The 144,179-nt window shown below is 30.4% G+C and overlaps 6 protein-coding genes, 2 long non-coding RNA genes and 1 other non-coding gene across 9 annotated transcripts; 4 read left to right on the top strand and 5 right to left on the bottom strand.

Annotated features, from left to right (window-relative positions):
• Nucleotides 1–29,727: 29,727 nt before the first annotated feature.
• On the bottom strand, nucleotides 29,728–30,830 carry LOC140175235 (uncharacterized). Its single transcript, XM_072202191.1, has 3 exons — nucleotides 30,670–30,830; nucleotides 30,434–30,627; nucleotides 29,728–30,269 (listed from the first exon to the last, which is right to left on the bottom strand). The coding sequence occupies exons 1-3, from the start codon at nucleotides 30,828–30,830 to the stop codon at nucleotides 29,728–29,730; spliced, it is 897 nt and encodes a 298-aa protein (XP_072058292.1).
• A 16,168-nt stretch (nucleotides 30,831–46,998) lies between these two features.
• LOC112712096 (uncharacterized) lies at nucleotides 46,999–47,854 on the top strand. Its single transcript, XR_011866213.1, has 3 exons — nucleotides 46,999–47,336; nucleotides 47,424–47,551; nucleotides 47,818–47,854. It is a non-coding gene; the product is annotated as an uncharacterized protein (transcript).
• Nucleotides 47,855–48,475: 621 nt separating this feature from the next.
• Nucleotides 48,476–49,504, top strand: LOC140172846 (ethylene-responsive transcription factor ERF118-like). Its single transcript, XM_072202190.1, has one exon. The coding sequence runs from the start codon at nucleotides 48,476–48,478 to the stop codon at nucleotides 49,502–49,504; it is 1,029 nt and encodes a 342-aa protein (XP_072058291.1).
• Nucleotides 49,505–75,137: 25,633 nt separating this feature from the next.
• LOC140175437 (uncharacterized) lies at nucleotides 75,138–76,713 on the bottom strand. Its single transcript, XR_011866212.1, has 3 exons — nucleotides 76,575–76,713; nucleotides 75,949–76,375; nucleotides 75,138–75,531 (listed from the first exon to the last, which is right to left on the bottom strand). It is a non-coding gene; the product is annotated as an uncharacterized lncRNA (long non-coding RNA).
• A 444-nt stretch (nucleotides 76,714–77,157) lies between these two features.
• On the top strand, nucleotides 77,158–80,127 carry LOC112712095 (3-ketoacyl-CoA synthase 6). The gene has a single exon (XM_025764891.3). The coding sequence runs from the start codon at nucleotides 78,173–78,175 to the stop codon at nucleotides 79,766–79,768; it is 1,596 nt and encodes a 531-aa protein (XP_025620676.2). The 5' UTR covers nucleotides 77,158–78,172; the 3' UTR covers nucleotides 79,769–80,127.
• Nucleotides 80,128–117,268: 37,141 nt separating this feature from the next.
• LOC112712093 (zinc finger protein CONSTANS-LIKE 16) lies at nucleotides 117,269–119,068 on the top strand. Its single transcript, XM_025764889.3, has 2 exons — nucleotides 117,269–118,511; nucleotides 118,608–119,068. The coding sequence occupies exons 1-2, from the start codon at nucleotides 117,498–117,500 to the stop codon at nucleotides 118,863–118,865; spliced, it is 1,272 nt and encodes a 423-aa protein (XP_025620674.1). The 5' UTR covers nucleotides 117,269–117,497; the 3' UTR covers nucleotides 118,866–119,068.
• A 774-nt stretch (nucleotides 119,069–119,842) lies between these two features.
• LOC112712094 (LOB domain-containing protein 40) lies at nucleotides 119,843–120,979 on the bottom strand. The gene is made up of 2 exons (XM_025764890.3): nucleotides 120,601–120,979; nucleotides 119,843–120,386 (listed from the first exon to the last, which is right to left on the bottom strand). Exons 1-2 carry the CDS (start codon nucleotides 120,791–120,793, stop codon nucleotides 120,022–120,024), a joined length of 558 nt encoding a protein of 185 aa, XP_025620675.1. The 5' UTR covers nucleotides 120,794–120,979; the 3' UTR covers nucleotides 119,843–120,021.
• Nucleotides 120,980–126,998: 6,019 nt separating this feature from the next.
• On the bottom strand, nucleotides 126,999–127,713 carry LOC140175436 (uncharacterized). The gene is made up of 2 exons (XR_011866211.1): nucleotides 127,209–127,713; nucleotides 126,999–127,074 (listed from the first exon to the last, which is right to left on the bottom strand). It is a non-coding gene; the product is annotated as an uncharacterized lncRNA (long non-coding RNA).
• A 7,318-nt stretch (nucleotides 127,714–135,031) lies between these two features.
• Nucleotides 135,032–136,562, bottom strand: LOC112712091 (uncharacterized). Its single transcript, XM_025764888.3, has 3 exons — nucleotides 135,814–136,562; nucleotides 135,542–135,747; nucleotides 135,032–135,464 (listed from the first exon to the last, which is right to left on the bottom strand). Exons 1-3 carry the CDS (start codon nucleotides 135,913–135,915, stop codon nucleotides 135,197–135,199), a joined length of 576 nt encoding a protein of 191 aa, XP_025620673.1. The 5' UTR covers nucleotides 135,916–136,562; the 3' UTR covers nucleotides 135,032–135,196.
• Between the last annotated feature and the right edge of the window lie 7,617 nt (nucleotides 136,563–144,179).

Genomic DNA, 144,179 nt, shown 5'->3' with positions numbered 1-144,179 from the left:
AGTAAAATCATTTTTAACATTACAAAATGTTATAAAATTATTTTTTCTATTTTAATTTTATTTTTTGATTAAATTACCCTTTAAATTAATAAAAATAATATTAAAAAATAAAATACGTATCCGTCCCCACCCTGTCTCGATATTTCTTCCATTTCTTTTCTTTCTATCCTTCTTCCTACCCCTCTCTTCGGAATCCCCCTTCCAACCACAATCACAGTTCTTCTTCTCTCTCTCCGTCACCGTATCATTTGCATCCTCGCCTCCTTCTCCACTTTCTTCTCCTTCTTCATCACCAACCTCAACCCTTCATCCGTTAAGTTTGTTTCACCTTCTTCATCTCTCACAATGACCACTTTTTTCGATGATCTCGGCCTCTTTTTAGCCCTCAACGACAACCATGTCGGCATCGGCCTCAACGACGTCATTTCAACTCTGACCGCCGCCATTACATTATTCTCCATCAAGCGTTAGTTTTGTTTAATTTTTTAAAATAAAAAAATAGTTGTTGTTGAAGATTTTGACGGTGAGAGTGAAGTAGGAAAGAGGGAGGAGGAAGGAGCTGAGAAAGTAAACAGAGGAGAAATGATGATAAAGAATAATTTAGTCCAAAAATTTGAAAAAGGATTATTTAAAAATATTTACTAACATTGAAAATGATTTTAATAAAAAAAAAGTTGAAGATAATTTTAATTTTCATCTAAGATATTAGGAACGAAAAAAGTACATAACTATAAAAATTATTTTAGAGAACATAAATAGAGTATATAAGTGTTTCCATAATAAATTAAAAATATACTTTTATTACTATAATGTAAATGAATGTACTTTTATTATTATAATACAAATTAAATGCTAACAAATGAATATTTACAAAAAATTAATGTATACACATTAAAAAAATAAACTAATATAAATAACAATAATATGATATTATTTTTATTTAATAAAAAAAGAATATAAAATATTACAATATTAATAAACTTAAATTATATAAATAAACTAAAAAATAAAAAAAATGGAAATTTTGTACTGAATATTTTTGTTTCTCGAACATTTCCGCAAAATAAAATAGAGCACTAGCAATTGGATTCACAAATGAATCTATCGAAAAAAATAATAAAGAATGAGATATTCTCGAAATAATAAAGTTGAGCCAGTGTACTGTACCGTGTAGTGTGTATAGAGACAAAGCACGTGGGAAGCGTCCCTCTCCCTTTCATGGGAAACAAGGAGTGTCATCGTGTAAGTCGCTGAAAGGATGACGTGTCACAATAGGCGGCAAGTATTAGCAGCCACGTCATCAGTATAGCCCCATAGAAAAAAGTGAAGAAGAAGGAGGCAGCGGCAGCACTTTCCACTCACCCACCTCGCTAGGACACTTGTCCCATTATCGACACGTGTCGCATCACCGTCGGTTGGTTTTGGCGCCAATGAAGGCGGTGGGTTCCACGTCGGCGTTATTGGCGGGAAACCGAAGCAACCTCCTCTCTCTCTACTCTCACAGTCACAGTGTCACTAACCCTTTTTCTTTTGCGTATCCCACATGCCCTTCTTTTCTCCCAATGACCCTATCTCTTTGGCGCTCCACTCTCCCCATTGGTCAACTCAAACCTCATTATCATCATCATCATCCATGCATGCATGCATACTCCACATCTTCCATTTCCACACCACATGTCCATGCTCCATGGTGCATGGCATGCCACACGTGACTCGCCATCATGACAAGTGAAAATATCTTATAAAAATGGGACACAGAATAATGCATATACAAATATGGTCACGCACACTCTCACACTCTCGCTCTGCTACACTCACGTCACGTGATCTTCTAATTATATATATTCATACTTGGATTAAAATAAAAATGGAACCTTATATATTTAAAAATTTGCCACTTGCATATAAAAGAATTTGCATTTTGTAATTACAAATATAGTTAAACAAAAAAGACAATATCCTAATTTTATCTTAAACTATTGTATGTTTCGTGTCCTATATGAGATAATACATAAAATTATATAAAATTTTTTATTAAATTTAAATAAAAAATATATATAGTAATTATTATTATAAATATTTTACAATTTAAAAATATTAAAAATAATTAATATTTATTTTAATCAATTTAAATTTATTGAATGGTCATCTCATTTGCCCGTTTAAGCAAGTATTTGAAGTTTAAATCTCGTCTTGTGTGTATCACAATTCATTAGTTAGCGACAGACCGTTAATAAATAGAGCATCAATATGTGGTGGATTAATTCTCGACTTGCCAAGTTAGAAAATCTATAGAAAAAAATTGTATTTGTCTTTAAAATAGATTAATTTTTCATTAATAAAAATACTTATGAATTTTTGTCTTTGTTGAGATTTACTTGGGAGAATTTTATTTATTGATATTATATTCATTTTTGAAATCAAAATAATATGATCAACATTATTACTTGTTAAAACTTCATATTTTATGAAATAATTTTTAAATTTTCAAATTCATAAACTTATGTCATTACAAAAGTTATTAGATCGATTAATATTTTTTGGTAATATGGTGTATCGTCGTTGAGTATTAGTTAGTATGAAAAGAAACCGATAGCAACTTTTGTTATTCAATATATAATTTATTCTATTGAAAAATAAATTAATATGGTAATGAGAGAGAGGATCAAGGCTGAGAATGAGTATGAAAAAAAAGAAAAAATTCGAATTGGAGGCAGAAATTAGGATTACAAAATTCAAGAAATGGATTTACGTATATATAAATTAGGACAAATTAATAATTTTATATTCGCATATATTTAATAAGCTTTATGGGGCGGGTACTTATGTCCGTTCTCCTATTAGGAGTGACAAACGGGAAAGTCCACCCTGTCTCGCCAAAAGCCCGCCCCGCCTAGTAAGACGGTCCTGAATTTTCCCCCCACTCGCCTAATGCTAGGCTGGCGGGATCTCTTTTTTTTATAAGCCATTAAATATTAAACAATATATATAATTTCACAACAATTTCAATAAATTTATAATTTCTAAAAACATAAAAAATTATAATTTTTAAATTCATGTACATTAACGCCTTTGTAATTATAAATGTGTAACAAATATAATTATAAATAATTTTTTTAAAATAAAATAATAAAATCAGCATTGTCCAAAGCAAAACAAATATGATCCAAAATATAACTTAAAACTTCTTCAATTATCATCTTCATCATTTTGTAGATCAATAACATCATAGAAATTTGTAAAAAAATGGCTCTACCAAAATAAAAGCTTGGCCCAGCGGGAAAGTCTGCCCCGCCCCGCCGATGCCCGCCAAATTCCGTGGATTAGGCGGTGCAGGGTAGGCGGGATTTTTAAGTTTGGTGGCCATAAATTTCCAGCCCAACCCGCATTTTTTGGCGGGTTATACGACCAGCTCGACAGATTTCGAACCGTTTGCCACCCCTGGTCCCCATTCATTTTCGCATGGTAGGTCGTAAGGATTTTAGGAGTCACCATCTAGCTCCAAAACGCGAGTAATCCCTGCAAATACCCGTTTTGCCTGTTTTTGTGATCATTCTTATTGTTAGCATTCATTGGTTCGTGACTTGGAGATATTCTAACCACTCAATAAATTCTTAGATAATCAAAGTTTAGGTTATATCATTTTTATAAAGTTACATATATCCTTGTTATAACAATATTAATAAAAGATAAATGGATGAACACTAAACTATTATTTGGATATAAGATAAAAAATAAGAGGAAAGAAAATGGAAAGAAAAGTATATTTTTTTGTGTGCTGTTTAGATGGAAAAAAATGAATGAAAAGAAAATAGAGGAAAAAAATTTTTTTTGCTTGAATGGAAGAAAAAGTAAGAAGAGAAAAAATTATAATAGAGAAAAATTATATTAATGTTTTTATATATTATATATAAATTATATTTCAAATGGTAACTCTATATTTTTATCCATGTTTGCACTTTTGAATCAATTTTCTTCGTAATTTTGAAGAGAAAAAATTTATGTGAGCTTCATATACACTTTTATATTTTTCATTCAATTTCTTTGTTGAACCAAATAATGAAAAATTAATTTTTTTTCATCCATTTTCTTTTCCAGCATGTTATTTCTCTACAAATTCTTCTAATCTAAACAATGCATAAATATGTCACATTTTTTATATATATAACAATAACTAATATCACATATTAGGCTAATTTACGTTGATAAATCAAAGTCACCCTAAAATTACCTGAATCCCCTAAATCCAATAACGTTGTCTGGTTGTCTCCATTTAAATCGAATTTAATGAATTCGAATTAGGATAATAAGTAATAAATCTAATTTATATTTAATAATTTACCTCTAACTTATGGTAAAAATGTAAGATATGATGCCAAAAAAAACTAAAGCGTTATAAATTTTTTACTAACAAAAAATATATTTTTTTATTTTTTAAACACGTATCTATCTTTTTAAGTTATACATTTTAATTTATATAAATTAATGATAATTAAATGTAAAAAATACTAATTAATAAAGGAATAAAATTTAAGATAAACATGTCCCGAACAAATTGAAATAAAATAAAGACTTTTAATTATGATCATTAATTATAATTATATATATTTACTTCAAGATTTATACTTCAAAAACACAGTATATTAATATTTTGTATTTTTATTTTTTAATTTTATACTATCACAAACATTAGTTACTCTCCAATAATGACAATTCTTTTAAAAAAAATAAACATAACTAAACTATCTTAGAATTATATAATAATTTTCAACATAACAAAAAAAATATACAATTACCTAAAATATAATATTTGTGTAGTAACTAAAATTTAATTATCAATATAAAGTAACATATAATATCATTTCATAATCAAATAAGTGTTTTATCGAAGAATTTAATATTTATATAATAATATGACAAAATAAATTAAAGTTTGAGTTTAATTATAGAAAGCGTTAAGTTTAAATTTTTATAAATTAATTTATTTGTGTTAAAGTGAATTGCGCAATAAAAAATTCATAAAAAATTTATATATTGAAGTAGACAATAATTTATTTGTAAATACAAAAAGTGTATTGAATAAGTAAGAAATTATTTTATTTTAATTTTGTCTATAATTTATATGATTTGAATTTAGTTCGATATATATGATTTGATTTGATTTAATTTAATTATTAGTTGAAAGTATCTCACTTGACTATTTTATTCATAGATTTATTATTTTAATGACTAATAAATTAATCAAATTAATTAATCAGTACACACAATAAATTTGGGTTAATAAATTAGAAAATACTACAAAATCAAATTAATATAAATTACAATAAATTATATAATATTTAAATATTTAATCAAATTAATTAGTTGATATAGTTAATTTATCGTAATAACTTATAGTTAATAAGTTAAAAGAAATAAATCGAAAAACATTCTCAAAAGCATGCTACGTCAGTTTCATCATTAAGTACAAAAATTTGATTTTTATATAATAGAATAGATAAATTTAAATGCATAATATTATTCTTATTAAAATTATCTAATTATATTTATGCAACTTAAATTTTTAGAAAAGATTATTAATGACATCTTATTGGTCAAAAAACTTACTAATGACTCTGGAGTCTAGATAACTTTATGTGAATTTTTTTATATTTTACATTAACTTTATATTCATCTATATTTAAAAAAAAAGAAAAAAATGAAGGATATATAATCTTTAATACGGTGCTCTTTTAGGTATTTAGAAATCTGAAAAAAAAAAAGCCTTGAAAAACCAAATAGCCACCTAATTTTTCTTGCCCTCAATTTTATGATCTCACTCCCCAAACCCCAGGAGAGTAGAATATTACTTGACTTGCTTTCCAATGCAATAGAGAAAAATATGCAACTTTCATCTTGTCGCTGTTATTCCACCTGTCCAGTCACTACTGTTGTCGTGTCTGCTCTGTCGCCGTGTGCGTTGCTATGCGTCATCCAATTTAATGAATTTAATTAGAATAAATAATAAATTATTTATTTTACTTTAGATTTCATAAATGAAAAAACCAATTCACTAATATAATGAATTACAATTAACGTAGTCTAATTAATTAAAGTAATATAAATTTTAATAAGTTATATTAATATTTAAATATCAAATCAAATCAATTAGTTAATATAATTAAGTCATTGTAATAAATTATATTTATTTAATTAAAATAATTAAATCAAGAAACACTATCTGGAGCATGTTACGTCAGCTCCATCATTAAGTGCAGAAACTCAATATTTATATAATAGAATAAATAAATAGAATAAATAAGTAAGTAAGTATTTGCACTATCATACTTCTTGTTCTACATGATATTAAGAACAAGAAGTATGATAGTGCAAATAATATTAATATAATTTGAGTTTAAGATAGTACAAATAATATCAATATTTAATATCAATAAGTAAGTAAGATATTTGTTTTGTATGTTAAATAATATAAATAATATTTTGTATCTTATATTCATTAAATATTGATATTAAGATGAGAAAATTATGTAATAAATTTTATAAATAGTAATTATAAAAAATAAATAATTATTTATTATATATAATAATTCTTGGTATACATAAGATCGGATCATGTATATATTAGGATATCTATTTTAATTATGTGAGTAATTATTGTTATTTTTAATTTTTTATTATATTAGTAAATAATATTTAAAACTAAAAGAAAAAAATAACTAAAAATAAAATTTTTTTAATTTGAATAAAAACTCTCTTATAAATATAGTAAAAATATAAGATGTGATATAGAAAAAAAGTTAAAGCGACATAAATTTTTACTAAAAATAAAAATATTTTTTTGTTCATTTTTTTAGACACGTAACTATTTTATTCAAGGTATAAATTTTAATTGATATTTTATAAAAAAAAGAAATCAATACAAAAATAAAACTTAAATAAGACAAATATGTTATGAAAAAAATTAGAATAAAATAAAAACTCCAATTATAACCATTAATCATAATCATATATATTTATTTTAATATTTATACTTCAAAAATATCAGAATATTAATATTTTTTATTTTTTATTTTTTTTCAACTTTAAACTATTATAAATATTCGTTGTTCTCTAATAATAGTAACCCTTTTAAAAGAATAAACATAATTAAATAATTTTAAAAATATATAATGATTTTTAAAATAACAAAAAATATACAATTACCTAAAATATATTATTTTTATGTAGCAATTGAAAATTAATTGCCAATATAAAAATTATATATAATATCCTATCATAAATAAATAAGTGTTTAATTAAAGAATTTAATATTTATATAATATAAAAAAATAAATTAAAATTTGAGTTTAATCATAGTAAACGCTCAAATTTAAATTTTCATAAATCAAATTTTATCATTTTTTCTCGAAGTAACTTATACAATGAAAAATGCCTAACGCATTATTGATACTCAAATAATAGAAATAATATATTAATAAATAAAAAATATTATTAAAAGTTAAATATATAGATAAAAAATTATAACTTGCAAAAATATCTCTAAAATTTATTACATAAATATTAAAAGTCATGTATTTATATAAATTAAATTATATTAAATTGTAAGATATTTAGATATTTAATTAAATTTAAAAATAAATGGTATGCCAATTCAAATAATTTAGATTGAAGATAAAAAAAATATATATAATCAAATTATATCATATAACATAACATTTCTATAAGTTTCTTTTATAAGAGATTTAATACAAAAATATTTATCATCATCTGTTTAATGTAACAATTTAAATTTAGGAGAATCGTTTCAAAAAATACCTTTTTCGAATTATTTAATGTTAATATCAGGTCAATTTTATAACATTTAATAATAACATAAATGATTATATTTGAACCACAAAGTTAACCTAAAATAAAATATAGAAATTGATGAGAACAAAATATTAAGACAAAAAATGATTAGAAGCATAAAAATAGAAAAAAATATCAAATTTAAATAATGTCAAAAAGAATCTAATATATAAAGATGTGAATTGTAAAAACAGAGGGATACATATATAAAGAAGAATAGCATGCATGCATAAACGTTTTTTCACTATATCATAATTTTCTCCAGCTATACGATAAATTCAGCGGCAGTCAGCAGCTCCAAAAGTTTGCATCGGTGCACCTCGAACACATGACCTGATTTCTTAAGCTGCAAGTATGCCGAGCACATTGTCGTCCAATTCCATTAGTAACGGTAATGCCTAAATTAAGACATTTTCGAGTTATAAATAAACAATCAAGGAAATACTATTTATCCATACCTTCTCATTTATCCATAAAAAAATTTTACATAAAAAAGAAGAAAAGAAGAGTTAAAATAGCAAGAGCGATAAAAATGATGATTCTTATCATTTTGTTTGGCCGTCTATATATAGAAGACCAAAAAATTATCATTATCAAACAAAATTAATTTGTATTTATTGCATTTAATTTGAATAAGCAAAAAATTATCATATTTTAGTTTAGTATTTAATTCACATGATTTGAATTTGACTTAATACATATAATTTAATTTGATTTAATTATTAGTTAAAAATATCTCAATTACTTATTTTATTTATAGATTTATTATTTTAATTATTAATAATTTAATCAAATCAATTAATTAATATACATAATTTATACCTAATTTGATTTAATAAATTAAAAAAAACTACAAGAATATTAAAAGAAATAAATTAGGAAATACTATTAAAACAAATTTATATAAATTATAATTATTATGTAATATTTAAATATCTAATCAAATCAATTAGTTGATATAATTAATCTCATAATAAATTGTATTTAATGAGTTAAAAGAAATAAATCGAGAAACATTCTCAGAAGCATGTCACGTTAGCTCCATCATTAAGTGTAGAAATCTGATTTTTATATAATAGAATCGAATAGACGTTAATTCATATATAGTATATAAATAAATTTAATTATAATAAATAACAATTTATTTATTTTATTTTAGACTTTATAAATGAAAAGACTAATTCACTAATATAACGAATTATAATTAATGTAGTATAATTAATTAAGTAATATAAATTATAATAAATTATATTAAGAAAAGAAATATTTAAATATCTAATAAAATCAATTAGTTAATATAATTAATTCAATGCAATAAATTGTATTGAATGTGTTAAAATAATTAAATCGAGAAATACTCTCCGAAATATGTCACGTCAGTTTCATCATTAAGTGCAGACATCCGATTTTTATATAATAGAATAGATATTATCTGAAGACGTTTTATACTTTTATTCAATTTATTATATTTGATTAATTATTTATTGTTTTTTTTATTTCTATATATATTCACGAGCGCGATTATTACAAGATACCAGCGTCACTTTTTATTTTTTATATTAGGCTGACAATTTGTATTTTTTTTGGATTATAAATTATTAGGATATTAATATTAAATGTGATTTCATTTAATTTAAAACACAAAAATTAAAAGGTCGGACTTTTAGAAATACAATAATTAAAAGGTTTGATTTTTAAAAGGTAATTTTTAAAATACAAATATCGAAATTCTTTAATTTTAAAAATTGGACGATCTGATTTTTATTTTAAAAATATTAAAAAAATTTAAAATAAAAAATCGAATTACTCAATTTAAATACTTTTCACAATTTTAAATCTAATTCTCCAATTTAAATACCTTTCATAATAATTTTAAAAAAGTATCGAAACACGCTCTAGATGACGGTTGCTATTTTATTTGCAAAGCGAAATATGAATAAGACACTAATCTCCCACGTTTCTATGATAAATTTTTTTTATTTTTATTTTTTGTCTAAACATATAAAGAAACAAAGCAAATATTATTCTATATTCGAACGGTTAAAAATCAATGCAAGACTCAAATTAAATATCATAATTAAAATTACTCTTTGCATCATATTTAGTCATTCAATTTATAATTCTATTTGTTTTTCGAAATATTTATTCAACGTAAACAAATCAAAAATAAAAATAAAAAAACTTCTGAATTTTATAAACCAAATTTATTAATTTAAATAAATACTCACTTATAAAATAATTTTTTAGTTTAAAATAATTTAGTGATAGATTTAATTTCCTAAAAGAGTAAGGGTATATATTAATAACCTGTTATAGGTATTATTTTCTTCTATATTAATACTACAATTAAGGGTGAAAACAGGTCAGGTCAGGTCAGACTTTACTCTTAACAGGTCAGGCCTGTAATAGAGTATATTAGTCTTAACATGACCTGTAGCCTGATATAGACTTTTTAATGAGTATTGAGTCTGGCCTGTTGTTAAATCTGGATTAGCCTGAAGCCTATCAATAGGCCTGTTTTTTTAATAATAATTAAATTTAAGATATAATTTATTTTTTAAAATTATAAAATATAAAATAATAAATTTATGAATAATATTGATACAAAATACACATATATAATTAAAGAGACAAATGGTTGAGTGGATAAAAGTATTATTTTAAGATAGAAGACCCAAATTCAAATCCTTCTAACAGCATTTTTACTAGGCTAAACACAGACCATACTGCAGTCCCACTGTTCCAATAGACATTACCTAACTTTTATATCTATGTTGTGCGTTGATTTCATAAAATATTTTTTTAGACGTTTGTGTTTCTTAAATAACATTTTATTTTATATTTGATAAAAAAACATATATTTGTATTTTTAGCTTTTAAACGTTAAAAATATTTTTAAAAATTTATAAATATACTTTGTAAAGTTAATTTATACTTTTAAAGCTAAAAATTAAATAATATTATATATCAATAATTATTTACCTTTTTATTCTTTGTTATATATGTATATTTATTAAACTCATTTTAAATATGAAAAATAATTTTTACAAAATACCATTTTTGTAACTTATTCTTATTAAAAATTATCTTTGAATTTAATTTATTAAATATGAAACACGAATACATGTCCGACATTCATCGATACTCGTCCTACACGTGTCTTAATAAATTTTTAATATATATTCTTGAAATAAATTTAAAAATATTATATATTATTTATAAAAATAAAAATATTTTAAATATTTTATATAATTAAAATAAGACATTAAAAATAATTAACAAATTAATTTATATTTTAATACCAATAAAATATCAAAATATCATTACAATTTATCTAAACAATAATGATATTTTATAGAGGCCAATGAGTTATAACTCAAATGGCATAGTCTCCCTATACTCATCATCTATGAGGTCGCGAGTTCGAATTTTCCTATTTTTGGTAAAAAAATTATATTTTATAGAATAAATATTCTTTACTTGGCTGGATGAATATGTGAAATCTTTCCATGCTAAAGATGTTACAAGTTTTAATAAATTCGTGGATCAAGTTAAGAGATTAGAAGAGAAGTTGGAATCCATAAAATTGTTGATGGCAAAGAATAGAACAAGGATAAAATCTGATAGCACTAAATGCAGGACTATTTTGACATTGTTGTTTGAAATTACAGTGGCACTATATTTTAGGTCTTATTCAGCAGATTGTATGATTAAAAAATTTGTTAGTTTATAAGATCTAGATTAAGATATTAAAAAAAGATTGTGTCATGAATATTTTTATTTAGAAATATGTGCATTTATATCTAATATGTATGTTTTATAACATTGAGAATGAAAATAAGTTATTATTTTCTGTTATATTCACTATATGAATACTAATAACTTCATTATGATAGGTGATTCAAGTTGACAAAAACAACAAAAAAGCAATATCATAACTGAACCAGAGTACTTGTAACCAAATTAATAGTAGATAAGTGTATTTAAGATGCTTAAAATACATAAAATAAGTCAACCAAAATACATAACTAGAATAATCACAATAGAGATAATGTCTAAACCAATTCAGTACTACTGCACAACATAAATAAATTAAACCAAAATACAACTGAGTATTAAGTCTAATAGCATTAAGCCAAAATAAAACATGGGATCCCATGAACTACACAAAAAACTTTTAAAAAGAGTATTTCATGATGAAAAAGTTCATTAATCCTTCTTTAGTAGATTTATGCCTGAAATTGGAATGGACTTAAGCAGCTTTGATGAGGTTTGGTTGCCAACTGCTACTATTGTTTCCACTAGAATGGCTTCACCACTTATATTATGTTGTATATGAGAAGGTCTTGGACCTTGAGTAGAGTTTGCATTAGGTTGAAGTTGTGGAATGGTGATATTTGCATGTGGCTGTGGTATTTGTATAGGCTTTAAAACATATTTCTTTTTTCTCTTTTCAGTGTTTTTTTTTTTTTTTGAGGATTTATGTGATGATTTTTTTGGTGTAATAATTTTTTTTTCTTTCTAGCCTCTCTTAATGATTCTAAATCACTACTCTCACTCTTATAACCAGGTAGCAGCGATAACTTGTGTGCTTTATCCTCTACACTTTTATAACTATCATGTGAAGAAAAAGAAAGAAGACTCTATCTTTACAATCACACGTTCTACAATTACAAATTCTTTATTAATAAGATGCTAAAAAAACACATAAAATTTTTTTGGGTGATCATTGTTAAGGGTGCAATCACACGTGTCGTTAATCTCCTTGTTATCCTTCAAAATGTGCAATCTAAGTTTCATGTTAGAGCAATTAGAGTCCAACCAATACATTATTTTATACTCCATATACCCTAAGCTCTTAAGCAGTTCTTTCAAGTCTTTCTTATTCACATAAATCTAAATCTATGGGATAAAATTTTGTCACATTTTTATCTCGATAACATAAAATTTTACTTCTATCTCTAATAAATCTGTCACCATGATGAAATACAGGCATAATAAAAATAGACATTTGCATCACATTAAAAAAATGACATTATATACACTTCAAAACATCGACCAACATAAAATTCGAAACTTCAACCCACAAAATTTAAACGCAATAAAGATAAAAAATTGTGATTTTTCTGATAAAATATAGTTGACTAAAATAAGTTTAAACTTTGCACATGCCTTACTTTACTCTAATTTGAAATGAAATAATTATAAAATATTTCACCTTAACGAAATCAATTTCTCAACCAGTACAAAATTTTCATCTTAGCTTTTTAGTATAGAGTATGGCCTATTTGATATTCTTCATTCAGGCTAAGTAAAACATGAAAAAAAAGAAAGAAGAAAAAAAATGACATTTACCATGTCTGATTACTCTTGCAATGCAGTACCGTCATCGCAAATTTGTTGTCCCTGGAAGCTTACAAGTTCATACCTTAACTTGAAAATCGTTTCAACGTCAAGTATAGTTTTTGAAGAAAACAAAGATGAAGGGTTTGTTTGGGTTAGGATAAAGCATAAATGATAAAGGAGAATGAGGGGTTTTATGAAAATTCAATCTAGCCTTGACGACGTCGTTTCTGAAACTGGGAGGGTCGATTAGTCTCAATTTAGAAGAAGACAATATCCACGTGGGCCGTGGTGAAGAAACTGACATGTCATCACTTATCCTTCTTCTATTCGGTTGCAGGATCCGCTATAAGTAACTCTGTGTGTAGTTGGAATCTGATGGGTCAATTTCACATATTCAAGGGACGCTTTATCTGTTGTTCAAATAGTTGGAAACCGGATTGAGCATTTATACTATTTTATATATATGTGTCTTATAAAATTTTAAAATTTGTGTATTTGCATATTTTATGTCATGTCGTATTTTCTGTCTATGTATCATATATGACTGTTATAACTTTTGAAAATTAAAATATCTAAAAATTTATCGTATTGGGCCTAAATACATCTTTATATGCATTAATAATCGGATTACCAAGGAGTATATCATTATGATTAATATTTTGAGAAAATTATATTTTTCTCTTTAAAAGATATTAAAATGATACTCTCCTTCCTTCTATTTGTAAAATGTACATTTTTTTCTCTTAACTTTTAAAAAAATCCTCTTTAATTCATTTTCAAATTCTTTTGTTAACTAATGTTAACTTTATCCATTTTTTAAGAAAAAATAAATTATTTTTTACAAAAATATCCTTTCACATAAATTTTATTTTTTATCATTAAATTTTACTTACTAAAATACTTTTTAATAAATTATTTTTTATTGATTAAATTGTATTTTTATCAAAATATTTTTTTAAAAAATTTAATAATTAAATTATTTTTTTAAGATACTCTTCAATAATTTTTTAACTATTAAATTATGATTTTATCAAAATTTTTGTTAACAATTATTTTTATATTTTACTATTAATTTTTCAATATGAATATATATTATTTTAATATTAAATAAAAGAAATCTTATCACTGTTAATATATATAACAATTAATATATATTGATATCAAAAAATAATCTTACCAAGATTTTTTTTATTTAATATTAAAATAAGATATATTAATATCAAAATAATTTATTAAAAGATATTTTGGTAAGCAAAATTTAATGACAAAAAGAATAAAATTTTTGTTAAAGAGTATTTTTGTAGAAAATAATTTATTTTTTTTTGAAAAATGGATAAAGTTAACATTTTATTAACACAAAAAATTTAAAATAAATTAAAAAAATTTAAAAATTATAAAAGAGAAAAATGTACATTTTATAAATAGAAAGAAAGAAATGTCTTTTTAGTTTCTCTCATGAGAAGATAGTGAAATTTTCTCTAATGTTTTATATATTTATTTGTTAATTAATATATCAATGAATCGAAGAATATGTTCACGCTCATATTCAGTTATAGACATAATTTGTTAATAAAAGATAGATTTGATTTTTATTTAAAATTTGTGTATTTTTCATTTAAGTATTAATTTTGAACTTACAAATGAGGTTCAAATTTATCCTTGAACTTAAAATTGTTTTAAATTTATCTCAAAAGTTAACCACATCATTTTTCAAATATTTTTTTATAATGGATTGATAACGTGGTTAGATGAAAATTACCTTACTTTAAAGTTTTAATTATTGAAATATATTAAAATGACCAACTATATTTATACAATATATAATTAAAACTTTAAATATATTTTTTTCAAATTATATATTGTATAAATATATATAGTTAGTTGTATTATAATGTATAACTATCTATTATTTATAACTCTGAAAAAATTCAAGTTTTAAGTCCTATGTCACCTTGAAAGGCTATACTTTATATTAACTTTTTTAACTTTAAAAGTTCCAGTAATGATTCTTTAGATATTAATGAATCGAAAAGATTACTTTTAATGAAATTTAGAAATCGTTCATAGATCTATTTTAAATTCATAAGTTTATAAAAATGTAGATTTTTTAGAATTTGAAGTAAAACACAAAAATTGGATATCTACTATTCCTATTCATTTTGATTTTTTTGATATTTTATTTGAATCGAAACGGAGGATATTTTTTTATTGACATTTATGTTTTAAAGTTAATAACTTAAAAATAGTATATGTCAATAACATATACCAATACTAAATCGAATTAAACTTATTCGAGTTACTATACATGGGTTGTTCAATAATAAATCGAATTAATCTAACTCGATTTACTAACATCTACTCAGTTTTCTTATAAATCGAATTAGGTCAATTCGATTTATTACTGAAAAGACTAATTCAAATTAAGTTAATTTGATTTATATAGATATGTGCATGAAACTTTGACATAACGATTTTTATTTTGGAGAATTTATATAATTTTGAGATGCCTTTAGTTTAATTATGCATTTTACCCTAATTTTTCATTTTAAAATAAATTTTGTAGATATATTTTTTTAATGAACTAAAAAAATACTTATTTTTTATAACTTAAATAAGCTAAACAATAAATAAATAAAAAAAACAAAGGCTATGAACAGTTTAAATATAGCAGTCCGCTTAAGATTACTCTCAAATTTCTTTTAAGGAGAGAGAAGTTCTATTTGATAAAGTTGTAACTTCATTTCCATTTCTATCATGGTGTTTGCTACGGTGTTTACATCTCTCGTAATCAAACAAAAGTCAATATACTAAAAATGCATGATATATTTTATTTTCAACACTAACAGATCAATAAACCCAAAATCATCTTGATGATTAGTAACAAGATTAAACGTCTGCACACAATCTATCTCACAAATCACATTTCAGACTAAGAGATAGCCTCTCTAAAATAACATATAATTCCCTTAAAGAATATTATTAATTTCGTTCATTCTCAAACACCCTCTTTTCTAACACTTATTACAATCTCTAATAATGCAAGTCAAACCAATACTAATTACCGAAGTCCGAGGGGTTTGGATCTATTCTCGTGGTAGTGGATCAATTTTCGAAGTATGCTACCTTTATACCTGCCCCTACTGACTGCACTGCAGAGGAAGCAGCACGACTATTCTTCAAGAATGTGGTGAAGTACTGGGGATTGCCTAAGAGCATCATTAGTGATCGAAACCCACGCTTCACAGGACGACTATGGACAGAGCTGTTCAAACTCCTTGGGTCGGAGCTTCATTTCTCAACAAGCTTCCATCCTCAAACCGATGGGCAGACTGAGAGAGTGAATGTCTTACTATAACTAGCATCACAGTTAATCTTAAAAGTATTTATAGATGGAGAATTTTAAAAACTGCATAGAATAGAGGGAATGAATCTATGTTATAATTTAAAAACACTCATAAATTAATTTTCTAAAGTTAAAGTAAGATAAATAAATTTTTTTATAGGCTAAGTTTTATGAGAATTAAAAAAGTTATTTTTTATTTGTCATATTCACCAAAATTAAAAAAAAAAACCTGAATGGATGCTCTTTATTGTGATAAAAAACGAGATAAATAATATTAAGATAAGAGGTGATTAGCATTTAATTGGAGACATATAGATTATAAGTTGTCAATGTTAAAAAAAAATAATAAAAGAAATAGATGAACGGTTTTTCTTGACTTGATTCAAATATAAAGTGGTAGAAGGTATGGAGAATTGTTGATGGTAAATTGATAATGTTAGAGAGGATGAAGGAATGGAAATTGTATTTTAATTTTATTTATTTATTTATTTTTGTATTATATTGAATTTTTTTATTTAAAAATTTTTTATATTTCTAATATATATATATATATATATATATATATATATATATGTCCTATTTTAAATTTTAAATGACCTCATTACAAATAAACTACAAATAAATTAAACTCAATTATTAAAAGTCGTAAATCTATTTTATTTTTTTATCATTTTAACTATTAATTAACCTAATTAAATTTATTTTTTTATTTTTAAATATCAGTCGTCACTCATTTATTCTCTTAAATCATCTTCTTAGTTTCATATTTTCAATCTTCTTTCTCTATTTCTTATCTAGTGGTCATTTTCTCTTTATCAAAAGGTAAATTTTAAATTTTCTATTTTATTTTATATAGCTCTCTATAATTCTATATATCTTTCAATTTCATTATTGTTTCTCTTTTTGATATTTTTTAATTGTAAATTTTAATTCAAACAATTATAGTTTAGGTATTAATCTTTTTTTATTCTCTTTGTTAATTTATATATTTTGTTTTATTCTCAATTTAGTGATCCTTATTATTTATTTGTTTATCTCTCATTCTATTTTATTATATGTAATTGTGTTGCATATAAATTTTTAAAGTTAATTGATCAATTTACTAAGGTAGAATATATATTTTTTATTTTTAAAAATAGTAATAAAAAATATTTCAAAAGAAAGCTGCTACTAGAATTTGAAGTCACTCCATTAGTCTCTTCTAATAAACAAAAGTTGTTAGAATTCAATGTGAAAAGTCTGACAGTTAATCTTGGACAACGACCCAAAATTTCAAATTATGATCCAAATGACAGAGATGAAATGTACATTTTTATATTTTTAAATTTAAATTAATATATATTTTGATAATAATGTGTATTATTTTTGTCCCTCAATATAAATTTTCTGGGTCTATCATTGCTAATATTTATAGCTGGTATAATTTAAGAAGGACATTTTTTCAATGTTAGAAATGTAATACTTTAATATTTTAAGGTGAATTCTATGGTGTAGAAATAAAAATTTTTCTACACATGAGGAAGTCAAGGTGGCATGGATTTAAGAGTGAGGCTCAATAATTTTAATATGATAATGTGATGTGTGTAACTCAACATTATGAAGGTTTGAGGGGTTAATATAGTAATGTGATGGCGTTAGTTAGCTGAATAGGGATTGGAAATCAGACCGTCCGATTTTTTTGTGGGAGAAAGGAGTGCACAAATCGTACGGTCCGATTTGTGGGTAATGGGAAAATTTGAACATAGTAATCGGACCGTCCGATTACATGAGGCTGAGATATTTATGAATGGTTGACTAAAATCGGATGGTCCGATTTGCTGCAGGCTAAAAATTTTGAATTCGAATGTGATCAAAATCGGACGATCCGATTTCAATGCGTAATAAAACTTAACTGTTGAGATGCGGTCAGACCGTCCGATTTCTAGTTTTATATATACCTCAATATTACCCGAAGTCTCCATTTCTTGTTAGTCTCTGAAATCTCTCATCTAAAACCCTTTAATTCTTTCTTCTTCTTCTTCATTATTTCGGAACCAGCTCTCATCTTCATTGTTTGAAGATCCTCTTTTTCCAAGTTTGAGAGTGTTTTGTATGAGTATATCATAATGAATGATAGAGTATTGTTAAATGTTTATTATCATGTGCATATTTTATTACAAACAGCTGAAGGTGTAAAATTTGTGAGTGAAAATCTATTGGATATTGTTATTCCATTCACATTGTCGTTTGAAGAATTAAAAGGTGTAATTTGTGAGAAGATAGATTCTCAGATACGTAGGAGAATATCGTACATTTTGTACAGGAACCCAGTATCTGTATTTGGTGGGTTCATTCAGTTTCAAACCAAATAGTAACTGATGAAGCGAGCATGCAGGATATGTTTTTAGTGTACATGGAAACCCGCTCACTGATGTCGTTCATTGAGTTGTATATTGAGTTCGAGCAGTCGGAAGCAGACCAGAATATTGAGATAGAAAATTATAACAATGATAGTGAGGAAGAGTTCGAAAGTAATTATGAATGCCTTGATCCAGGTGGAGATGAAGATCAGGCCGACGACACTATGCAGGCAGATGTGGCAGATGTGGCAAATGAACTAGTAAACCAGCATCCGTTTGTGGAGCCTACTTTCATGCGCTCGTTGGATTTGGAGGCCATGCATACGCCGGAATTTCCTGAGTATATGAATGCAGGTATGTAGTTTTGATACAATGTATGATAGATTAATATGACAGATTGATTAACTAGCATGACCAACATGTGATCAGTAGAAATGGTAGTTGATTGTGCAAGATTTTTTTATCTGGTAACTAACGTAGTTGGCAAAATCAGAACGGATCGGCTCATTCGACAGGATCGGACTGAACCGGATTGACTAGACCAGACTGGACCGATTAGACCGGACTGCACCGGTTTGACTGGACTAGCATGGTTAGACCGGACTGTACCGGTTCGATCGGACCAAGTGAACTGGCCGTCTGACCGGTTCGGTTGGTCGGTTGGACCGCACATGGACATGAGTACCAAACAAGCGATATATTGATATTGATTGTGTTATCTTTTTTTGTTCATTTTAATTTTAATTTTATTTTTAGAATTCTATAATTTGATTTAATTATGACCAGGTCAACCGGATAAACCAGTGACCCGGTCGTATGACCTAGTTGATAACCGGTTCGGTGCTGCTAACTATGGTAATTAGCGTTTAGTTTTTTGGTTGATTTTTTATTTTTTGTGTATTTAATTACTGATTTATATTTATATGTGTAATGTATAATTATTAATCAAAATACATAATTTGTGGTGTGAATGTAGCAGAGCTTCCTGTTGTAGCGGATGGTGAATTCATCGTGGGGATGAAATTCAGTTCTAGGGAGGCAGTGATTAAGGCAATGAAAGATTATACAATCCGTCGAGGCGTAGATTATCGGGTGTATAAGTCGGAGCCAATAACATTCTATGCTAAATGTACACAATATGGTGCTGGTTGTGATTGGCTGATCAAGGTGAGTAAAATGTGCAAAAAGTACCGCTGGGAGATAAGGAGGTACAATGGTAGTCACACGTGTACTCGAGCCACCATTTCTCAAGATCATTTGAAATTGGGTTCCGACACAATTGCAGAAGCAATTAAGCCTTTCGTAGAAGTTGACCCATCTATAAAGGTCAAATCAGTCATTGCGAAAGTACAGTTGAAGTTTAATTACACCGTCAGTTATCGCAAAGCCTGGTTAACAAAGCAAAAGACAGTGGAGTCAATTTTCGGCGGGTGGGAAGCTTCGTATGAAGCTTTGTCCATATGGTTTGAGGCCATGTGTCACAAAGAGCCATCGGCGGTCGTTCACTTTGAAACAATGCCTGCGTACCAGGGTGATGACTTGGTTCCTGACATCTGTGTCTTACATCGAGTCTTCTGGAGTTATTACCCTTGTATTAGAGCATTCAGACATTACAAGCCATTAGTGCAGGTAGACGGAACTCATTTGTAAGGAAAATATAAAGGTTGTCTGTTGGTTGCAGTTTCTCTTCTCAGGACGGCAACAACAATATTGTGCCCATTGCATTTGTCATAGTGAAGGGAGAGACATCTGACGCGTGGCACTTTTTTTTTCAGTAACTTGCGACAGCATGTGGTGACGTGTGACGGTGTGGGCCTTATCTTCGACAGACATAAATCCATCAATTCAGCTATTGTTCGGAGTAACGGAGCCTGGTCTCTTCCTAGGGCTTTCCACATATTTTGTATCAAGCATATAGAGTCGAACTTCCTGAGAAAGTTCAAGGCTCCGTACTTGCAAAAGCTTATCGTCAACATAGGTAATTTTGAATAAAACAAATTTGTTATTTCTAATATTATGTTATAATTCATGATTTTATGATGAGGCATTTTGTGTAACACAGGATATTCGAGGACGGTTCGCGAGTACGAGATACGTTATCAGCGATTGCGCGAACGCGGTGAGGCGTACAGTAATTGGCTATATAGGATACCACGCGAACAGTATGCCTTGGCATTTGATGGTGGTTACCGATGGGGTCATATGACAACCAATCTAGTGGAGTGCATCAACTCGTTTTGAAAGGAGCACGTAATCTTCCAGTCACTACACTTGTTAAGGCAACGTTTTACATGCTTAATGAGTTGTTCACACGAAAAAGAGCTGAGGTTGAGGCTCGTATTAATGTTGGACATGTATTCTCTGAGATTGTGACTACTAAATTGCATGCAAATCATCGGGCATCGGGAAACATCTAGGTTAGTTGCTTTGATAGGCAAAATGAGGTATTTGAGGTACGTGAGATGCCTAGTGGAGTGGAGTATGCAGTCGACTTGCGTCAAAGAGTATGCGACTGTGGTGAATTCCAAGTGGATCGCATTCCGTGTCGACGTGTATTTGCTTGTTGTGCAAATCAACGACTTGATTGGCAGATGTACGTTCATGAAGTATATAAGATGGACCAAATTCGAAGAGTTTACAGAGCTAGGTTTAGGTCGCTAGGAAATCCGACGACGTGGCCTGTTTATACTGGTCCTCGATTCGTAGGCAATCTGTTTCTCAGACGTGTTGCCAAAGGTCGGCCAAAGATGACCCGCTTCTTAAATGAGATGGACACTCGGATGTTGCATGCACTGAGGTGCTGTAACCAATGTGGAGCCGAGGGCCACATCCGTAGCAGATGTTGTCAACGTGGTGGTGCAAGTGCAGATCCAGCCACATAAAACTTGTTATATTAATTTATGATGATGTTGCATGACTATTTGAACCTATTATATGGCCTTGTTATATGTATGTCTAACATTTATGAACTTGTTGTATGAACTTGTTTTATGGACTTGTTATATGAATTAATGATCTTGTTGCATGAATGTCTGAACCCATTATATGAACATGTTATACAAAATCAAACATATTTAGTTACATAAACTTTACTTAACATAGTACATGTCAAATAAAATAGTTCATCACATAAACTCCAATGAACATAGTACGTGCAAATTAAAATAATACATGACCAAAAATAACGACAAAAAGTAAAATAGTACATCACATAAACTCCGATGAACAAAGTATACATGACCTAAAATAACGACAGGAAGTAAAATAGTACATCACATAAACTCCGATGAACAAAGTACGTGCGAATTAAAATAATATATGACCTAAAATAACAACACGGAGGTAAAATAGCACATGACATAAACTCCAATGAACATAGTATGACATGAAACCACTACTTTCTACTGCTCCACTTCATTTGATTACAGAACTTTTTGCCATAGTTGTAAAAACCGGATCGGACCGGCCGGTTCAACCAAAAAATCGATGAATCAGATTCCTAACCGATCCGGTTAAGTGATATGACCGGATAAGGAAAAAAATCGTTGAAAACCGGATTGAACCGGCCGGTTTTAATGAAAACCGAAAAACCGGCGGTTTCTGGATAACCGACCGGTTCGGAAGCAATTTTTTTTTTAAATTCATTTTCCAAAACGACGTCGTTTTGGTTTATAAAAAAAAAATCGTATACGCGGTACCCCAAACCCCACTCCCAGCTTTCACTTTCCACTTTTCCCCCAACCCTAATCCCCTAATGGCTAACCCTCTCTGCCACCACCTCACCTCACTCTGTCACAGTGTCACTCACCCAGCCACCGCCACCAGCCGCCCGCCGTCGTCTTCTTCGTCTCACTGCCGGACACCTATTCTGAAGTCTGAAGGAACAGAACAGACTCGCGGCTCCGCTTCGTCCCTGTTTCTCATCGCCGTCGCCGTTTCCGCGCCGTTGCCTCGCCGTTGCTGCGCCGTCGCCCTCGCCGTTGCCTCGCTCTTCTGCTCTGTCAAACAGGTTAGCTCCAGTTCTCCTCTGTTCTGCACTTCTCGCTGTTATGACTTATGAATAATGTTGTTCTGCACTTCGTCTCTGTTCTCCAGCAACCTTAAACTGCACTTCTCCTATTTTATCCAGCAACTTTAAACTGTACTTCTCCTATGTTATTCTATTCTGTGTTGAAAACTTAAAATTTCTGGGATGAACATGCTTGTTGAATATGAACAAAGGCACAGAAAACTGCAACAGGAGCAACAATGAGGAGAATTGTCAGTGCCAATGTTCTCACATTTGGTCCAAATATGAACCTACCCTGAAAGAAAAATTTCTGCAAAAGAAAAGCACTGAAAACATGAATTAGTAAGCATCTCCTAAGTGATAAATTGGCCAGATACAGTAAGTAATTCAAATAATATGCAGCAATATAACTAAATTTTCCTGTTCAATAAATGTTTTGTAACAAACAAATTACAACATGAAAAGTACAAGTACATCTGGACTTGATTCCCTAGTTGGATATTGTCTCAGGTGGCCAAAGGATGCTTGTTTATGAGTTTGTGCCAAATAAAACACTTGAGTTTCATTTGCATGGTAAGATATTTTCCATTCGTTGCTCCAAAGTTAAATCTTTGTCTCCTCTTCCCCCCACATATATTAGCACTTTTGATTTATGAAGAATGATGCATACATAGATAATGTAGAATGAAGGACAAAATTTAATTTTTCACCTATATGGTATGCAATTTTCCTTTTCTTCCTATACATAGGATTTACTCCAATCATTCTCTAATAAATGTGATGAACTTTAAGTGTACGCATATTTTGAGTAGTATAGCTTCTGTGTGTAATAAAATTGTTTTCTTATGCAGAATTATGGTTTAAAAATTTTGTGGAGTTGAGTTTAAATAGATTGGATTGGTAATTGAGGTTTAGGACTACACTGTCTTGAGAATTGGAGACAAATAGCAAAAGATAGTGATGAATTCTGTGTGATCTGGTATAACTAGTAATATGTGTTGTATATGATTTAGCAGATATAATTTTACATATATAATTAGTTTTCTAGTGTCTTGATGGCAATGCCGAAGAAACACTACGGAGATTAATGAAATGGTTATGTGGATTGTTTGAGGAAAATGTCTCTTTAGGTGATTAAGTATAATAGGTGTTTAGGAGATAGTCTTTTTGAGATTATGAGTCGTTTGTAATTTGTCTAAACAATCCTCCCCTTTGGGTCGAGATTCCTAACAATAATCGAAAAAAAAGTGTGATAAACTTTCTGTTTATGACTATTTTTAGTATTTTATATTTTTTATTTATGTGAAACCGGTTTTATTGGTTCAACCAGCGGTTTATCGGTTGAACCAATAAATCAGTGAACCAATAACCTGACCGGTTTGATCACCGGTTCGATTCTTACAACTATGCTTTTTGCACTTCTTTGCTACCCTTTTAAAAGCAGACGGAGTATATCTATTAGCGCTTCGGCGTGGAGGATCAATCCTAAGGTCATAGCCTTTTCCCTTTTCGCTTGTGGCTGTACCTATCAAAATACAACAAACTCTAATAATATGTATAACTCAATTAAATATAGCTTATACCTTGTATTCACCCGAATAAATTATTTTATCTGCACTAGGCGCTGGATCGTCGCCGTGGGAGTCATCATCATTATCATCTGCATTCTCATCTTCATCCTCATTCTCATCATCGTCATCATCTTCATCCTCATTCTCATCATCGTCATCATCCTCATCCTCGTTCTCATCTAGATGATCTACTAGATAGTCATCAGCCTCATCATCAGCTGCCTTATTACTCTCATGAATTAGACTCATCGGAATACGTTGTGGGTTCTCGCTTTGTATGATACCTCCGATGGCAGCATCACTCCTACTTGAATCAATAGAATGTCGACCTCCAGAATGTGATGAGAATGTGTGGTGTCAAGCTCTCAAGTCTAAGGACATCCTACCTGAAGCAATACCACTCGAATGCTGCGGAGCCATGAATCCAAGTAATTGGCTAAACGAGGCTTGTTCTCCTGAGTCAAAATGTGGAACACCCTAATACTGTTGATGTAATGGAACCAATGGAGTAAAGTAATCTGCGGGCTGAGTCTGAGGAATATATGACTGAGGCTCCTCTTGTGTTACTGGCTGAGAAACTAGGGGTAGCGGTGGGGGCGGTGATGGAGGCATCGGTTCTGGTTGCTGTTGTTGGTTCTCCTGATCATCCGCTGGATGGCCCTCTTGATTCTCTTGAATTGCGAGATCGGTCAGTTGCAAGTGGGCACCATATGTCCCCCAATACCATTGCATGTAAATATCCAAAGGATTATGTAATGGAACCAGTGGATCAGCAAGAATGTGACTATACCGATTCGTCCATTGCATCACCCAGAATAAGTGCACATCGGACCAATCATCATTCTTAGGTCTAGTCAAGACCTCGCCATGTGCATCACCTAGGTCCCGCGCTTGATGAGGCACACCCTGACTCAAACCAAACTGTCTCCTCAACCTATCAGACGCATGCCACTCAATGCATTCAAAAGAGATCAGCGGCACGGTTGTACTCTAAATAACCGAGTGGTGGCGGATGTCAGCCGGAATCACACCCGCCTTAATGCGATCAATTGCATAAGCCTTCCAAACAAACTGAACACATTGAAGCTAACAGAATATTACACACCAGATAATAACACGGCTAATCAAAAATATAAAATTAACTGAATATCACATACTTGTCCTTCCTGCAGATCATCCAATACCCTCCTATAGTGATCCAGAGAATGATATCTGTAAGGCCGCTGATCACGGTCCCAATTACGCCAGCTGACATTATACAGCACGTTATATAAATATTTATGATAAAACTATCAACTAAAACGTGATGCACTTATTCAAAGCATGTGATGCTTGAACTTACCTGTTTGCAAGCGGAAAGACTCGAGGATTGTCTGGTATCGGTGAGAGAAATGGTAAACGAATCCAAGCCCAGGCAACCAGAAGGGTCAGCGGTCCATCAATCTCCTTGCAGTCGACACGAGTAGCCCTACACAATGCTCTATACAAGTGCGCCAAACATGCCGAACCCCAACTAAATTCTCTGATCCCGCCGAAGTTACGGAGCAACGGCAGAAATTTCCAGTGCACTCCTGTCCCAGACTTGTCCGCAAACATAATTGTCCCAAATAATAACATTATGTGACACTTTACGTACCTCTGAATATGAATATCATTATCTAAGACTAAATTCTCCTTCAGTCTCCGAAACCAAGTCAACTTTACGAAACTTCCTCTACATTCTGTCTTCCTGGGTGCAACACCAAAATGTTGGAGGCATTCGACTTCTAATGCCTCATAACTACTCAGAGTCGGTCCTGTTACTGGAATACCATTTGTCGGAAGGCCAAATATTACCGCCACGTCCTCCAATGTCACGACACATTCACCAATTAGAAAATGGAAGGTATGAGTCTCGAGCCGCCATCTCTCGATCAGATCATTAACCAATGCCAACTGACATTGGACAACTCCGATATGAGACACGTGATAAAATCCTGTCTCCCGCAAATGCCCTACCATAATTGGATTATATGGATCCGGTGACAAATAATGATCACATATTAACATCCGTGAACCCTACAAAATATTACTATATATCACATTAATCAACTATAACCATACTTAATTAACATACAATATTTAACATTCTACCCTTCTCTTTATCACATAAGCAACATAACATAATTAATGAACCTTAAATGAATCTAAAATATACATCTATTTATTACTATTATTTCTATCAAAACTATATTTTCTAATATCTAAATCCTATTTATTTCTTAATAACAATTTCCATTCGTTTAGTATAAATAGAATGTTAAACTCAAATAAATTTAAAATTAAATCTAATTATTATTATTAGTCGACGACAATAAAAATATATATTCTAATATCTAAACTAAATCCGATTTGGTTTATAATAATTATTATTAATAATACTTAATTTATATTAATACTAGTATATGAGCCCGTGCTTAGCACGGAAAAATTTATAAAAGTAAAAAAAAATATATATGCTTCGATATTTAAAATAAAAATACAAAATAATTATTATTTTAAGAAATTTATAAAATTATTATCAAAATCAAAGTTTAACTTAAAAAAGTGAGTAATAATTATTTTATATTTTTAAGGTAAAATAATTCTCTACTGATACAGAATTTAAAATAAAATTAAAATATTTATATTAGAATACTATTTTTTCAGAGACTTCTCTATAAACAATATTGATTGTTAAATTTGCAGACATTCTTACGTGATTCATAAGTAAAATTTTTAAACCTCTCTTACTCTTAACTCTTGAAAGTGCCACATATAGTTGGCCATGTATAAAACCTGGTTTAGGCAAGTACAATCCAACATGAGATAAAATTTGTCCCTGAGACTTATTAATTGTCATGGCAAACGATACTATTATGGGAAACTGTCTTCGTTGGAATCTAACTGGGACGATTTCATTTGTTGGTACCATATTCATTCTTGGAATCAAAGCAATATGACTAACATCTTTACCCGTTAAGACTTCACATTCTATGACATGATTTCCAAACTTCCTAACTTGTAGCCTTGTACCATTATAAAGACCACTGGATTGGTCAATATTTCTCAGTAACATCACCGGAATACCAACCTTGAGTATAAATTTACGTGGAGGCAAACCAGTGCAATTTATGCTATTCAGTAATTCAGGACCATAGAGATCTAGTTGACTCTCCATATTTCCTTCATCCATACGAATGGAATCCGAACTAAGATATAATTTTTTCCCTCCAGGAATGATAGCCATCAGATGGTTGTTGATCTCTTCAACGAATTCTAGCGTGAGAGCCAGTATAGTTCTTGCTTTGAAAAAATCATTTGAGGACATGTTTTCTAAAATATTTGGATAAGAAAAATGAACCAACTCATCAAATGCCTGGTCCGAAGAAGGAATAACAATATCTCCATATCTCAGATTCACCATCCATATTGTCACTATTAGACCATCACCAACTTTCAATAACTACTCACCAAATTGCTCTGTCTCATCTTGATCTGAAGCAGTCGTCCCTATGGAGAGTCTCATGTTTTTTGTTAGTTTGAGCACCTGAAAAAACTTCCAAAGGTAAGACGAATTCATGGTTGAATGAACGATATCTTGTCTCGATCCTCGTGGAATAACAAGAAAAATTTGTCTAAAGTCTCCACCTAGTACAATCACTTTTCCTCCAAAGGGCAAATCTTTGCTATATGTTGGAGAACACTTCATTATATCACCCAAGCATTTATCAAGTGCTTCATAACAGTACCTACTAACCATTGGAGCCTCATCCCAAATTATAAGTTTGGCTTTCAACAGTAACATTGCTTGAGGAGAACCAGGTTTGATGTTACATACAGAATCCTCAGTTATATTCAGCGGTATTTCGAACCTTGAGTATGCCGTTCTTCCATTGGGAAGAAGTAAAGATGCAATACTACTCGAAGCAACGTTTAACACTATATCACCCCTTGAGCGAATCTCAACAGATATAAGGTTCAAAAGAAAATTTTTTCAGTACCCCCATGACCAAAGAAAAAACCCCCTTCCTCACAATACACAGCTGTAACAATTTTATCAAATGCATATCTCTGCTCAGGTGTTGTGTTGGCTAACATGTCTGAGGCATTTTTCTTTAAATCATCCCTGTTAAAGTTTAGCTCTTCCCTAATAACCCTTTCGGTTAACAAAGAACTATCAACTTCAGTTGCTAAAGGCATAGGAGGATAGTCTTTAAAGGTTTTACCATAGGAATGTAAGATCTTGTCTATATCCACTAAGCACAACTGCTTAATCTCATCATCTGACATTGTTAACTCTATATATTATACGATACTGTAAAAATTCAATCAAACTAAAAATGATCAATAAGAAAGAACTTTTATCATTGTAATTAATATAAACTCACCCCTCATGTCATCACGGCTCTCTATCGATACAAAATATCATCTGGGAGTTCATGCCAACATCTATCCCAGACATGTTCTGGTCTTGAGATATTGTTGGATGTTAATAGAATGACAAATAACCTCCTAACATATGATCTTGAGGCCTATGAGCTTGCTTCCTTAATTGCATCAATGAATTCTTTGTCATTTTGCAAGAGTCCAAGGGCAAGGCATGCATCTCTATACGTAGCATAAATTGTTTCTCCTACTGTTCTTATTTCGCGAAAATTCATACATCCTCTTTGAGTATTCAAGAGAAGTCGTTGGTAATATTCTTCGGTATTTGCTGCAAAAAACTTGGTTAAAATCTCACTTTTAAGTTGTTAAATAGATTAAGCTACACTATTTTAATTATTATAGCTACACATCCGCATAAGAATAATTTTCTTAAAAAATATAGAAAAATAAAAAATTGTATAATCTACAGATTATAACTGTTGAAAGTTATTTGAACATTTATTTTCTAGTGTAGATAAATCGAATAAAATGGACGTGTAGAACAGGCTGTTAAGATTTTAAATTTAAATCATTAAAGATCAAAATTGAATATAAACTCGTCATTACCTACAGGTACATGAGTCAACATTCCAATTGCGAAGCCTTTCTTTCAAGAAAACCACTTTGAAGAATCGTCCTTCCAAACAAACTTGGTTGGAAACTTAGCATAAGTCAGACTTCGAGCATAGAGATATGACATGTTCACTGCCATCCATCCCAAAAATATGGACTTATGAGATATTGCTCTTTCAACGATATCATTCACATTAAAAGTTTCACCATAAACCACAAGTTGATCATCCTCCAAATGGAATGGAAGTCTAATCACAAATGGTTATTTCTTTTGGATTTGTATCCAAATAGATGCCAGACTGCCTCACATGCCGAAATGTACCTACAATCGTAGTAATTCCTAATTTCGTCAACAACTTGTGTGGCTTCTGACGGATCACCAGCATTGTATAGAGTAGCTGTTACGCGGTCATTACCCTTGTGTACATACTTAAACAGATACTTAATAGAACTCGTTTGGCATGTGTATTCCATATTTATGTGGCACCCGAACTTGAGCAACAATTCTGGATTATACGAAACAATGAACTTATTGTCTAGTACACATTCCCTTTTCTTCACTATTTGACCATTATCAGTACGTCTATATTTGGGAAATCCGGCCTCATCAATGAGTGTTTGCTGTCTAAACTCTTTAGGATAGAACTTTAAACAGGATCCATTCTTCATGCAAGGTGAATTCTTGTTGTACGGACCACATGGACCATGTACCATGTAATTTTGAAAAGCTCCATGTAGATTTGGCCTTTCATTTTCATCAGAAATCTCAGCTGTTATATGTTTGTCTATGTCATCTGGTGTTTGTGGCTTGACTCGTTACTCATGAATAAAAGGATATGTGCATGCGGAAGCCATTTCTTTTGAAACTCTACAATGCAAACTAAAAATTGAAAAAGACAAATGAGTAAAGAATTACAACATAAGATTTTAATAAAGTGTTGCATAAACACAGACTTACATCCTAAAATTTTGTCAAAGATTTTTCTCTCTTTTAGGTTATCAATCAAACCATCAAACTTGATCTGGAAAACTCGACATAATATATCAGGACGGTCTTCTGCCTTCAATCCAATGGGAGACACTTCTCTTTTTATCTCATCCCATTCAGGATTACAGGTCATGGTGATAAAATAGCTAGGATATCCTGCATATCTGCAAATTGCAAATGCATTTTTACAATTATTTATCATATACCTAGGTCCACCGGTAAAAGTACTGGAAAGAATGATTCTTTTGCCAAGCCTTACATCATCTACATCCCCGTTTATAAGATTTTCATCCAGACATTTGTATTTATCAACCCTCAACTGTGGTTGTTTACACCTAAAGAATTTTAACCTCTCTGATTCCACCATTGTGTAGGCATCTACCAGAAACTGTTGGAATAATCTCTTTGATCTCAGAATTAGCGGAGATTCACCTGTCCTTTTCTATAGTCGAAAAGCAAAGAATTGTTGCAAAGTGATTGTTTTGTTTTTCTTTGTAGGCCTAGCAGAGATATAATCTGATATTGCAATACCCAAATGAAATCCATCCTCCCCATACGGAAACAACAATGGATATTGCAAGGTTAAATAAGATGGATGAAAAATATCAATCCGCTGGAGCTTTCTAGATTGACTCTCTATAAAAATATCTCTATCTTTACTAAGTTGTTCGACATCACCAACAATCAACGCAGCCATTTCAGATGTAGATGGCAAGTTGTATGTCCTGACATCTGTAGTCCTTTTACTAATCAACTTAAACTTTATGTTTCTGCAATTTTTCTGTTGGTACCTATCTCTTGCATAGGGAAAACTCTTTTCCAAACTATTATATTTGTCTAGTATGTTTCTTAATATTGCCACAATTTTCCTATCCCGCTCATTTATAGCTTCATTGGAACTACGAAAAAAAATTATGTTATTTTCTCTCACAGATAAGAAATAACTAAAAAGTTTGACTGGTTGCATAAAAATTACCGAAGTGTGCTTATTCAATTATCAATATCATTTTCTGTTTCATAGATATATAGTTGGGCAAATGTTGGTCGCAAACTATCAGGAGGAAGTAAGCTACCAATGCTATGGTAGTTTTGACCCCCAAACTTAAAAATTGGAGGAGCAGTCCCATTGTTCACCCCACGGTCAATTTTTTCGGCCATTGATATAAAACAAAATATTGAATTAAATGTCCTTATATTTTTTAGAAAATGAATACTTCTTTGATCTCCTCCAGTATAAAGCTGAATGAGCTCATCAGGAGGCACAGAAAGTAGAGGAAGCTCGATCTTTCCTTCCATATAACATAATAAAAATTTTGGTTAGGGCGACTGTTTGGATTTAGCAAGCCTTTAATTTCTCCATACCACATCCATGCTTTACAGTGTTGACATTGATAAATAGGATTTCCTATATCCCAGACATCTGCCGATTGAACTCTCTTTAGATACTCAGTTGTCATACCGATGTAATTTAGTCTATGATGTACACAAAGATGCAAATAAACATACAGATAAAATTTTTACATATCGTCTAAAGTTTCTGAGGATGGTATAAAATTATCTTCCATATTCCATCCAACATTGAATCATCATAACCATTTAAAACTATAATAAATAAAAATTATAAAAAATACAAATATATATGTTGATGTATTACTAATAATTCATATCTCTTGCAAACTACAAACCTAAATTCTTGATATAATGAGAAATTACCTTCATCATCAACAAAAAGATCAACATTTTGACCACTTTGTGTGTCACCGCTTGGTGGGTGAGTCTTAACTGTCAATAAATTTACATCTTTATAAAGTTGTTAATAGCCACCGAAGCAATAACAGAGGAAGATTGTCTTTTTTGCACCCCAATTATAGTAGAACTTCTTTACAAAATGTTCAATTTTATTCAATTAAACGTTAGACACTATAAGAAAGAAAAGAATATAATAATGATGATCATCTTTTCTAAATTACCTTTCTTTTAGGCACGATCTTGGAAACCGTAGTGTGATGGAAGCTGATTTTGCGGAACGACTTCCGTTAGATTATTGGCGGGTCCTTGTACACTGGAGTATACTATAATCGTAATAAATCTATGTTATATAAATGATTTCCGATGAAGTATACTTTTTGTTAAATATTAGTGTACGAATCATTTGGCAATCATTAATTATACATAATATTTGTTAATACGGACAGTGAAGTTCTTGTCAATGAGGGATCCGACCATAGAGTTAAAGATTTAGATCTTATCTCTGATGTAGAAGGTCTTACATAATTAGGAGGAGTATTTTTCTGTCTAATTTCATGCGAGGCACAGTGTACACCATACATAGATAGTTGCTTCACTATGAATGAGTAATGAGAAATATATAGAAAATTTTCGTCATTAAACTGATATAAATTAAATTTAGATAAATATGAGTCGATTACAATGAGAAAAATGTCACCTTTATCTTCACTGGATTGTAAACTGAGAATATTAGATTAGGTACCAGTTTCTCGACACATTGTTCTTTGACGTGTAGTAATATGATGCACATTTTTATGTACGTCAAAATTTGTATTATTGTTGTTCTTTGACACTGTTAAGTCAAGAAAAATAAATGAAACACAAATAATAATTATTCAATTAACTAATCTTATATTTGATTTTATACAATTTTAGTAGTATACTTTCGTAGTTAAAATTATTTTTGTATTGATTTAGTTTTATTGAATTATTTTTTAAATTATTAAACTAAATCAATGAGTATTTATATCATATTATTTAAAATATACCCAGTCATTACTTAAAAATAAATACAATTCAATTTAAATAATAAATAAAAGTCTAAATTTAAATATAATTTTAAAATTTTAATTTATTTAAATCGAGTGAAATAGATCTACACAAAAGCATCAAATTTTATATTTTTCCAATTAGTATAGAGTTTTATGTATTAATTTAGATTAAATAGTATATTATTTTAAATTATGACAAAATATATCTTAAATAATATTAAATAATTAATTAACCTAAATAGTACATGAAGATTTAAAGATTGCACAGTTTTTATGTAATTTATAGCTTATTAAATATGAATTTAAAAAAATATAAAGATAAATAGTTATTTACAATTTTTCAATCACTAAATTAAAATATTTAAAAAATTATGTATAGTACAAACTATTTCGCTAATATTCTCAACAATGATGATAGTTTAAACTGTATTTCTTATAAAAAAAATTAAAAAAGTTTCACAAGAACACTTATCAGAAGCACAAAAAAAATCATACTCATTATCATTAAGTTTTTTTCGTTTTTTTGCCAAAATTATCCTTCGTCTTAACCTTGCAACCTTGGATTGTGTGACTAAAGTGGGATACATTATTGTTGTTAAGTCACTTATCTACAATGTACTTCTCCCGCAACAATAAGTTACGAATAAAAATTTTTAAATTTTAATACTTATTTAGAAGTTAAATTTTAAATATCCATTAACTTACAATACTGATTATTTATTGATTAATTTATAAGGTATTATTTTTTACTTAAAAAATAAAAAAATTTAATTTTTAAATATGTAAAAATATATTAATAGTGATTTTTAATTCATAAATTAATAATCTAATTAAAAAAATATATATATATATATATATATATATATATATATATATATATATATATATATATATATATAAAAGCCAAACCAATTTAAATATAGCTCTCTTAAGCAAACTAATTTTTATATTATATATTATTAAATAATTAATTAAAAATACACACTCATGCACAATAATTTTTAAATTTTAATTTAGAAGTGATTAATAAATCACATTTTTTAAATCAATGTATAACATAAAAAATTAGTTAAGGACAAAATATTCAACATATAATAATTTTAGTCATTTAAAATTTAAATATTAAAAATTGCATTACGTATTAAAAATTAAATACAACTTTGTGGTATGTTTCAATAATAATAATAATAATAATAATAATAATTTTTTATAAGGTAGTACTGCATATTTTTCGTGACATGTAATTTTTAAATTTATTTTATAAATAATAAAATAATTTTTTGGATAATTAGATTAAGTGAATAATAAAAATTAGTATCCAAATTAATAAACTTTAATTTATCTGATAAAAGAAAATAAAACTTACATAAAAAAATTGTTGGGGATTTAGTTTTTTTTAAAGTCAAAACGTTATCATTTGGAGGAAACTGAAAATCCTTTAAAAAAACGGACCAATTTTAACGGTTCATCGATTAATCACATATTTGACCGGTTTTATAATCAAATTTTTTGTCAGACGGTTTATTCATAACATCTTTTAAGTCATTTTTAAATTTTATAAAATTACTTATAATAATTACAAAATGTGCTCATAATAAAAAAATTTAAAATTTTATAAAAATATTTTATTTAAAATGGTTAGTAAAATCTTAGTTATACTCAGTTTCAAAATAAATGATTATAATGATATTAATATTTTATATAATAGCCCATACAAAAAAAATCAAATTTCATACAATTATTTTTCGTTTATTTTTAATAGCTCATAAATACAAAAGAATATTATACGAAATTTAAATTATTTTTGTATTAATTTTTATATAAAATACCCATATTGTTATAATTATTTAAAAGTTGCATATAATTTGAACCTTATGAATTTAATTTACTATGTATTTACCTAAATCGAATTTATTCAATTCAATTTATATCGAAATGCAAATTCGATTTATTTAATTTAATTTATTTTTGTATACGATATGATTTGATTGAAAGAGCAACAATTTATACTGCTTCATAGATTCTTCTATAATTTTATCTAGCATCAATAAAATTTCACTATCACTAATTTTAAAAAAAATTAAAATCCAAAACGATGGTTAAAAATAAATAAAGAGTATAGATTTAATTTTTCTATAATTGTATGCTTTTTTTTCTATTTGCGTTTTTATCACAGTCCACAAATTCTATGTTTTATAAATTAACGTTAATTCATATATAATATATAAATAAATTTAATTAGAATAAATAACAATTTATTTATTTTATTTTAGATTTTATAAATAAAAAAAACTAATTCACTAATATAATCAATTATAATTAATGTAGTATAATTAATTAAGTAATATAAATTATAATAAATTATATTAATTATATTAAAATTTAAATATCTAATCAAATCAATTAGTTGATACAATTAAGTTAGTGCAATAAAATGTATTGAATGAGTTAAAACAATTAAATTAAAAAACACTTTTCGAAGCATGCCACGTCAGTTTCATCATTAAGTGTAGACATCCGATTTTTATATAATAGAATAGATAGATAAATAACTGATTCCTCATCTTTGCTATATATATATATATATATATATATATATATATATATATATATATATCATGATAACTGTACGGGCACATATAAAAAAATTAACAACCATACATAATATATTTTATTAACTAACCACATTGTTCCTATATATATATATATATATATATATATATATATATATATATATATATATATATATATCATGATCACTGTACGGGCACATATAAAAAAATTAACAACCATACATAATATATTTTATTAACTAACCACATTGTTCCTAACGTAATTAACTACCTAAACTAGGTTAAATTAGTAACCTAAACCTAAATTAACGGCCACCGAAAAAAAAAATAATAATAACAATATATCTCAGAAAAAAATAATCTATATTACTTACTTCACTAATTATACTTATACAACTATAACACTTGAACTAACTAACAGTATACACTAACTAAATATTCGAATAAAATATTTAACTTAACCTAATTATTACTATTTAAATTAAAAAATTAATTTAGTAAAACAAACTTACATAATTAGGATGATCAAGATAATTAACGATGTATAATTCTGAACGATTAATATCTTTTGTTCTTCGTCTTCTTGACATTATTTATTTCGGTCTTTTCTTCTTGGATTTTTTGGCTTCTGCCGGAGCTTCAATGGAAGAAAGAGAATAGGGTTTAAAAGAGATAGAAAGGTAGAGAGTGAGTGTTGAACGAAGTGGGGCACTTGGATGAATGGCTGGGTATTACTCGAATGTCATGAGGGGTCTACTGATGGGTTGGTGCATGCGTGACGCGTGACGCGTGGCTGTAGTACGCAAATCGGACGTCCGATTTGTTTACCCTCCACGCCAGTAATTGGACAATCCGATTACATGCCTCCTAAATCGGACCATCCGATTTCGCCTACGCAGCTCCCACACCCATGTAATGCACGCCAGACCTCAATAACCATAGAATACACCAAACCTAGCCTCATATTAAAATTAAAAAAAAATGTAAGAGTGACACCTATTTTTTGTTATTATTCATTTGTTCAGATTTGATAGACAAATGCATAAAAATTTATATTTTGTCTTTTTTAATTAAATACATTAATTCTAATGAAACATTAATTATAAACATATTTTTGTTGTATTGGGCCAAGGAAAAATAATAATTTTTTGGCTATAATGAATTGTTATTAAAGGAACATATTTTATTGTGATTACTTTCTCAATAAAATTAATTAATTTTTATTAAATATTCTAAGTATGCGATAAATAATGTTAAATACTATACAATAAATATTTAAAAAATAAACATTTAAATTCAAAGTTTAGTCTCTAAATTATTATGTATAACACTGAATTTTTTTATATTTTGTATAAAAAAATAATAGGTGTTATTTTTATTTTGTGAGAGTAATTTTAAAAAATTTTGTCATTTGATTTATGAATGACTGATTTATGTATATAAAATTATTGTTGTATTACTCTCGGTTATGTAAAAGTAGTCTGTCTTAATTTAGTATAGATGTAATCACAAATTAGAGAATTTTATTTGTATTTTAAAAATAAAAAAATTAAAGTTCATCAATTGGAGAATCATATTTGTGTAAGTTCATAAATTAGAAAATCGATTTTGTGCAAGTAGTTCATAAATTAGAGGGTCGGTTTTGTATTATAAAAATTCTTAAAAATTAAAATTCACAAATTGAAAGATCAAATTTGTGTAAGTTCATGAATTATTTATTTTTTAAAATTAATTTATAATATTTTGATTTATAATATGAATGATAATTTATTTAAAATTATAAATATAACAACAAAATTAAATTTAAAAAGATGAGAAAAAAACTTAAAGAAATAAATTGAAATCTGAAACATAACAAATTATTTAGTACCTATGAATATTTTTTAAAATGTTCAATATTTAAAATTATTTGATATGTATGAATATTTACTTATATTCCAGTTTTGCATATGAATATTTTTTTCATCTTTTTAAATTTAACTTTATTGTTATATTTACAATTCTAAATAAATTATTATTCTTACTATAAATCAAAATATTATAAATTAATTTTAAAAAATAAATATTTCATGGACTAAAGAATTTTTTTAATTAATTCATAAATTCAATGACAAATTTTTTTAAAGGTACTCTCACAAAATAAAAATAACAATTGTTAACTTTTTATACAAAATGTAAGAAAAATTTAGTATTATTGACAAAATTTTTTTAAAAATACTCTCACAAAATAAAAATAACACTTGTTAATTTTTTATACAAAACGTAAGAAAAATTTAGTATTATACACAATAATTTAAAAACTAAATTTTGAATTTGAATCTTTATTTTTTTAATATTTATTGGTTGTAGCATTTAATATTATTTATGCATACTTAAATATTTAATAAAAATTATTAATTTTATTGATAAAGTAAACACAATAAAATATATTTTTTAATAGTAATCTATTATAGTCTAAAAATTATTGTTTATTTTTTGCCTAAATTTTTTAGTCCAATATAGCAAAAATATATTTGTAATTAAAGTTTCATTAGTAATAATATTTAATTAAAAAAAATAAAATCTAAATTTTTATGTATTTGTCTTATCACATCTGAATAAAGTAATAATGACAAGAAATAAGTGTCACTGCTAAATTTGTCACGTTAGTTTCTTTATGTATAGAAAAAAATTTTTCTATACCATAGAATTCACTATATTTTGAATGAGAATGAAAAAGATCAAATATCTTCTTACAAAAGTGTGAGAAAAAATATATAAATTACTAGTTGTGTTTAAGTGGAGCTTTTAATTTGAATGGTCATTTCGCAATTTTTTGCTTTGAATTTAGAAATACTTATTAGAAGCAAACAAAATTGCATGTAATTTAGTTAGATTTAGAGTTTGTTTAGAAAAGAACATAAGCTACTTTACTTGACTTTTGAATCGTAAAAAGTCACGATATGTGTGTTTGACATTATTTTTAAAAAAATTCTTGACTTTTTCAAAAGTTAATTCACAACTTTTTAAAGAAGTAAAAATATATGACTTCTTTTTTTTGATAAGTTATTTTACTACTCTCGTAAAAAATTGACTTTAAAAAAAAATACTTTCATTCTTGCTCTATTAAAAAATGTTTCTTATTTCTGGTGAAAAGCTGACCCTCTACCACCATTTTCTCGCAAGGTTTCATCTGCTAGAAATTCACACAAGTTTCATCTGCTAGTAACACTGGCCTTTCACCATTATTTTTACGCAATATTGTATCTGTCTGGACGTATTGACCCTCCATCACCATTTTAAAACAATGTTCTATCTAAATCACCTATTACATGTATTTCTTCTAGTTTTTTTTAATAATTTTATCATTATATTTTTATTATTAAATTTGTATTTAACATTGTGTGTAGTACGAAATTTTAGTTCTAATTTTATTTTTTTCACGTGTGATTTCATTTTTATATAGCTTGCTATTATTTTTATAGTTAGTTATAGCAAGTTCTTGACCCAGTAAAAGAAGAGGGAATTCTAATAGGATTAAAAAAAATATCAATAAAATATACATTGACATACATTTTACATTTATTTTTTATTTTTACCTACCTTATCATACACAATAAAATAACGAACACTAACTACACAATAATTTCTTTGGCATTTTCATCAAGGTTATTGTGAATTAAAATTTTATTACTCTTCACCACATACAAGAATACCGTTATGAGTGAAGGTGAAGTAGAAGAACTAATTTTTAATGATATTACATAGGAAGAATCAATTGTCTACAAAATGGAACTAATAAAAAAGTAAATAAAAAATCAGTTATTGTAATTTTAGTGATTAGGTTATGTAAAATCAAACTTCAATACTGAAAAGTATTTGTTATTATCATCGTTTTAATATCCATTCTTTGTGTAAAAAAATTTGTATTTTTTGAGTTATTTATCCAAACGCTACAACTTTAAAATAAGTACTTCAATAACTAAAAATTCAAACACAAAATAACTTATTTATAAGCTGTTTTTACTAAGAATCCTTATCCTTTAAGCTCTTTAAAAGTAGTTTTCTTGAGCTTTTGACTTATGAAAGTAGTAATATTAATATTTGGTGCAATTTTCAAAATCAAATTGTATTTTTCTAAAAAGTTATTTAGGAGCTTATAGAGAAATTTAAAAAATGATTTCTCTCATAATACTACTACTTTTTATTACATTTCTATAAAATAAGTATTTTTAGAATTAAAAATCTAAATACAAAATAACTTATTTATAAGCTATTTTTAATATAGTAATTTATTATCTAAATTATTTTTTAAAAAGGAGCATAATCAAGTTATTTATCTAAATTGGGCCTTAAAACAATTTTGGCCAAGTTAAATTGAATATTTATAATTTGAGATATTCACGAAATATTAATCGTATCAAGTAATTGATTACCGTGATTTTCTATTATAAACATGCAAAAAAAAAAGAGTGAATTTCTAACCTGATTCTTGACAATTATCTCGAAAGGACTACGAGGTCCTGAACAAAAAAAAATACCCAACTCGACCCTTGAATTTTATTTTTATGGGACTGATTAGTCCCTATGTAAAAAAAAAATACTAACACAAAGACTAATCAGTCCCATAAAAATAAAACTCAGGAATCAGATTGGATTTTTTTAAGGATCTCGTTGTCTTTTGAGATAATTGTCAGGGTCGTTTAGGGTTTTTCTTAAAAAATAATTTTGATTTCGTTAATGGGATTTAAATTTGATCTCATGGTTAATTGAAATAGAATAAAGCTTTATATCCAAATAAAATACTTAACTAAACCTAACCAAATTGTTATAACAATTTTTCAAATTACACGCCTCCATCTCTTTTTCTTTCTTTCTTTCTTTCTTTCTTTCTTTCTTTCTTTCTTCTTCTTCTTTAACATTTTGCTAATATCTTTATTAGTTATGATTTTTTCTGATGCCATCATTAAATAATTTTGGTTCATTTCTTAGTTTATTTCGATTCATTTGTGTGTTAATTGAGATTCACTTGATGCTGCTGATAAGTATTGACCAAATTTTTTATTTTTTAAGTAATTTTTTAACTGTTTGTTCAAATCTGAATCGAATTCGGTTCATTTGTGAATTGAATTAGGTTCACTTGATACTACTTTTAAGTATTTACTAAATCTGTTATTCCTTAAAAAATTCGGTTCATCTCTTAGTTTAATTGAGTTTATTTGCATGTAGAAATGAATTGAAATGTATTTTTCTTGCTGATTAAATATTTATCACTTTTTGTTCAAATCTGAACCAAATTCGGTTCATTTGTAAATTGAGTTAGGTTCACTTGATATTACTGTTAAGTATTCACCAAAATCAGAACCAAATTCGATTCATTTCTGGATCTAAATAAACCTCAACTAAAAGAAGGAAAAAAAGTGCAACAACAACAGCAACAATAAAAGAATGACGATTGAGAGAAAACACGCGAAGAAGAAGAAGAAACACAAAAATGAAGAAGGAGAAAGGAGAAGAAGAAGAAGAAGAAGAAATGCGAAGATAAAAAAAACAAGAAAGTGGAGAAAAAGAAAAAAGAATGCGAAGACAAAGACGAAGAAGCGTTATTGAAACGTGCATGAGTATACACATGTGTAATGAAAGTGATTTTTGTTGAGTTTGAGCTTGCTTGATTGGATTTGAATACAAAAATATTTGGATGTGTAGTTGGGCTGATTGAAATAATGAATTTATTTTCATAGATTAAAAGATCATTCAAATTCAATAGGTGATATATTTTGTAGAATTCTTTATTGTGGAAGTAAAAATTTATTTAAACTTGTGTTGTTAAATTTTTAATTTTAAATTATATATATTAATGTCTTTTTAATATGTTATCTTTAAATTTTTGTCTACATGGATTTAAATTTAAAATTATTATAATTTTAATTGATTAATTATTATTTAATTTTTACACCATCTTTGTAGTAATTAAGAATGTCAATATTAAATAAAAAAAATAAAATCAACTAACAAATAATACGTAGGTAATAAATTAAAAAAGCACTATACTTTCGTCTGTTAATTATTATTTATTATAATATTTGTGTTTAAGGAAAATAATTATTGTATTTGTATATAGTAACAATAAAAAGGAAAAAAATATTATACTTTTAGAAATACATTAAAAACAGGATTTGCCCATGAAAGTTTAGCTTTTTCCGTTGAACAACTATAATTACTTAAAATTAATGAGTTTGTTGTCATTAAATTATTGTTAAAATATTTTATTCACATATAAATACTTTTTATATAGACTTTTATAGATGAATTGTAATAATTGTGATTTATGAGTTGTAAATAGGCTGGCTATATATCTTTCTTTTCTGTTTTTTTTGGCATTTAAATAAAAGAAAATGAAAATTTTCACTCATTTTTTAATCATTTTTCTTTCCTCTATTTTTTTTTTAAACCAAATATAATGTTAAGAAAATATTTGTTTTGAGTTATTTTTTAAAAGATTTTATAGAAAAATAAAAGTAATTTTATATTTGGGTATCTCATGCAAAAAGATATTTTTATTTATCAATTATGTTTGGGTATAACAATATAAAATACTTTTTATTTATTTATTACATGAAAAAAATCTTTTTTTAAGAAAAAAAATCTTTTAAAAAAAGATGTAAATTAAACTTCTAAAAAAAGATGTTTTTCTGATTTTTCTAGTACTTTTATTTTTACTATTAGAAATTTGCCAAACACACTAAAAAAAGGATATTTTCATTAAAAAATATCATTTTTTATCAAAATAATGGCACCCAAACAAGCACTTAGATAAACCAAATGACAATGAGATTTAAGGTAGCGTTTGGTAGAGAGACAGAGACGGAAAAACTGAGACTGAGAGACAGAGACTAGGAGACAGAGATTGAAATAAATCTCAGTATTCTGTTTGGTGCAAAATGGAAGAGAGAAATTGAAACAAGAATAAAATTCTAATTTAGTTTGTACAAAGGGTAAAATTGGAATTAATTAATTAAAATGAAAGTATTTTAGATATAAAATGTTATTAAAGTTTCAGTCTCCATCTCTAAAATTTTTAGTCCCCTGTGTCCCTACTTTTTGGAGGTACTAAAATATTGAAATTTTAGAGACAGAAACAGAAATTTTAGTACCAGTCTCTAAATCAACAAACATGATATTGAGTTTTAGTCTCCGAGTCTCTGTCTTAATACCTCAAAACAATCGTTACCTAAGTGAATCACTCGAAATAAATAATGGTACGTGAAGTTTTCAAAGCATGTAATAATATAAATCGAATTAGTGTAATTCGAATTATAAGTTATAGTAGTAAATCGTATTAGCTTGTATCGATTTAATAAGAAACCTTGTACTACGCATAAATCGAATTGATCCATGTCGATTTAGCCATGCTCCCACTAAATCGAATTAGGACCCATAGATTTACTAAACAATGCATAGGGTTTCATGTCACCCATAGTAAATCAAATTAGGGTAATTTGATTTAGTCCAAGGTTTGTGCCCATAGTAATTCAAATTGGCTGAATTTGAATTACACATAGTAAATTGAAAAGCCTTTATTCGATTTATATAGGTTAGTTGTTCAATGTAAAATCGAAATAGCCTCAGTCGATTTACATGCACAACCACTATAAATAATTTGAATTCACTTCATTCAAATTACATTTTACCAAATCATACCCCACAAAATCCAGATAAAGCAACACAGCCTATCGAAATGGAAGACGACCCAAATCAAATCTACCGGTTGGATGGAGTCGCACATTTCACTGGTAGCGTGCATGAAGAGGTTAGAAAATAAAATTTTAATTTTTATATTTTCTGTAAAAAAATAAATAAATAATTGCAAGTGATATTAAATCACTTAAAACTTGATTATTAAAATGATTAGAATGTCTTAACTTCAAGTAGTAGTTAGGGTTTTGATTTAGAGATAGTAGTGTGTTAGAAGTTGATTAGTGTTTATATTAAACTGTTTAGAACTTGAATATTATAATTGTTAAAATCTTTAAATCTCGAATAGTGGTTAGAATGTTGATATAAGGACAGTAGTGTGTTAGAGTATTCAAATCACAAATGCATGTTGGATAAGGAATTTTGAGAGTTTCATAGAATTCTGGTTAAAGTATTTTTTTATTAAAATTATCCATTTTAGGTGATCGTTGTTTTGTAAAGTATGATTATTCTAAGAGAATTTGTTCAATGTCATGCAGCCCCACCGCTGTATCATGAGCATGAAGAGGCAGCATGGTATACCGTTAGTCCTCCTGTATCCTATGTGTCTCTGACCCCAAATCTGACAGGCACGACAGGTACCTCCTGTTGTCTCATGACATCCAAGTCCAAAGTTGAAAAGTACGGGAGATATTGCAGAGTTTCTGAACTAGCCGCTCCACCACCCCTAACTGGAGTACTCCTCGCTAGCTCATCATCGCTATCTCTACAATCGTGGCAGGCTCCACATCATCATCATCCTCATCCTGAAATGCATCTTCCACACCATCCGGTGTTCTATCCTGTCGGGATTTCGATACTACATCAGGAATGCCGGCCATCGCAATCGCAATCGCAACATCACTGAAGGATCCAGTGTCACCCACTTCTTTGTCACGAGTGCAGTTTAGATCAACAGCGAATGATGGGGATGCAACCAAAGCTGCCTCAGGCTCAATCATGGTAGAGATGAAGAGGCACCAATGGGCCTCGGACTAGAGCAGGCTACCGTGGCTGAAGGCTGAGGATTCCGACTAAAACCTCATGAACTAGAGAATACATCCACAAACTCGGCTAACAGCTTAGGGGTTCTCACCTCCGGGAATTGCCGGCGACAATGAAGCAAAACTTGCAAATCTTCGTAGCTGCCTATGACGAACGAATCATACTTCACATCATCCTGCAAAACGGAAATTGAAATTCGGTAGACTCATTTCACGCCTTGCAGCCCCAGTTTTCGGATTATAGTATTCTAAAACTCGGTAAACTCATTGAAAGTTTGAAGAAAACACTAAGCGGTTCCTTATTAGTAAACTTAATTCCGGAACGCGTTTTTTCCTTAATCGATCCTCTATAACGCACCAAAACTAAAAAACTCTCATCATATGCCATTGCAAATTACAATGACGAAAAAATTCACATTCAATAGCTATTTATATACATTTGTGGCCTAGTAATCGAATTAAGTTACATCCATTTATATATCTTGCTGAATACATACTAAATCGACTTGCCTCTATATCGATTTATTCATAGACATTACGAGCATGATAAATCGAATTGGGCTCGTTTGATTTACTAGAAATCTTCACCATGCATACATAAATCGAATAAATGTAATTCGATTTGCGTAAAATACTACTAAATCGAATATAACTGTTTTGATTTAATACCAACAATGCTAAATCAAGTACGCCTTTAGGGACATGTACGTAATAATTTTTTTATTTGGGTAATTTACGTAATTTGAATTATTATTGGTTTATTTAGATTTTTTATCCTACGTAAAATCAAAGCTTTATAGAATATTAAAAAAAAAACACTCATATTGTCAAAATGCTTCATAATAATATATATTATTTTGTCATTCTATGATATAATTAGTAATATATATATATATATATATATATATATATTGTGTAATATAAATATAATTATTTCATCTAGATACACAAAAGTATTCGGAATTAATTGTAAAAAACTGTTGAACTAAGATATTTAAAAGATAAAACTATATGTTTAAGTAAAAAATTCAAATTTAAAAGAGAAATGTTGTAACAGAAAAAAATATAGTTTTAGTATATAACAAGTGTAATTATCCGTACTATGCACGTGATAAGATCGAAATTATAATTTTAAATTATATTTTAAAATTAATTTAAATTATAATAATTTGATTAATAAAAAAGTAATATGTTATGCATTGTTTGTTTTTTCTTTAATTTAGTATTAATTGGATTAACTCTAAAATAATTATTAATCGGTTTTAATAATCTACTTTCTTCAATAAATCAGACATATATACCGAATGTGACCATAAATAATATAATAATAGTTAAATCTACCAACAAACATATTGGCTATTATCACACTCTAAAACAAATTAAAGCTTACTTTGGTAAAGTTTTTACTTTTCAAAAGTAGCTTATAAAAATTAACTTTTAAAAGATAGCTTTTTAAAAGTTGTAGCATTTATGTTTGGTAAATCAAATTAAAAATAGCTTTTAATAAACATAAGCAACATCAATTGTGTTTGGTAAAATAGCTTTTAAAATTTAAAAATACTATAATAGACATAAATGCAAGCATTAAATTTGAAAATTAGTTAACATATGAGATTATATTAGACTTTTAAATTTTGAAAAGCACAAGCCAACTTTGAAAAGCTCTATCATATGTGCTTTCAAAAATACCCCGATCTTTTAAAAGCTGCAAGCACAAGCACATGATCTTTTTGATTTACCAAACACAAAATGAGGAGTTTGAGCTTTTAAAAAGTACAAGCACCTCTTCAAAAAGCTTTACCAAACCAAGCCTAAATATAAAGACTATTAGCACGCACTATAAATCTATAAAATCGCACTGTTTTTGATTCGTGCAAGGGTTTACTTATCAAATAAACTTAAAATATAAACAAAAAATATTTATAAAATAAACCTAGCATTACTTAAAAGAATCATAAAAAATAATTAACTTACTTTATCATTCATAACAACTATTTTTAACTTTTATATCTATTTAATACATAATATATAAATAATTTATTGACTTTTCATTTTTAATGTACTCGTATATTCTAAATATTACTATATCTTATGAATTATAAGTGGAAACAATTTTATTATAAATATTAATAATTTAATCATTATTAAGATTATACATGTTTTCGTAAGAAAGTACCATAATTGGAGTACTATATGCTTGGAGAGCAAGAATCTCAGTGTCATTTGTTGTAAATAACAACAACGGAATCCGTTATTGCGAGCAGACCAACCGTTAGTTTGGCTGGTCAGCATTGGCGGCGCAAAAAGCTGCTTGGCAAATGTTACAATCATCACTTACGCTCTCTACACGCGCGTGTTATACACTTCTAGAGTAGTAACCGTTAGATCTTCAAAACCAAATCACATCCGCATATAACAGTGACAAGTGAATACTGTATAAAAACATTGGATTCCCAAGTTGTCTCAGAGACATCAGTGTATATGATATGCATCGACGATGATCATGCATCATGTATGTGTCATGTAACACTGCCACATGCCAGCTCACATCTAAGAGTAGTAACAAAAATAAAAAAAAAAAGAAAATGAAAGTTTCCATAATTAATATTATATGTTTTACCTACTCAATACTTTAAATGCGGATTTTTGACCGGTGATAAAAAAGGAGAATGGTTCAGGCCTGGGTAGAATAGAAAAGAGCGTTTTAGACAGAAGGGGCCACTAGTGAGAGAGAGAGAGTGAGATAGAAAGACGACAGAGGCAGAGACAGAGCAGCCTCCTGTGCACCGTGAAACAAACAAAGGTAAATTTCACTCTGAGGTCTGAATTTTCAACCATTTCATGTTTTCGAGACACACTGACACATTAAAATAATATTTTTTATTTTCAGTGGTCGTGCAATGGAGCTTTCATAATTTTTTAAAATTTAATTTCTCCAAAAAGAAAAATAATTTTCCGAGACTGGTGATGTTTGTATAGAGATTTGTGTCTGTTCCAATCTGCTTGTCTCCAACCAAGGTCGGCTAATTTTTTTTTTTACTTATATAATTGTTTTACCTCTGTTTTCATGTTCTGGTTTTCAGATCTGTAGAAAAACTCACAATAACTTTTTTTTTTCTTTTGTAAAAGAGAGATAAAATATTAGCCTTAGATTTGTGATAACTTTTGTTATCAGAGCCCATACCTATCTTTAGTTTTTTCTCTCTATATATTTGGTTTTTGTAACATTAGCTGAACCTTTCTCTCACTCTGTCTCTGTATTGTGTTTCTTTTGGCTTGTGAAGAGAGTGATAGAGAACAGCAAAGAAGGTCTGTTTATCCAACTTCTGGGATTCCTGCAGTGAGTTTTGCAGCGGGAAAGGGTTGAGAAGAAGGAAGGAGCAGCGAGATTTATGTCGTCTGGGTTTATTGAATCGGAAGTGGTTGTAGTTGGGGCTCTGTATCAGCAGCTCTGGATTTATTCTCTGTTATTGACTATCTCGTCGGTGTTCTCCGCCTGCTGTATGCTTCTCTGCCTCAGCGAGCAGAGGTTGACTCTCGTGAACCCAGCTGTTTCAATGCGTTTGAGGCCAAGAAGGTTCGTTCTTCACTCTCTTCACACTTTCTCTTCCCTTGAATACTTTGTTATTTTGTATCATCGTCCAGATTCTGGGTCTGACGAAGGTTTCTGGTTGTGTTTCTGCAGGACTTGTTCTGGAGTAGTGTGTTTCGGAGGCTTTCACATACAAAGATTTTCAACACTTTTTTTGTTCTTAAGAGGGGATCTCACCTGAGATTGCGGAATTTTGTTTCCTTTTTTCTTTTGTTTCCTTCTTTCTTTCTCTTCAATTGTTCAAATTTTTTTCTCCCTTCACTTCCGGGTATTTTGAGGGGTTTTTGGAGGGTTTTTCGTCTTCCCCCGAAACAAACAAATTTTGTTATTCTTGTTCTACCTCGCCTACCATGGCGGAGCCTCGGAAACAACCTAGAGCAAAGCAAAGAACTCACGAGTCCTCCAAGATGACCAGAAAACTCCGCATAATCTACGCGGATCCTGAATTAACCGATTCATCCGACGATGATTCAGAGATGAACCAAAAGAGAATCAAGAGGAGCATCCATGTGATCCCTCTCCCTCTTCCCTCCGGCCTCTCCACTCCCACCTCCTCCTCCGAAGTTGTTGCAAAACTCAAACAACCCATCTTCAAGAGGAGGGTTTCGCCGGCAACCGGTACCAAGAGGCAAACCTCCGGCAAGTACAGAGGAGTTAGGCAGAGGAAGTGGGGAAAATGGGCCGCTGAGATTCGCGACCCTTTCAAGAGCGCACGCATCTGGTTGGGTACTTACAACACTGCCGAGGAAGCTTCACAGGCCTACGAGGCTAAAAGGCTCGAGTTTGAAGCCATGGCGAGGTCCATGTCTCAGTCACAGTCTCAGAACTCTGATGACAAGAGCAACTGCTGCAACTCATCTCCTGCTCCCGCCGGAGTTTGTGTTTCCGACAACAAGTCCTCTACATCGGAGGGCTCCGATAGCGTTTTCTCTTGCACTTCTCCGTCCTCTGTTCTTGAGTTGGATTCTTCAGCTTCTCATTCCAACGACAGTGCTAATGTTAATGCCAATGCTAATGAAGCTGTTGAGACTAATGATTTGGAGACTGGTGATTTGGTGGCTGAATTGGCTGCCTTGGAGATACCGGATTTGAGCATGCTGAACCTCCCTCCTCCGTCACCACCACCACAACAGTCTTCTGTTTCTGTGTCTGCCGCCGCTGCTTCTGTGCCTGAGATCGGCCTTGGACTCGATTTTGACTGGATAAATTTTGATGATTATGGACATGGATTTGATGATCTTGGTGGGTTCGAGGATTTGCAAATCTGCGGCTTGGATGATAATGGGCCTAGCCAACTTCCCGATTTCGATTTTGATGATTTTGGTGCTGATGAGTTTGCTGGTTGGATTGAGGAACCCCTCAATATACCCTGCGCGTAACAAGTTTTGCAGCTACATAGGAGCAATAAGAAGCCTTAGATTACTATCTACTAATATATATATCTCTATATATATAAGTTTTGTTTAATGTTGAGTGTAGTTCTATAGTAAGTTTTGTGAGATTTCTGGAACTGCAAAACCAGTTCCTGAGCGAGTGGTTTATGAGTCTATATTAAATTTTGTTTGGTTGAGTCAAAGATGTTTAGATCAACTGAGGATACTCTGGGTTTTCTTGTGCTATTAGAGCCGTCCCAAGTGTTCTCAAGTGATATATTATTAATATTTATATTATCTATCTATCAAGTATGAAATTCCAGATACTGGTATTGGATTGTGTTTTCCATGTTTGCACGAAACCATCTATGTACCCTATGCTCATAGGGGCTTTTTATACATTCCAGTGGCTTTTCAACGGAATCTACATGGTTGAAAGACTGAACGAGATTCCGCATTTTGGGTTTGTGTTGCTTTTGGCAGGGAGATTGCAATGAATTTTTTGGGTAAATAAAAAGAACCAGGTAAGTAGGTCTAAATTCATGGCAAGAATAAAAATGTAAGTGATAATACTTAATAGTGAGGCCTTAAAATGTAGAAAGTGGGGCCAAAGTGGGTTTTCTTTTGCATATCGTGAAGCAGAGGGGCAGAAGGGTGGAGGGTCCATGGTATGGTACTTAGCTGTATCGCATTTCATTGTTTATTTATTTATTTTTGGATACTTCGCATTTTACCCGGTACACCGTAAAAATGCGAGAATATGCAGAAAAGACGGTAAAATAAATAATGAACTGTGTTTAGTGCGGCTCCAAATTTGGTTTCCAATTCAGTGTCACCATATGCTTATTGTTCCTCTTGAATGTGTGCGATAGACTGATGGGCATAAAAAGTAAATGAATAAATAAATATTAAAAAATTGCAAACATATTGCTCGATGCATCCAAAATGGAAGATTAGTAAGGATACTAAGGTCCGTATCATCTGATTTTATGATTAATATGTCATGAAAGATTCCAATCTTTCTGAATTTAGGAAAAATCCCCGTCCGTGTAAAATATAAAAATGTGCACAACGTGGATAAAAATGAACTACTTATTATTAAAAAATTTTCATAAACAAACTGTAAGTTGACATTTAAGTATATTGTATTTATTCAGAAAATTGATAGTTATTTTTATATTAATCATATGAATATATCAAAATTATTATTATTTAAAATAGGTCTGAATATTTTATTTTGGATTTTTACTCCTTTTGTATGAGATTTACAATTTAAATCTTACACTTTTATCATTAATTATTATAAATTTGTTATAGTAATAAATAAATAAATAATAATATCATTTCTATTTTTGATAATGTTACTCTTTACATAATTTTTTTTACATTATATTATTAATTTGTAAAAACAATGAGTGACATTATAAAAGAATATTAAAATTAATTAAACTATATATATTTATACAAAAATATTTGATAGCTAATTTTAGTTTACACATAATATTTTTAAAATACTTTTAAAGTAAAAATTTAGATCGTAACTTAAAATTTGAACTTTTTAATTTCTTTTAACAAGAAATAATAAAATTAATTTAAAAATAAGTATTATATATTGGCACGTAATTCTGCCTCATTGCTTCTAAGCCGTGAAGACTAATTTAATTTAATGGGAGTTACTCAAATAAAGATTTTGAAATTGTCTTTTTATAAAGATGTTTTTTAATAATTAAAATTTAACACATATAATCGATTAAATCGTATTATTTTTGTCAAAATTAGGTTAGACAAATTGATTTAATAAAAAAATAGTGAATTAAATCTTAAATTAGTTTAAATTAATATTATTTTTATAAAAAATTACTATAATATCCTATTATAGAAAATGACTAAAATACTTCTGTTATATATATTAATTTTGAGAATCTTAAATTTTAGTCGTTTATTTTTCTATCGTAGGGTTAGGATTTAGAATTTTTAAAAAATATATATATAATAAGAGTATTTTGATCATTCTCTATAATAAGAATATTGTAGTAAATTTTTATAAAAAAAATATTAATTTAGATCAATTCAAAATTTGATTCACTATTTTTTCGGTTGAATCAATTTGTCTAACTTAATTTTGACAAAAATAACATAAATAATATAATTTAATAGATTATATATGTTAAATTTTAATTACTAAAAAAATCTTAAAAAAAAAGACGTGTTAGGCGTCTTTATTTGAGTGGCTCCCTAATTTAATTACTCAAGGTTAGCGATATCAAAACATCTTTTGTGTTATAAGCCATCAAGACAAACACACTAAAACCTGATGTAGATTGAAGGAAATAATAATAATAATAATAATAATTTGTGCAAAGATTTAAAATTCTTTATCATGCTGCATGTTAAAGCACATGTATAGGTGGTTCATGGAGGCTATCCAGAAGAATCTGGGATTTGATTTTCATGCCCATGATTTTTCATTTAATTTGTCCTATATTCCAATAATTTTGAAATTCCAAGATATTTCAATTTTTTACATGTAGTTAGTTAAAAAATGGGGTTATGGAGACCCCAGAGAGTATTGGAACGATCGAGGTGGATTGGACGAGACACGTGTCATGCATCGGGCGGTGAAAGAGCAGGTATGCATGGCTGATGGGTGTGGCGAAAGGCGAATAAATCAAAGAGGAAGAACGATAACGATGTTGAAGTGGCAAGGGGCGAAGGATTTGGGGTGGAATGGGCCCCTTACACTTTGGAATATTAATCATATTCTCATCATAACTCGTAAGAGCGACAGAGGAAGAATCACATCATACGTATAAACATACACATACACATACACACTACTATTCCCTCTTCCACTTCTCCTCACATTATTGGTCATAGGAGCCTCCCAACTCAACCCGCATTTTCTCTTAAATTCAACTTTAGTACGTTTTCGGTCATCATATTATTATTATTCTATTAATTAGCTTAATTAAGATTTCTATTAGGGGGGCAATGTTGACTTTGTGGTTATTGGCTACAAATCTTTGTCAATTCTCTGTTCCCCACGCCAAAACAATATCAACGTCTAATATCCCCCACTTGTTATTAACGAAAGTGCATATGTGGTTATGTTGTGCTCTATGGTGTTAACTAAAAGCCAAAGCAGTATAACAATTTTGCTTTGCCATCACGTTATAGTAGTGGACTTCATACAATGCTTATCTTCATTGTTTTCCTTGCAATTTACGTCATAAACTTATGGCTGGTCGAATTCAATTTTTCTATTATAATAAAGCAATTATTATTAACACTATCAACTTTGTACTAGATACGAAGCCTACCCAGGTTCGTAACGGGCAGCGGTCAATGGTTATAAGTTTAATTAAGGATGATTTTGATTCTTAATTATTCTTATCATGAATTGTGTGTTTCTTGCTCCATTAATATTGGTTCCTCGTGACAAAACAAACTTGCATTGTTTCGGATCGGAGAATACGTACCTCTATTTAGTGGGTCCGTGGGGATTGAAAATATAGAACAAGTGTAATATGCTACTAGCTACTAGCTACTAGCTAGGTCCATTAGAAAATTTCCACTAAATAATTGAACACTTCAAACCCTTAAACAAAGCTTAAAACTAAAACCGGAGCACACTTATAGAGCCTTTCGCAAAGTAATTACATTAATAAAACCCTAAATAAGGTTGTCTACATTAAACTAATGCTAAAATCATGTTGTTCCGCAACTTACTCAATTGAAATTTTTATTCGGCCAATAGTTCCTAAGATTACCTTATAATAAGGTTCTTCTTTCTATTGGATTTTTTAAAGGTATTCCAACTTTTAAGTAAGAGGGAGAGATGAGTAAATTATATATTTAGAGTAAATAATATATTTTTTATTAGTTTTTTTTTTCTTTTATAAATTGTCATGCCGTAAAATGGTTACTTTGTTGATCTAATTTTTTGGCAATTATCTCGTAAACGTTATTAGAATAAGTTGGTTATAGCTAATAGCGTAACTAAACAAGCATATTTTATTTAATTTGTTCAAATTTTAATTTATAGGTATATTTGGGTCAGATTATAATTAACGGATAACTTCATACACATAATACCTGTAATTATATATTTATTATATTTAAAATTATATAATTATTCTAATAATAATTAATAAATATTAAATAAAATAATTTTAAACCTTTTTTATTGTTTTTCATTGTCTCCCAAATATTAGTAACAATATTATACTCTTTTTAATGATCCGAGCCAAAAAAAAAAAAACGAATATCAACCACACACACAAAATAAAAAAAGAACATAACCCCTCCAAAAGTACTTTATTAAATAATAGTTCATAGGCATATCATAAGAAAATTCATGAACGTGGAATGTTATCATTACATTAATTATATATATACATATATATATATATATATATTTTTTAAAAAATCTTATACATTAAATAAAATGGGATGATAAAGCATCAAATAGCTTTAAAATCGTACAAAGTTTTACACAATTTATGTAAATATGAAACTTTTAGTTTAATTGTTTAATTGATTAAATTTGATATGTTTATTTTGAAAGTGAATCCAGTTGTGTAACAAACTAACAATACCATTATTGTTACTCACGGTTAGTCTAAGGGGATCCTCGCCTTTTGGTACTAGAAATAAAGAAATACTTAGTGACTGATATTTTTTTTTGAGAAAATTCCACTCCCCTCTCCTGAGAGATGTTAAAATGATACTCCTCTCCCCTCCATTTTATAAATGTATATTTTCTTCCCTTCTAACTTTTAAAAAACTTCATTTTTAATCCATTTTAAACTTTTTGTGTTAACTAATGTTAACTTTATCCATTTTTTAAGAAAAAAATTATTTTTTAAAAAAATATTCATTAGAAAAAAATTTATTTTTTATTATTAAAATTTGCTTAATAAAATATTCTTTAATAAATTAATTTTTTATTGATTAAATTGTATTTTTAAAAAATTTAATAATTATGTTATTTTTTTAAATACCCTTTAATAATTTTTTAATTATTAAATTATAATTTTACCAAAATTTTTGTTAACAATTTGTTTATATTTTACTATTAATTTTTCGATATCTATATATTATTTTAACATTAAATAAAAAATTTTAGTAAGATTATTTTTCAATATCAATAAATATTAATTGTTATACATATTACCAGTGGTAAGATTTTTTTATTTAATATTAAAATAATATATATTAATATAAAAAAAATTAATAGTAAATATAAAAATAATTGTTAACAAAAATTTTAGTAAAATCACAATTTAATAATTAAAAAATTATTGAAAAATAGGTATCTTAGAAAAAAATAATTTAATTATTAATTTTTTTAAAATATTTCGTTAAAAATACAATTTAATTAATAAAAGAATAATTTATTAAAAGATATTTTGGTAAGCAAAATTTAATGATAAAAAATAAAATTTTTGTTAATGGATATTTTTTCAAAAAATAATTTATTTTTTTTTCATAAAAAATGGATAAAATTAACATTATTAACACAAAAAATTTAAAATGGATTAAAGAGGAGGTTTTTTAAAAGTTAGAAGGGAGAAAAATGTACATTTATAAAATAGAGGGGAGAGGAGAGGGGAGGAGAGTGACATTTTTTTTTTCTTGTTTTACTTTATATTCAAATTATCATTAGTCAATTTTTCATTCTTTTACGCTGAAAGTATTCTCGCATTCATTGGGTAATTATGTTATTGGTTGTATAATTAGAATAAATTACTTTCGTAATTGATGTAGACGGTTTCATACTTTCATCTAATATGAAGGTCATGGGCTCATGGCTAGGGTAGCACCCTTAATTAATACGAACTAGATATTTATATATGAGGCACAAATAATGTTCGATTATATAACCTGCGCTATGGATGATTATTGCAACCACATATTCATTATTTAATTTCTCTTTTCCGGTGGGAAAGAAAATCATTAAATCAGGATTGTCTAAGAAGGATTTGGATCCTCTAAAGTTTGAATTTTACTTTAGAGAGTAAAGTGTAATCTTCTGCCCTTGAATAGTTTCTCTTTCATATTTATTATTGGTCTCACCTATGAAATCAATGGTGAGAGATCACACTTTACTCTCTAAAGTAAAATTCAAACTTTATAGAATCCAAATTCGTCTAAGAATGATCAAGCTACATTTGCACTTATTTTAATCTCACTCTTTAATGTCAATATCTTTTGTTATGATTCTACCCGGTCCATGGAAGACATGGTTTTTAACATTCTTTCCTCAATTGTTGAAAAGTTGATGTATCCTAGTACTAATGTGGCATGTAGTTTGTGTCTAAAAGAGTCATTAGATTCGTCTAGAATAGAACCTGAGTTTGAATGGCACACGCTATGAATAAGTAAAAAGCGGTGAAATAGGTTGACTTGAGGAGCCAGCTTAGAAAATAAATGAGCAATTTTCTTCAACTACCAAGATTTATGTGGAAATTGAACACAATATTAATAGAACGACCACATGTTTTCATAGTATAGTGTGTCCCACCCACATATATGGTGTATGAGTGATTGAGTATGAGAGAAAAGTAGCCACATGTTTTGTTGAATTTGACTGGAGCCATACGTTTTTATGTCTCCGGATTCACATATATATAGCTAGTTACATTCCAAAATATTCATCACGACATGGGTGACAATGAATCAAGGGATGGCAAAATATTCAACAATAATCCTTAAATTATGTTACATAAAAACATGAACTAGTGAGTAGTGACTACTGTCACGTTTAGTAGCTGTTAGGGAGCATCAACTACACTATATAAGCAAGGGCGAAACAAATACTATTTATATATTTCTATTGGAAGAGCCCGCACTAATAGAATAATATATATATATAGTCAACTTTATGAGGTGAATGTCATGGTGCTCCAAGGATGTTTTGATGTTTTAGTGGTCTACAATAATTTAATTAAAAATATATATTAAAAGAACATTCACTTCTTCTATAACATTGGAAAGATCGAAAGCCCATTAACAGAAGACCCTTTTTTTTATATAATAACAAATTAAAGAGCATAAACAACTGAAAAAAACATCTTCAATAATACCCAAGAAAAAACAATATTAAAATAAGTAACAAAATAGAAATCTCATCTTCCTCCTTTCAACTTCAAAAATAGGTTCCGCACTCATGGTTCATTCATCACAAAATTTCTTCATTTTTTCTCAACAAATAAGAAATCTAAATTAAAATATGTATATTTATAACATAAATAAATAAAACGGTAATACTAAAAAAAATAAAACAAATTTTTTTATTTAATATTTATAGTATTTATTAATTATTATAATAATTAATAAATATTAAATAAAATAAATTTTAATTATTTTTAACTAATATTTTTTTGCTACTTGTAAATAAAATTGTCCTCTTCAATATGAAATACATCGCGCCATGGACAAAAAATTACCGACAAACCTAGGGCTAAAGTCTCCCATAAAACTAGGCCGGTCAAACCTCATTTTGTTATATAAATTTAAATTTTAAAATTTTAAATCTTAAATTTTAGTTCATCGTTTTTTGGCACGGATTGATAGACTAGTTTATTTTGTTTTTTTTTTTTCTTGTTTTTTACAGTATCCTCTTATCCTTATGGATTAAGGATTAATTTTGCAAATGAAATTCTATTTAAAAATTTACTCACTAATCAACAAACTACTGCTTGCATAGTTTTTCAAATATTTTTAATAATTTAAAAGCCTAAAACGCCCCCAAAATCTAAAGGAACATGGGCTGTCCATTTTAGGTTTTTGTAACATGTATCCAAACACTTATAATACTCAAATTCACAAAAAAGCTACACTACCTTTAAACTCACCGGGCTGGTTAGGCGGGATGAATCAGTGGGCCTAGCCATTTAGGTTTGTTTAAATTCTTCCCTTCTATTTTATTCTATTTTTTTTCGTAGACAATAATTTTTATAAACAATGATTTTAAAATTGATCTAATAAAGTATAAAAAAAATTTTATTTCTAAATTACTTCCTAAACTTTAACATTAAGATAACCATCTGCACACTTAGTGAATTAAACATTCAGCCATTGTTAACTGTGCATGAGTAATCGAATCAAAAGAAATAACCATCTAATTAAAATTAATAAACATAATCATTTGCATACCTATTGAATTAAACAACCAACATATCCATTGTTCACATTGTTTAATATTCTCATTGTCTACCTATACTTTTTTTCCTTTCTTGATTATAAAAGGAATAGACTAAGGTAGCGATTGGTTAGGAAAGCTGAGATTCAATATTATATTTAATAGTTGAACTAAAATTTTAGTCTTTGTCTCCAAAATTTCAATCCCTTCAGTACTTCTAGAAAATGAGGATACAAGGATTGAAATTTTACTATTTTAGAGATGAAAATTAAAACTTTAATAATATTTTTTTATAAAAAATATCTTCATTTAATTTTTCAAATTCTAAATCTATACCTCAATTTTTATATTTATTTTAAATTAAATATAATACCAAAACATAATTCAGTTCAAAATATTTTACACCAAATCTTTATCTTTATCTTTATCTTTATAGTAATACAAATGGGGAGCTCATATGCTGACGTGGCGCTCATACGTTGATTCTGAGAGTTTATTTGCTTAGGTGTCATTACTAGAAATTTTTAAATTTATATTTATAAATTATAAATTATAAATTATTATTTGCTTAGGTTGTTGTTTTCAAATTGTAAATTATTTGTTTGGATTGTTTTACTTAAGTTGTTATTTTTTAAATTTTAAATTATTTTATTTGTTTGGGTTATTTTATTTAGGTTGTTATTTTTTAAATTTCAAATTTGATTGACTTTAATTTAAATTTAAATTAAAGTCAATCTAATTTAAAAAATTTTAGTTACGAGTCAACTATAAAAATATAAGTTATGAGAGATGTAAAGCACCACAATTTAAAGTACATCAATCTCTTTCTTTACATATATTCAAAATCTCTCTACTGATTTCAATGACTGGTATTCACAAAATTGCAGACATCAATTCTACCATCGACAATTTGTGTGTACGTATACGAGTAATACGGTTATGAACACTACCAAGTTACAGAAATTCTCTATTAGTAAGTTCTAACTAATATTTATTTCTAAAATCATTAGTGAAGATATTTTTAATGGTAATTTTTATATTATTTATTATTAATATATTATATAATACCCTGCAGAAAGGAAATCTATCGGATACACCTACACTTTTTCTCAACCTAATTGATAAGACCTTTATCTTCATTATTGAAGTTCAAATATATGATAATCCATAATTTTCACCTTCTTATAAAGTTAAGAAGATGACTGATAATGTGGACCTCATAAATAAATTCAAAGATGCTCACCCTATTCAAATTGTGAGTATAATTATAAGTGTACTTTTTATTAAAAATCAGTTTATTTTTTGCTTCCTTAGTCATTAGTAGTATCTAATTTATAAATAATAATTAATAATTAATTATAATTTTAGGATGTTGACTACACCGGTAGTTTGCTTCCAATTTCAAAGGCATTCTCAATCATTAAAGGGGAGAAAGTAGAAGGGGCTAAGGTATTTGTTCAAAAAATAAATTTTTTGTTTGTTTGTTCTCTCAAAATTAGATCTTAATTTTATTCAAAAAATATTAGTGAGATAAAATCAAAAGTTATAAAGAAGTATTTAATTTAACGTGGTAAAAGTACATAATTTGTTGCTTGAATTTTCCAATGAAGTTACGGCCAATGGTGAATCTGAAGTGTTGGAAAATGTTATTACACTAACTAAGCGACTATCCTCGGAGTCGGAATATTCGAAGGTGGAAGGAGATACTTCAACTTGCAAGAAGATCAAGATTAAAAATAAAACTTGAGAATTTGGATGCACATATTTTAAAATTCCTTTTAGAGTCTATCTAATAGAATAATGCGAAGCATATATTTGTTTCGGTGGAAATATTATCTTTTCTTGAGTTGTTATTTTTCTTTTAGTTCTTTTCGATTTTTATGTTTGGAATTTATAATTTTTTAAAATATAAATTGAAGTTATTTGGTTATTACTTATGGTTTTATTTTTAATTTGATTCACACCGTTGATATTCTGATAATTTCTAATTTAATATTTAATATCATAAAGTTATAATTTTTTTTGAGTTATTATTGATACAATTAAGTTAATTATTAATTTTTAATGTGTACTTATTTTAAAAAAATCTAATTATAATTTTTAATTAAAGTATTATATTTAGAATTTTAAATTTAAATTCAAATATACTTTTTTTTAATTTTTAAGTAAGTAATTGGATTTGAGAATACTTTTTAAAAATTTATATAATTTATAAACTACTATGCTAATTACAAAGGATTCTAATAAAGTAAATAGAATTACCAGTTTTATTAAGATGTGAGGTTATTTATATTGTTTAAAAAAAATCTTTATCTTTATAGCAATATAAATAGGAAGTTCTTATGCTGACTTGGTGCTCATACATTGAGTTTGGAAATTTATTTGCTTAAGTGTCGTCACTGAAAATTTTTAAAATTTTATTTATAAATTATAACTTATTATTTGCTTACGTTGTTACCTTTTAAATTTTTAAATACGCTTTCTTAGGTTGTTGGATATTTAGTTTTTATTATTGTTGAACTAATAATTTGCTTAGGTATCATCACTAAAAATTTTTAAAATGTTATTTATAAATTATAATTTATTATTTGCTTAAGTTGTTACTTTTTAAATTTGAAACAATCTTTTCTCAGATCGAATACAAATGGGGAGACTTTTTATCGACGTGGCACTCATAGGTTGTTTCGAGATTATTTGCTTAAATGTCTTTATTAGAAATTTTTGTAATTTTATTTATAAATTAATAGATTATTTGGTTAGATTGTTAGATAATAATAAGGATTTAGTTTTTGAATTTATTAACAATATAATTAGATATTTAAATCTTAATATTATTAAACTAATTTAAAAAAATTAATATATAAATTATTCGGTTAGGTTGTTAGATATCAATAAGGATTTAGTTTTCGAGTTTATTAGCAAGGTAGTTAAATATTTAAATCTTAATATTATTGAACTAATTTAAACAAAGTTATTTACAAATTATTTATAAATTATTTTAAAATTAGGACGGTTGTTTAATAATAAAATCAACAATTTAAAAGTAATAACAAAACAATAAGAAGTAAGTAATAGTAAGAAATAAGTTCGAAAACAAAATAATAAGAGTTTAAATTTGAAAACAGAAACAAAATGTTGTTTTAGAACAAAATAATAAAAAATTGAATTTAAAAGAGGTTGTTACTTTTTAAAATTTAAGTTATTTACTTAAATTGTTTTGCTTAGGTTGTTAATTTTTTAATTTTAAGTTATTTTGCTTAGGTGGTTATTTTTTAAATTTTAAGTTATTTGTTTAGTTTATTATTTTTTAAATTTTAAGTTATTTACCGAATACTTTTTAAATTATAAATTATTATTATTTGTTTAAGTTGTTACTTTTTAATTTTAAATTATTTGCACATAAATTAAAATTAAAAACATAAAAAATACATACTTCGGTTAAGAGGACTCTTGTGTCTCGATTCATGAATTTGCTAAGAGAAGTCGATGACGGATAATCAATTATTATTTTTTAAATATCAACACTTACGCATAATAGATGAGTAAAACGAAATTTAGGAATTTTAATATTAATTTCAATGTAAATTAATTTATTTGGATTTGTTTCAAGATTTTATTCTATATATTCGAATTTATTTGTTTTAGTATTTTGTATTTAAATTGTTATTTTAACTTTATTTTGTTACAAAAATTTTTATAATATTTTTTTTTGTACTTGAAAGATTTTAGTTTGTTAAAAAATTGTTTTTGTTGAAAATAAATATTTTTTCTATCTTTTTATTTAAAATATTATTATTAATATGTTAATATTAAAAATATAAAAAATAAACATACTTTAAAAAAAATATTTTACGTTGTTTGATCTTTATAAAATTAAAATAATTAATTAATTATTAATTTTTAAATTGTAAATATTTCTTCAATAAAAAATAATTTATAATTTTTTTTCAAATTTTATGAATTTGTTAATTTTTAAAATTTTAAAATATAAAATATATATGTATATAGTTTGGTTCAATTTTTTTGTTGTTATTTTTAAGTTGTAATTAGTTTTTTTAAATATAAACACTTACACATATTAGATGAGTAAAACGAAATTTAGAAATTTTAATATTGAGTTTGATATAAATTTATTTATTTAGATTTATTTTAAGATTTTATTCTATAAATTTAAATTTATTTATTTTAATATTTTTTATTTAGATTGTTATTTTAACTTTATTTTTGTTATAATTATTTTTGTACTATTAAATTTTTTTGTAATGGAAGGATTTTAATTTGTTGAGAAAAAAATATTTTTGGTAAATAAATATTTTTCTATCTTTTTATTTAAAATATTATTATTGGTATGTTATTATTAAAAATATAAAAGATAAAACATACTTAAAAAAATATATTATGAGATCAAATAATTTTATAATTGTGGCACAGGAGATTGTATAGAGAACTTTAGCTTATGATATTCATCGGAGATGGCATTCAGTGATGAGATTAACTTTTTATTTACCTGGAAAGTAAAATATTATCTTTAAAAATGATGACAATCTTGAAAAAATCATGGATCAAAAGAACGAAAAAAGTAACGTTCTTAGCATGGATGGAGACCAACAAAGAATTTGAAATTGGTCAAACTTTAACGTATATTGAGTTTCCAAATCAATTTGTTTATGATAGCGAAGAAAGGGAATGATATCCACGTAAGAAAGAGTATTCTATCAGGAGGTTAAACTATGTTCCATCGGGTACATGTGATGATATCTACTATATGAGAATTTTGTTAATTATTAAAAAATGTTGCACAACATATGAGTCTATTGGGACAGTTAATGTGATTATATATCATAGCGTTTAAGATGTTTTCTATTTTATGGGACTACCGTGTGACGATAGAAAATTCATTGCAGTTATTAATGAGGTCTGGTCATCAATTGAGAAAATTGTTTGTGATGCTATTGATATCTAATAGTGTTAACAAATCAAATCGTATTTAAAATGCAACTTGGACGTTATTGGCTGACAGGATATTATATATGAAGAGAAAAATATTGAAAAACTAAGGTATTTTACTATGTGGTAAATTATTATTACATGTAGGATTTTACTTGTCAAAATCAGTGTTCACTAATGGCCAACTTTACATTGCTTTGTCAAGAGTTAAGAATCGCAATGGTCTAAACATTTTAATTCTAGATGAAGACAACAATCCAAACTCATCAACAACAAATACCCGTGTTCAACGAAGTTTTTAATAATATATATTTAGATAAGAAAATAGTAGTTTAATTTTAGTAACATGTTATGATTTATACTTTTATACAAATATTTGTCGTAGATATAACTGATTTATTAACTATACTTTCAGACTTGAAATAAAATGTATATCATGGAACATAACATTATATGCCAATTATTTTTCTAATGAGGTTAGTAAAATACTAGGTTGTCTATAAATTTTTATTAGCCTTATAATATAAAATTTAGTGTAAAATTGACATGTTAATATTACAGTTATATATATTCTTATTTTTTTCAAGTCTCTTTTTATGGCTAAGAATATTATAGACTTTAAAGTGTTCTATTTATATTTTACTTTGAATAAAAATAAAATAACATTTTAAGTACGTTTATTATATAATAATAATGATAGTATTATACTAAACTTAAGAAATTTATGATTATTAAATATTATTTTCGATTTATCATGTTAAATTAAAATATAAACCCCGTGCCATGCATGGGTTCAATACTAGTATAATTCAAAAACTTAATTCAATTTCAATTTTTCAAATTTAATATCTCAGTCTCAGTCTATTTTCCAACCGCACCCTAATAGATAAGTTTCCTTAATTTGGGTTCAATATATGGCTTACTCAAAAGGTGAATTTGTTGCTGATGGTGCTCTTCCGGAGGCCTCAGGTAGTGCCAACATGAGCAATTTAGTGAGGTAGAGTTAAGTAATAAGACCATTTTATTCGGCCTAGTAAATTAAGTTCAGTTACAATACAACTTCAATACATGGGGTACAAGACCCAATCCTATAATTATCCCCATGTTATGTGGGCTCAACCAGTTAGCGGGCTACCATATATTAGCTCAACGCCTTATTCTTGAAGGCTCGTCTAATTTAAAAAAATAAAATATGTTTTTAATCTTCAACCATAATCTTGCATTACCCGTCCAAAAATAAAAACAAATAAAAAGTATCTTGCGTCACCCTTTTTGTATTATTGCAATTTTTGGATGAAAGACTTTTCCAAGGGCATGTTAATGTTAATTAATATTGGTAGAACTATTATAAGTTCTTCATCTGAGATCGTTAGGTTTATGTAGTTTTTATGAGTATATATAGAGTCTTCCAAAATGAAAGTTAATGACCAAAGTCAGTAAAGCTTAGTTGGAAAATATTGAAAATATCAACGAAACATATGTTTAGGTTTAACATCTCATTGACTTTTCTAGTATCCCACTGAGGTGTCCTTATATACTTATTATATATGGTTGGATAATTTAATCCTTCAACTCAGTGAGCCTTAAGTAGATTAACTGATTAAATACGAATGAGACAAAATAGTAGTGTTTCCGTTGTTATCGTATAGAAAAATAGGAGCTGGATATGATTGACCTCCAATCATAGAAAACAACATAACACACACTACTTTTTCTCCCTTTTCCCTCTCATTAAGTCACTGTCTCCTCTTGCTTATTAAATTCCGTATATATCATATACATAGGTGTAACTAAGTTGGAGGTTCTCAACTACTGATTCTCCTGTTGGAACATCCATTTTAATAATAGTTGGGATATATGGTTTTACTTTAGGCTTTGAGGCTAAGGTAGTTGGTCGATGTTTGTTGGTTCAACTTCTCCAAATTAATAGGCATCATCAATCACTGCATACTATATATTATAATAAATAATAGTAGTAATGATAATAATAAAAAGATGATAAGGAATGGGCCAAAAAATATTAAATAACGTAAATAAAAAGGAAATTGCAAAACGTGGATTGGGGGATCTGATCTTATGGGGAATATAGAAGTTTCATAATTTAGGTAAATTAATTATTTTTTTGGAGCATACCAGTTGTCTCATGCTGAATGGAGAAACGTGACAAGTATAACAAGAACATGAAAGTATGCATCTTAAATACTCTATTCAAGATAAAATAAAACATATCATATATACCATATTATACTATATGTATACTAGTGCTTTAATGAGGATGTTCCCTTCCATTGTGCTTGCTATGATGCTGTATATGGAATAGTATTTGATCCAACCCAGGGAAAAAGCTCCAAGTGGCAAAGAGATCAACCATACATATGTATGAAGAAAGAAAGGGCAAAAGTTCAAGTAATAACTCACAAAAATATCAGTGTTCAGTTATTTTAAATTTGAATTATAAAATTAGAACACCGATATTTTTAATACACTTACAATTTTTTCATAACTATATCTATAGGGAAGTTATGATCAACCCAACTGAAACTATTACCATATAATACATAAACTACAATTTTTTATTATATCATATTTTTTATATTTATATAAAGCATCTTCCATAGTGATTGCTGGTAGTTATTTTCAAGATTTGTACAAATGAATGAACCTCCCTTTTTTCACCTAATAGTTGAAGCCATTAAGGCAATAAGATTTTAATGAGAAGTAGTAAATCAAGCTTAGCTAGGAATATATATATATTATCCTATATGTGGGACATTGGAGACTTTGCCCCATTATACAAGTTAATCACACAACTCCATAATTCTTAACAATGCATGTACAATTTATATTTATATATTATAACAAATGAAAGTTTTTAATGACTTATATCTATTTTCTATTATAATAATGGTAAAATTTTTATCCACCATAATAATAGTAAAATTTCTACTATAATTTCAAAAAATTATTTTTACAAATTTTTTAGAATTCTTCTTAAATCTATTAAAAAAACACACGAATTTCTAATCAAATTTATCACTACTAAATTTTCCTAACTTAAGTTTTTTTACTAAATACTCTTCTAACTTAGTAAAAAAAATCTTATAGACTCCTGACACAACAAAAATTACATAAAAAGAATTTGACATAGTTAATAATTTTTTTAAAATTTATTTCTCTTTGTCTTAACTTTTACAAATTTTGTACTGTTTTGAAAAAAAAAAAAAACATATCTAACCATGTGATTAAAACTGTAACCGACCTCACGGGATAATAGCCAGATACCACAATGGATATGTCACCATATTTTATAACCACTGAATCCCGATAAATAATGTGCCATAATAAGTACTAAATATCGGAACAACAACAGTCTCAAAGGGCAAAGACTAAAAAAGAGAAACAACCAACAGGTAAATACACGAAAAATTCACTTTACTATCTAGTATACTATTGACTTTAGCATCAGAATGTCTTGCAGATTATCCTTTCGGTGTGATTCTATATTTGACAAAGTTGGGATCTCCTATCTCTACCTCTTCAAATCATGACCTCACTTTGAAGACAAACACTTACATATTATTCTATATTTCTCTAGTATTTTTCTTTTAACATTATTCAAGTTATCATAAATTCTAAATAGTATTTTTGATACTTTTGAATTAAAAAAAATCTCTATATATCTCTTATAGATTAGAAATGTTAGAGAAATAAAATAAACAGTTAGAACTTGTCTTATTTAATATTTATTAATTGTTATAATAATTAATAAATATTAAATAATATCAATTCTAACTAATGTTAGTTAATTTTTTTTTTGTTATTAAACATTTTTTTTGTAGATGTGTTTTATTCCTTCTATAACAGAATTAGAACTTGAATTTATTCTTGAGATGGTAATCTCAGATGAGCATGAATTAAAGGAAAAAGGATTGCTGAGGAAGGATTGTGGCGCTTTTTAAGATTAATTGGAAGATAAACAAATTAATTCCATGTACTTCAAATTTGTTGTTCTGGATAAGCTTTAATTATGAGAAATAGTGCACGCAGTATTTATAGCTGAACTTCCATAAACTAACATAAATTGGATGACATGGATAGTTCAGATGTGCCAGCTATGTAATTATATTTTTAAAAATTAAGTGTAGATTATTACAAAATCATCATCAAATACATCATTAACTCAAGGGTGTTTTTTTTTTTTTTTTTCTCGTTGGTCGGCTAATTAATCGCAACTTAGCAATCTTTCTTTGCTAAAAATACATTAACATCTTTTGGCAAAATACAGTTTCAACGATGTACAGAAAGTTAATTAAAGAGAATGAAAAAGATGGTAGAACTAACAAACTTGAGCCGAAGAACGCGTGTACGTACTGATTACTGAAAGAAACTTGTCATCAGTCATATTGATCAAACTACTTATTAATGATCATCATTCATTTATCGATCAGTAATCGTTTGAGATGCACCACGTGCAGTGTTCAAACAACCCCGGCCCATTCCCTCGTACAATAATGTTAATCATACACAAGAAAAAATAAATAGTTAATTAATAAGTACTTTTACAATAATGTTTTTATTTTTTTTTAGATTTAATTATTCTATTGGTCTCTATAGTTTTGCAAAATTTTTAATTAGGTCTCTATACATTTTTTTTTAATTGAGTCCCTGTACCAATTTTTTTTTAAATTAGATCCCTTTCTTGACAATAATTGACTTAATTATATAGAAATCTAACTAAAAAAAATTGGTGTACAAACTCAAATAAAAGAAAAATAAAATATAAGGACTCAATTAAAAAAAAAATTGGTACGACGACTCAATTAAAAAAAAAATATAAAAACTTAATTAAAATTTTCGAAAAATTATAAGAACTAACAAAATAATTAAATTTTTTTTATAAGAGACATTTAAAAGCTTCTCCTAATTTGAACAATAAAAAGTTAGACGATTATTAGTGTAAATAGAAGAGGATCAAGCAAAAAGTTAATAAAATAATAGAATAAAAAATTAATTATTTTTAAAATAAGATAGTGAGACACATATTTTATGAAAATTATAAAATGAATAATAATTAATTTTTTACTTTATTATTTTATTAATTTTTTATTTTATAGTATTTAATTTGATTCCATAAAAAATTATCAGTGTAAATAAGTTGTTGGTTTTTATAAAAAAATATATTTTTTATTTTGAATCTTATAAAAATTTACGTTGAATTTTAATTTACTAAAATTTAAAAATTGTCTTTTTTTTTCATGAAAAATTGTCTATTTTAATCTATGCAATTAGTTTATTCTACTTAGTATATACTTACGTAGCAAATGAAATATTTACTGATTTACATGACAAGATATATATATTATATCAGCGTTTAACTTAATTATATTACCTAAGCACTTAATGACAACTTCTAAAATTTGTACGTTGGACTAAAATCAAAATAAAAAAATTATAAAAATAAAAAGAAATATTTTATAGGAATATAATAAAAACTTATTTAAAACTCTCGTCTTCTTTTAAATATTCTCTAAAAAGTAATTTTAACTTTACACTGCTTACTAAGTTAATATGGGCTTGGACACATCCATATGCATGGGATTACCATACAGAGAAAATAATAATAATAATAATGAAAATGAAAAGCCGAAGTGGTTAGAAGGCAAAACATTTGATGACAATATCACAATAACAATCCATATCAATAATCAATAATCAATAAATAGTTAAATACAGGTGTGAACATAATGAAACAGAATTTAAAATGAATTGCCAGCTGCAAGTGACATTCTACTACCAACGCCCACCCTTTCTCATTAACTTTGCTGCGTTTACTAATTCCAAACTGCTTTAATTCTCTGATTATGACAAAATCAAACTCGTGTACGTACTGCGTATAAGACCTATTGCCTCGTAATTTGTCTGAATTTTACTGCCTGGACATTAATTAATGTCAATTTTATAGTATCTATGAATTGATATCTAAAATTTATCTAATTTTTTTATAGTAAATTTTAAATTTTAAAAAATATTTATTATTATATATTTTTTAAATTAAATATTAATTTTAATTTTTTTTAATAAGTTAGATATCATCTTTTAGATATTATAGTAATTACCACTAATTAATTACTAATTTTTAAGAAATTAAGTTAGATTGATTTAATAGTTAGTTTACTAATCCGTTTAAGTAAGTTAAGTGTTGAGAGTTCGAATTCTATTTTATTTATGCAACAATCTATTGGTCAGTGATAAATCTTTAAATGAAACTCAGTACTATAATATACTAGTCCTTGACTTGTTGGATTGAAAGCTAAGATATAAAAAAAAAAAACTAACATCTAAGTAAATCAAATGACAGCAAATTAAAGCAATGCAAGTTTATTTTGATCCAACATTTTACCTCAAAATATAGGACAGGCCATAGGAAAGCTAGATAGCTTTGAGATTTAACGAGACAGACATATACTAAATTAAAAAAAAAGACTCTCAAGTTGAATTATACAAGCTTACTCATTTTGTTGCTATCCATCACCATCCCTTGATATCTTGGACAAGGTGACTTAGAAGGAAAAAAGAATGTTTGTTCGATTTTTTCTATACACTTTATTTGTATAATTTTTTTATAATATAAAAGAAAAAAATATTTGATTTTCTTATTTTTAATATCTTATTTAATTTAAATTTATAAATTTTATATATTTTAAAAATTAAAAAACTTATAATTTTTTATATTTATTATTAAACTTTTTTTATTCTTAATTTTTAAAATATTTCATTAAATTTATAATTTTAAAATAAAAATATAAATGTTAACCTCTTGTAAACAATAAAAAAACGACTGAATAAGAACATTAATATTTATGGATCCAATCTTTAATATGTATAATAATACATTCAAGTAGACAATAATATTTGAACACTTAAAAAGTAAAACAATTAATTCGATCGATTAATATAGAAAATAAAATGTTTACAAATTACAGTTTAAATGAAATAAAAGTTATATTAACCACTTAAGTTAGTTGAATAGTAAACTTATTTATTCGATAAAATAAATGTCAAAATTTAAATTTTGTTTTAAATTTATTAGCCAACAATAAATTATAGTAAAATCTAAAAAAAAAAGACAACTTCTTAAACTTAAAATTCTTTCATATTGATAAGCAAATAGAGCAGCAAGCACAAGTAATTGAATATATATACTGAGAAAGCAAAAAAATAGAGAAGAGAACAGTAGAAAGGTTGTACAGAAAGTAATTCTCATTGATTATTGATTAGAATACATGAGTCATAAGAGTTTTATGCACAATGATATATATAGTGCAGTGATACTCGAGAAACCAAGAAAGGAAAGTGTAACTAACTTTAACAGAATCTAACGGCTAGTATACTTTCGATACCCCTCAAACTAATTAGGAGGAGTTTTGAACCACCCTTAGTCTTTAAACTTGGTATACAACTGAGATGGCACATTTATTTAAAACTTGCAGAGCACTAGGAATAGCACAATGCCCAATCTCATATGCCACATTTCAACACCATCATTTTTATTAAAATTCATTGTCAAAGCAGTTTTAGATTGTACTTCAATCTTTATTGGGGATTTTTTACTGAAATAAAATAAAAAAATTATTATTTTTTAAAATTTTATTTTTTAATTTTAATTTCTCAAATACGATTTTTTTTATCTAGAGCAAGTTCGCCACACCCCGACCAACTCTATAAACTCTATAAAAAATATAGAGTTTGCCGGAGAATGCGGCGAACTCGCCCTAAATAAAAAAAAAATCGTATTTAAAAAATTAAAGTTAAAAAATCAAATATGAAAAAATAAATATTTTTTATTTTATTTCTGAAAAAAATCCTTATTACAAGTTAGATGAAGATAGAGAAATAGTATCTTTAAGAACAATGAGATCATGAAATACATAAATACCATTTTTAGTAATGCCCTGGAGAAGTATTTCTTAAAAATTCTGATCACGCACAACACAAAAGGCAAGACAAAATTTAAAGTAAACATGATTATCATATGCAAATTTAGAAACACTTAAAAGGTTGAGTTATAGCTGGAACATGTAAAAGATTAGCTAATAGAAAGTTGATTTTATTTCTTTTATCATATAAAATTGACGAACCATGAGCTTAGATAGAGGTACCTTGACCATTATCCACAAACAATTGCGTGCTTTTGATCATGTGGTGGACTGAGTTGAATTGAGAATAAGTGAATGCTATGGTGTCTAAAAAGTGGTGCTTATTTATTAAAAAAGGTTAAATATCAATATTTAATTTAAAAGATATAAAAATAAATAATTTTTAAAAATTTAAAACTTACTACAAAAAGAAAGTTAAGCAAAATTTAGACACCAAATCATAGTCACCATAGAATTGGCCTTGAGAATATTTGAGTAGCCAGAAGTGATGGGGTGACTGTTTAGGTACCATGATCTTTCCACTGTAAAAAAGTTATTAGATACAGTTAGATTTATCAGTAGAATAAATTTGACGATATATATTTCGTCGATAATTATTTATTGGCAGATTTTTTTGTTCACCGCTAATTATCGACAAATTTAACGACAGATATAAACTTGTAATTTTAGAGTTTATTACCGTCAATTTTATCTTTTGATAAATCTGACGGTAAACTTAAATTTTAATTTTTTTTAAAAAATTATTTAAAATTTTAATATATAATTTTAAATTTTTAAATTCAATAATTTCTAAATTAACAAAATTTAAAGTTTTACAAGTTACTATAATAATAATAATTTGTCTATAACTCACAAACAAATCCAATTTCAAAATTTATGTATAAAGTTTGTTAAAGTTTCGGTTTCATTCAAATCTCATACCCAATCTTCTCAGAAGATGTTTCAATTCTACTATAAATCCAATCATTGATGTTTAATAAACCATAAACATAGAAATAAGTGACTATAAATACTATCATATATCAAATTACAACATTATAAAAACATCGTTATCTTCCTTTTCACTACTTCGGTATTTTTAATAAACCAATTAGCAATCATAACTTGTAAGTAAAAGACACTATTTCTACCCATTTTACTTTAAGTTTTTTGAGAGAAAATTCTTTGCAAGCTTTAACCTTCATATTGTATCTTCTAATTGTTTAAATCCATTTTTGATATTAAGATAATACAATTAGCAAAAGAGTTAGATGCAACTTAATAATAATTAATTACATCAAAATTTAAAATTAAAAATTGAAAAAATGCAATATAAAAAATTTATGGAATAAAAAATAAAAAACTCAGTAAAAAATGAAATCAATGAATCCACTCACACTACAAAAGTATAACAAAAAATACAGGGATGGAAGAATCATGAAAAGAGAAAACAGAGGATATGTGGCAGGAACGATTGGCAGCGAGAATGCGAGGCGGCGAGAACGTCTGAACCATGGACCACGGTTACTAAAGAAGCAGCAAGATAGGGTTAGGGCTTTTCTGTTTAAAATAAAATAAAAACGGGGATGGAATTGAAAGAAGGATGAGGACAACCTACTTGAAGGAGGGAGAAGAGACGCATGTCGGCGATTAAGGGAGCAACTATGGCAGCAGCAGAGGCGGGAACGACAAAAATGACACCGACGACAGAGCAACCAACGCGTCGCAAGGAGCAACTAGCCGAGCTCACGCAGTCTTCGGACATAGTTGGTGGTGGCCGACATTGGTGGAGGGGCTGTCGGAGGTGGTTTAGGGGGAGAGAGAGAGAGAGGAAGAGAGAGAGAAGAGAAGGTTATAGAAAGAGTAGTTTGAAAACGACAGAAAAAGGATTTGCTGTTCGAATTTAGGGCAAATTTATCGTCGGATTTACTGGCAAAAAAATCCAATGGTAATACTTTGAAAGTGATCAAAACGCAACATTGCACTAATCAGGAATTACTGTCTAATAAATCCGACAATAAATTCGATGGTAATCCCGGCAACAATTTTTTTCTTTAATTATTACCGGCAAATTTATCGTCGAAAAATCAAATCCAATGGTAATCTTTTTATCCAATGTATTCATTGTCAAATCTGTAAATCTGCCGCTAATATTCAACGCTAAATTTGACGGTAAATCCAAAAGTATTCAATATTTTTCTTGTAGTATTCGCTTAAAGTAGATGATATAAAAAAAATGCTTTAGATCGATGAAATGAAGAGGAGGATGGGGGTAGATGAGATGATGCAAAAAGGAATTTGATGTTGAGAATTAGCTAAATTTGGTGCTGAGTTCACAACCTGAAAAGATGGATTGAATCTGTAATAGTGTAGATTAGTGTAGAATCTGCCACCGCCTCTACCATTGCGACCCCCTTTCCTCTTCGAGGATTAAATCCACGAGGAACAAGGCCAAATTAAAAGGAAATTGAACAAGATTGGTAATAGGCATACCAGTTCCAGGTTTTCTTTAATCTTTCTAACATATCTTCATATGCCAATAAAAAAGATTCAGCTTCAGCAACTTTGATTGATCCTAACCTATTAGACATCATAAAAGTAATGTATCCTGAATATTCCTCAGTCAAACCATCAAGTATAGATTGTATATGATTATCATCTTGTATTGAATAGCCAAGAGCAAAGAAATCAACCACAAATTTAGAGAGGTATTTAGGTAACAGAACATGTTTTCCTTACTTATTGAAGTTGAGAAGACTCTGGATGCATGTGGCTGAAGAATTTGTGAAATATTTATAATGCGAGTCTAGACCATATGAAATTGTTAAAGATGAATAATCTTGCTTTAAAAGGTATTAGAAATCGAAGATACAATGATAAATAATTCTCCTTGATTATGATTAGAACACATGAATTATAAGAGTTCTTTGCACAATGATAAATATAGTGGAATGAGACTCAAGAAACCAAGAAGGGAAATGTTGTAACTAATTTTAATAGACTCTAACAGCTAGTATACTTCCAATACATATGGTGTTTCAAGTCAAACTCGATGCTTTTCCGCCATCACCATTGTACACATTCTTCCATGAAAAATTTTACACTGCCTACACAATTTGTGGTTAATTTATCTAAAAAATGAGAGGTGAAAGAATAGACCAACCATTTATATTTAAAAGCCACTCAAATAAAGATACTTAAAATATTTTTTTTAAAAATATTTTTTAATAATAAAAATTTAACACATATAATCAATTAGACGGTATTATTTTTATTATAATTAGGCCAGACAAATTAATTGACCAAAAATATAATGAATTAAATTTTAAACTGGTCTAAATTAATATTATTTTCATAAAAAATTACTACAATATCCTTATTATAGAAAATGACTAAAATACTCTTATTATATATATTAATTTTAATAATTATAAATTCTAGCCATTTACTTCTCTATCATTATAGGGTTAGGATTTAGAGTTTTCGATATATATATATATATATATATATATATATATATATATATATATATATATATATATATATATATATATATATATATATAATAGAAATATTTTAGTTATTTTTTATAATAAGAGTATTGTAGTAATTTTTTATAAAAATAATATTAATTTAGACCGTTCAAAATTTGATTCACTCTTTTTTCAGTTAAATTAGTTTATTTGAACTAATTTTAACCAAAACAATACACAGTTTAATCAATTATCGCCCCTTTTATATTTATGTCAAATAAGTGAAAAATTTAGGCATGTGAAAAGACACTTTACTCCATAGCTGATGAGCCACACTGATATAATCATATGCACGTACTTCTACACAAAATTGGTCAATGCTATACCACGGTCAAACTAATCCGATCGTCCACATCCTCGCGTTGACCGTATGATTACTTGATCGCTTAAATTAAAATTATAAACTTCTGGTTATATTATATAAGTTATCCTAATATGATCCAAGCAATGTCGATTTTTTTTTTTAATATTATAAAAACCGATTCATGTTATTCCGATCCCAAACAATATTATTATTGATGAACACTGTTATTAACACAGCCAACATATATATATAGGCTGTGGAAAGCAAACTCTCTACGACAATATTAATAACGTTGTCTTGGAGTTTCGTTGTAGTGCCCAACTATAAGATATAAAGTCACATGGCTCCACTCTTAATTATCAACATTTGAGAGTGTCACTTGTTGGGTTGACATATTAGTTTTCTCATTATTCTTTTTTTTTACTTGTGAAAAATATGTTAAATGGCAGTAAACAAAATTTTTATGCCAAAATATATTTTTTCCATGGATATTAGGAAAAAAATAAATTTCATAATTGATTATGAAAATAAATTACTCTTGAGGAGATAATTTTCTTATTAGTGAAAAAAATCTTTTGTATATTTGAGTTTCTACACTGTATTTTAACTAATAATATCACTTAGCATGCATAACAAAAAAAAAAAGGCTTTGATTAGAGCAGTAATGAAAAATAAATAAAGAAAATGATAGTCAACAATCATCTAAATACAAAGGCCATTTAATACTTGCTGGCCAGCCAACTAACTGTACCATCGTATCGTATATATATACGTTACATAGTTGACACGTAAATAAGTCGTAAGTAAGCTGTTATCAAGTAAAACATTCACTCATAAATATTATGACTACCCAAATTTTATGGTCCTCCTTACAATCCTTCTTGATCAATAATCCTCCTAGGAAGTTATGTTAAATTGAGAATACATACATACATTTTAAGTGCAATAAATAATGTGTTGGAACATTTTTAAATGTCAGTATTGAATAATAAAATATTACAATTAATTATATAATCTGTAATAGATAGATGAATATTTAATTTTTATATTAGATAAGTTAACATAAGAACATAAGAACATATACAACCCAACAGCAGAACAGCAGCCTTCACAGCCTTCAGTAGATGTACTATAAATATTTATGGCAGTAGATTTTACTCGGTACTTACATAGCTCATCAACTTTTCCTGGCAAATATGCAAATTGTTATAACAAATGATATCTACTGTATTCACAAAAATTATACACAGATAATAAAAAATCAATCACTAAATTAATTACTATATATGTTATTTAATTTATTTTAAATTTATATTTTATATTTTAATATTTATTTGATATGAATAATTTATTTGGTAGTTATTTTTTTATATATTTAACATGATTGCTGTATGTATATATAATAACTGCCTTTGTCTTTTTTCTGAGGTTTGGAGGCGATCTCTCGGACCAGGTTATTTTCCTTATTTATCCGCCCTTTTACGTATTTGTCCAAGAAAATTTGCTAGGCTAATCTTTCAAGTAAATCTCTAACTATTATGCATTCGTCCATTGTATGGCAAAACTTTTGATAAAAAGCGTAATGCTTAGTTTTGTCAACGAACCTCTAATCTTGATAACTTCCTGCTCTTCTCGGAGGCTTTATTATCTTGGCATGGAGGATATCTCCTTTATGATATCTTCTCTTTTGGCGTTGAATCGTGTATAGCTATCAAATTTTGGGGTGAGCTTGAACGGTTTCTTGGCATTCCTGTTTTGTGGATTCTTGAGGGTCTTTTCCTCCTCACGCCAAGGTAGTTATTGGTCGACCTTTCGTGCTTCACGGAGCTTTTCAATCTCTATTTGTCTAATGGTTTTTTCTTTGAACTCAACTAGTGTTTTTGGTTTTACTACTGCAATTGTTTTTACAAATTTGCCAGGACGAAATCCACTCTTGATTGCATGCAAGCGGACATCCGAACTGAGGTATGGAATCTCCATAGTTGCTTTTGCGAATCGGGTCACGTAATTCTTGAGGCTTTCGTGTTGTCCCTGGTGTTAAGATGGTCCCATCCATGAACATATATTTTTGATACAACGAAGTGGTTAGTGAATGCCTCCATCAAATCTCAAAATTGGAAATAGATCCTGTAGCCAACTTAGAAAACCAAAGTAAAGTAGCACCATCTAAACATGTAGGAAAAGATCGGCATAATATAGAGTCAGAAGCACCATTAAAGAATATCATTACCTGAAATTTAGTAATGTGAATATGTGCGTGGATCTCCGAGTCCTTCATATGGTTTGAGAGTGGTAGACAAAATGAAATTCTTTGACATCTGAAATTGCATAATGTCTTCTAAAAAGGGGCTGGATATCGTCTTCTTTTCTTTCAGATGAACTGTTTCCTCTATGTGAGTTTCCAACACCGGCTCGTCGTTGCATTCGGAGTTGCCCTTGTCTTTCTTTCCACTCTGGTTTTGTGCAAGTAGGTCATTCACCCTTTGGAGTTCCGCTTAAAGTTCCTGATTTTGTGCTAACAATTCGGCTTGCGTAAGCTATTGTAATACGTTATCCACCATTATTGAGTCCCTGAAAAAGGAGCTTAAATGAAGAAAATAAAAATGTGTTAATGATCGGTCTCACGGTGACGCCAAATGTTATGTTTGTGAAGATCTAACTGGGTTATAGCGACTCCTTAAAACAGTGTGTTGCTTAGTTGGAAGAGATATATATCAATTTGGTTAGAACACCACAGCAAAAATACTTGCAAAAGATATTCCGACACTCAAGTAAGAAGTGAATCTTAATGATATAATAATAATATAATTAAAATAAGCAGTAAAGCTGTGTGTATATCCTTATTATTTGCTCATTTTTTATAGATGAATAGTTCGATAGTTGGTTTTATAGTTTGGCCGAGATCCTCGTTTAATTTGAGAATGTTGTTGTTAGGGTAGGTTTGCTGATAATTGTTGACTGATGCTCTGTATAGCCGACCTTATCTCTTCTGTTGTCGAATTATTAGTATATTACTGTTTTTTCGTTTAATTTAGCCGAGATATAGGGTACGTATTAATAACATAAAATTTTGTACTTTATATAATTTCATCATATATGTATAACATAATTTACCATTTGTTCCAAACAAATCAAATGTAGGAGCGAACTTTTAAATTTGAATAGAGAGACCTTGAACCTGAAGCTCTTGCGAAGAAAACTGCAATGAGGTATCTATTACTGAAAAATGTTTAGCGTGGCATCCACATTCCACAAAGTCACCACATCAATGCCCTTCAATTCGTTCACAAACACACATATATTATTATATTGCTCCCAGATAGCATGATACAGCATCAACATTTGCGCCTACTCTTTCTAAAATAGTCTCATTTCCAGCCCCTGGAACAATGCCTAAATAGATAAATGAATTTAGTCAATGCTATCTATATGGATTGTTGACAAACTCTGAATAGTCAATGCTAGTGTTGACATGGACTTTAGCCACTTGGTCTTAATCTGATTTAGAAGGGCATCTATATATTTCCATATGTGCGAGATATTTCAATCAATAAAAAGAAATACAGTACAATGTCTGATCCCTTTTACTTTGATTTATGCTTTATTTCAATAGGATCGGAGTAAGTATGTAATGATTTTGTTTTAACATTGTGACGTTTGATTTGGAGGTAATAATTTAGAAAGAAAGAAGCGTAAGGAAATAATAAAAGAGGGTACAGGTTAGCGATGGTTAGATAGGAAGAGAGGGCAGTTATGAAAATTAATAGCAAGTTAAGTGAGCGTTGAGTGACGTGAAGTGTGACATTAAATCGACTCATCTGCCACCCCATGGAGACCCCCTTTGCCTTTATAACCTCACCTCCCACTCCTACACGCTCTCCATCAATCACAATTCACAACTCACATTGTCTTCCATCTTCTCAAATAATCAACATGCCTCCCATGTTGCCGGATTTCTCCAACTCCGTGAAGCTCAAGTATGTCAAGCTTGGATACCAATACCTTGTTAACCACATTATCACACTCACCCTCGTTCCAATCATGCTGGGAGTCTCCATTGAGATTCTACGCTTAGGCCCCCAAGAGATCCTTAATCTCTGGAATTCCCTGCACTTCAACCTCGTTCAGATCCTCTGCTCCGCTTTCCTCATCATCTTCGTTGCCACCGTCTACTTCATGTCAAAGCCACGTACAATTTACCTCGTTGACTATGCTTGCTTCAAGCCACCGGTAACATGCCGGGTCCCCTTCGCCACCTTCATGGAGCACTCAAGGCTCATCCTCAAGAACAACCCCAAGAGTGTGGAGTTCCAGATGAGGATCCTTGAGCGCTCCGGCCTCGGCGAAGAGACCTGTCTTCCTCCTGCCATTCACTACATCCCTCCCAAGCCTACCATGGAGGCCGCTCGCGGCGAGGCCGAGCTTGTCATCTTCTCAGCCATGGACTCTTTGTTTAAGAAAACCGGCCTCAAGCCTAAGGATATCGACATTCTCATAGTGAATTGCAGTCTCTTCTCTCCAACTCCTTCCTTGTCCGCCATGGTTATCAACAAGTACAAGCTCAGGAGCAACATCAAGAGCTTCAACCTCTCGGGGATGGGTTGCAGTGCGGGTCTCATCTCCATAGACCTAGCACGCGATCTTCTTCAGGTTCATCCCAATTCCAACGCCGTCGTTGTCAGCACTGAGATTATCACGCCTAACTACTACCAAGGCAACGAGAGAGCCATGCTTCTTCCGAACTGCTTGTTCAGGATGGGCGGCGCCGCCATCCTCTTGTCGAACCGGAGATCGGAACGGAGAAGAGCCAAGTACAGATTGGTCCACGTGGTTAGAACTCACAAGGGTGCCGATGACAAAGCCTACCGTTGTGTGTTCGAGGAAGAAGACAAAGAAGGAAAGGTTGGGATTTCGCTGTCCAAAGACCTCATGGCCATTGCAGGGGAAGCTTTGAAGTCGAACATCACAACCATGGGTCCGCTTGTTCTTCCGGCATCGGAGCAGCTTCTCTTCCTTCTGACACTGATTGGGAGGAAAATCTTCAACCCTAAGTGGAAGCCATACATCCCTGACTTCAAGCAAGCTTTCGAGCACTTCTGCATCCACGCGGGTGGACGCGCTGTGATCGACGAGTTGCAGAAGAATCTTCAACTGTCGACGGAGCACGTGGAAGCTTCCAGAATGACCCTTCACAGGTTCGGCAACACTTCGTCTTCTTCTCTGTGGTATGAACTGAACTACATTGAATCGAAAGGGAGGATGAAGAAAGGGGATAGGGTGTGGCAGATTGCTTTCGGGAGTGGGTTCAAATGCAACAGCGCCGTGTGGAAGTGTAACAAGACCATTAAGACCCCCATTGATGGACCTTGGACTGATTGCATTGATCGTTACCCTGTTCACATTCCTGAGATCGTTAAGCTCTAGAGACTCTTACACACGTACAGGCTTTCTTGCTTTCTTTCGATGAAGATCAAGATGATGATTAAATTAGTCATGTTGTAAGCCCTGTGATTTGTCTGTCATACTTGTTATCTTTCATATTTGTATTATTGTTACTGCTGTATTATTTTTCAATCAACTTACAAGACACTTTGCATGCAACTTCTTTGTGGATTCAAAATACAACTCCAATTTCCTAAGCTTGTAATTAGGACTTGATCATCAAGTGTCAGAAGTAATTCAAGTGTATGTATGTATGTAATTAATTTAGTCGTCAGATCGAATCAGTGTAACATTATTAAACCGGTGATAATAAATTAGTAATTGCCTGTTTGTGCACTAAAGTAATCATGACTTGCTTTAATTAGAAATACCTACCCGTAATAAAATATCTAATATATATTCAGATATGCAGTTGGCAAGTTATCCTTTTCTTATGATATGGTGGTTTTCAATTGCACTGTCGCCTTGGTGCTGTGTGTATGCATTAAATTGAAAGGTTCTTTTTTGTTTTACACTCTGGGTTTTGTCAATGTTGCCAATGGGGTTTTGTTGACATGGTCCATGCATCATTGGAGCTTTTTCATTGGGGCGTGGGGGATTATTTGAGCATGATCATCCAATTAATACTTTGGACCAGAGAAAGGTTAAAATTGGGGAAAATCACATGAACATTTATTTATGCTTTAACGTGAATTTCAGAATACAAGTGATGGGACTACAAAATTGACACATTCACATATATGTATATATATTTAGGATTAATATACACTAAGTAATAGAAAATGCCAAGATATGTGATCATCGGCAGCTAGCTAGCTACCCGGCCCCTCCAGGCCACCAATTATATATCTATGACATCCAAAAGTGTATACATCCTTAAATCATTGGAAATTTGGACCAACTTAAACGTCTATATTTTACTCTTACGTTTTGTCACTACTATAGACCTCTGTATTTTTTCAACAATCAAAAGGTGTTTTTTAGCATTTTAAGTGTATACAAGTAGATATATTTCTGCTGCTATTCAAATCCTTGAACCGACGAACAATGTTAGGAATTAGACAAGGAGACATGACATATATACTCCCACCTTCATCAGTATCTAATATTATTCTTAATAATGACTCGGGAAATTTGCATAATTAAAGATTTGTGTGTTGGCCAACTATAAAGCGGAGGTACTAATACTTAATTTTTTATACTATTTTAGTGTAAATCAAATTTAAAAATGAACAATGCTAGGGCCAGCAATTTTTGTGATTGTTAGCCATCAACTAGCCATCAATGATGATTTGATGGTATGAGATTGGTGTGAGATTTCATCCAATGGCTCACCTTTCTCTGCTAGTTACATGCTGGCCAAAATTCAATAAAACTGCTGGCCCCTAGACTTTTCCTTTAAAAATTTACCTATCCAAAAATTAAAAATATTAAAACAATTGTGACTGAATCCTTTAAACTAACAACGAAAATTTCTGATATAAATTATATGGAAAAGTATAAGGAGGCAATGAGAATACTAAATAATGTGAACAATAACGTAAAAAAGGAAATTAAAATTAAAATTAAAATTAAAATAATAAATCAGATTATTAATTAATTAGTTTTAATTTAAGATTTTGAAATTTAAAAAATAAGAATTTATAATTAAACCAAATCACAATTGGCACAGTTACTCTCAATATCATGCTAACCTTCCGTTCTCCATTTGTGATCGGTCTGCAAAGTCACCCCGGCTCCGCTGCACTTCCATGCTGTCCGGTCTGACACTGCCCAGCTAATACCGCCCAGCCTCCTGCCGACGATGCCCAGCCTCTCCGCGTTCCACTTGCGCGCCGTAGCAATGGGAGATCGCGCCGCAGTAGCCCCATGCGTCCTCGTTACCGTTGCCCACCCGCTGCCGGTTGTGTAGGCCCCACTGCAGGCCGCCACCTCCCATCGCGCAGTTCGAGATGCACGTTATCCCCGTCATCTGTCCTCTCCGTCGCGCTATTGTTGCTGCTATGCCGCACCTCATCGACACCGTCCTTCCTCCCACGGATTCGAGTCCTCCTCCTCTTCCATCTCTGGCCACTGTGCCTTCGAGTTCGAAGCCTACGGAGCAGATTTGCAATCTCGCCTAGCCAAAAGTTGTCGTTGCGTGGCCGCTCCGTTGCCGGATCTCCTCCCATGCCTCCATGTGTCACTGTCGATTCTCTCCACCCCGCAAATGCGCTGGATGTAGATGGTTATTTTAATTCTTAATTGGATGGTTATTTTGTTCGATTCAGTTTAAAATATATACAATTAACAAATGTTGGATGTTCATTTCACTAGGTAGCCGGATGATTATTTTAATAACTACGTGGATGGTTGTTTGATGACGATCCCGCGACGGTAATGGGGAGGGGCTACAGGGGTGGACGATGATGGTTGGTGAAGGAGTTTCTAATATCGGAGGGGTGAGATAATTGGTGACAGTGGGGTGACAGACGGTTTGGGGGGAAGAGGGTGTCTGGGTGAATTCCTTTGGTAAAGCAGGGTTGGGATGATTATTTTTTTGAAATAACTGTTTGGATTTTTTTACTTAGGTAATTTGGGGAGTTTTCTAACTTTTTTTCTTCTTGTATTGGGCCAAATTTAAAACCCATTGTTCATATTGTTTAGATTTTTCATTGTCTTTATAGCAAAATGAAAATTATATTCGTTTGAAAGTGGTGTGCAAAATCTTTTTTATTTTGATTAAAACAATAATATTATTGTTATTTGTTCCACTACACATTTCAATATTTTCATCAATTAAGTCCAACCAATTGACCTAAATATAACAAAATCACTCACACAACGTGCGTATAAATAAGATTTTTTTATTTAAATTAAATAAATATAAAAATTACAAAAATAAATAAAGCGTGAGATATTTATAAAAATGCACCATGGGACATATCTCGGACGCTGAGGGAGTAATAAAAAATGAGTATATTTTAGTGTCTGAGACCCCGTGCTATGACCGGATGATGCCGAGTCACATTGTGGGTGTACCCGAGATATTTATAAGTATAGAAATCAAATACTGAGCACCCGAAATATGCGCATTACGTGAAGGGGGTCTCAGCACTCGAGATATGTACAACTCCCTAATTTTTTTCTCAGCATCCGAGATATAGTCAAGAATTTAATTAGGGTCTCAGCACCCGAGATATGTGTATTATAGTTTAGATGTCTTTACACCCAAGATATGTTGGAGAATAAGTCATTTATAGAGTCCATCCCAATAACTCCCCTCGTACAATTCACAAAATAATTTTTTCTTTCTCTTCTTTTTGTTTTGTTCTGATGGAGAATAATCAATTCTTCTTTGTTGTGGTTTATCCCAATGGGATAGTTAGACATAGTGATGAATGAGTAATTTTTGAGTCTGATAAGACTGTCATGTTATGCACTAACCGAGTTGATAGCTTGGATGCGCTAAAGACGTTCATGCTGAACAATATGGGGAGAGTAGATACTAGATACGAAGGAGGTTGGGCGGGTTGCATATATATTTCTGCGGGCACTTCCGAATGGTGGATTTACCAATCAGTAATTTTGGATTGATGGGGATCAGCATGTGAGGGTAATGTTCGACGTACACGCACGGTTAATGCCGCAACATGTGATGGAGTTGTATACTGCAGCCCGTGACGTGGTTGTTGGTGGATCCTGCCATCATGATAATCTCTACTTTGCTACCCTAGTCCTGCCAACCTACGCAAAATAAAGATAGTTGAACATAATTTAATTAATTATATTTCATAACATAATACGTGTTCAATGTCTACTACCTGGTAAGTTAAAAATTATTTACAATATATACATACCTAGAAACAAGTGGGGACTTGATGACGTCGTATTCTGCCAGACTAAAATATAGAAATCTATGGTAGATCCATGAGATAAGAAGCGACATACACCCTGCAATGTTAGTCGCATCACACCCTACCACGGTGCACAATGAGTGGTACGTATGACAGAGCAGTGCAGACTCCCATGACAACTGGCTGCAACGATCAAAATCCTCCAGCAGCGGCAACCATCTCAAAGGGACAAGTGTAGCCAACTTGTCTGTGAATAGAAATCCTCAATAAGCATCATCAAGTAGCATCGGGCATACTGACGGAGTGTATCCAGGACTGCCCCAGCAGGAATGTATGCAACTCTGTCATTGAGCCAGGTCATCCTCACCCTGAAAACCTGCTTCCCTCCCTCGGGTTGTGGTGGCGGCCTGTCGTCAAATAAATTCTCAATCACTCCCACGTGGGGTGTCCATGCCATCGCTGGAAGTCTTTGGTACAACTCCCAATTGGCTCTCGACCAGTGCGTAGACTAATGTGGTAGGCAACATCCTAGAGTGTAATGCTGGCCACACCCCATAGAAGGTGGAACGTATGGGTCTCGAGCCTCCACTGCTCGACAAATACAGAGATCAAGGAATTATCAAAAATGAAATCCTTCAACTCTACTACATGCCCAAATCCAACCTCCCTAATATAGGACAACAGGATGACCAGCGGTGGGAGACCCAGGGTCACACGGCGTGGCAATAGTATCCGTGGTCTCTGCAATTTCCAAAACATTTACTCGCGCATATTAATCTCGTCTAAACTATCCATTACTTGTTGCTAAACATTGCTAAAACTTATAAACCACCTAGATAAATATTTATATTAAATACAACAGATATCTATTTATTGGACTAACATGTTAAATGAGAGTTAATTATTTTATTTATTTAACTTAACTCACAATTAGTTATCTATTTTATTTACTTAACTTAAGTAATTACAATTAATTATACAAAGTATAAAACCATACTAGATATACCAACGAAATTAATATTGATCTTCTAACTTAGTCTACTCACTATACCTACCCCATTAACTAAGTTACGAAAGAGTAAATATCTAAACTTATTATTTCCTAAAAAATGTTAAACTACTAACCTCAAAGTCTAAAACTCCAGCTACGTGCCAATTAGCATTCAGTCTGTTGATGTCTCCTTTGCGGACATATTGTTGGGAGGCCATATTTTTTGAAGGAACCTAAACTCAAGCGTTTAGAAGGTCACAAAAATGGAAAAAAGTGGTTATGCACAGTAATCTCAGATGCTGTGACATTATATACGCATACGAGTTTATCTTGGATGCTGAGACCACAATCACGATGATTGTACATATCTCAGGTGCTGAGACCCCCTTCACGTAATGCTCATATCTTGGATGCTCAGTATCAGATTTCTATACTTATACATATCTTGGGTGTACCCAGGATGTGACTCGGTGTCATCCAATCATAATACGGGGTATTAGACCCTGAGATATGCTCATTTTTTGGTTACCCCCTCAGCATCCGAGATGTGTCCCATGATACATTTTTATAAATACCTCGCCTTTTATTTATTTTCGTAATTTTTATATTTATTCAATTTAAATAAAAAAAATCCGAATAAATCACGCACTTTTTTCTTTGCATTCATTCTTTTTTTTTTGTGTTTCTTTCTCGTCGTTGTTCTTTTGTTGCTACTATATATATTTTTTTATTTCTTCTTCTCCTCCTCCTCTTTTTGGTTATTGTAGTATTTTTTCTTTTTTTTTTGATTTAATTTTTTTCTCTTTTTCTTATTTTTATATTTTAAGAGAATAAAATAAGAAAAATTATAAGTAAGTGAAATAAAAAGAAAAAGAAAAAGATGATGATAAAAATTTTGAATTCTGCAGTATTTATCTAAAAAAGTAGCACCAAAATTTTTTAACGGTAGCATATGAAGTTTTAGATTCTTATTAAGAAGATGAAATAAGAAGATGAAATAAGAAGATGGAGAATTTTGAATTGTACATAATTTATTAGAAATAGCATCGAAACTTTTAACCATGACACAAAAAATTTTTTAATTTTGACACCAAAATTTCTTAATCATGACACAAGTTCTTGTTAAGAGAGTGAAACAAGAAGAAAAAGAAGAAGAACATGATGATGATGAAGGAGAAGAACAAAAAGAAAAGTTTGAATTTTGTAGAATTTATTAAAAAATTAACACTGAAAATTTTTAATTGTGGCATAAGAAGTTTTTAATTTTGATACCAAAATTTTTTAACCGCAATATAAAAAAATTTTTTAGCCAATTTTTTTTATTATTAAATTAATTGAGTAGTATTAAACTCATATATATGAGAGGTCTAACTATCCCTGTATCATTTGTAATAAATTATTGTATTTTTTTGTTCTAAAATATATTTGAATATATTTTGTTGGTTGAGCGAGTTAAGATTTTGAATCTCTGATTTTTTTAAGATTTCTCATGTCATTTAACAAAAAATTTAATGTCATTTTCAACAGACTTCTTATGTCATTAATCGAAAATTTATGTGTCATTTTTGTTATTGTTAAACTAATTGTGTGATATGGAACGAAGAAAAAAAGATGATGATGATGATGGTGACGATGATAATAAAAGAGGGGGATGAGAAGAATGAAGAAGGAGAAGAAGAAAAAAATAAAATGAGAGAAGAAGAAGGAAGAGGAGGAGACGATAATGAAAGAGGAAGAAGAACGAGAATAATAATTTAAATGCGTTATATAAATTTGACTTGGTTGTATTTGATTAAAAAAAAGTTATTTATCTAATATTTCTGTATTATTATTATTATTATTTTTATTTACCAAGCTACTGATTTTTAAAAAATAATTCTTAAAAGAAAAAAAAAAACAACTTTGAAAAGCTAAGAGCCTCTAAGTCTTTGGGTTATGATGTACAATAAGCTATCACTGTTTTTGATAGAAACACTATTTAAAGAAGCAAAAAAGAATGCATGACTTTAATTAGAGTTGGATGGACATTGAACAATACTATATCCCCTGTTTTACACCATGTCCCTCTGTTTTTGACAGAAGCTAAGGTAAATAACTATATATGATGAAGATAAAATAAACATGGGTAAGTTATGTGCCAAAAAAGAGTAGTAGTAGTAGGGGGATGGTGAAAGTGAGTACCAAACTTTTCAAGACTCATAAAAGATTATGGCAAACGCGGGCTACTAAGTCGGCTAACAAGAGAAACAATAGAAGAAAGCGAAAACGAACATGATCGAAATTAATACAACTTGTTAGTTCGTTCTAGATTGTGACTGAGAGGCCATGACCATGAGTAGTGTGAACTGCCAACTCTCACAATGAGGGGGAACGTAACGAATCAATATCAATATCTATACAAAGCAAACCCCTTTTGAAATCACGTAGATGTGTATTGTTTTTGCTTCATCTACATTAATGCCGCTTTAGTAGGTTACGCATTTTCCCTTTATTTTCCTTTTTCTGGAATATTATTATTATTATGTGACTAAGCAACGATAATCTACCTATTTATTTCAGAATGTGATTGATTGAACAGCAATACTATTCTATGCATCATCAATTATTTAACTAGCTAGCTCCATGATCAACACTTATTTGACTTACTAGTTGATTTTGATTTATGATTCATCAGAAAATAGGTGTATTTAACCCGAAACCATGCCCATCGCCTTCGGGTGCAGTTATTAGTTCAGGACATAAATGAGAATCATATTCTATTGGATTATGCCACGTGTACACCAAAGTCCGTTATTAGTATAAAATATATATTGGAATACAAATACATATTGAAAATAATTAAGTCACACATGTATTTATACACAAATATATTAGTGATTGATTTTAGTGACTGATTTTAGTATATAAATAGTATTTTTGAATATTATCCGAAATTTGTTTAGTTGATTCATCGTTAGGGGTAGATAAAAATTCTTTCAAATGTAAATAACTTTATTTTACATAACTTAAATTCTTATTTTATATTTGGTAAGTAAATCGGATTATTATGTATTTGTGTTTTTAATTTGAAAAATTAAAAGTGCTTTTGAAATTAAAATTCATATGAAGATACTTTTTAAAATTTGGTTGTATTTTCAAAATCCAAAAATCTAATGTAATCTTATATTTATGAATATTTATATTTGCTCATACTCTTTATTATATTTATGTACATCAAAATCATTTTAAATGTTAAAAACAATTATATATCAAACACAATTTCGTCATTTTTTTATGAATAACGGGGTTTAACTAACATTTTTAAAAAAAGTCAATTTTATCATTCATGCTTATTAAAAGTTGCTTTTATTTTAATTTGTTAAACATAATTTTTACGAATTTTATAAAGTTATATTTTAAAATATTAATTTTAATAAGGCTTATGAAAATTCAAAGTTTTAATGTACAAGACTATATAATACCTAACTACATCTTATGTTGGTGTCATACTATTGAAAGAGAAATTGTTGTAAATTGCCTAGTATTTTGATCTCTCAATTATTGTTTGACCAATATATAATAGAACTTAGTAACTAATTAAGAAAATATTTATCATCTTTTTACTCTGCAAGAATTGAAATATGTTTGTATCATATAACTCTTATCTAGTAATTAATGCAAATAATTTTATTATTTAAAAGTGTTAATAACTTCTAGAAAAACAAAAGAAAAAAAATACCGAAAACACGTCATGTGATTTCCCTAGACAACTTTTGATGATGTCTGGATGTTATTGTTGATGGGTTTAAAGTGAACAAGAACAATGTTTTAATTAGTTAAATACAGAGAGCTATTTTTTAATTAGTTAATATTATTTAATTTTTGTATTGTTAAATTAACTTTTTAATCTTATTTTTATAGAAGAGTTTTGATTTAAAATTTAAAATAAATAATTTTTTTTTAAACAAAGAATACTTCAACACACTAAAATGGAGCGATACACTAAAATAAGATACAAACAAACAAAGCAAAAGCAAAAAAACACAAGCTACTAATTTATTGTCATCTCTACCATTATCATTAACAACCACATGAATAAGCACCAGATCACTCTTTATAGCTCAACAACGACTTCAATTTAATATCTTTAGTGCTAGCTTCTTCATTTCTAAATATTCTTGCATTTCGTTTTATCTAAATATTCTAAATTACTGTAAATAATCCAACCAATCACTTATCCTACTCAACTTTTCTATCAGATTCTCCTATCCAACTCTCAAACAGTTATTTGACTGTACCTGAAGCAGTCTAAGTTCTACCAAAGTATGTCAACCAAGCACATCACATCTGCCAAGTAAACTCACAGCAAAAAAACAAGTGATGAACAAATTCTACATATTTTTTACACAGAACACAAATATGATCACTTTGATAAATGACACCTAATCTACTCAATCTTTCTTTGGTATTCACTCTTCCCACTAAAATAAACCATACAAAGAGCTCAATTCTTGGCGAAACCAAGTCTCTCCAAATTGAACTAGTGAAACTGTAACTTGTGACTTTTTCTGAAGTAGTTTTTGTCTGCAATACCTGCACAAAAGAGTAGTTAGTAGAAAAAATACATTTTTTTAATCAAATTTTCACACCACTCTATCCTCTCTACCAGGTGATAATTTAACTGGCCTTAACCTTTTATGGATTTGGTTGACAAGCGCCAACTCCCATCGAAACAATTTTCTCCTCCAATGAAAATTCCATATCCACTCTAACCTATCCCAAAATCCACAATTCTCTATAACAGATCCTTACTAGTTTGAAATAGAGAAATGCCTCGAAAAGTTTTCTTTCAAGAGTCCACCTTGCAACCAATTATCTTCCAAAAAATGAGTTCTCCTCCCATCTCCTATTTTCATAGATAGCCCACTAATCATCTTGTCTTTCATGTGTTGCTCCTTGAAATTCAATTGATAGATATCTTTTCACGGATTACCTACCTCTTGAAGATAGTAACTGATTTGATAATATTATATTTGGATTTAAACCATTACAAGAACATACAATTTTCTTTTACAACAGACCTCCTTTAAAAAATGCTACCACCACTTAAACAACAGCGTTGTATTTCTAATCATTGCATCCCCCACTCCCAAACTCCCTAATTATTTTGGCACTTGCACCAATTCCCATTTAACGAGGGGCATACCATTATTCTATCCTCTTTACTCCATAAAAAACTCATTTATAATGCAATCAGTTTCTCTGCCACCCCTTTTGGCATCTTATATAAGCTAAGATAGTAGACTGGCAAGCTATTAACCACAGACTTGATAAGAACTAACTTTTCAACTTTGTTTAAGTACCTTCGCTTTTCAAAGACTGAACTTCTCTTCCACCTTATCTATAATTGATTTTCATGTCTTTCCCATTCGAGGATTTGCTCATAAGGAGATTTTCAAGTATCTAACGGGTAGAACCGCTTCTGTACATCCTAGTAACTCACACATACTCGTCACCCACTGCGACTCACAATTGACCGAAATTAAATTTGATTTGTCAAAGTTGATACTTAGGGCATACATGAGCTCAAAACATTATAGGAGCCTCTTATAATTTAAGATTGTCTCATTCTTTGGTGGGCAAAACAAAATAGTGTCATCCGCAAACTGTAGGTGTGACAGTTCTGTGTTATCCCTCCCAACTAGCAGTGGAGATATACGTCCATTCCTAACTGCCTCTTCCACCATCCTATGCAATACATCAACTACAAGAACAAACAAAAATGGAGATAGAGAATCTCCTTATCTTAGACCTCTCTCGATCTTGAACGGTTTGGATAGTGACCCATTAATCAGAACTGACATAGAGTTACATCTTTTGTAACACGATATGCATAAAGTTCCACCTGACTCTATCATATGTCTTTTGAAAATCTAACTTATAATCGTCGCTTTCTTCTTGCTCATCCTCAGCCACCGAACTGTTTCACATGCAACGAGAGATTCATCGTATATTTTCCGTCTCTTCATAAAAGTATTGTGTCTCTCCCACTAATCTTGGCATCACTAAACTCATTCTTCTAACCAATACCTTCGATATCACCTTGTACACACATCCAACTATACTAATAGGCTTAAGGTTCTTGACCTCCTTGACACCCACAAACTTTGGAGCTAGCGTCACCCAAATAATATTCACGTCCGTTGGTAATTTGGGACTTTGAAAAAATTCTAATACAACTGCAGTGAGTTTATAACCAATCTCATCCTAACACTTCTTAATAAAGTTCCTGTTATACCCGTCATTACCTGAAGTTTTAATTGACTCACAATCCCAAACAGCCTCTTTAATTTTCTCAGCAGAGGGCATTACTTCTAATAATGTAACCTCTTCACCATCTATCTTCATCACTACTCCTTCTCGAACTCTAATTAATGAAGCATATTTTTGGCGATATAAATATTTATAAAACTCTCTAATCGCAACCTTTTATTCTAGACTGATTCTGTACCAACCTCCCATGCAGTAAAAAGCGCATCAATTCTGTTGTTCCTCCTTCATTCTAGCCAATGCTACTTGATAAAAATATCTAGTATTCTCATCCATATCCCTTGCATGCCGAGATCGAGACATATGCTTTTAATGAATTTTCTTTCAAATATACTATTTCTCACAGCATCTCACCAAGGTCTTACGTCTAGCCTCCATCGTACCGTCATATGTGTCATCACTTATTATATCATCAATCTTTTTTATCTCATCCTCAAATTTCTTTATTATATTATTCATGTCACCGAAATTGTCTTTATGCCATCTTTTTAAAGGTATCGTCAGCACCTTCAACTTGCTAGTGAATTGAACATCTCCTAAGTTTTTCAATTCCTCTTTCACCATACTCAAAAAACTCTCATGTGTGAATCATGCATCTAAACTTCTAAACAGTTTTGGGCCTCCCCTCACCCTTAGCTTATATATTTCACAATCAACGGACAGTGATCCGATAGCATTCGAGATCCACCTCTCAGGCGAGTATCTGAAAATGCTTCAATCCAATTTACACTGACCAAGACTCTATCAATGTGACTATATTGTCGATCCTTTAACCATGTGAACTTACGATCATTAAGAGGAAAGTTCATCAGCTATATATCCTGTATCCAAAACTTAAGCTCTCTTCCGCATTCACCGGTAGCTTACTCGTTCATTTCCTTTCTTTTACTTGCATTATTTTATTGAAGTCCCCCATAAAGTAAAAAAACACCTGACACAACTCCACAATAAAACTCAACTTCTCTTATATCACAAATTTATCTATTTTTCTGTGTGCTCTGTACACCAAATAAAACACACAATTAAAATTATTATTAGTCATCATTCTTTCCATACACAGCCAACATTCTTCTTTATAACAATTACTTACTTTAAAAATATATTATTTCATATTAATAGTAAACTTTCAGAAACACCTACAGATTATTAATTAATTTCCTGATTTAACTCTATTTGGTTTGGTATAATCTACTAAAGATTATTAGGTTTTCTCAAAACTTTACAAAACTACTCATGAACAAGCTAAGGTTGACTAATCCAATCTCTAATTAAAACTGCGTGTGCAAGTTAATTTAATTATCAGTTCAACTAGGTATCCTTTAAAAGTTGTACAATATTCAGCCTTTTATTACAATAATTTTTAAAAAATAAAACAAACATATCTAAAAATTTTAAATAGATTTAGTGTCTTTTTAAAATTAAATACACATTCAAAATACAAACTAAATAAAACTGAAATTTAAAATTTAAATTTAAATTTTAAATTTTTATTTCAAATTTAATATATTTAATTATTAATATATTATAATTACAATTTAAATACACATCCAAAAATCAAATTAGTTATAATTCAAAATTTTGAATTTAAAATTTTAAAATAAATCTTAAACCGTCTTAAAATTTTGGATGTGTTTCAAACATGTTTTGTATATAAGTCAATAATTTTAGATGTGTAATAAATGAAAAATAACCAATATTTACAAACATACATTTTAATAATTTTAAAAGCATTAATGTTCAAATAAGTAACGATAAAATTCAACAAATAATAAAAAAAATGAGAAATATTAGATGAATTTTATCGAATAAGATATAAAAAAAATTAATTTTATATTTAATGTTTAAATTTAAATTTTTGATTTATGATTTTGGATGTGTTTTAGAAATATTTTTTGTATCACTTAATAATTTTAGATGTGTTACAATTGAAAACAAAATTGAATTTTTACAAACAAGCATTTTAACACTTTTAAAAGCATTAATATTAAAATAAGTAACGAAAAAATCTAACTATTAAAAAAAGAGAAATATTAGATGAGTTTTTCTCGAATAAGATATAAAAAATTAATTTTATTTTTAATGCTTAAATTTAAATTTTAGATTTATAATTTTGGATGTGTTTTAAAAATATTTTATGTATAATTTAATAATTTTAGATGTGTTACAATTGAAAAAAAATTAATTTTTACGAACATACATTTTAATAAGTTTAAAAGCGTTAATATTCAAATAAGAAATGAAAAAATTCAAAAAAAATAAAAGAAAGAAAGAAAGAAAGAAAAAAATAAAGAAGAAGAAAAGAATATTGATATATACACTGATTATTTATTATTTAATTCAAATGTTGATATAATCTTATTAAAATAATGATGAATGAGTTTTGAGTTAGTATGTAAGTCACTCGAAATAGAAACAAAATAGCACGACTCATCTAATAACAATAATAATAATAATAATAAAATGTTAAATATGAAATAATAAATTTACCTGTAGAGAAATAATACTCTTCTATGAAAATTTTTGTAAAGAACAGTGAGAGAGAAGAAAAAAAAAGAACGTACACGAGAGAGGGGAGGGGGACGTGCAAATAAATAAAAAACTAATAAAATAACTATTTTATGAAGTAGGTAGAAAGTTAGAGAAATTCTAGTATTTGAAATTTAAATTAATTTTAATTACCAACATGTTTAGCTACAAATTAGGAATGTCTTTTAACTAAAATTTATTTAAATAATATTATTTAAATTTAAAGACTGAATAAAGGCTGAATTTTAAAGGACACATAGCATTTTCCTTTAATTATATATCTAATATCTTATTGATCGTTATTCTCTTTCGTTCGCGTCCAACATTTATGGATGCCAATTGCTACCCAAAAATTAGCTGCCATATCCTAATGCTTTCTAAAGGCATTATTCATCTGCTATACTATCTTGTTTCTTTTTTTTTTTTTAAGTTTCATTATTTTCTAAAGTATAGTTCCCAATCTGGTGATACACATTAATTACTTTTTAATTTCTTTGAATTCCAAGGAACAAATCGATGTGTTTGGTTAAAATCCATAGGGAGTGGATCTGCCTGCTCTACTCTGCATATATATGATCATCAGATCCACCATCCCAAATAAATATGGGTAGGTAGGATCACTTCTAATGTTAATTTCATGATTTGTTTGATCAAGAAAACTATGAGTTGTATGTAGCACGAGGTAATTAAATATATTCTTCCGCTTCTATGTTATCATGTTAATTTGTATGTATATCATAGTGTGCGTGGCCCAGTTTCATCACTCATTAGTAGCCTCCAAATTTTGTATTGCATCTCTTCATCATTATATTGAGAGACAAATTAGCTTCCATCATTACGGCTTTCCATCTTTATCAATTTAATTTCCTTAGAACTTGCAACCCTACTAGCTACTAAACTAGGCTCCTATGTCCTCTTATTATTAGAAGTAAGTAGGTTGTGATCGTAATTATTAAGAAGAGTGAAGTAATCAACTTTGGTAAGATATTGATCCAATGCAAGATGTACTTTCCTTCATGGAAATTTAAGCTTGATTTCACCAACTTATATGTCTCCATTATGAATGATCAACAATAATGTAGATAATATTAAAAGTATTGTTTTACGTGGGATGGTAAAACAAGTTTGTGTTTAATTAATTTTTGGGTAGAAAATGACTCTTAGGTGAATCATTATATATGGATGCCTCAAAATCAAAGCTAGAATTTGAAAATATATCTGATTCATGAATAAGGAAAATGACCGCAACCAATGGTTTATCGTTTAGGTAGAGTATATGACAGTAATAATATGAAATGAAAGTGATAATAGACAATAAATTAAAGGTTTAATTTTATAATTTTACTAAATTTATAATTAGATTTTTTTTAATTGAGTTTTTACATTATTTTTAATTTTGTAATTAAATTTTTTTATGTAAAAATTATTTAAAAAATTAATAAAATAGTTCTTTTAAAAAATATGTAGTCAAAAATTTAATTAGATTCTTAATTGTGAATGTCTTTTATTTATAGAAAAATATTTAATTAAATCTAGTATTTTTTATATTAAGAAAAACTAAATTATAAAATTAAAAGTATTATAGGAATTCAATTAAAAAAATATATATAAGTGCCTAATTAAATCTAAATAAAATCATCAAAAATGCATAATACAAATAAATTAAAGTAACATGTGTTCATCAAAATTAACCATTAAAATTAGTTTTCAATATAAAATACACATTAAAAATATAAAATATATATTAAAAATAAATTAATATATATATATATATATATTTTTTTTTTGATTGATTTTTGACGTTCACATAGTATTTTTTAGTATTTTAATATACACTTTTCATATTGACATAAGATTTTGAGTGTCCTTTATGACTGTTTATCTTACTATTCTGAAAAAGAAACAGAAGATCATTCCAGCATTAATAGGAGCGAGTTATACCTCTACCAGTGTCACCAACTCCACAACAAGTATTATGAGGTCATAACTCATAACTCATAAGGGAACATGATTAAAGCCAATGTTTGACTGTACATAATAAATTAATAATAATAAGTAGCTGCGCAGTGTACCGACTACCGACCCAACGTGCTGGGAGCTGTAGGGTTTGCTATATGCAGGAATTAATGGAAATATAAAAATAACTTATCAAATCATCATTCAGAATGGTTGTTTACAACTCGAAAGGAAATGACACATACTCTCTCTGATCATTCATGTGATTTTAATATGCATGTGGGTATAGCAGCAGATCATTTAATTTTATGGCGAATTTCTGGGTGCAACGCCAGTTGGCTTTTCTTGTGCATGTTGGATTTGGTTGTTGAATTTTGAAATTAAATTCAATTCAATATGGTTTACTTCAATTAGGGTTTAATACTATTTATATATATTTAGATTACATACACTCTTTTTTAAAAATTTTATTTTGTCAGCATTGTAATGTAAGAGCATATATAGTGGTGTGGACAACATTATCGTATGTCTACTGAGCAATCAATCATGCATATATACACAATGCAACTTTTCTCTCAGGCATTGGCTGTGGCTACTAAACCCTTTAATAACAAGCATGGCAGACCGTGTCCTCAAGTCATTTTCAGCCAATCAAAATTATATATATTATTCTTAAAGAGAGCCCAGTAAGGTGCTCCATCATTAATATGATGATCATTCTTGCCTTACCTTGTTGTATGCTACATTGTTAATTAAATTGATAAATACAATATTGGTGAATATATAATGCAGCTAAGATGACGTGTAATAATGTTAATGAATGAGTACATTTAGTTATATTCTTCTGGAAGCTGCGAATTGAATTTGTATATATATATTTTCGGAACGGACTACCAGAAAAAGAAATTAAAGGTTCATCAGCATTCAGCTACTAAGGTTGTTGAACTTGAAAAGACCTAACCCGCTTAATAGTTACGTCAAAATGCATTATTGTTGCAACTTTGGTCAAAATGATAAGTCGGGGAAAAAAAAACGAGTGAGAATTATGCTTGACCACCTACTCGTATGTCGTATGCTTGCAAGTTCAATTAATTTACATCTAGGCCATGCTACTCTCGTATTGTAATTGTTATAAGAGTCCTACCTGGTCTAGTTCAAGAGAAAGTATAGGAGCCAATGAAATATTTGTACAATGCGTATGATAGGAGTTTAGGGATGTTCGATTAAATAGGATATCAGATGTTTATTATTTCTAGTACTCGGATAGTTATTTTAGATAATATTGGTGGATTATGTTTGAGAAATTAGTAGTATTTTATTTTTGGATGTTCATTTTTCAACTCATATTGAGCCAAATAAATAGCCTATTATATACATTGTACAAATATTCCATTGACTTCCTAACAAAATTCATAGTTTAAAATTAAAATTGAACAAATTTTTGTAGTGTCTTGACTCTTAAACAACACTTTCATATTAATTCATTTTTAAGGTTTGAGTTAAACTACTCAAACAATAACAATAATAATAATAAAAGTAAGAAGAGAATACTTACAATATTTTTATTCAAAATTACCATAATCTTAATACTTAAATTATTGAATTATTTAAAACTTGTTTAATATATTTTTAAATGCCTGAATATAATATATGTAGTCATGTGCAATTCTCTTAGGCTATGTTTGTTTAAAAGAAAAATAAAAAGAAAGAAAAGAAAAAAAAAGAAAATAGAAAAAAATTATTATTTTTTATTGTTTGGTTGAGTAGAAAAATGAGAGAGAAAGGAAAAGAGATGAAAAAAATTGGTAGAAAAATGGAAAGAAAATGGAGAGAAAACTAATTCTCTCTCTCTACTTCTAATATTCTCTCTTTGTTTTTTTTTCAATATATTTTATAATATAAGGGTAAAAATATCTTTTTATAACATTTTTTCCTTCTTATTTTTCTTCTATCCAAACACATCTTAGAAAAATAAAAATCCACTCAATTTCTTTCCGTTCCTTTCTATTTTCTTTTTCTTTATTTCTTTTCTTCCAACCAAACATAGCCTTAGAGTTTTAATAACGAGCATCTTAATGTTTGTAGTGCATTTAAGTTGTGCTTGTTTAGAGATACTATAATCGGGATTGGAATATTGAGATTTAATATTATGTTTCATAAATTTTAATTCATGACACAAAATTAACTTTCAAAAAAATAAAAACACAGGAATATAGAGAATTAAAACTTTTTGGGACAAAAAAACTAATATTTTAATAATATTTTTTTTCTTATCAAATGCCCTTAATAAAATCCAGAGCTGTAAAGAGGTTGTAGACTTGCAAATTGACAATGGGTGCAAGAGAAAAGAAGCAGAAAGAAAGAAAGCAAGAGCATATAAAAATGTGAGATTTTTTACTGAAAAAATAAGGAGAATTATAAAAATATTAACTACTTCTTAACTGAAGATATATACAAATTAAATGCTAGCTAAAAGCTAACTCTAGTTAATTGATAATTATGGTCAGTTAACAGTTCTAACTAAATTTGGTATAAATATCTAGGCTAATACTATATTAACTGATATTATATCAGCTAACATTCCCCCTCAAATTAGTAGTGTGAATATCTAACAATCCTAGTTTGGAGAAACATGAATTAAAAGGTCCTAGTGCCAGAATCTTAGTGAGAAGGTCGATTGTTTGGTTGGTTGAAGTTACTGGCAATAGCTTAAGAACACCCTCATGAGCTTTATCTTGAACGATATGACAATCCGCTTCAATATGCTTTGTACGCTTATGTAGGACAGGATTGACAGGCATATGTAGAGCAGATTGGCTATCACTGTAAAAAATAAAAGGGTCTTTGAAAGAGACTCCAAGCACCTCCAGCAGTCGAAGGAGCCACAGCTCTTCACAGGTGGCGTTCATCAAAGCACGGTACTCAGCCTTAGAGAACGACTGAGATACTGTCTGTTGCTTGCTGCTCTTCCAAGATACCAAAGTAGTGCCAAGAAAAAAAATAATATCCCAAAGCAGACCGCCTAGTGTCGAGACATGTCGACTGGTGCGGAATTTTACAAACCACGCTAACTAACTGGCAAGTGCACCGGGTCGTACCAAGTAATACCTTACGTGAGTAAGGGTCGATCCCACGAGGATTGATGGACTAAGCAACAATTATTGAGTGATTGGCTTAGTTAGACAAACAGAAAATGGTTTTGAGATGTTTAAAAGGTTTAAGTTGAAAATAAGACAAGCACATAGTAAATAAGTTGGGAATAAAATATTAGAGAAAACAGTTAAGGTTTCAGAGTTATCTATTTTTCTGAATTAACTTTTCTTACTAACTATTTTAATTATGTAGAATTTAATTTATGGCAAACTATTTATGACTAGACCCTAATTCCTTAGACCTTCCTAGTCTCCTCTAAAATTCATCAACTGCCAATTCCTTGGTCAATTAATTCCAATTAGAGGGTGAAGTTCAAATTCCAGTTTATATGCCACAAAAATTCTAATTACCCAAAAATAAGAGGATTATATGTCACGTATCCTGTTAAATTCAAATAATTAAAATTTAGGAGAATATGTTTTCAAGCTGTTGTTCAAGTAAAGAGCTTTTCCAAGTTTTACAAGAAATTAATTAGAAAGATGGTCATACTTCCGTTCCACCCAAATTCAGAAAATAAAGAGCGAAAACAATTCTTAAATTATAAATCCATGCATAAATTAAAATAGAAAAGGCAATAAAATCAATTCATACAAATAGACAGAGCTCCTAACCTTAACAATAGAGGATTAGTTGCTCATGGAATGTGAGATGTAAATTTGTATAGAATTCCCTAATGGAATCCCCCTAATGTAATCTACCTAATAGAAGAGAAGTATCCCCTTTTTATAACTAATCCTAATTAATTTAAAATCTAATATTTAAAATTAATATCTTTTCCTAAAAATCATATTTGAATTTAAATTCGAATTAATTAATAAGTCTTCCGCTGATGGGTGGAGACCACTTGATTTGTCCATTCTGCAACTTCTAATCTGTGTTTTCTGGGCTGAAAATTGGTTCAAAAAGGCGGCCCAAAATCCACGTCAGCGATTTCTGTAAATTCTGCAGATCGCGCACATCACGCGTACGCGTCAGTCACGCGTACGCATTGCTGGTCTTCTTCACAAGTCACGCAGACGCGTCGGTCACGCGAACGCGTCGCTGAGCAAATCTTCAAATCACGCGTACGCGTCAGTCACGCGTACACGTCACCATGTATACTTTCAGATCACGCGCACGCGTCAAGCACGTCGCTCCTCGCAGCCATCTCCTTTGATTCTTGTGCTGTAGAAAACTCAATCAAATCCAGCCGAATGCTACCTAAAATAAATAAAATTGCACAAAACTCAAAATAGCATCCATAGTGGCTAAAATATATTTAATTCTTAATTAAACTCAACAAATTAGATGCAAATTAACTAGGAAAAGATAGGAAAGATGCTCACGCATCACAACACCAAACTTAAATTGTTGCTTGTCCTCAAGCAACCAAAACTAATATAAGCTTAGAATGTGAATTTGCATGAGAATGAGAGTTCGTTTAAGCCCATGTCTCTTCTTATAGTGGGGTTTACAATTGCAATTCTGAATAGTTTTGGCATCTCACTCTCCTTTGAATCAGAAGGATGTCATTGTCATTCGGAATTAGAATCCGGATAATATTATGAATTCTCTGATCTTTACATTTCAGTTTAATCCTTGAACACAGCAAAATTGACTTTAATTTATTTATTTATTTATTTATTTATTTTCTTTGGTACTTTGCACCTTGAGTCTAACCGTGACTTTAAATGTTTTGTCTCAAGGATTACTTGACACAGAAACACCACAAGTACTTAACTGGGGGACTATTTGAGTCCTGATTTTTCTTTTAGTTACTCCCAGACAGTGGTGCCCAAAGCCTTTGGTATACTCTGTTAAACGCACTTGGTCTCGACTCTAAGTGTTCTGTCTCAAGGATTACTTGACACAATCACACCACAAGCATATAACTAGAGAAACAACTCTTTGAAATTTTAATCATGTCTGACGTCCCTAGTCATTGATGCTCAGATCCTTGGACCTTGCTTTTATTATTTATTTACTTATTTATTTTTTATTTTTTTTGCTGTTTCTTTTGCTTCAAAGATTAAAATTTTCTTTATTTTAGAGAAGTCATAATAATTCTCTAAATTCATGTTTCTTATACATCAACATCCCTTGATTCAAATTCAAATATGCACTGTTCATATCATGCATTCAGAAATCACATAAAATATCACCATATTTAAGTAAATAAGACTACTCTTACACTTAACTCAATTTTCCATGCAATATATCACTTTTAATTTTTTTTTATTTCAAGCTCAGTGGGCAATACATGAGACATCTTTCAGAATTAAAACACTTAAGGGAAAACTAAACTAGACCTAGGATTCTCACTAATAAAGAATCATGCAACAAACAACGCAAAATTGCAGAAAAACCAGAACATAACATAGAAAAAGAGGGGAGGAATAAAAAATATGAAAGAAACTCAACCACCTTAGTTATCCTAGCGATCGCTTTATTCTTCAGGTTGTGCTCCTCTGTGAAGATGATTCGCCTCCCTTTTGGTGCTATAGGAATAAACAGAAAAGCTTTAAGCGAAGCGTCAACACCAAACTTAAATGTTTGCTTGTCCTCAAGCAAAGAAAATCTGATAACAAAAACAAATAATGAGATGAAAGAAGAATAAAAGGATAAAGGAATAAGAGAGAATTAGGATTGGGAGGGAGAGAAAGAAAATTAAAACTGGGCGGCGAACTAGTATAACTGTGCGGCGCAGGCGACGCGTACGCGAGGGTCGCGAAATTTTTTTAAGGACGCGTAAGCATCAAACACGCATACGCGTGCCCTGGGTTTTGTGCGATTCGCGCGAAACCAGCCGTGCACACGCACAACTCTCTGTTCGCGTGGCTAGGGATCCAATATTGGCATACGACGCGTACACGTCATGTGTGCGCACGCGTGGATGGCCGTTTGGTCAAATGATGCGCACGCGTCAGGGACGCGTTCGTGTGGTCAATTTTGTACGTCTAGCACACTTCCAGCCCCAAACCAGCATAAGTCTCTGCCCAAACACATATTTACGCCGTTTTTCCAGGTCACGCGTTCGCGTCAGTGACGCGCACGCGTGGAGTGCCAAAATCACCAATGACGCGCACGCGTGGGGTACGCGTACGCGTGGACTTGTTTGTGCAAAAGGCATTATTCTGGCGCCACTCCCGCGCAACTCTTTGTTCATATTTATTTTTCACGCACATGCATATGACGCGTACGCGTCAGCGACGCTTGCGCGTCATGTGCTCTTCTTCTCTTTTTTTTTCGGTTCCTGTTCTAAAATAGCTGCGTGATCAGAAAATTAGTAAGAACTCAATAAAAATCAAATAAGTAAGAAAACTATTACTACGAAAAACAACTAAGAATGAAAAGAAACGATCATACCACGGTGGGTTGTCTCCCACCAAGCACTTTTAGTTAAAGTCCTTAAGTTGGACATGTGGTGAGCTCCTTGTCATGGTGACTTGTGCTTGTACTGATCCAGGAATCTCCACCAATGTTTGTAATTCCAATGGCTACCAGGATCCCAAACTAGGTGTCTAATGCCTTTGAGCAAGTTGAAGTAAGTGACAAGGCCCCAAGAGTGTTGATTGTGGGAATGAATCCCAGGGTCCCAAACCTTACTTTTACACCCGTCTTCTTGTGTATCACCGTTGTTCCCACCGGATGGCAAGCAATCTGAATTCTCACAGAGACATCTAAACAACCTTCTAGACCCATTCAAATTTGCTCTACACCAATCCTTGCACTTCAATTTGGAGCATGCAACCATATTGAACCTTGCTTGACATCTCTTGCCATTAACCATCTTTCTCTTACTCTTAATGCCACAAAGAGCTCTAAGTTGATCATCCGTCTCTAGTAGCCCATATTCAAGTGGGAAAGCAAAGGTTAAGGATAGAAATTTTACCCACTTAAATGTTGTATTGGATGGTGATGGCTTTGGAAGAGGTCTTGCAAGCTCCACTCCCTTGTGCTCTTCTTTGAATTCTTCTACCTCTTTGCAAGCTTCCTCAATTTCAACCTCTTCCTCTTGGTAGCTTTCTTCTAATTCAATCTCTTCTTCATTGCTTACCAAGGGCATGGGAGGTTGTGCATCTTCCTCTTCTTCCATATGTGAGGGTGGAAAGTTTTCTAATTCACTGGAGTATAAACTCCTTTGATTGGTTTCCTCACTTTCTTTCATAGGATCTTGCATTGTATCTCTTGGGAAGGAATTTGCTTGTTCCCCTTCCTGGTTCTTGATCATCGTCTGCACATAATTCTCTACATTTTTTATACTTGTCTTTATATCATGTAGGAATTCTTTCATGAGGAGCTTAAAATCTGATGGTATTTGAGATGAATAATGAGATTGTGGCTCTTGATATGGGTAGAAAGATGACGGTTCTTGATATAAAAATTGAGATGGTGGTTCTTGATATAAATATGGAGGTGGTGGCTCTTGATATGAATGTGGAGGTGGTGGCTCTTGATAGTTGGAACATGGAGCATTGAAGTTTCTTTGGTTTTGACTTTGCTAACCAAAATTTGGATAGTTCATCCATCCACTATAATATGAATCACTACTCGGGTGTGAGTAGTAACCCATGTGATCTCTCTCCATTATTTTTCCTTAGCACAAAACACCAAAAAAGATTAAATGCACCATGTGATAAACAGGAAAGCAAAGAAGAAAGAACAGAATTCTAAGGATTAAAATAAAACTAACTAGGAAACACCAAACTTAATTTCAGAAATTAAGAAAAATATTGGTGCTATTAAAAAAAATTTCGAATTTTTTTCTTTTTTTTTCAAAAATTATTTTTTTATTTTTTTATTTTTTTAAATAATAAAAGAAAAAAGAGAAAAAAATTAAAGAAAACGAAACAGGGGAGGGGTTTGCTAACGCGAAACAAGGAAAAAAATTTTTTTCTTTTTTTTTCGAAAAATAATAAAACAATTTTTTTAAATAAAACTAAAATTAAAACGCCTAATCTAAACAATCAAACAACTAATAGTTGTTAATCACAATCAATCTCCGGTAACAGCGCCAAAAACTTGGTGCGAAATTTTACAAACCACACTAACTAACCGGCAAGTGCACCGGGTCGTACCAAATAATATCTTACGTGAGTAAAGGTCGATCCCACGAGAATTGATGGACTAAGCAACAATGATTGAGTGATTGGCTTAGTTAGGCAAACAGAAAATGGTTTTGAGATGTTTAAAAGGTTTATGTTGAAAATAAGACAGGCACACAGTAAATAAGTTGGAAATAAAATATTAGATAAAATAGTTAAGGTTTCAGAGTTATCTATTTTTCTGGATTAACTTTTCTTACTAACTATTTTAATTATGTATAATTTAATTTATGGCAAACTATTTATGACTAGACCTTAATTCCTTAGACCTTCCTAGTCTTCTCTAAAATTCATCAACTGCCAATTCCTTGGTCAATTAATTCCAATTAGAGGGTGAAGTTCAAATTTCAGTTTATATGCCACAAAAATTCTAATTACCCAAAAATAAGAGGATTATATGTCACGTATCCTGTTAAATCCAAATAATTAAAATTGAGAATATGTTTTCAAGCTGTTGTTCAAGTAAAGAGCTTTTCCAAGTTTTACAAGAACTCAATTAGAAAGAGGGTCATACTTCCGTTCCACCCAAATTCATAGAATAAAGAGCGAAAACAATTCTTAAATTATAAATCCATGCATAAATTAAAATAGAAAAAGCAATAAAATCAATCCATACAAATAGACAGAGCTCCTAACCTTAACAATAGAGGATTAGTTGCTCATGGAATGTGAGATGTAAATTTGTATAGAATTCCCTAATGGAATCCCCCTAATGTAATCTACCTAATAGAAGAGAAGTATCCCCTTTTTATAACTAATCCTAATTAATTTAAAATCTAATATTTAAAATTAATATCTTTTCCTAAAAATTATATTTGAATTTAAATTCGAATTAATTAACAAGTCTTCCGTTGATGGGTGGGGACCACTTGATTTGTCCATTCTGCAGCTTCTAATCTGTGTTTTCTAGGCTGGAAACTGGTTCGAAAGGCGGCCCAAAATCCACGTCAACGATTTCTGTAAATTCTGTAGCTCGCGCACGTCACGCGTATGCGTCAGTCACGCGTACGCGTCGCTGGTCTTCTTCGCAAGTCACACAGACGCGTCGGTCACACGAACGCGTCGCTGAGCAAATCTTCAAATCACGCATACGCGTCAGTCACGCGTACGCATCAGTCACGCATACGCGTCGCCATGTATACTTCCAGATCACGCGCACGCATCAGGCACGCGTGCGCGTCGCTCCTCGCAGCCATCTCCTTTGATTCTTGTGCTGTAGAAAACTCCATCAAATCTAACCGAATGCTACCTAAAATAAATAAAATTGCACAAAACTCAAAATAGCATCCATAGTGGTTAAAATATATTTAATTCTTAATTAAACTCAACAAATTAGATGCAAATTCACTATGAAAAGATAAGAAAGATGATCACGCATCATCAACCAATCAGCATCAGCAAACCCCGTGAGCTTCAAATCGGTGGTGAGAGGGAAGAACAACCCAGTGGCTGGAGCATTCTTCAAGTAACAGAGTATTCATAGAGCTGCTTTGTGGTGTTCAACAGTCGGAGAATTCTGATATTGGCTAAGTTTACCAACTATAAAAGTAATGCCCAGTTTGGTGTTGGTAAGGTATTGAAGCTTACCAATGAGCCTTCTATAGACCAAAGTATCATGGAACGGTCCCCATAAGTTTTTTATGCTGGTTTCAACTCTAATAAATTGAATTCCTCCAAGATATATATTAGTGGTGTACTTTTGATACAAGGAAAAGTAGTGTACTTTTGGTAAGGTACTTTTGACTACTGGACTAAAAGTGTCAAAGTAGTCAAAACCCGCTTGTTGGGTGAAGCCCTTAGCTACCAACCTTGCCTTGTGTCTTTATACAGTGCCATTCGCATTAAAATTCACTTTGAAACTCCGTTTGGAACCCACAACATTCTTTCCAGGTGGTAGACGAATAATTATCGACGTTTGATTATTTTCAAGAGCACAAAGCTCAGCATCAATAACATCCTTCCAACACTTCAATCCCATAGCTTCAGCATAAGATTTTGGTTTCGAAATGGCAGCAATAACTAGGAAAAAGGCTTTAAATTTTAGAGAGAAATGGTTGTATGAGACAAATTTTGAAAAGGGTACTTATTTGAAGTTGATGATTCTACTGTAAACAAAATCGTAGGACAATGATAATCATGTAAGTATGTAAATGGTTTCTTAGTCCGGCTGGATTTTCGGACTAGAGGGGTAGGAGGTGAAAAAGATGCAAAACCACTGGGAGCGGCTGTAGCCTCACTATCAGAGGTAATGGCAAAATCTGAATGATGTGCAATGTCAGAAGATGCATGTGGAATGATGGAAAAGGTGCCAGACTCCATAAGAGTTGGAGTTTCATCAAGAATAGATGCATGGTGTATGCTAGGTGAAATATGTTCATGGAGTGTGTCAAGCGACTCAAATCTAAGAAGATCAATGATCTGAGGTAGGGATGCTTGATTTTTGTGAGAGTTATCAAGAACTAATAGCTGGTCAAAATTGATTAAAGCCTTGTGTTGATAGGAAAATACTTCCTCCTATAACTGAACATGTCTAGAGAGGGGTATTTCTTTTGTGTTTATGTCAATTAGGATAAAACTTTTTACATTGTGTCTATGTCCTAAAAAATGTATTTTTTTACATGTTTATCAATTTTTTTTTTCTATGGGCTGTGAGAGTGCAAGCATAAGCTAAGTAGCCGAAAGTCTTTAATTTCATAAAATTGGGAATTTTGGAAAACAACATTTTATAAGGGATTTATCTTTTTTAAAATTGAATTTGATAATCGATTGATGAAGTAGGCAACATGCCCAACTGCACAAGTCCAGTAACATTTAGGAATTGAAGAATGAAAAGTTACTGCTCTAGCCATGCTTAATAAGTGTTAATGCTTTCGTTCCACCACCCCATTTTGTTGGGATATTTTTAAACATGATGTTTGGTGCATAATACCTTTTTCAGCAAAAAATTGTGTAATTGAAATTCATATCCATTGTCCGATCTAAAGCATTTTATAGTTTTTTTCAAAATATTTTTGAATATATGCTACAAATTCGTTAATCAACAACTAAACTTCGGATTTTATTTTCATAAAATAGAGTCAGCTGAAATGACTCTTGTCATCAATCACAGTTAAAAAATATTTTTGTCCATCAATTGAGGGAGTAGGATAAGGACCTCAAACATCAACATGTACTAAGTCAAAAATTTCATTAGATTCTGTGACACTTTGTACAAAAAGAAGTTTCTTTTGTTTGGCATAATGATAGAAATCATAAGATTTCATACAATCTATGTTATCAAAGAGAGGATATTTCCTTTTTATTACAAGCATCATATCTGCAGGTATATGTCCAAGCTTGAAATGTCATATTTTGTACTATTTTCTACACTACGTTGTGTGCCATATGAGATTATGCATCTGTATTGTGAGATGTGAGTAATGTGAAATGTGAGTGTAGTTTTATGTGCCACCTGTGAATTTAGTGGTGTGATTATCAATGTATAAAGACTGCCAGCTACACTAGCATACCCAATCATCTTCCAAGTATTTATGTCCTGTATCTTACAAGTAGTGTCAGAGATGAAAAAATAACAACTTAACTATTTAGCAGCTTTAGAAACTGATAATAAATTGAAAGTAAAACATGGTATGTATAACACATCAATGAGATACAAATTGTTTGAAAATATTGTAGTTCCAGCAATGTGAGTTATTGTTTGGTGACCATTTTGAAGTTTCACTAAAATTGGTTTTATAATATGATAGCTATGAAAATTGGCTAAAGAGAAGGTGACATGATCAGTGGCACCACTATCCACGACCCAGGTATGTGCAGAAAAAGACATTGTAAACAAAATTTGAGATATATATGCACTCGTGGATAAAATATAGCTTGGTATACCTGACTGTATTGTGATTTGGTTGATGACATGATCAGGCTGTGAAGAATTATTCTATTGGAGAAAAGCAATTAAAGTGTCTTTTTGTTCTTGAGATAAGAAAATCGTGGATGTCTTGCAGTCCCCTTTTTTATTTGAAAGCTGTACTGATGCTTTACTTGACTCATCAATTTTCGCGCCAAGTGAGGTTGCTGCATAGTTGATGGCCTTTTGCGGTTGTCTCATGTGTGGAGATGGTCCATATTTTTTATAGCACGTGTCTACCAAGTGCCCCGTCTTGTGATAGAAAGAACATAGTTTGGGAGGCCCTCTACCTCTTCTACCACCCTTTCCTCGGGTAGAACAACCTCTGCTCCTACAACCATTTGTATTTTGATGCTGAAATTGCTTCTCATTTTCAATCAGATCAGAAGATCTTATGAAAGTCCTCGGTTCTCCATTATTTAAGGAGTGGAACTACCTCTCTTGTTGAGTTAACATGCTAAAGGCTGCATTCACATCAGGTAAAGGCTTCATGAGCATGATTTGAGACCTGACAGTACCATACTCTTCATTCAAACCTCTCAGCAATCTCACTAATTGTCGCTACTTTCTGTATTTTCTCATCACTCTTAAACTACATGTGCATTCTACACCATAGAGGCAACTCGGAATAGGTAAAAAAGTTTTTGATTCCTCCTAAATGGTTTCCAGTTTAGTGAAATAGGTAGTTATACTGAGGTCTTTCTGTTTACCTGTGTACATTTCTTCCTCAAGATCGGCAATTCAAAACAGGTCTCCCTGATGATATTTGTGTTTGAGATCATTCCACATGTCTTATGCATTTTCGTTCCAAATATTGCTCTGAGAGATTTCACTACTCAGGGATAGATTCAGCCAAGCTAATACATAAGTATTACATTTTTTTCAAGCTAAAAAATTAGGATCAATTTCTTCAGGTTTCATTAGGGTTCCATCAATAAACTGTAACTTGTTCTTTGATTTTAACACAAGTCTCTTATTTCTTGACCAAGAATGATAATTCAAACTAGTTAAAGTCACATTCACTATCGAAATTCTAAGATTCTCACCTGGATGAAAATAATAGGGGTTGTGCAGATCCAAGGTCGAATTGGTTGAGGGATTGCAAGAGTTTGCACCGTTCGGAGATGCAGAGCCATTCATTTTGCTATGAGAATTCTAGAAATTGTTGAGTCGATTAAGGAGTTTTGTGAAGTTACGAGAATGTCATTTGGAGAGAATTCATCCTCCATATTTGAGCCTGGACTCTCTAGATGTTCCTCATTCGCCATAGATGGGCCGAATCGAGAACCTTTAGTAACAATCTCCTTCTTTCTCTTAGCTCAACTCAGATTCTCGTCGCGATTGCAATATCTACGCTCACCGTATCATGATAAAATCCAAAGCCGTGAAGAGGTTGCAGGTTGATGATGGGTGCGAGAGAAGAGAAACAAAGAGAAAGAGTATATGAAAATATGAGATTTCTTATTGAAGAAATAAGGAGAATCACAAAAATGTTAACTACCTCCTAGTTGAAGATATATACAAGTGCTAACTAAAATCTAACTCTAGTTAATTAGTAATTATAGTCAGTTAACAGTTCTAACTAACTCTAGTATAAATATCTAGGCTAACACTATATTAAGTGACATTGTATAAGCTAATAGCCCTTATTCATTTTTTTTTTAATTTTCTAACTTTATCCTCACTGAATTTCTACATAGTTTCACACACCTTCATATCTCTCACTCTGAATCTAGATTGAAGAAGAACTAAGTCACATTGGTTATGTTGTTATGCATGTTTCTTCATTGCTTCTTCTTCTTATTGATCTCCACCATGGACAAGAACAGCAGCAGTAACAACTTTAACAGCATGAAAAGGCTTGCATTCTCCTAACCCTTCATGTCACAAAGAAGAAAAGTGATTTGTAGTTTCAGTTTAGGCGTTAGAACTTCTCTTTTTTTTCTCACTCTTCTATTGCTCAACACTTCCCTGCCTTATACAACCTCTCAAAGTTCAAGTCTTTTTATATGGATCTGGTTCCATTATTTCCAATTTCTCCTTCTATTCTTGACCATTTTCCATCAGAACCACACATCCTTTCGCTTCTTCTTCTGTGATAAATCTATAACAATATATAATGCCAAACATGGAGGTTTGGTGTCCAATTTTTTTTCTATTTTAACCCTACTAACATAATTCAAAAATATTTTATCGTTACTTATTTCATTAACATATTTCACTACAGTTACAAAAAGTCACGCGTAACTTCTATTCAATTCTTTACTCATACAATCTCTCTCTTTTTTATTTTTTTTTATTTTGTTCTGATTCTCCTTTTTCTTATGAACTCTTCTCTATACCGCATAATTATTTAAATAAATTTTTGTGACATCTTAAACTAGGTAAAGACTATGTCAAAAGATTTATTTTCGTGGTCATATATGAAATGAAAAAAAATTAGAAGCCAACAAGTGTTTAACCAGTGATAATAAATAGTTTTTTGTATAGATCTTATTATATTCGGAGGTATTCATTTAAATTATGTTTTGTTTAATTTTATATTGGTCTTTGTTTGTATAGTGTTATTTTAAGTATATTTGTGAGTACTGTACTCTGATGGTCTGTCCAATAGTTTAGTCTCATTCTAATTATTCTATTAGAATTTTTTTTATAATCATAAAAAATATATCTTTTTTATTTTTTTATAATTTCATCTATTTTACTGATTCTTTTTTTTACCTCCTAATACACTTTGTTATATTTCTCTTACTACCATTAATTTTTTTTTACCTTCAACGCTATGGATTTCATCACATCCATCGTTACAAATTTTATTTAGTTTTATTGCAATTACTACCTTCATGTATAACTTCTAACTATATTTTTTTCTCTTTAATTTACTTACCCAATTAATATTTTTATGGTTCTTTTACTTTTTTTTTAATTTGTTTCCAATATTTCACGTATAAAAGACAGTGTTCTATCTTTTTCTCTTACCAAGGATGAACTATTTTTTTCATATTATATGTATTCTTTTTTTTTTAAATATGTCTGTACCTATCAATGATGAATTGAAAAAGTCTAATATTTTGTTAAATTCATTTTTTTTATTTTTAAAAGTACTTCATATGGGATAATATTATTTTTTTAATTTTTAATTATTAATTATACAGAGTATTATATTTAAAATTTGAGTACATGAATATTTATTTTTAAATTAAACTAAAATAAATGAATTATATTACAAAAATATAATTTATTTTGACTTCTATAATATCATTTGTTTGGCATATGGCACTAGTTATTTGATTAACATATAAAAAATGTAACATATAAATAGTGATAATTAATTACGGTGGGGTGAATTACGGTGGGGTGAAGAGAAGGTAGAAGGAGAAGAAAAAAACAAGAAAGAACAAAGTAATATAATAATAGCGATTAGACAATGATAGGTATATGTATAGAGAATAATAATAAGAGAAAGAATAGTATTTGATATAGTAAGGGGATATAATAAAAATTATAAATTAATAATTTAGAAAAATAATGAAATTAAAAATATTTAAAAAATTAAATATAAAATTAAAAAATAAAAGTAAAATATTTAAAAAATTAAAAAAAAATTAAAAATTAAATATAAAATTAAATGCTTTATGTCTTACTTTTTTTAGCGAAACTTCAACAACTCATAAAAGTTAACGGAATAGATGGTTATAAATCAAAGTGATAGACAAGATTAAAATTTGTGATAATAATACTGGGTGATAATTAATTACGGACGATCGGGTGAAGAGAATATGGAAGGAGAAAGAAAAAATGAAAAAGGAGAACAAGGTAATATAATAATAATAACGGTGATGAGACAATGACATACAGGTATGTGTATAGAAAATAATAGCAAGAGAAAGAATAGTGTTTGATATAGTAAGGGATATAATAAAAATATAAATTAATAATTTTAAAAAAATAATAAAATTAAGATAATTAAAAAAATTAAATATAAAATTAAAAAATAAAATATTTTTAAATTGAAATTATGCATGAAGATAGAGAGTGCTTTGAATATAAATTTTTATCTCGGCTTCAAATTAAATACTAATTAAAAATAAATAATTAAACTTAATAACGTTTATAAATAGTTAATTTGTAAATAATGTTTCTAAATTTTTATTTTGATTTTATTACACATCATTTTTAATTGAATAATCTTGAAGGGTTTATATATTTATTTTTATAGTCAATAAATCTAACAGTTTTTCAAGATTAAATAAGTTATTGATAAGAAGATGTATGATGAATTATGAAGAATTTTTTTTAGATACACAATTTTTATACTCTCCTATTTTGTTTATTAGTTATTCTTATATATTTTGATATTTAAAACGAAAAAAATAAGCATTCTCATTTATTCTATTTTTCACTATTTATAAAAAAAATAAAGACCTTTTCGTATTTAGATTTATATGTATTTTTATCTTAAATTAAATAAAATACAAAACAACGCTGCATGCAGCAGATAAGATTCGAACTCCCGACACTTACTTAAGCGGACTAGTGAGCTAACCACTAGACCAACCCAACTTGGTTCATCCAAATGCAACTTTAATGTCTCTAGAACATGAGTTTGTTTGGCTAAAGTTTTTTTAATATTTTTGTTTTAAAAAATTTATAAAAACAGAAAATAAAATTTTATTTTTTTTTACTAAATCTTAAAAACAGAAAAAAAATAAAAATGACAAAAAAATTATCGTAGGTTTTTTCTGGTACATGAAGCGGCCTAAAGCCCAAAAGCCTATATTTTAACCCTGACCAAAAATCCAAAAAGGGACACTCTTAATGGGATCTAAGAGAAGCCCAAAGTTAGGTGACAAACCGCCTGTATTTAGAAGAACAGCCCAAGTGGTTCTGCTGAGTGCTAATCCTAATCAGTTAGATAGATACCATCAAGACCAAAAAGGATAAAAATATACGATAACTCAATGCTCAAGCTGTAGCAAAAGGCCTCGTTTGATCATCGTGCTTCTAAAGGCAACAAACTCACCATTGGTCTGTAGACCCATTAATAGATAATGGCCCATAAAGAAGGCCCAATCATAGTTAAGAAATCAGAATGAAATAAAAGATAAATGGCGTCAGATTCCAAGCTAAGCTAACTAAGCCTCAGCTGCAGCCGGCTTCAAACCTTGGCGAATGCGCCAAGTGTTGAATATGAGTCCTTTAATATTGTGTGCAATGTGGGTGTCTTGTGGTACCCAAGACTGGAGTTATCCAATCCATCTCACACACAAAAAAAAGCTAACTAAGCAGAAATGAGATTTATAAGATTCCACTTGGACATGTGCAGTGGGAAGAGAGAGGAAATGGATTGCAATAGGGTGTCCTTATCACGTTGAGGAATTTATGGACATATTTCCCCATCGCATTATATCCTCACTTGCATTTCCCATATGGCTCCGATTTGGACTTTGGAGCCTTTTGTACCAATTTTCACAAGTCTCCCCATCCCTATAAATATCCCTTTTGCTGGATGTAACTAGAGCCAAATTCTTATCTTAACTTGTCATCATTTTATAATTAACTATGTCCATTCATTTCTATTCTAGCGATAATGATAACCAAATTCATAGAGTACTAATCAATGTAGGATGACTTGTCAACCTCCTAATCAATGCGTCTTTTGGATACGTAGACCTCAATTTCTTAGGGCTGTCAAACGGGCTAGCCCGGCCCATTTAGGCCCAGCCCATTAAGTCCATGGGTTAAACGGGCTGGCCCATTTAAGTCCGCTTTATTCGCGGGCCAAAATTTTTTAGCCCGGCCCATTTATAGTCAGCCCGATGGGTTAAACGGGCCAGCCCGTTTATCATTTTATTTTATTTTTTGAAAAATATTTTGATAAAAAATACCACTTTTAGGTCAAAAACCATTTAAAAAAATTTTTTTTTAGTTGATGGGTCGGATTTTCGGGTCGGATTGGGAAAAATATTAGCTAAAAGTGTTACTTTTTTTTAAAAAAAAATGAAAAAAAAATTAAACGGACCACCCGTTTAGCCCGCGGGCTAGCCCGTTTAACCCATCATTTTTTTCGGGTTAATCGGGCTCAGCCCGTTTAGCCCGAAATTTAAACGGGCTTAATTTTAGAGGCAAAGCCCGCCCATTTAAACGGGTAAACGGACTGGCCCGATGGGTTTAGCCCATTTTGACGGCCCTACAATTTCTTGTTTATCCGTTTAGAATTTCCTTCCTTCCCTCCTTAATTTCCGTATTTCCCGAGCCACTAATTTAAAAAACCTTTTACATTTACTATTATTTCTAATTAAAGAGCACATACATAAATGGCACTCCATCTATCATGGAATTAATCAATGATTATGTGCGTATGATGTCATTGGGTACTGTTGTATCTGCAACATGGGTACTGGATTACTAGTTGATAGAATACCCTGATGAGTGACCGGATCTAAGACAATCTAATATAATATTGGATGCTTCAAGAAAATTAGGATAAATAGCAACATGGATGTGACCATTTAGTAAACTTGGCTTTCCAAATTAAATAACACGCTGTGTAGTAGCATAAGACGAAGGGGGCTAAGATGAGGTGGCAGGGTTGGATTGGGCAATGGCAACACGGTCACACAAAGTCGAAGCAGAAATAATTGGGAAAATGCCAAGGAAGTATGAGCAGGAAGGGAAAGGGAAATGTTGCATTAGGGGACCGCACAACCCAAACCTGGTATGGCAATGGTATAACGAGGGACCTAGACAACCTTACAAAACGGTCTCACTCTAATTTTTCAAGCAATTCGAATGCTGATAAAAGAAATTTTAGATCCACTCACTCATCCTTTCTTCTTCCTTCCTTCCTCGTTATGTAATTATCATTTCATTTTATAATTTTTTTATGTGCTAAGTTTCATTAATTTGATCCAACTTGATTAATGGTAGTAGTGTGAATTCATAAACGTCTCTTTTATAAGAATTCTTTTTCCATTTTTAGGATTTGAACTCAATATATTTAGTTAAGAGATCAACTTATCAAAACAATCTCATATTGACTTTGTTCTTGTGTGATTTTTCTCTTGAATTGCTTTACTCTTAATGTCATATATTTTGACAGTGAAGAACTTAAAATATGAGTACTTGCAGCAAATATTCCAACACTCAAATCAGTCTTAAATGGATTTCAAAAAAATACATCTTCTCAAATTATGATGTTCTTTTCTAAGTAATAAATTATGGTTATTGCAATTAGTGGGTTATCAATATTTGATTTGAAATAACTAGTCATAATGAGTTACTATAATACTATTCTTCGCTCACCAGCTTATAGTATTCAAAAAAGTTTTATAATATTTGCCAGGAGCATACTCTATTTTACAAATAATAAATATATAATGAATAAATAAGTTATTGTATTTTTTTTATCAGCCTGTTTTATCTTTCGCTAATAAGATTGAAAAAAAAAAAAGAAATGTAATTCATGTAATAAAGTTTTGAAACAATTGTCATCTGTAAGAGCAATGATATGTATTTTTGGCCAACTCAACTAAGTAATCAACAAGGGTACAGCAAATCTCAATTAATTTTTATCTAAGCTACACTCCAAGACCCTGGAAAAAAATAAGTTGTGAATATTTATGTTTTAGTAATTGAATATTTCATTTTATAAAGATTATTATTTTTTATTTATTACAATTTATGAGTTGAAAATTTATTCTCAATGAGTTGTGAATGTTTCTTTCTTAATAATTATATGTTTATTTGTAATATTCGCATTCTAAATTCAATACATTTTTTATTGGAAGACGAAAAAATATTAACAATATACAAAAACATTCAAATAGAAAAAAACATCTAAATCACATAAAAAAAATTCAAATCACATCGAAAGAAAAAGAAGAGCAGTGGAGGGCACGACGCGATGGAGGACAAAGATGTGAGGGTGGGAGTGCAACGCAATTGTTAGAAACAAAAGACTAAACTGGAGGAAAGATTTGTGTATTACTGAGTGTAATTAAGTTGTCTGAAATAATACAATATAAAAGAATATTTATAAGTGTTAAGAGAATGACATAATATTTTATAATAAATATTCAGATATACTAAATAATTCTAATTAATTATAATTGATTCTAATTATATTCTAACATCCCCCTTAAACTCAAGTGACAACTATAGTTTGAAACATATTTAAAACAACAAAATAAAAAATGCATAAACTAATAGAACGGATGCAGACGAAACTGTCGAAAGAAAGCGCAGATGAAACTACCGCGAGTGCAGACGGAACTGCCAGAAGGGAGCGCAGACAGAACTACCACAAGAGAACACAAACGAAACTGTCGGAAGAGAACACAAACAAAACTATCGAATGGAAAGCAGACGAAACAAGACGGAAAAGCAGATGGAACTGCCGCTAAGAAACTCAGACAGAACTGCCACAAGAAAATACACACGGAACTACTGGAAGGAAGGGCAGACGGAACTGCCGGAAAAGAACGCAGACAAAACTGCTGCAAGAGTGGTCAACTTCCAAAAAACTGCTGAAAAGATGATAAATGGTCAGAAAACGATTGAAAAGTGACAAAGTGCGAAGAGATGACAAACTATTAGAAAGTGACAAAAAATATATGGTTTCTTCATGAGAATAAGTAAGTAGTGGATGAACTAATCGGTGAGGTCAGAAAAGCATCAAAGCATTAACAAAAGAGAAGAAAAGAAAATGACACAGAAGAAAAGTATGAAAAATATGGTGATTTTACCTGAAGAAAATCAACTTATCCTCCTCAAAGAGGATACCATGGCTCTGATATTATGTTAGAAATAAGAGATTAAATTGGAGGATGGATTTGTGTATTACTGGGTGTAATCAAGTTGTCTGAAATGATACAATATAGAAGGATATTTATAAGTGTTAAGAGAATCGTAATAATAAAGACGTAATATTCTATAATAAATATTTAGATATACTAAATAATTCTAGTTAATCATAATTGATCCTAATTATATTCCAACAGCAATGAAGGACGACGACGCGAGGGAGAACGCGCCCACTGTGGCGTGATGGAGGAGTGCGATGAAAGGACGGAAGCACGACGCGATGGGCGACGGCAGTGCGAGAGGGAGACGAAGGAGTGCGACATGATGATGGGGCGCGATGCGATGGGCGACGACGATGTAATAGGAGATGGGAGGCGGATGTCAACGGCGACAGATGTTAATGGCACGATGGATAAAGGAGGAGTGAAAAAGAGAAGATGAGAGTGCGTATATTAAGTGATTTATGATTGAGAATCACTCAAATAAAAAAATTTAAAATATTTTTTAATAATTAATTATATATATTAAATTTCAATTATTAAAAATATCTAAAAAAAGACTTTTTGACATTTTTATTTAAATGACTCTTTAATGGTTTGAGGATGTACAATGCTAATATGGAAAGAGTATAGAACTTAATTTGTTGAATCTTAAAATTAAATTAAAAAAATTGATTTAGTTGGCTTCATGGCTTGTATAGGAGTTGGGCATGTACTTTTCTATTTCCGGCGTTTTAAGTGTTAATAAAAAATTAAAAATAGTAAATATTAGTTGGAGAGATGGGAGAATGATCGAAATGGGCACCCGAAATCCGTCTGATGAGAAAGGGAGCCAATGAGAAGGCAGGGATTTGGATTAACTTTTTGATCTCCACCAATGAAAAAGCAGATAAGGCCCTCACCTCCCACCAATTGAAGTGGGACCCAGCAACAGGTCCCAAAAGTGCAAAGCGGAACGATCTCTCGCTGTTAAATGCACTGCAAAAGCGCATCCAAGTGGGTCACACACACTCCTCTTTCTTTTCCGCTCCTCACTAAAATAATTGTCCTACATTCCCTTTCCTTTTTTAGTGCCAGGTGTTCACTAACAAAACCATCAAACAAGGTTAAATTGAATTTCAAGTTTTGAAACCAACTACAACAACTTGATGAGTCCGTCGGGTAAGAACGTGGCAAACGCCGTCGGTGGCAAAACGGCAAGAGCGTGCGATAGCTGCATAACGAAGCGAGCACGGTGGTACTGTGCTGCCGATGATGCTTTCCTCTGCCAAGCATGTGACTCTTCTGTTCACTCCGCTAACCCACTCGCTCGCAGGCATCAGAGGCTGCGCTTGAAAGCCGCAACTTTGGACCCTCTCAACACTACCTCTACCTGTGCACCTACGTGGCACCATGGCTTCACAAAGAAAGCTCGCACGCCCCGAAACGGTGGTAAGACCAATCATTCGTCTTCTTCAACTCGTCCAACATCCAAGTCTTGTTGGAGCAGCCGCATCAACAACCAGCAGCCTTTTCATCTGGTGCCGGAAGAGGGCGAGGGCTCCGATGAAGTGAATTCCCATGAAGAGAACGAGGAGCAGCTTCTTTATAGGGTTCCTGTATTCGATCCCTTTGTAGCCGACCTATGCAGTCCTGCTGAGAATAATACCAAGAAGGAGAGCGAAGAGAGCAAGAGCTCCTTTGGTTCTCACTTGCATGGCTTTCTTCCATCGGAAGCTGAGCTTGCTGAGTTTGCGGCTGATGTGGAGAGCTTGTTGGGTAGGGGAATGGAGAACGAGTGCGTTGGGATGGAACACCTTGGTCTTATTGATAATAATAATAATAAGGTAGTGAAGGTGGAAATGGAACAGGAACAGGAACACATGGATGCTACCTGTAGTAGTTGCAAGCTCGAGGAGGGAGATAATGACATGATGATGATGGAGATTGGAAGAGAAACGGCGTTTCAGTTGAGCTTTGACTACGACGAATCTCATGAAACTGAAGAGATAGATAAGGAGAAGGTCAATGATGATGAAGATGCAATTAATAAGAAGAGGAAGATATTGCTGCAGCTAGATTACGAGGGAGTAATCAATGCGTGGGGTGGTAGCCATAAATCTCCATGGACTACAGGTCACAAACCAAACTTGGACCTCCATGATTGCTGGCCTCATACCATGGTATATATGCTACTATTAATTATCTTCTTTAATTTGTCTATGTGCAATAGTTAAGAAGGTTTAATTAATTAATTAATTTGTGGTACTTATAAACAGGCAACAGGGGGAACAGAGCTTCATCATTGTTATGGTGAATTGATGATTGGATTAGGGTGTAACCCATCATCGGTAATATTGGGAGACGGGGGTAGAGAGGCAAGAGTGTCAAGGTACAGAGAGAAGCGCCGAACAAGGTTGTTCTCCAAGAAAATAAGGTACGAGGTTAGGAAATTGAATGCAGAGAAGAGGCCCAGAATGAAAGGTAGATTCGTCAAGAGGGCTTCATTTGCCGCACCATTTCCGTTGATTGCTTAATAATGAAATTCGTCCATGTACCCTTAAGTTTTATGTTTTGTTTGCAACGTTGATAATTGACATGAATGATGGTAGCTACTAGCTAGTCTTTTGCTACTTGATACATTATCACTCATCAACTTGTTTCCTTTTCATGCTTCTTTGTATATAACAATTTTGCCACTACAGGCCAATAATTAAATCCTACTGTATCTCTTTTACAAGCCATGCTATTATTATTTGTTTAACTAGATCGCCCCTCTCTGCCATTCGTGCTGCCTGAAATCCAAACACTTATTTGCAGTTCGCCTGTGTGGATATTTAATTTGCAGGATCTAATTTGTGCAATTTTATATTTTATTAAACTTAAGGGTATATTTTATTGATCTAAGTTGCGTGATTATACGTATTATTGTAATTCACTTTTATTATATCGAATATAAAAGAGAAACGGAGAAAACATTATTATATATTTTTTGTTGTCTATATTATTATATGTTTGATATTTTACTAGTATATTCTATTAAAAAACAATAATATCTAAAATATGAATAAATAAATAAAATATTTTTTCTTTTTATCATTTTGCCACAATGATATTGTTATCTCCAAACTTATTTCAAATAATAAAAAAATATTTTTAAAAGAGAAATATTATATGTATTATTTTTATTTTTAATATTAAAAACAATTGATAAAAAATAAAAACTTATTTAAAAAATGAAAAGGGAAATTGTACGGAACTGCAACCACTTGTCACAAAAGATTTCGGATAGATTGTGGAGAGTTAGATTTCTCCAGTTGTAAAACCATGGAAGTGTAAACGGTGTAGAGTGTGCAGATCCTTCAATGTCCAAGTCCAAGAGAATGATTAGCTTTTAATGGCCACTAAAAGTTATTTGATGTATGAAAGGTGGGTCACTCTTCCTGTACCCAAACAGCTCACTTTCAAAATTGAAACATAGACTGTGAATTTGTGATTTGTGAGACCATGAAAGTATTAGTAAATCATAAATGTTGAAGCTCTTTCATCTGGCTAAAATAAAGAAGACAGATACTAATTAAAAGCCTAATAGTATGCTGTTATCTCTAAGCAAACAAACTTTAGTTTAAGAAATTAATAGCTCCTATCTCCTTCCTACGTGCCCAATGGACAATGGTATACTGTGCTGAATTATCAATGGAAGCCAAGAGAGAGTTCCAGGTTGATCTCGGTTTCCTTGGTGGCTCGGTTGGGCTGAATCTGGCTCAGCACATCCGAGTCCAGCAAAGCCACTCGCGGTTGGGGCTTGAAGATTTTCCCGGTTCTGTCTCTGACGTCGACCAGACCGGTATTGAGTCTTGGCACGTGGCGTATGTCACAAGACCCCCAGCTTGGGGAATGAAAAGGTGCCACGTCATCATTGGGCTTGGACCCCATCAAGACAGCACGGACAGCAGCCTCGCATCGGGCCCATTGTCCCGTCCAGAAGAGGCCCATGGAGCCATATGCGGGATTCACTATTCTCCCACAAGCCTCATACAAGAGAGACCTAAACACAGCTGCAAAAGCAGAAAAAGATATAAATGCAATGAATTCTACGTGAGAAATGCTAGGGATCACCATTTAACTATTAAGTTAATTCTTTAAATTTTAGTTCTTTTAATTTAATAATCCAACAATATACTTTATTCTATACTTTTAAATATTAATAATTAACTAATAATTAAAAACAATAAATTTTGATAGTTTTCAGTCATTTCTCGTTTCACAAACCCGGGGCAAGGTTTTTGGGAGCAGCAGTGATGAGGTTGAGCAAGCCAGTGCGACCGTAGAATTTGGCAAGGAAGAGTGTGGCATTGGCTTGGGACTCCGGCGAGTTTATCCACTGCAGGCATGGCCTTATTACGCAATCATCATTGCAACCTTTGCGGAGTATGCGGCACCCGTTGCAACTTATTTTCATCATATATAGTCTGCTTGGTCAACTCCTTTCATTTTGTATCTATCTATATATACATGTCTCTCTTTAGCTTTGGTTAGGTGAAAATTGAATAAAAGGGAAGCTCACGTACTCCTTTTTTCATTTTTTGGATTTCGATCAACTTCTTAGATTCATCATAGCTCTCAATTATCCCAATTAATTAATTGCAAATCAAACTTTTTGCGATCGCTTTCCTTCGAGAGTGATTTAGTTACTATGTATGTATGCATGCAGAAGAGACTGTGGGTGTGAAGTATATTCGCCCATGGTTTAAAAATAACATGGAATCTCCATCCTCGACGTATTTGGAATGAATGCCCAAGGTATTAGGCAGTATATCTTTCTAGGCTATTCTTTGGAAATTGCGACTATCTTGAGGTAATTAATGTTTTTATTAGTCTACAATAGCTACTAGTGCAAATATGTAATCTTAAGGGCATTAATTAAGGGATATTGAAATCAAAATATTTTTTATTAAAATTTTCTACATGTGATTATCTTGAGATCTTAAAAGTACTTGTTAACTAAATTCACATATTTAAATAGTATATTTAGTAATTAATTTAAGTTAATCAAATGGTTAACTCACTCGTCCGTTTAATTAAATGTTGTTTTGTGTTTGTAGCAATTTATTAGTCAATAATAAATCTTTAAATGAAAATCAAACAAATAATTAATTCTTAATTCGTCGAACTTAACAAATATTATAAAAAATAATACTTTTAGTCTTTTAGAATGCTTCTAACCATAACTCTAAATTGAAAAAAAATAACATTGACCAATAAATTGGTGGGAACCATGTTAAAATAATAAAATCCCAACTTTAATAACCCATCAAATTCATCTTTTTAAATTTCAACCAACGTGCATGACAACACATTGACAAAGAGTAGGAAATCATACATAACATGCATTTAGAAATGGTAATACGCACTTTATCTGTGGATATCTAATCCGACTTCATTCGATCGGGTAGAGTTGTCAATTCGATCTGCAACGAATAGGATAGGATATAGGTAGGATTCTCGTATGAATTGGATAGGGTATAAGTTGAACTTCAACCCACTCGACTAATACGCACCTTATATATGTATATATTATATACTTATATAAAAGAGTTATGTTACGTGTATACCAAAATCAGCTACCAATATAAAATACATACTGGAATATAAATACACATTGAAAATAAATTAAATTATACATGTATTTATGCACAAATACATTGGTGGCTGATTTTAGTAGCTAATTTTGGTGTACAAATAATACTTTTGTATGTAAAAATATGTTTCAAGTGGATGTTGAATCAAAAACCTCTCACTAAATGCAAAAGATCTTTAGTCATTAAAAAAAGATCTTTAGTTCTATTTTAAATTATCATCATGTTATATCATAATGTTGTATCTTTTTTGTAACTTGCAGGTAGATTTGGGTACCCACGGATTAAGAGTGAGTAGAGTTAGGATTGTGATATTCTCAACCCGCGGATAGAATAGGGTTGGATTTATATAAAAATTTCAACCCGCGGGTAGGGTTAGAATTGACTCCAAATCCTACTCTATCCTACCCATTGTCTCCCCTAATAACATTGGCTTATGCTTACACTTTATATAACTAACATAAATTAACAAGAAATTTAGAGGACCAACAAAAATTATTATTTTTGGTTAGCAGTTAGTTAATAACATTTAAAATATAAATTAAAAATATATTGTTGGATTATTAAACTAAAAAATTTAGATTAATGACTAAAATTACTGATAAAAAATAATAAATTATACCGACCATTGAAATTTTTTTTAATTAATTGTATAGAAATATCAACCATATATAGTTAAATTTTTATTATGTAAATATTAAATTGACGAATAAAAAGGATAAATTATTACCCATTTAAATAAGAGAAATATTAAGAGTTTTAATTTTTTAAGTTATAAATAAATACTTTTTTTTATTTTTTATGTTTTAAAAATAATATATATATACATATATATTTAAATTTACTCATTTAAATATTAATAGAAGAATTAAAAGAATGAATCAGAAAATTTAATTATTAAGCTTGGCCATGTAAACTTGTTTGTTATATAAAAAGTAAAAGAATAAAAAATTTGAGTTTAATTTTAATATATTGACAGTATAAAATATTTTACACAATCATGCAATCACAATTATTTTTTTAGATAATTATTCATGCAGTCAAGATAAAAGATAATTATTTTTGCTAATATAAAGTTTTATAATTAGATGCACGTGTAAAATAGTTTTATCAGATATCAAAATTAAATTAGAAAAACATTAGTTTTGTTTTTTGGGAAAAGTTTTTTTGGAAAAGTTTTTTTTCGGACTTGGATAAGTAAATTGTTTGAATGTAGGCCTTAGCTTTTGGGATTGTTATGAACAGTTAATCCAAACATTTTGGGCAAAGCAATGTTATCTCTTTGATACATGTTTGACGTCACTCTCATAAAAGTATAGCGGTGCTTTCATTCTGTTTGGAATCTGGATTATTTATTCTCCTGCCTCTTATAAATCCTTTAATTTGTGTTCTCTTCTTCAGATTTTTCTTATATTCTCTTTAATTCTGATATTATATATATTTCATGAAGTGCATCTACTAATTAATGTTTGATAATAAGATTATTGTTAGATTTATACTAAAGTATAATTGATCGAGTCAAATTATATTTAGACTAAGCTGTTTTAATTTAATTTTGTAATCTAAATTTACTGGTGTTTTGTCATTGGTAGTTTGCACTCCAAAATCTGAAGAAGAGATACTTCATTGTTGAACTTCTTTATTTATAGCTTGCACTAAGAATGAATTAAAACAACCAATTATGTTATATTTATCCCAAAATCAACTATTAGAAATAAATTAAATCACACGTATAAATACAATGGTGACTGAATTTAGTGTACGGAAAATATTTTTATAAAACAATAAATATAAAAAAAATCACAATCTCCAAAAGGCTGCAGATTTGGCTTTGGCACATAAATATGTGTCCCTTGGCTGGCAACTACACATACAGACATGGTAGATTTTGGTGATAGTGGTCACAACTACTCTATCACACAACACATTATACGTATGGAAGTATAAATGTATATGAAATACTTACTTACCCCATACATACATCAAAATCATGTTATTGTCACATCTACTAGCTAGGGTATGCATATTTGCATATCCAGGCAGGAACCCATGTGAATGTTGAAAACTGAAAAGTGGTTAAAAATAGCATGACATAGAAATTAATGGCAAGGGTCCGTATCTATATGGGAATATTGGTCTCACAATAATTAATGACTAGAGAAGCAAATGGTAAACGCCAACACAAAATGATGGAAATTAAAAAGAAGTATAAGATTGGTGACACGAAAGAGAGAAATGCAACTGGGCAAGGAATGCATCGAAGAGATAACTAGCATGCATATACGAGAGAGAGAGAGAGTGAATTTGATTCCAGATCCAAAATACAAGAAGACAAATTAGCAGACTACGAATCAGTGGCAGCTTTTTTATTAAAACTAAAACATCTTCTTCGCCGCATAATACGTGGCGGTTTGCTACATCGGTTTCCCTGCCAATTCAGTTTCTTGCTCTAGTCCCTCTCATAAGCACCCAAAATACCAGAATACGAGACGAGACCCCCTTTGTTCTCTTCTCTGCCCTTTGCCTTTTCTCTAACGTACCCTCCAACACATAAATCAAAACTTCACACCATAAAGCAAAAAACTAATCAATTCCCTTGAATTCAACCAAATCACACTTTTTCTCTCTATGTTGGCCTTTTCAATAATGCATCCATCTATTTTCCTACAACCAGACACTAAGGCAATTACAAAAAACAAACCAAGCTTTCTAAGGACAACAACTCCACCTAATTCCAATTTTTTATTTGCAATCTTATTATGCCAACTTTAATTAATTATCTTTTTACACGAACTCCACGTTTCAAACCCCTTCTTATTTACAACGAAAAGTCAATTTTTTATAATTCAATCTTAATGCACAATTATTAACAACAATTTTATACATGTATTCAATTAAATAATTTATTACTAATAAAAATAATTACTTTTTATATTAACTAAATAAATAATTATTCTAAACAATATATGTAATTAAGTATCAATACTAAATATTTTATACGGAGAGCGTATCAAAATTAAACTCTACATTTTCAACCTAAAAAATTACTATATTATCCTTTATTGTGTGCTCTTTTTCCTCTTCTCCTCTTGTCAATGAATTTTACTTGTCTAATCATATATAGGGATTATGTTTCTTTGTTTTCATTTGGGTCATTTTCTTGATCGGGCACAAGACGACCATGAGTTGATTAAATTATTAATCATGTTACCAAATTAATCAATACTCTATCCAAATAATGTTGCTATCGTGTATGCACATATTAAGCAATACCAGAACCAGAACCCACACATCACCAATAATTCAACATGAGAAAAGATGCTCGCCAACAATAATTCACTTAGCTTGTGTTAAATTTCTCATAATAATTTATTCAAGCGTGATGTTCATATATTTGTTTGTATATAGATGTACGGCGTTTTTATTTCTCACTTACCTTTAGGTCAATTGTTAGTTGTATAATACCCTCTATATATTTTCCACATCATTATATATTCAAGACAATGAAGAAAAAATAGATATATATAAAAACTTCTTACCAAAAAGAAATGAGAAGAAAGAGAATTTCAGCAGAAATAGAAAAAAAAGGGGGGGGGGTCCGGGAGATTAGAATTTTGATATATCAAAATCAAAGGAATGCCAAATCCTAAAAATCACAATACCGCATATGGAATGCCCCTCAAATAATACCAAAAATGAACACTAGCTTTGAACCTAATGCATGCACAGAAGCACATGCACATGCACATGAGTGCAAGCAATTCCAATATAGGAAACCTATGCAATTGCAAAGAGCATAGCTGTAAATTGTAACGCTCAATCTAAAATGGATCTTCCGATTCACTAAAAATATTAGACTCAACTTCAAATTTTGGTTTTTCATTGAGATAGGATTGACTCATTTTATTAAATATGTGGGTCTTAGAGTTTACTCCATCATTGTTATGGGACCATTATTTACGTACATATATCCAATAATTTTACAAGCTGTATTTTCAAATGTTAAATAACAAAAATAGAATCAAAGTGTGATGTATTCTTAAATCATAGCTAGAAACAAAATTTAGATATCCTTTAAAAGTATTTGATTAACTCCTTCAATCTGCTAAGACTAAATTATTGAACCCTTCTATTCTAATATGGGTGCTTCAATTCCATACGAAACAAAAGTAATAATTCACCTGACTTAGCTTGGAGACAGTTGCTGGGGTGGATGGATTGAATTTTAATTTTCAAGTTTATTTTATGCCAGCTCTTTACTACTTTTCCAACCAACTATGAAGAAATAAAAGAAGGCCTAATTTTTCAGACCAAGCTGCCAATATAAATGGACAACACGTTCGGTATAAATGCGAATAAATATGGCTAGCTAGTTGTATAAGTCCGTGAAAACCAACGGCTAAGATTTTCTGATGCAAGTTAGTTCCGGATCAGATCTTTTGTCAAAATATTTCGAAAGGTGAGAAGAGAAATGAAGGATACCCCAATGTGCTAACTGCTAAGGAAGTGAGAGAGAAACAACAGGAAAGTGTGAAAAGCTTACCAAATGCAGCTAAATGGATCATAGACCCAGAATAATATATATATACACTACTGTGCATTCGATCAAATCTTCTACCATAAAGGAGATTAGCTTTTACTACTTTTACCGAACAATCCAACACTTTTTTTTTTTCTTTTTGTCCTTGACACTTGACAGTGGGGGGAAAGCAGTACTAATGTTTCTTCATTGGGAGAACATAATTGCTTTCTTATTGATCTAGACTTCTAGCTATACACATATATAGGTATATACATATCTTCTCAGACACTCAGTGGAAACGGCTAAATAGTAAAAGAAAGGCTCCAACTTTCAAGTACCACAATTACAGAAATTCTAGGCACCATTAACAAAGTATATGGAACAAAAAGAAAGACTAGCTAGCTACTGTGAAATTGAACATTGTTCCTCAGCAAATAATTCTATATACAAGCATAATACCATTGATAATTAATCATTTCATATGGAGGAGGAAGGGAACGAGAGAGAAATTAATCAAGAAGAAAATACCTTTGTTGTTCTAAATTTAATAATAATACCAAAATACCCCCGGTTTTCCCTCATATTCTACAAGAAAGAAACATACATATTGTTATACCATAGAGAAAATGATGAGAAAAACGTGGGTATTTTGGATAAATAAACTGGAACAAAAATAGAAAAAGAGAGAAGATGATAAATTTTGGATGGGAATTGTCTACTTGTTAATTGTGAAGAGGATCTGGGCAACTGGGCACTCTTCTTTTGCTTTCATCAAAGCCCTTTTGAGTTGTTGCTGCTGCTGCTGCTGCTGTTCTTCCATTGAAGTACTTATTGATTAGATCTCTGTTGGCGATCTTGGTAGCCACCGCCGTAATGCGGTGGCTGCTGAATTCGACGTTGGGCGGCTCATCTCCTCGGGGGAATACTCGAATAGCAGCAACCTGGCGGCACTGCCACATGTGCAAGAAAAGGGTGACAAGAATCACTACCACCATGGGAACACAGAGGAGTCTCTTGTTGCTTCTGATTCCTAGCAACCACATATCGATGGCCACATAAATTTTGAGCCTTTGTGATCTCCAACCCCCCAAAGCATACACTGCTATGATAAATTAAAGACTCAAACCATAATGAATGAAATTGCCGTGTTGAGAATGGAGGACAAAAAATAGAAGAGAGAGAAAAATAATGGAACTTGGAGTTTGGTTATGTTGGCAGTGGGGCGTGTCTGAGAGTGTGAGTGTGTGTATATATATATGATGGGATTTCACGTAAGACTGTGACTTAATTCAGACCAAAAATCAATGGAGTGTAGTCAATTGACGGCTCTACCTATATTTAAGATTTCATCCTCTTATTTTACGGAAATCACATCTTATCTCTATCTTTAATTCCTCTTCCTTCTAAAATTAAAATCAGTCCTCATGAGCTATCATGCACAAATATTAATACTAATATCGGATGCGATATAATATGGGATACATAAATTTTAAAATTTTATAAATATAAAAAAATATATATACATATAAAATATAAAGTATTTTTTAGATAAATCGTAATAATATTTTAATATTTATTGATATTAGAATATAAATTAATTTTTTATTTATTTTTAATATTATATTTTAATTATATCAAATATTTAAAATATCTTTTATTTTAATAAATAATAATATATACTATATTTAAATTTATTTCAAAAATATATATTAAGAATAAGACCTAATACATTAATATATGATAATATTTAAGTGTGTTTTATTAAGACATGCGTGTCGCACGAAATATCGTATCTAAAATATTACCAATATACAGATACAGCAACTCAATAAAATGTTAGTGCTTTATAGGTCTTGAGCATGGAATATTAAAAAAAATATTAAAATATTATTATTTTTTATTATCATTTAGTTATTAATTTAATTTTTTTAGCCTAATAATTAAATAATATATTTTATCTCATATTTTTAAATATTAATGATTAAGTAATAACAAAAAATAATAAATTATATTTGACTATATTATATGTATACTAAATCAGTTATCAAAATCAGTCATTAATATAAAATACCTGTTAGAATATAAATATACATAAAAAATAAATAAAATAATATATGTATTTATATATAAATATATTAATAATTGATTTTAGTAAATAATTTTAGTGTATCAATAATATTTTTAAATTTTAATAAATTTTTAATAATTTTTTAAAATATATATTAAAATATAAAATATATATTTAAAATAAATTAAATAATATATATTTATATAAATAAATAATAATTGATTTTAATATAAAAATAATATTTTTGTATTTTTTTACATGTACATTATATATAGTAAAAGCAATGTTAGTAAAATGTATATATTTTGGTCCTTCAAATGGGGTTGAATTTGTTTAATGGAGAAAATGAAAATGAAATAGAATAATAAGTCCATGTCACGTCTTGGCCAGTCCCACGTGAAACATAAACCCGCACTGCCCGCTAATCCCCACTTATATTATTCGTTTTCCTCATTACTTGTACTACTTCGCCACATGCTCCAACGCCCTTTGTTTCATTCATCTCTTCACTTATAAATAATTCATCTTCCAATTATTAGCATTTTTTTTATATGTTAACTACTCTCTCTATCACTACATTATTCTTACAATCTTCATTAGGGTTCAAACTCATTAGATGTAAACACATACAAAGACCTCGTCTTCTACTGTATTCACAATTCAACGTTTGACTTTTATTTCCATTAGAAAATAGAGTATATTGTAGTAAACATTAGAAAAAAAGTGAGATGGGAATCGGATGTTGGTTCACCAAGGAAAAAAAAATAAAAGAAAATAAAAAGAAGATGGGATGTTGACATATTTGTTCTATACTTCTATTTATATTTATAAATTAAAGGCAGATCTTCGGTAGTTTTTGGGTCCCCTTGATTTTTCTTCACCATATTATAGTATGGAACACAATTTAACTAGCATTTATATGTGTGTCAGGACGCGACAATGATAATTTCCCCATAACTCATCAATTAGATCTGACCCCTTAGAAAATATGTAACTTATTATAGGGATAATAAGATGTTGCGAAAGAATTGAAGTTTTTTTAATAAATCTTCTTAAATATAATTTCCCATTATATAATTTAATTTTTAAGTACAATAAAGAATAATGTGATGAGCGAAAGATTTATAGAGATCTAATAACCTTAGTTACCATAAATTGTAATGTCTACAGAAGACTCAACTATTACTTAAAGGTAACTTTACGTGTAGTTATTAGTTAAATTTTTTTTAAATAATTTAATATATTTAACTAAATTTTTATCTAATAATTTTAAATTAATTGTAAATCTAAATTTGGTTTTGGAATGTGCATGTCGGTGAGAGACAGTTACTTAGGGAGGGAGGACGCGACTCTGCAGAGTGTGCATTGAATTTGTGAAATCCGTGACTGGTTGTTTTAATACTGACCAACTTATGATAAAAGGACACCTTATTGTCAATTCAAATTTATTTATAGTAATTGATATATATAAGTAGTAGTACTATATTTTACAAATCAAATCTAAGTTGTAGCTTAGGCGTATCACATCCACATGCCAACAGTCAACTTATTACTATTATAATAAACAAGCTAAGAAAATAAAATATGGGTGACAATATGCGATCTGTATTAATTCACTGGTTCATAATATTAGCTCAATTACACAATATATAACTGGACTAATATTGTTCTATAAAGTAATTTGAATATAAAAAATTATTTATATTTTAAAATTAATTACTAAAATCAGCTACTAATATATTTATATATAAATATATATAATTTAATTTATTTTTAATAACTGATTTTAGTGTATATAAAATATATAGTTAATTTTAATATCAAACATAATGTCGATCTTATACACCGACTTTTGTAGCATTTTAATTATTATTATATATATACGATTGATATCAAATAATGGGGATATGGCCTCCAATTTAAAATTAAAGGTGTAGCATTAATACTGCTACGTACTACATGTATAATAGACTATAGATGCATGAAATTATTTCTGATTCCAAAATGATAAATATTACAAAATACTTCTCCTTGTAATGTTATTTCTTTAAAGAAGTATGAAGTAGTCAACACATGATAAAATGCTCCGATCCTACTTATGACAACAGTACATCTTAAATAAAATGAAAAGAGAACCTCCTCAATCAATTCATCAATTAATAGAGGATCTTAACCATTTAAAAGATACTAGTAGCTAGTATACTATATATATGTAAATGAAGAAACTGTTTTCGTGCTTGTCAATTTCTAATTTTAACTCCCTTTTTTCTTAAAGAAAAAGCTAAGATATACATATAGAATGTCTAGTGTGTTCAAATCATAAAATTTTACAATTGATTTAGTTGAAAACCAACTGAAAAACTGTCTTGTGTGAGAAGCAGTTGAATCCATACGGTGGCATAGTACATGCATGAATGCTGGTTGATATTATTCTATGAAAAGCTGGAAACATAGGAAATAATGATAATAACATGTTGGATGTAGTAGCTAGCAAGATAGTTTGGAATTGGGTAGGTTTGAACATAGCTAGTAGTGATTGACTGGATTTGGTAAACAAAGGATAGATTCTTTTTGTTTGCGAGCGAGGAAGAGTAGTAGTTGAAAAGGTGGACTATATATATATAAATTAAATTAAATTAAATTAGTGGTATGTATGTAGATATATATAATTAGTAAAGAAAGGAGAAGATTGCAAATAAAGGAAGAAAAACAAAAAGAAGAAGGAATTGAAGAGAGGGAAAACGGGGGTGGGGCGCGATTCGCGGCACTGTGTCACTGTCTTGTGTAGTGTAGTGTTGGTGTCGACCTTTGACGTACGTAACAAGATACATACATCACGCACCCATAACTCATAACATAACACTTTGCTCTTGCTTTTCCACTTCGAATCAATTAAATTGCATGTCCTTGCAATTCGGGTAATAATAACACCATTATTTTTTTAGTTTAATAATAGTTGTATAATTACATCTATTTTTTGAGATAGTATGCATGTGTAAAATTTATATTAATAATATATTAAAATTAATTTTTTTGTATTTTTTATATTTATTATATTTTTAATACCTAAAATAATACATAGAAGACATGAATGCAATATGTTGCGTGGGCCCAATTTTTAGATAATAATAAATTACCATTATCTTTTTTTTTTTCAAATATTTTGTGACGGTGAAAATTTAAATGTGAAGTTGATATTTAAAAATTATTAAATAAAAATTTAGTCAAATTAATCAAATCATTTAACGACTATTAGTATCCATAGAACACACTATATAGTAGTTTGTTTCTCATAAGAATTGTACCTACAAAGGTCTTTATATCTGGGTACTGATTCCATTCCATGAAACATCGTCCACTGGCAGATTGGATGTGTGGTTTAAATCAAAGTAGATGAGAATGATGCATTGATATATGACTTGATTGTATCGAAGGGAATAGTTGAGCATGGCCATGGCTGAATAGGATCCGTCATTTCCAATTAAATATATATGTGATTAGACATAGCACAGCGTCGTGACTTTCAGTGCCTGCACAGTTAAAACTTAAAACTCTACTATTTCACTGACCACATATCTCACTATTGCCAACCTTAGGCTTAGATCACTTCTCCCATTACTCTCTCTCTCTCTCTCTCTCTCTCTCTCTCTCTCTCTCTCTCTCTCTCTCTCTCTCTCTCTCTCTCTCTCTCTCTCTCTCTCTCTCTCTCTCTCTCTCTCTCTCTCTCTCTCTCTCTCTCTCTCTCTCTCTCTCTGAAGTTAAAACTGAATACTCGTTTTCTTTAAAATCTACAACTTAATTAACATTTTAATGGTCACAGATAATTAAAAAATAACACAAATCATAATATCTGAAAGCATATATGGAGATCTTTGAAAGCTAAAAAAAACACGAGAAAGGGACGAGAAAGAGTCGTTTTAAAAGTTTATCTATGGTAAAGGCTAGTGGAGTTAGACTCTTTTACTAGGGGAATCAGCATTTTACTTTGACCTAATATTGTAGTCTTGCTTTACCTTTAAAAGCAAATAAAGGTTCCTATAGGAAGGTCAAACATACTTTCACAGGAAAATTATTACTAGTTGATTATGATACTAATTTTAATGAATACTTACCATGTTGTTTATCTTTTCACATGAAAATTGAAATGGTTCGGGGTGGGGGCCTGCCCGCTTTAACATATATTACTCATTTACCCTTTGATTTGTATATCCTTAATTACATGCTAAAGTGATTAGTAGCTTCATATAGCACAAAAAATATGAATAATATGTAAACTCGTAATTTTGTTTAAATATATTCAATTAAGTAGAAAATCTATCATTAAATAATCTTCCCAACAAATACATATTTATCTTTTCTCGTATTTTTATTGTTTAGTTATAATAAAATATATCGTCTTTCACTACAAAAAAAGTAGATTAAAATGGCAATAGTTTTATGGTGGTTATACAAAGTTGTCATTCTTTTTTTGCCAAGCGTTTTTAGTCTCTGCCAAAATTTTTATATTTTTGTGGCGGTTTTAATTGATTATGGCGGTTTAAAACCGCTCTTATTATTTTCCACTTCTCTTTTAATTCGGATGATGTGTTGATGCATATATGAAAAATTTGTGGGTAATATAAATGACAAATCCTAATCTTTTTCCACCGTTCATCTTCTCGCTATCATTCATCCCCTCATTGCTTCTCATCTCCTCGCCGCTGCAATAAACGCTATTGTTGCTGCCTTCATCGAACTTCCATCTGGTTCTCGATCTGGTTTTGATCTAAATATTTGTTGCTGTCGCTTATTTCACCGCCATCGTTCATCTCTCTGCCACAGCTCATCCCCTCGCGACACCTATCAACATCGTGCCGCTGCCTTCAATGAGCTTCTACGATCTTGTTCTGGCTTCGATCTAAAGGTTAGCCATCACCTATCATCTCCTTGTTGTTTTCTTTATCACCTCGCCGCCGCAGGCAACATTGTTACTGCCATTAGCGAGCTTCAGCGATTTGGTGCCGCTTTCTCTGTCACTTCCGCGATTACGTCCTCGCTCTCATCGTCGGAAACTTCCTCGAGTACCGCCTCCCGACTCTCGTCTTCAAGTTCGACGTGGCCAAGTAATCCACCACGCCATGGTCCTCATTCGCCATTTTAACTCGGTAAAAACGACAGTTTTAAACTACCATTTTTAAACAATAAATATTGTCTTTTTAAACAATATCAAACGTCATTTTAACCAACCAAATTCGTTTTATTTGAAAATAATAGCGATTTGAACCGCCGTTTTAACCAAGTAAAAAACGCTATTTTATTTGAAAATAATGGTGGTTTGAAACCGCCGTTTAAACTAACCAAAAGTGTCATTTTATCTAAAAAAAAAAAACACGATAGTTTAAACCGTCATTTTAACCAACAAAAAAATGTCATTTTATCTAGAAATAACGGCGGTTTTAACCGTCATTTTAACCTATCTCAAAAACCATCGTTTTAATCAGATAATTGTGGCGGTTTTTTAAAAACTGCCGTAATAACCAAATGGTACTTCAAATTATGGCGGTTTTTCTTGAGTGCCGTCAAGATAATAATGATGGTTTAAACCACAGTACTAACCTTAAAAAATTGCCGTAATTACTAAGTTTTTTTTGTTGTGTTTCATTGTTTTTTGTTCTTGGGGAATCTAATATAATTTTTTTTTCGGTCAGGTTGGGGATCCAATGTAAGTTGTAAATACGTCAAATATATTTTTGGTTATATTCTTCGTTTTTGGGTTGAAACAAAATTAATGTTGGGTTTACTAACAGGCCATTAAACCAACAAATCATACACATAACGGAAGATAGACTGGGACGTTGCTATTTGCTTCAGGTTAAGTCAACCATTGATCTAAGACCCACAAATGTAGCAACAAAAGAGATAAGATCTGCTTTTCATATTTTCGGCTCTGTTAGAATACCAAAAAAAGGCTCAATTTAACTGAAGTTACAAGAGATTAGCCAATATTCTTAATTATTAATCTAATTTTTTTAGTCTAATAATTTAAGACCATTCTTTTAATTCACACTTTTAAACATTGCTAACTAACTAACTGCTAGACAGTCTCTAGCATATTAAGTATAGGAAAGCGATGCTACTTGGAGTCCAAACTGCAATCAAGAACATTCACCTTTGAATGTTTCTAATTTCTAGTAGCATTTCAACTTTTGGGGGAAGTAATGAATTTGACCTGATGAGCCACATTAAACTAACTCTGAGTTAAGATTATAATGAGAAGGAAATTAGAAAGTAAACCATAAAGATATTTAAGTGTTACCTAAGGAATGGTTCCTTTTTTAATGGAATCAAGGAAATGTATTTGTAATTTCATCAGAGGTTTTCCCAAGTCACAAATGGATTAAAGCAATTCTTCAACTCAATGTGACAAAAATACATTAAATGACAATTCTGAGAGCTAGTGTTTTCATGTCTGTCTAGACACAAGCTACAAACTAATTTCGATGCCTCTATAGGAACAAGATCAAATCCAGCGATACTACTAGTCTATATTTGACAACTCTTGATTGATAAATCCATGAGCACTCTAAAAGCATTGCTTATGTTACAAAATAGTAGGGAGCATATGTATTACTATAAATATTTGTGTTTGTTTGTTGGAAATTATGCATATCCAGTCATACCAAGAGAGGGGCTTTGGCGATTGGGCTTGTGAGAAGGCGAAGTTGTAGTTGCCTTTGTGAAGTACATGTAGTAGTAAACATTGAGGATCATGGTTGCAACAACAAAAATGGCTCCGGCAATGAAGATACCTTTGCGCAATGATTCACAAGAGAAGTTCTGAGCATAAATCATTCCCCTGTACTTGGTGTGATACGCATTCTTTTTGGCTCCTGCTATCAAGCATGCTTCTGCAATAACAAAAGTCACCCTGCAAATTCATCCTACATATATGTTATGATGAAGAAACTAAGAACTAAGAAGTAATGTCTTATTAGAGGGACTCACCAAGAAGACATAAAATAGATGATAGACCAGGCACGATTACCCCCAGGTGTTAATGGCCTGCCGAAGCACATGCACTTTGTGACCCCCATAAGCAGTGATTGACCTGAAAGGAGGAAGAGGAAAGACCCCACTCCATACCCTGTTGCCACATCTGAATTGTAGCTGCAGTATGTTTCATTTGTCCTTTCAACTCTTTTTATGCTTCCCTGTCCAAACAAACCTACTTAGTTGTTAATCAGGGAAATGTAGATCTATAAGTAAAGAGGGCTTACCACGCTTCTTCTTCTCTCAGCAGCAATGGCGAAACCAAATGCAACCAAGCAGAGAGCCACAACCAGAAGGTGCACCAGAGTGGACCCTCTTCCCTCTCCCATTTCTTCACCTCGTTAAGCAACTACACTACACCAGAGAGGATGAAAGAAGAAACTAGAAAGAAGAAAAGCAACACAACACAGCGAGTGACTCAGTGAGTGGGAGCTAGGCAGCGTTTCATAAAGCTGTCGGGGGAACACAACATCCTGCGAATCTTCCACCCGCGCGTACATTACACATTCCAGCACGCGCCCTTCAAAACCTCCTATTTCTTTCTCACGCGCCCCTCCGTTCTTGTAACTTACAAGCCTACCAAGAGGCAGGCTTCAACTTGGCTAGTTTTAAGTGTGGTAGAGTCCATGCTAGTTATTGTGCGGCCCTGATGACCATAATTACATGCGCTCCCCAATTGTTTTATGGTCAACACGAAATTCTAGAGTGGAAAAGTGGTTAGTAGCTATTACCAATTTTTCGTTACTTTAAATTTTAAAATTAATTAGTAGCACTTTGTTTGAAGCATTAACTTACTTTTTTTAATTGGCATGTTTTGGTCATGGCAAGAACTTTATTTATTTATGTTGGTTATTTTTACATACAAATAAAAGAAAATTCTGCTTTTCTTTTTTCTGGTCGGAACAAATAAACAATCCTAAATCCCCTATTCCCCTCCTCCCCCTTTTCACCACAACAATCAGCAAAGAGTTTCAACGAAATCTCTGGAGGACGCTGCTCCCAGGTTGTTGATTCGCCAGCCCTACTGGAGTTAGCATTTCATACCATCCAAGTAGGCCTTTCCATTAACAACCAAGAAGGAGAAATCAAAATGAAAGCCTTTTTTTATATCCAAGTCCAAGTCCAAGTCCAAGTCCAAGTCCAATCATATCTAACAGGAAAAAAGAAAATTTAAGCAGATAATGAATTAGTTTACCGAAAACTATAACTGCAATTTTTATTTTGGACGTAGGCCCGTCTGAAAACGAAAAAGTATTTTTTTTTTGGACATACAATAACAAATAACAAATGGTCCTAGGACCTGTGGCCCCATCATGTACCCCAAAAAAAAAAAAAACAAATGGTCCTTGTTTTTATTTTATCATTCTTCTCATTGTTACATGATATGCAATGCAAAATGATTTTCCCCTAGATAAGAAACCTGTATTAAGAATAATGTCCTTAAAATCTCGAAGAATATGACCATGGAGCAGAGCAAACGCCATTGTCTATCAAAGTGAGAGTTTGAAACAAAACAGAGGAAGTGGCTTCTTTGGTGTCATCTGCAATCGCTGCTTCCATTAAGGCATTAACTGCATCACCCTTTGGTGTCATGCAGGACTATTGAAACCTCTATAATACTGTATTACTACCATATTTGAATTTAGCAGCGATATGTATATATAGTCAATTCAAATACCTTTACATCTAATGTTATGTTATTAATAAGGTTGCGAGTTCGGTAATATTAATATATAATGTAAAGTGAGTTCTTCAAATTTCCTTTTTATTTGCAACTTAAAAAGTACTACGTAGAAACTTCATATTTAAATACCAAAATTGTTATTAACATAATATATTTTGATATTTTAAAGTGTCTACCTTATAAATGATTTTAAAACAAAAAAAAAATGATTTTAAAACAAAAAAAAAATTGTCATATCCTTATCTTTCGTATCCAAATTATACGGTAAATACTAGTTCTCTTCAGTTTTCAGACAAAACTTGAAGCACGCTACAATAATAATCTTAAGAAAAATGGATTAGAAAAGTTTTACGAATGTTTGAATTACAGGTATGGCCTCCAGTTGGTACCAGCCACAAATTTCACCTGAATCCATATATTAGAGATAATTAACTAAAGAACAAGAATCCATATATAAAAAGTTTAATTTGCATGAAACTTTCTCACATCTTATGAGAATGAAATAATATATAACGTGGGTTCAGAGAAGGTATTGAAGTAGCTTGAAGAGGCAAAGAAGAAATATACAATAGTTTCATTATTCCATAAATGATTGACCTTTTAGATGCCACCAAAATGCAAATTGTTTGCAAGTTATTACACTAATAGTGGAGCGGGTATAGTTCCAAATTAGAATGTTGAATGAGCACGTGTATAGGAATAACTCTGCCGACAAATAATTGCCACCTTGAATTTAGCAATTGTACTTAGTGTTTTGACATATATGGTTTAGATTTGGCGGCAAATAAAGCAGATAATAAGTTATAGCCAAAATAATATAGCTACATACTACAATTCAATCATACATATCCTCATGGGGCATAATTGAGTTAACTGCCAATGGAGATGGAGGTTAGTTCCACTTTGAACCAATGTAAAGGGTCGAGAACAGAAGAGAGGAAGTTGAATAGACACAGAATAAACCAACAGCAGCAGTCATATACTATAGGTATATTCTAGTTCTACCTATTCCTATCCAACTGGCACCTGATGAGGATAAGATATGATATTGACCCTGTCTACATTTTGCTGGTGCTAACTTCATCATGATAAGGATACTTTCGGCCTGCGCCCCAAAACCAACATCTATACATCACAAACAAATGCCTAGCTAGTTGATTTCATAAAATTTTATCAAATTTTTTTTCTTTTTCTTTTAGTCTCATCTCTTGTATAGTGTTTATACATACTTTTTTGTTTGGTCTTTTTAATAATGATGTAGGTAAATTTTGGAGTAGTCCATCCATCAAAACCAGAACTTAGCATGTATTTATAGAGGTGATTAAATATTGATTGCTTTGAGAAAACTCAAACTTGAATTTACATAAACTCGAAACAGGAACTCAGCCATGCAGGGTATACTATTTGTTTTCTTATTTTCTAATGAATTACGGAAGAGTTGAATCTTCTATTAGAGCTTAATTGTTGCAAAGGAGAATCAGAGGATGAAAGTAAAGAGAGTAAAATGATTGATTAGTGACTTTTCTCATAACCAAAAATATATCCAAGGATCTAAAATAAATCTCATGATCAGTTTATTATATTTGCATATAGGGATAGCTTTTCAATTAAGAAGTTGTATATATTGTTTACCAACATGATGAGAATTGACAATGTAATTTTGTTCATAATTATTTTATAACCTTCGATTAGGCAATCCTAAATTCCAAACTTAAATAAAATTGAAAGAAAATTACAATGAAATGAAAATTAACTATTTTAGATGATTCTTGTAGCCTTGATTGGTTGACAATTGTAGCTTGCTTGCTTGCATTTGGGGTGGAATCTAACTGAAAATGAAAAAGTATACCTAATATTTTGAGTTTATCGTTTTTAATGTTGGCGAGTATACCTATAAAGATTCTACGCTCAACAAGTTAGCATGTATAAGAAGTACTAAATTAAAGACCATACTTAAATACATGTGTTTAAAGTAATGCATATATCATGAGATTATGATATCATTATGAGCTCCTCTTTTTATATAATTCTGATATTATGAATAATCTTTTATATTTAGTTGAATTTAGGACAGCGAATTGCCCTTTTCTTCGTGTCCTCGATTCCTCGGCTCAATTTCCTTAACTTTTTATAGTTAACGTTGTGACCTTCTCTTTTAATCAGAGGTGATACTTACAATATTAATATACACAATTAAATTCATAAAATTAAATTATTAAATATTAAGTCAATTGAATTATTATTATTATTATTATTATTATTATTATTATTATTATTATTACTACTACGGCGAAAAAAAAACACTAGTAAACTTCTATATATTTGTGATAAAATAAACGTTAATAAATAAGGATAGAAATAGGTTTCAAAAATAATATAGAAAAAAAGACTTGTTCTTACCTGGATGTTCCGATGTATAACTCGCCTCCTGATGAGAGTCGCCGAGTTTCTTAGTTAGGATGTGATATACGTCAATGATAAATAAAACGGTGGGGAGGGGACCTGCAAAAGGCAATATGATGCCCAAGTAAGTAAGTATTCTAGTGAGGTTAAGTTTTTAAGAAAATTACACATACCTCAAAGACCTTTTCGGTCTGTTTTATATAGTCTGGAGAATAGGAATAGCCGAATAATAACGTCTGCAAGAGGAGTTAATGGTTTATCCGGCATTATGGAACAAAGGTCGGTTATGATACTGTGTTTAAATCTTCGGTTACGTTCCCGAGTTATAATCGTGTAACTGACGTGTACTGGTCATATCAGAGCCCCCAAACTTGGCCTAGTCTCGATGAGGCAGGTTGAGCTTTTAAGCTTTTAACCGAGTTATAGCTCGGCAGGGGGAGCCCCCAGGTCAACGTGGCTCAACGTTTATTTATTATTTTTGTTGGCACCTGAAAAGACTTAAAGATTTGAATATATTGAAAACAAAAATCGTTAATATTGGTGCAAGTTCCAAAGCAGCTTCCCAACCGTTGATGATATGGCACCTTGAATGGTTTGTGATTAACAATGGAACTGAACAGTTTATTAAATGAATGGTTAAAGTTTATTTTGGATTTTTGAAAGAATTGGAAACACGCTTCTTGCTTTAACTAGCGTCGTTTCGGAAATTCAAGAAAAGAGAAAATGAGTAAAAGAGGTTAGTGAATACCCTCCCCTTTGGCTTTTTATCCTTCATTGCTTGTTTTAGTTTTCTGAAAGATGGGTGAAAAAAAGTTGAAAACTTTGTCTAAGATCAAAGATGATAACTCCTATGACTGGGTTGTTGGTGATGTGAAAATACGGGCTTCCCTCTTTGTTGATAAAGAGCGTTGTGAAGTAAATATAAGTAAGGTGGTAAGGCCTGGTTTTCGTGTGGAACTACTGCCATGCAACCGATCTGATCGTGTTTTTCATAGAAAAATGGATTTTGAAAGTTTCTTCATGTATAGTTCTGTACTTGAAGAACTCCACGGGAGGTTACCCTTTACAGATTTTGAATGTGATGTTTTAACACAAATGAATTGTGCATCCTCCCAGCTACATCCTAATGGCTGTGCGTTTTTGAAATATTTTCAAGTTTTATCTTAATTTCTCGAAATTGAACCTGAATTGGAGCTTTTTTTTTCGCTTTTTTAAGTCAAAGGGGTCTAGAAAGGTTTATGGGTTAACCTAAATAGTACTCATGGATTTGCTATTTTTAAACTTTACAAATCTTCTTTAAAAGATTTTAAAGAGATGTTCTTGAAGGTGAAGTCAGTAGATGAAGATTTTCCGTTTTATCTTGATGAGAATTTAGGAGAAACCCATTGTACTAGTATTGTCAGCCCCAGCATATATTAGGTCCCGAGCTTATAACTCCTCGTAACGAATGTATAATAGCATATTTGGCCGAGATGGATGATAAGGGTGGTCTGATTTCTGTATTTGAGTTGCTTCCATGGGAGGAGGATAAGTCGTCTGTCTTAGAATATTTTGGTGAGAGGGCTATATACTAGACTAGATTAGCACTGTCATTTTCATTTGTCTGGTGAATGTTTTTATAATTTTGCAACTGGTAAATATCCAGGGGTGTCGGCCTTAAGCCTTAGAGCGCGTCTCAGAAACAAAAATTTTGTGGGATCATCCTCAAATCCTGACAAGATGGAGGGTGGGGCTGAGGTTAACCAACCACCACCTAGGAAGAAGAGAATTATTTTCAAAAAGAGGAAATCAAATATGATTAACCTAGATGAGGAAGAAAAGGGTATTCAGCTTGGGGAGCTAATGAGTTTCACTAGTAAGCAGGAGAGATTGCATAGTTTTGATGATGATGGAGATGGGTCGTCAGTTTGGGACAAAAAATTTCTATTCAATGTCGTTACTGATGAGGTTGTCCAAGCTTCATCGAACATATCAAGAATTGAAGAGGTTGGAGATGTAGGGGTTGATCAGTTTTTACAGGTCAGTGTTGAAAATTTTTTTATTTCCATACATATAATTGATCAAAATTACTTACTGTTTATACGAAAATGGAATTGTAGGTTTTAGGTTTTTTCCTTGCTAGCATAGGCCCTTGTCAAGAAAAAAGGCACAGGAAACTATTGCTAAAAATAACCGAAGAGATTGGCCGAAAAGGACAACTAGAAAGAAAAGAGACAGCTCTGTCCGAATTAGAAAAGAAATTGTCCTCTGTGGAAGAGGAGCTGAAACTAATGAAAGAGAGTCATGAGAAAGACATGGAAGCTTTGAAAAAGAAAGAAGACAAGGCTTCTAAATTGAACATTCAAATTGTTGAAGTTACTTTGAAAATGAAAGAGATGGAAAATACTCGAGAAGCTGATATTTTGGATGCTTTTGTCGAGGGCTTTGAGCATGCTGTTACGCAGGCAAAATTTTTTGCTCCTGATTCTGATTTTTCTGCTATGGACCCAAGTAAGATAATCCATGATGGTCAGTTGGTAGATGATGAAGAGGTAGCTGAAGAGGGTGATGACAACCTAACAGATTAAATTGTAGGAGAAATGCTTTGTTGTTCTTATTTTGCGTTTTGTCGACTGTCTGAATTTGTGACTTTTGTTAGGATTGTGGAACTGTTTAAATTGTAATATGAAGTAAGCATATGTTAGCTTTTCTAGAAACTGTTGCTTTGAACGTTTTGTGTTCAGTTGCTTTGACCGATTTAGGCATGATCTGTGCCTAATTGAATGATTGATTCCCTGACTAAGAAGGGTCTGGTAATATATATTGATCATACTAAGCAATAGTTAGCTTAATATATTTTTATAGAAGATAAACCGTAGTTTGAAATAATAATGTTTTAAGTAAGAAAAATTATTGGTGATTGATAGCCATGGATTTAGTTGAATATGCTGTTTTTGAAGGATAACTGCTGTGCATAAGTAACTGTAAGTAATAAATATGCAAGGACATAGTAAAATGTATTTTTTTATTGTAATACCTTTACAAAAAAGGTCTCAGAATAGCTAGCCTCGTTAAAACCTCCACGAGCAAAACCCTCTAGGGGAAAATCTCGGGGTAGAAAAAAGAGTACTAGCATGTTCTTGTTGTTAACTGTAGTAGCGCTTTAGAGAACTGATATTCCAGGTGCTAGGCATTTTGGTGCCATCCAATGTCTCCAGTCGATAAGCTCCTCGACCGACAACCTCATATATTCTGTAAGATTCTTCCCATCTTGAAGCGAGCTTACCATGAGATGGGGTGTTTTCTAGCATATTTAGTTTTTCTTAACACCAAATCTCCCACATCAAAAGATCGGAAATGTACTTTCTTGTTATTCTACGGGCTATTTGCTGTTAAAGTGCGTTATGGTGTACAGAAGCCGTGTTTCGTATTTCTTCGATTAAGTCAAGCTCGGCTAGTCGGGTTTGGTCAGAATCCTCGTCCTGTGTCCTCAGGGAGTGTTGTGAAATCTCAATAGGTATCATAGCCTCGGATCTGTACACCAGACGAAATGGTGTTTCCTTAGTTGTTGAATGTACTATGGTGTTATACCCCAAAGAATTTCAGGAATAAGCTCGGCTCAGAGGCATTTAGCGTTGTCGAGTTTTTTTCTCAAAGCTTGTAGAAGGACCTTGTTGGCAGCTTCAGCTAATCCATTTGACTGTGGGTGTTCAACCGACGAGAAATGTTGCTTGTTCTGTATAAATTCTACAAAAAGGTCTTAGATTTTTGGTCGGTAAACTGGCGACAATTGTCAATGATGATATGGCGAGGTATACCAAATCTACAAATTATATGTTTCCAGACAAATGATATCATTTGGGAGGACGTTATTTTTGCTAAAGGCTGGGCTTCTACCCATTTAGAGAAATAATCAATTTCCACAATAAAAATTTTTACCTGTCTTGGAACGGTAGGGAAAGGTCCGAGAATGTCAAGCCCCCACTGATTGAATGGCTAGCTTACCTCTGAGTGATGGAGGTTTTCTGCTGGTATGTTGATGATTGGAGCATGTTTCTGGCAACTATCGCAAGCTTTAACTTTTTGTCGGAAGTCATCCCATAATGTCAGCCAATAAAACCCTGCGAGAAGTATCTTTTGCGCTAGGCTTCTGGCTCCAGTGTGGATCCCGCAGATGCCATTATGGGCCTCGGCTAAAATAAGGTCGGACTCCGATTTGTCTAAACATTTTAAAAGAGGTCGAGAGTATCCTCGCCTATACAGAGTATTGTTTAGTAGAGTAAAGAAGGAGGCATGTCACGGTTATGCCATCTGGAATAACCCCATCTTGGAGATATTAAATATAAGGCTTTTGCCAACTATTTCCATCATTGATATTAAAAATGCTGGCTGTATCAATGCTCGGTTTATCTAACATTGATTGTAAAAGAGTTACAGTTTTTGGTTATGTAATGGCTAGTTTTGATAAAATATCAGTACGGTGATTTTGATCCCAGGGGATATGGTTAATCTCAATTTTGGAAAAAC

Source organism: Arachis hypogaea, chromosome 9 (assembly GCF_003086295.3).
Source record: "Arachis hypogaea cultivar Tifrunner chromosome 9, arahy.Tifrunner.gnm2.J5K5, whole genome shotgun sequence".
Lineage (NCBI taxonomy): Eukaryota > Viridiplantae > Streptophyta > Magnoliopsida > Fabales > Fabaceae > Arachis > Arachis hypogaea.
This window is presented reverse-complemented; position numbering and strand designations above follow the sequence as displayed.

What these genes read in the sequence shown, in the direction of transcription:
- LOC112712095 (XM_025764891.3), top strand. Translation starts at nt 78,173, where the DNA reads ATGGAGACCCCCTTTGCCTTTATAACCTCACCTCCCACTCCTACACGC.
- LOC112712091 (XM_025764888.3), bottom strand. Translation starts at nt 135,915, where the DNA reads ATGGGAGAGGGAAGAGGGTCCACTCTGGTGCACCTTCTGGTTGTGGCT. An exon ending in CTGAGAGAAGAAGAAGCGTG is followed by an intron (nt 135,748 to 135,813) that starts GTAAGCCCTCTT and finishes TTGTTTGGACAG; the next exon opens with GGAAGCATAAAAAGAGTTGA. An exon ending in ATCTATTTTATGTCTTCTTG is followed by an intron (nt 135,465 to 135,541) that starts GTGAGTCCCTCT and finishes ATGAATTTGCAG; the next exon opens with GGTGACTTTTGTTATTGCAG.
- LOC140172846 (XM_072202190.1), top strand. Translation starts at nt 48,476, where the DNA reads ATGGCGGAGCCTCGGAAACAACCTAGAGCAAAGCAAAGAACTCACGAG.
- LOC112712093 (XM_025764889.3), top strand. Translation starts at nt 117,498, where the DNA reads ATGAGTCCGTCGGGTAAGAACGTGGCAAACGCCGTCGGTGGCAAAACG. An exon ending in ATTGCTGGCCTCATACCATG is followed by an intron (nt 118,512 to 118,607) that starts GTATATATGCTA and finishes ACTTATAAACAG; the next exon opens with GCAACAGGGGGAACAGAGCT.
- LOC112712094 (XM_025764890.3), bottom strand. Translation starts at nt 120,793, where the DNA reads ATGATGAAAATAAGTTGCAACGGGTGCCGCATACTCCGCAAAGGTTGC. An exon ending in TCCCAAAAACCTTGCCCCGG is followed by an intron (nt 120,387 to 120,600) that starts GTTTGTGAAACG and finishes CTGCTTTTGCAG; the next exon opens with CTGTGTTTAGGTCTCTCTTG.
- LOC140175235 (XM_072202191.1), bottom strand. Translation starts at nt 30,830, where the DNA reads ATGGTGGAATCAGAGAGGTTAAAATTCTTTAGGTGTAAACAACCACAG. An exon ending in ACTTTTACCGGTGGACCTAG is followed by an intron (nt 30,628 to 30,669) that starts GTATATGATAAA and finishes TGCAATTTGCAG; the next exon opens with ATATGCAGGATATCCTAGCT. An exon ending in CTTTGACAAAATTTTAGGAT is followed by an intron (nt 30,270 to 30,433) that starts GTAAGTCTGTGT and finishes CACAAACACCAG; the next exon opens with ATGACATAGACAAACATATA.